Source organism: Diuraphis noxia, unplaced genomic scaffold (assembly GCF_037042655.1).
Source record: "Diuraphis noxia isolate RWA-SAM2 unplaced genomic scaffold, SU_Dnox_SAM2 contig0002, whole genome shotgun sequence".
NCBI lineage: Eukaryota > Metazoa > Arthropoda > Insecta > Hemiptera > Aphididae > Diuraphis > Diuraphis noxia.
Window position 1 is genome coordinate 59890372 of NW_028301712.1, and position 126462 is coordinate 60016833.

General features: G+C 28.4%; 9 protein-coding genes across 25 annotated transcripts in view; 5 read left to right on the forward strand and 4 right to left on the reverse strand.

Annotated features, from left to right (window-relative positions):
* The window catches only part of LOC107162488 (synaptic vesicle glycoprotein 2A-like), a 17482-nt gene extending 4441 nt beyond the window's left edge, over nt 1–13041 (forward strand). The window contains exons 2-12 of one of the 3 annotated variants that reach the window (XR_016190135.1): nt 3918–3971; nt 4093–4254; nt 4653–4815; nt 5183–5304; nt 5504–5745; nt 6585–6793; nt 8316–8581; nt 10396–10555; nt 11195–11322; nt 12107–12227; nt 12558–13041. Coding sequence is in view for 2 of the 3 variants with exons in the window: in XM_089218742.1 (XP_089074868.1) it covers nt 3918–3971; nt 4093–4254; nt 4653–4815; nt 5183–5304; nt 5504–5745; nt 6585–6793; nt 8316–8581; nt 10396–10555; nt 11195–11322; nt 12107–12162 (1562 nt within the window). In the remaining variant the exon portion in view is untranslated. Of the gene's footprint in view, nt 1–3917; nt 3972–4092; nt 4255–4652; nt 4816–5182; nt 5305–5503; nt 5746–6584; nt 6794–8315; nt 8582–10395; nt 10556–11168; nt 11323–12106; nt 12479–12557 lie in introns of those variants that run through there. The other 2 variants (XM_089218742.1, XM_089218743.1) reach the window with 2 other exon arrangements.
* A 7139-nt stretch (nt 13042–20180) lies between these two features.
* LOC107162514 (uncharacterized) lies at nt 20181–27699 on the reverse strand. Of its 7 annotated transcripts, XR_016190139.1 has the most exons (7): nt 27455–27699; nt 27330–27366; nt 27099–27258; nt 26789–26995; nt 26681–26725; nt 23886–26321; nt 22685–22821 (listed from the first exon to the last, which is right to left on the reverse strand). XR_016190139.1 is itself a non-coding variant. In XM_015509464.2 (6 exons), exons 1-6 carry the CDS (start codon nt 27455–27457, stop codon nt 21136–21138), a joined length of 1005 nt encoding a protein of 334 aa, XP_015364950.1. In that variant the 5' UTR covers nt 27458–27670; the 3' UTR covers nt 20181–21135. The 7 variants fall into 7 exon arrangements, 3 of the variants coding, with proteins under 3 accessions (XP_015364950.1, XP_015364952.1, XP_015364951.1); XM_015509464.2 differs by lacking the exons at nt 23886–26321; nt 26681–26725; nt 26789–26995; nt 27099–27258; nt 27330–27366 and adding exons at nt 20181–21308; nt 21388–21532; nt 21944–22102; nt 22171–22450 and having other exon boundaries at nt 22577–22821; nt 27455–27670; XM_015509466.2 differs by lacking the exons at nt 23886–26321; nt 26681–26725; nt 26789–26995; ... (1 more) ...; nt 27330–27366; nt 27455–27699 and adding exons at nt 20181–21308; nt 21388–21532; nt 21944–22102; nt 22171–22450; nt 23156–23806 and having other exon boundaries at nt 22577–22821.
* A 3603-nt stretch (nt 27700–31302) lies between these two features.
* On the reverse strand, nt 31303–32950 carry Vha13 (V-type proton ATPase subunit Vha13). The gene is made up of 3 exons (XM_089221743.1): nt 32704–32950; nt 31622–31722; nt 31303–31554 (listed from the first exon to the last, which is right to left on the reverse strand). Exons 1-3 carry the CDS (start codon nt 32783–32785, stop codon nt 31372–31374), a joined length of 366 nt encoding a protein of 121 aa, XP_089077869.1. The 5' UTR covers nt 32786–32950; the 3' UTR covers nt 31303–31371.
* A 2248-nt stretch (nt 32951–35198) lies between these two features.
* On the forward strand, nt 35199–37355 carry LOC149058740 (E3 SUMO-protein ligase ZBED1-like). The gene is made up of 2 exons (XM_089218451.1): nt 35199–35414; nt 35631–37355. The coding sequence occupies exons 1-2, from the start codon at nt 35199–35201 to the stop codon at nt 37353–37355; spliced, it is 1941 nt and encodes a 646-aa protein (XP_089074577.1).
* Nucleotides 37356–37899: 544 nt separating this feature from the next.
* On the forward strand, nt 37900–39584 carry LOC107162498 (COMM domain-containing protein 10-like). 3 transcript variants are annotated; one of them, XM_089221742.1, is made up of 5 exons: nt 37901–38265; nt 38339–38398; nt 38471–38688; nt 38770–38928; nt 38990–39584. In XM_089221742.1, exons 3-5 carry the CDS (start codon nt 38506–38508, stop codon nt 39209–39211), a joined length of 564 nt encoding a protein of 187 aa, XP_089077868.1. In that variant the 5' UTR covers nt 37901–38265; nt 38339–38398; nt 38471–38505; the 3' UTR covers nt 39212–39584. The 3 variants fall into 3 exon arrangements, with proteins under 3 accessions (XP_089077866.1, XP_089077868.1, XP_089077867.1); XM_089221741.1 differs by having other exon boundaries at nt 38487–38688; XM_089221740.1 differs by having other exon boundaries at nt 37900–38398; nt 38487–38688.
* A 1085-nt stretch (nt 39585–40669) lies between these two features.
* Hibch (3-hydroxyisobutyryl-CoA hydrolase) lies at nt 40670–44839 on the reverse strand. Of its 3 annotated transcripts, none has more exons than XM_015509438.2 (3): nt 44678–44839; nt 41013–42003; nt 40670–40946 (listed from the first exon to the last, which is right to left on the reverse strand). In XM_015509438.2, exons 2-3 carry the CDS (start codon nt 42001–42003, stop codon nt 40813–40815), a joined length of 1125 nt encoding a protein of 374 aa, XP_015364924.1. In that variant the 5' UTR covers nt 44678–44839; the 3' UTR covers nt 40670–40812. The 3 variants fall into 3 exon arrangements, with proteins under 3 accessions (XP_015364924.1, XP_015364922.1, XP_015364921.1); XM_015509436.2 differs by lacking the exon at nt 44678–44839 and adding an exon at nt 44475–44656; XM_015509435.2 differs by lacking the exon at nt 44678–44839 and adding an exon at nt 42066–42127.
* Nucleotides 44840–44994: 155 nt separating this feature from the next.
* Nucleotides 44995–48473, forward strand: fh (frataxin). 3 transcript variants are annotated; one of them, XM_015509433.2, is made up of 5 exons: nt 44995–45209; nt 47284–47343; nt 47623–47829; nt 47916–48030; nt 48124–48473. In XM_015509433.2, the coding sequence occupies exons 3-5, from the start codon at nt 47624–47626 to the stop codon at nt 48373–48375; spliced, it is 573 nt and encodes a 190-aa protein (XP_015364919.1). In that variant the 5' UTR covers nt 44995–45209; nt 47284–47343; nt 47623; the 3' UTR covers nt 48376–48473. The 3 variants fall into 3 exon arrangements, with proteins under 3 accessions (XP_015364919.1, XP_015364917.1, XP_015364918.1); XM_015509431.2 differs by lacking the exon at nt 44995–45209 and having other exon boundaries at nt 47285–47544; XM_015509432.2 differs by lacking the exon at nt 44995–45209 and having other exon boundaries at nt 47285–47452.
* An 8186-nt stretch (nt 48474–56659) lies between these two features.
* Cow (Proteoglycan Cow) lies at nt 56660–94136 on the forward strand. The gene is made up of 11 exons (XM_015509456.2): nt 56660–57147; nt 85950–86019; nt 87617–87902; nt 89989–90137; nt 90236–90459; nt 90528–90729; nt 90791–90953; nt 91019–91116; nt 91330–91467; nt 91554–91722; nt 92734–94136. Exons 1-10 carry the CDS (start codon nt 57037–57039, stop codon nt 91691–91693), a joined length of 1581 nt encoding a protein of 526 aa, XP_015364942.1. The 5' UTR covers nt 56660–57036; the 3' UTR covers nt 91694–91722; nt 92734–94136.
* Nucleotides 94137–105414: 11278 nt separating this feature from the next.
* Nucleotides 105415–110326, reverse strand: LOC107162501 (ADP-ribosylation factor related protein 1). 3 transcript variants are annotated; one of them, XM_015509442.2, is made up of 8 exons: nt 109959–110326; nt 108675–108745; nt 108462–108595; nt 108251–108363; nt 108005–108193; nt 107569–107779; nt 105910–106366; nt 105415–105850 (listed from the first exon to the last, which is right to left on the reverse strand). In XM_015509442.2, the coding sequence occupies exons 1-8, from the start codon at nt 110018–110020 to the stop codon at nt 105723–105725; spliced, it is 1365 nt and encodes a 454-aa protein (XP_015364928.2). In that variant the 5' UTR covers nt 110021–110326; the 3' UTR covers nt 105415–105722. The 3 variants fall into 3 exon arrangements, with proteins under 3 accessions (XP_015364928.2, XP_015364927.2, XP_015364929.2); XM_015509441.2 differs by having other exon boundaries at nt 108248–108363; nt 109959–110323; XM_015509443.2 differs by lacking the exon at nt 109959–110326 and adding an exon at nt 109709–109901 and having other exon boundaries at nt 108248–108363.
* Between the last annotated feature and the right edge of the window lie 16136 nt (nt 110327–126462).

Here is a 126462-nt window from a genome sequence, read left to right on the forward strand (position 1 = left end):
GTCAATTGCAGCACTAAATTTATATTATTATCGAATTACTCGATTATTAATAAACGCTATCAAGACTTATTCTAAAAAAATAAACATACCATTTTATTTTCCATAGAATTGAGACAGAACCGTTATTTTGAATTCTGAAAAGTGATCACATTTGTATATAACTTATAACAACAAATATAATATCAGGTGTATATTCTTTTATTTTGCTTATACTTTGGTTTTAAATTTCGAGTGGTTTATAGAGTTTTTTTATGATCATTCAACACGTGAATGTAATTATATAAATTATTAATATCGTACCAAAAACAACGAACCAACCTTAATAAATTAAGATATGATCAAGGCGTATCCATTGGAATATTATACGTGTCAAATCACCCATCAAATTGTTTTTATAGATTGCTTAAAAATATTATATTCTTTAAAAATAATATATAAATATTTCATCACAGTATACAGTAGCATTAGCTATTTTAATTTTATCTGGTATAACTTACTTTAGTACACTCCATATAATCAATATTATACCTATTATAAAATTTATAAATATTAATTATTAGATATACCTACATAATATAAATTTAACCACCGATTTCACCATCGCTTGTTAAGCTACTTCCACACGATGATAGACAACAGTAAAACACTAGATATTCTTATCACTACTGAAGAAACAATAAGCTCGTTACTAAAAAACAAATAAAATAAAGTTTTATTGTTTAATTATTTTAGTACCTAATTTACCTTGTACAATTTTAAAATATTAAGTGTATTCAATTTTATACGTTTTATTACAATCCATAGATAATTTATAAAACTTCATAAACGTAATATAAGAGTGCTAATAATTCTTTAAATTAGTAACGTTATTTAAACACTTTAAAAATGACTATTTTTTGTAGATTTTTCCTATATATATATATATATATATATATATATATATATATGTATATACAATTTACATTGTATCACTATAACGCGTTTGAATCCTATATGTATTAATTGGATTAAGTTTTTTTACAAATGCCATAAAATCATTCACGCCGTTTTAAAATAAATGTTACAATGCAGTACATTAACATTAGATCTTTCTCAATCATTATATATGTGATGTATAACCTATTGATTAACACGAACATACTTGTTTAACACTAATTGCACTACATTATGTAGTATATGAGTGGTATACTGGTGCTTTTAAAATGTATCTAATAAATATCAAAGCTTGTACTCAATATTTAAATTCATATATCCACATATTTACGATTAAAAAATTTTAAAAGTTGAAAAACCCAATATATGCGTATATTATTAATACATGCATTGATAAAACCAAAAATTAAATACATTAAATTATTTTGTTTACCAACCAGTTTAAAATCCAAAAAAATAGAAGATCACGAGTAAGATACCAGCTATTACAAAAAAAATTAAAAAAACAAAATTATTCAAATTTTAATTTAAATCTTATTGGAACTTAAAAAAGTTGATCTAAGTCAATTAATGTATTAAAGTGGCCAGGTGAAATAGCTTTTACAAAATAACAATGTTTATTTAAAATTATGAACATCGATTCAGTCGTACAATAATCAACAATCGTCTTGACTTCGTCCCGCAAATAAGTGTTGTTTCAAACTATTTGTTCTCCGTCTGAAATTGAATCTAGTGCTCAATATTTTATTATTGCTATTTTTGTAACCCTATATGAACGATATTTTTTCAACATTGTAAATTCATCAATACATGATGTTTAATATCTGAAGGGTATTCACATGTATTTCAGTAAGAACTTATTTGATATTGCACACAGTTTTGCAATCTTTCAGTAATAATAGAAAACTCTATATACCTACTCGTATGTAGAGTAAAAAAAAAATATACAAGTGAAGAATATTTATTTATTTAATTTTAAATGACTTACGTAATAGTACGGAGGTAGTACATATTATACATATTTTTATTAGGGAAACAAATATTGGTTAGGTTTATCAAATTTAACTTTCTTTTAAATATAGATTTATTGTTCATGTCAACAAACTTATATAGTAGATGTAAACGAGAAAATCACATTTTCACATAAAAATATTCGCATGGTTTTTTTTATTGTTTTGAAATAACTAAAAGAAACATATCATACACTTTACTAGATGTGTTCAATTATTTTTGTAACATAGTTAACACTGATAAATATTAACTGAAATAATAAGATATACCACTGAACAATAATCTGCAACAAATAGCAAACATTATTTCATAGCTATAATAGAACATATTTTATGTTTATTAAACTCGCGTATACAAGCCTATATTATAAGTACTAAAAAATTAGAAGAAATAGAAGAAATTACAAATTACAAAAAAATTATCACACAGTTGAATTGAAAAACTTATCTTATAATACCTATATTATTATAATCATACCCATATATAATAATTCAAAATCCTTTATTTTTTCAATGTTTCAAATAGGTACTTGAAACTCGTGGTTAATGCAATGTTTAGATTAAAACATTTTGTTTGAATATGATTATTGATAAATATTATTTAATTCGAATTATAGTAAGGCAATCGATTTAAATATAATATGTACCTATAATATTGTGTAAATATGTCAAATTATATGTTAATCATATTTAAATTTTTGCGAATAAGTTAGAAAGTATTGGAATAAGGGATTACTAGGTAATTCCTATAACAGTATAGTTGTTCAGAAAATTATTGACGTGTTTAAAAATATTTTATTTTTATATTTTAATTATACTGCAAGGGTGTATCACTCCATTTTCGCGCATAAAAACTTTAAGTTATAAAATTAACTAAGAACCTGTATGAAATTCGATTTTCATGTAATATTAAACTTCTTAGAAAAATATTGTGCTTTAGAATATGGAACAATAAATAAACGTTGTCATTTAAAAAACTAAAAAATGTATAAAATATAACAGCAATAAATAATTTTGATAATTAATCATGTTTTGTAATGTTGAATATTGAAACTAAAATCCCATTTACAAATATTTATATATATATACAATACACGATGTACTTCACTCTTTTGTACAATTGTCTTCACTTAAAATAACAAATATTTATTATATTTATATTAAACTAAATTGTAAAAATAACGTAACTGGGTACATTTCAGCATAGGATTGTGTACATCATTCATAATAAAAAATAAAAATCAATAACAATTGCTATCGTGATAACAGATATCATAAAATTTGTACTGTAATTGAATATTGCATTTTTAACAGAAAATAATGATTAGATAATTTATGAATATAGACACATTAAAAATAATAGTGATAAGCCTAATCGAATATTATTGTGAAAAACTTTAGATATTTTTTTTTTTTGAAATTAAAGATATTAATGACGAAAAATATAGAAGATAGGTCACCTATTATGATATAAAAAGCAGACGGAATTTTGATAGCAAGAGTCGAAAATTTATAAAATTTATTCTTATACTTATAATGGTGATAAATGTGTATTGGAGATGAAAAAATAAAATAAATTGTCATTAATTCTGTGTGTATACTTCAGATGTCGCTTTAATGAATAACAAAACTAACGTTTACTCCTATTATAGTCCTATAGGTTTTTAATTGAAAATTGTTAAAAAAAAAGTGTAAAATCTTTGTCGATATTGTCACTACAAGTTTAAACCTTTTTTAATTAGCGCACAAGCTATAATTGCTAGAATTTATCTAACAAGAATTTATCGAGTATATTGACAAACATCATTACGATATTTTGTCATTAACTAACTAATTGTGTTCAATTGCTTCGATAGTCTATGCATAGGATTGGATACGTATATTATAATTATCATCAAACTGCATATGTTATACCATTTATAACTCGTACGATTTATTATATTTGTTCACTGTTATATATATATATATATATAGGTTTGGATTTCTTGGACAATGGTTCAATTTTCGAGCACGCCATAACGTGCGCAGGTAATGCATTATTTTCCCCATCTTACGACACCTGTGGGTGTCTTATGTTTTAAATTATTATAAACGAAAAAACATTTTTTTATACCAACTCTCGTCGATGATCTACGCAATCGCCCGATAGAATTTGGCCGATTCCACTACTTTTTATTGACGCTATGTGGTCTCATTTACATGAACTGCGCCATATCCGTGAGCGTTGTGTCTTTCGTCCTGCCTTCAGCGCAATGCGATTTCCAACTCAGCTCGTCAGACAAGGGCCTGTTGAACGCCGTCCCGCTTTTGGGTAATTATACAAAACATAGAAGACACTAACGATTAACTAGTTAAAAAATTATTTTTGCTACCTTTTTAATGTAATTAGTTAATTAAGTTTCTAATCAACTTGATAAGTAACTTAACTACCTATATTTGTATCAGCTATCATAAAAATAATCAGTTTTCAATTAATTTTAATAATAATTATACTTAAAGTTAAATATATATGCACATATTTATAACATTAATTTTATCGATTATTTGTTATTAATTTATTATCTGAGTCTAATATTCACTGGGCAATAAAACTTATTTTTTATAAACTAATATAATTAATTTTACTAATAGAACCTCCTCTTATAAATAAAATTGCAACTTACTCTTGGGATTATCGAGTATTATAATTGATGTGTACCTAAAATATAGGAATGCTCCTGGGAGCATACTTTTGGGGCTGTCTGGCCGATATGCACGGTAGAAAGAAAGCTCTGATCGCAGCGCTACTCGTGGATGGCCTTTTCAGCCTGTTTTCAAGTTTCCTCACTTTCTTTTGGCCATTTTTGTTCTGTCGTTTCTTCAGTGGTTTTGGGTGAGTACGAAACAACATTAAAACAGTAGTACCTATATAAATTATTATATATATACCAAATGACTACTCTTAAAACTTAAACATTTAAATACTAATACGATAATTAAATACTTCAATAGTACATATTTAAAAAGTTATTTAAAATAGTATTTATATTAAAAAATTTAAATATTATACTTTATGATGCTAAAATCATGATATTATTAGTATTTTTCCGTTGACTTAAACAACTCTTCTCAGATATTTCCTTTTTCATAAAAAAATATTTTATTGATTGAGTAAACACTGAACAGTGTGTACTTACCTACTTTTAATTTAAATTACCTTCGTAATTATACAATTCGTAACTTACGACGTCTGTTTGTAGCGTTTCCGGATACTTGGGAATTTGTTTCTCGTATTTAGGCGAATTTCAACCAAAAATCTATAGAGAAAAAGTGCTGTCATGGCTGGAAATGTTTTGGACTGTCGGAATCATACTGCTACCTTGTACGTATAATATGACAATAATCATAGAATATTTACATGATATCCTAATAATTATAGTAACCTGCAGACGCTGCAAGGTCCTATAGTTTATTAGAAATTTACAGCATATTTTGCACAACATAATAGACAGTAGGTAACTTATAACTATAATATAATAATAATAAAATATTTAATCACTGTTTATCGTATTCATTGACAGTGGTTGCTTGGGGCATCATTCCGCTGCCGAACAACTACAACATCGGCGGCTTTCTACGGTATTCGTCGTGGAATATATTCCTCACGTTGTGCTCGTTGCCCAGTATTCTGTTGGCGCTGTGGCTGACTCGGTTCCCGGAAAGCCCAAAGTTCCTGTTGGAGTGCGGTGAATTCGACGAGGCGCTCGAGTGTCTCAAACGGATTTACACGACGAATACGGGTGAACCGGGAGACGCATATCCCGTACGTTACGACATCTCATCAATATTATAGACAACTTTACTATGGATTGAAGCCAAGTCAATTATGTATAGTTATGAATGTTGGTACCCTTTGTCTGACAAACAACGAGTCTTTGAGAAATGCATATGTGCGCCGGTAGACTGATCCTGTGTATTTTATTGGTTAGGCCGTTGCAACGGTGCATGAACAGCATGATTGCATCGCTGCACTTGCGGCTACACTACTGCATTGATTACTCATCCGTGTGGTTTATAAGAAATATTTCCTAGAGCTTGTTCAACATATCCATTATTATTTATGAACTATTCAATAAACTGTTTTTGTGATTAGGAGCGTTAGCCACATCTGCATACATTTCAAAAGGAGAATGTTTTTTCTTTCTATATAGTATAACGATACGTACATGTTACCAAGTAAAAACACAAGACCCACATCACTGATGCATGCAGTGTAACTTTACTTGACTTTATTGTAGTACCTGACATTACACTAGTATATACTTCGTTAAAATAGCATGACTCTCAAGGCAGGGGTCTATACTAAACGTTTTTTCCTGTAGCTTTTAAACGAATATGATCATTAGAATATCAAGTCAAACCAATCCCGTTCGTTTAAACTTCGTTGGTTTAAATAAATGTTTGGTTAAACAATTTTTTGTGAGACTTTCGAAGACAATTAACGGGACATTGGGTCCATAGTTCAGATTTCCGGCTTCATCATCAAATCACTAGTCAAATTGAACTGGCTCAGTCCGTTTTTGTATTTTTCCTAGGACTATATCACACTGGGACTCTCTTTGGCGTACTAAACCAATGTTGATTTTTACACTAATGTTTCAGGTGCGAAGTCTCATCGAGAACGAAGTCCGATGCAGCGTGATCAGCATACAGTCAAAGCGTTCGTTACGCAGCATGAAGACGGTAAAGACGCCAAAAGACCTTAAGAATCTGCTGAACGAAATATGGTACCAGACCAAAGAGATGTTCAAACCACCACACCTGAAGAATACGTTACTCACGTGCCTCATACAGTTCGGGTTGACGTCCAGGTAAGCGAACGAGCTGCACACATAACTCATTTCAATAGGTTCTCAAACGCCTTACAAAAGTTTAACACAATTATTGTAGTTATGTCCTATTTATGATATTTACCACCTATAGGTCAATTATAATTTATAAGCTAACAAGAACATTTTAGTTTATTCAATTTGCAATTTGGTTTATTCTTTTCGTGTTTAAGTGCTATTTTTTTTTTTTTTTATTATTATTATTATACAATAAGGTACTCCTAGCTTGCGCTATCTATACCTAGAGATGAAAGATAAAATACATTTTGGCGTATTAAGTGCGATAAATAAATAAGTTACAATTTTACGTTAGATGAAAACAGTAGTTAGAAAATTAAATTAGATAGTGTCTTGAGGAATTAGGTCGTGCGGGCGACCTCGTTTGAGACGGCGCTGTGGAGGTGGTCTGATGTTGATGTGATAGTGCATTGAGCCTGTTGACCTGTGGATGGATTCGAAGAAGCTCACAGCTGTGAGCTTGATGTGGTCTTGAATAGTTGAAATTTTGAGGTCTTTGTGTATGTTTGAATTTCTTACGAACCATGGAGCGTTTGTTATCGTTCTTAAAGTGCTAATTAATTATATTATTCAATCAATATAAATTCTTATCGAAAATTAAAAATATTTATAATTGATGAAAGATTTAACGATTTAAATAACAATTATAAAAATTAAATGATAAAATGTAGTCGAATCCTTATGTAATATGAAAACAGGTTGGAGTATAAATTGAATTACTATGTTTATTGTTTAATGATATAATAATACGTAGATGTACCTGATTAATATAGAGTAGCCAGATATAAAATACGAGAATACGGGTCTGTATCTTTGTACGACTTCGCAAATGTGAAAAAAGTTCTTTATGTGTAAAAATTCATTATTTTTGAGTTTTTCAAACTTGAATGACTTTTTTTGTTCTGATATCGAAAAAATAAAAACAAGGTTGCACTGTAAATATTTTCCTCTATAGTGTGAACATTTGATTGCTTAGCTTGAATTACAGCTTGAGTGGTTTTTCCCGCGCAAAACAGTTTTCATAATGTTTTACATATTATTTTGTAAGACAGAGACAACACATGCGGGTGTAGCGTCCTCTTAGCGATTTTCACAACACCGACGACGGCGACGTCAACAACAACAAAAGAACAAGAAATGAAAATAATACAACGATTAGTTACTATTTAGTACGAGTTTGCACGCACGAGCGGTGACACGTGTATTATAGGTCCTATCTGTCAATTGATTGTGGGTAAAACAAATTGCAATTAAGATAACGCAGCGATACCCCACACCACAATAACGCCACTATCTATATACCGTCAAATTATCAGAAAACCCGTAATAAAATATTGATCTAACATCGGGTAACTCTTCTTTTTTTTCTCTCTGGGACGGGGGTTGAACCCATGAACCCCCCCCCCCCTACCCCCTGTAAAAATGTCATGTGTCTTATGTTAAACGTCTAAACGTCTAAACGCACCTTGATGTCGTATCGTTTCAGTTACTACACGTTGATGATGTGGTTCCCGGAGCTGTTCAACAGGTTCGAGACATTCGAACGCCAGCAGCCCGGCGTGGATGTGTCCGTGTGTCAAGTGTCGTCCGTGTACATAGAACACGATGGAAATCTCAACACGGCCGACTTGTGTGGGTCGGCGGTCGGTGAATCCGTGTACTCGCACACCCTGTGGATCGGCGTAGCTTGCATACCCACGGCGCTGTGGATGCCACTCTGCGTTCACCGGCTTGGCGCCAAGTTCTTCTTAGGTAACGTCATTACAAGACTACCTCTACCTAACTCACATTACATGCATTTCAGGGCCTATTTTCGCGGATTTAACGTTTTGTAGTAAAATGTAGGCAACTACTTAATCATATTTTTAAAATGTTTACAAATATTGTAATTTGTTATGTTTGTAAGACGGAAACAACGCCATGCGAGTGTGGCGTCCTCTTGAATACCTACACTGTATGATTGATAGTTTCGTAATTTATATTATACAGCTATAGTTCAATCCATACTAAATTTCCTCTAACACACAAAAATAGGCCCTGATATAGTGATAAATACGGACCTACCTACTGTTAGTACTTATCCATAACGACAACTGCAGTTAATAGTTCCAACACATTTATGTGATTTTTGAAAAGTTTTTGGAAAAATAAAATAATTGATATCAAGATAAGCGGAATCAAACCACTTAGTAGACTAATATATATAAAAATAATTGAAAACATTTAAAAAATCTGAGGAAAAATTGTTACCTAAATTACTGTGAGTGTGATGTCGTAAGATTATAAAGAGTGTAGTACGTATTTACCCATCGATAACAAAAAAAACTTATAAGAATTTTAAAGAAATTTTATTTATACGTATGAGGATATCGTACAAAAGTGACCAAACTAATTTTTTAACTAGTGGCTTGGTGTGGCGCGGTCGTATTACGCTCAATCTGCGGAAACGCACTGAGCGTACGTACCGGCCTCAGTTGCTAGCTTCCGGATGGGTGACCACCCGGGATTTATACCCGAAAAATATTTCAGTACAACAACGTTATTTGAACTTGAGTTGTATTACCCACAGTTGACTGCAGTACGAATATTATAGATTAATTATTCGATTGAAATTACACATACATACGGCATATACACAAAATGCAATCAGACTACCAGTAATGTATTTTCAAGGATGTTTTTTGCAGTTTTTTAATTTCCTGTTTGCCACCAGATCGAAATTAGAGATTACTACGCAAATACAGTCTGGCCGATGAAATAATCAAATACCAACATAATATGGGCAATTTATTTATCCCATCATTAACTTATGCGCCAAATCGCTTTAATATTCGTCTTGCAAAATCGGTTACTGGTGTATGCCCGCGGGAAGAAATTTAATTTGTTAGGGTAAAATGTTAATTGCTTATTTGTGTGTTGCGTACCACTCTTCCAACAATTCAGATACTTAGTTGTATATTAGTTGTATAGGATAGTGATTTATTTGATTTAGACAATTTCCATTTATTGAATTAAAATACAAGTTCAAATGTCATAAGGTAGAGGTACCAATAAAGTCATGTGACGCAAGTTTCTGGTACATCTATTCACATGCTGAACTATATGAACTCTCTCGGTGAGGTGGTCCAAGGATTCTGGACCTCCTCGTTGACTAGTTAACTCAGAAACAAAAATATTTGCCAATGATATTACCTAACACCATACACTCGAACCGATTTAACTTGCAAATAATAGTATTGTATACGTGTGTGAAACAATTTAAAATATTTGATGTATATTATTTAATTTAATACGAATTTGATTTTTAAGTAAAGATTAATTTTGCATACGTTATGGTCAGTTTACCATGGTTTTACACAATAACTAATCGTGTGAATTTATCACCAACCAACAAACTTACGCAAGGGGTAAAATTAATTACATTTCGAACGGTTGGAGTTTAAATTTTATTAAAGGGTTAAACATATTATTGTGTTAGAATTTATTCAGTAATATTAATTCAATTGAGGCAATAATAAAAAAAAAAAACAATAACAATAATAATATCTTTAAATGTCCAATTACAGTGATGAGCTTATTCGTATCCGGGATTGCTGCCGCAGCTCTGTACTTCGTGAAAAACGCTATGCAAAATCTCATACTGTCATGCCTGTTCGAAGCGTTCAGCGGACTGGGAATCAGCGTGTTGCTTTGCATCATGGTCGATCTTTTTCCCACAAACATGAGGCAAGTCCAACTGCCGATTATATAACATATTTATATTACATCACAAAAGATATAATATAATATTATAATATTTTATATTACATCTTATCAGAAGATTATTAGTTATTAGTTATTACATTTGATATTGTCGCGCAAACGGCAATCGTCCCCTAATGAAGACATCTCCCCCCTCCAAAATTTTAATTTTTTTAGTCAATAATAACCACCAATAACACTTTCAGTACTAATTGCGTCACTGTCACTAAGGTCAATGTTTGTATAGAAAATGCCAGCACCCTCCATAAATTCCAGTGATTGGTTCCGTTCGAAAAAAATGAATTTCACGTTAACGTTAAGTTCTTAAAAAAAGAATTCGCTTTTAAAATTCGTTAAAATTAATTAAATTATAAACTTTGTTAACGTTCACGTTCAATTAAAAAAAAAATGAGTTATGTTCGCGTATCGTTCACTAAATATGAACATGAACGTGTTAATACGAATGACGTTCTTTCCGAACACTGATCAATTCTATCAAAACTCCACGTGTGCACATTAACCTACCTTATGGGCCTTGTAATGAATGATTAATTATTCATTAAAAAAAAAAAAAGACATAATGTATTATAATATCTAGTAAAATACGATTTGATGTGCGCGCAGAATAATGGCAGCCGCAGCCTCGGCGACATTCGGCCGCCTCGGATCACTGATGGCCAACATCACATTCGGACTGCTCATCGACTCACACTGCATCCTGCTAATCATCATATTCAGCTCGTTGTTGATAAGTAAGTATAAATAGTTAAATGCACAAATTATTCGTAACTCAGACGTATGTTATACTATTATGTAGATTCCTGTCCAGTTTCTTATAACGATGACGAACTAAAAATAGTTTATACATTTATCTACGTGATCACTTATATTTATCGATCTAAAAGTAGTGCTCCAAAAGTTAGAACACCTAAGCAAATGTTGAAAATTAAGCTTCTTTGTATCTCCACAAATTTTGATGGCTCCCAAATTATAAATTATAAAACATCAATGTTTATAATTTATATGTATGTAATTTATATTGATTATTTATTTATCATATCTATGACATATTATAATATAATTGCGGCTTCCTTCAACAACTCACACGATGTCCCTGGGAGCCATGACGCAGTTTGAATACCTCTGAGTAGGTACTGACTTATACAATCTGAAATGCTAATTTTTTTTTTATTCATACACATTCTGGAGGTAGAGCAGGTTAGGTTGCTTAGGTAATTTCAGTAAAGTATATTTTTTCTCAATAAATTGTTTGAAGAAATATCAAAAACATCAATTTTATTCCTATCTAATGACGTAAAAAAAAAAATGCAAAGCCTTATTGTTGAGGATACATTTTCACTCGAAACAAATAACTTCTGATGTCTTGGCATAGATATTGGTTTCAAAGGTGTCCAGATGTTTTTCTGAAAACCGATGAGAATTTAGCATTCTAGTTTCCATCACCTAAGATAAAATACCATCTGGCATCTGTACATGTGCCCGTTTTTATTTTTGAATTAAATTTTTTTTTTGCAGTAAGCGGTCTGCTTTCTCTGGCTCTCCCAAACGGCAACGACAAAGACTTAGACTAGTGGTCGATTAGATTACCCAACATTACTCCGACGAACATATATATTTGGAGATGTGCACAAACAATGTAAGTACGATGTGCATATTATATAATTATAGAAATACAGTCGAGTTCCGATAACTCGAATTTTTTTTCCTCAAAAACTTGATTTATATAAATTCGAATTTGGTATCTGGTATCTCGAAGTTAATTTTTTCCCTCTTCAACTTCGAGTTTCAAGGCTCGACTATATTGCTATTTCATCCAACCTATAGTCCGTAGCGGAGTAAAGGGGTTAGTCCCCTACCCTAATCTTTCGTGTAATTTTGTTGATAAATTATGTTGATGAATAAAACATTGGAGCTTTTTTCTTTACATACGTTGATATTGCTTCAAATTGTTGTTGAAATAACGCAGAATCATATCCATTGTGAGTGTACTAAATAACTGTTCTTCTGGATACAAAATATTTATTTTTGGAAAAAAATAATTTGTAAGTTTATAACATATTATAATGTGACAACTTTTTTTTTTTTTGTAAATAAATAAGTGTATCCATTAAATATTTAATTTTTAAATACCTACCATATACGAATTTTTCATTCATTTTTTTTAGTACCCATGTATTATATTATATTGTTATAAGATAATAATAAATGAAATAATATTTTAAGTATAAGTTATAATACGCGTAACGCTTTTGTAATTTTTATTAAAACATTATGTTTCATTTATAAAATTATGAAATGTTACCTTATTTTTATTCCGTTTTACCTATACATAATACATACTTTGCTCCATTGTAATTATTATTATCATAACGGTCTTTGATTGTAACTTATAACATTTATTATACTCTATATTATATATATATATATATAATTATATAATTAAGTAAAAATGTGTTTTTATATTTAATCATTCTTTCATTAATACCACTTTTGGTGGTTAGACGGTTTCATTGACTCAAATAAAAATGGAAGTATTCTAGCACGCAAAAATAGTTCCTCGATGAATCGTAGAAACACTTTATTTAAACCAGCCAGTGGCGCCGAACTACAAAAAAATCAGTATGACGATGATATGGGTATATCAAATTTGCCATTATTAAAACTACCCATTGACCAATTTGAGTACGCAGGATCATTTTAATCCAATCTCATATTTACACAATAAGTTTTTTGTTACCAATATCTAATTACCGAGTACCCATCCCGTGTATCAAACTAACGAGAACTAATAACTATAAAACTATAAAACTTTACGAGAACAAAATGTAAAATGACTTATTTAATATTCTGATATTACAATTTGGTAAATGATATTGACTACCGATGATAGTACAATTCCAAAAAGGATATTTCTGTTTATTGTTATTATTATAAACCTCATAATATGATCTAGCACAGTGGTCGGCAACCGGCGGCCCGCGAGTCTATTAAATACGGCCTGCTTTAAATTCTATAACAACGAAATTTAATTGAATATCATATCAAAAAAAAAAATCATATTGTATAAATATAATTGGACGTTTCTATCAGTCATATTTTATAATAGTAGATATACCTTGACACTTTGACAGTTACCAATAAGATAGAGTAGATACGACGAGTGCATTTAGGTTATAATCTTAATTTTCGATTGTGCTCAATAATTTCAAGATTTCAAACGACATTCGCAATATTTTCAACTACTCGCCAATCCGTTTAATATTGATGGTTAATCTAACCAGCACAAGTAATTTTAATGTGGAAATTGAAAAAATAATAAACAATATCCAACAACAAAAATCACATTAAGCCTATTAAGCAGTTGTAATTTCCATACTTTTATATTATAATAATATTATTAAAAACTGTAATTTTGATGTTCTATTAATCTAATATTTTAAAGTTTTAAACAGTTATTTTTTTTTCTTAGTAAATAATTTGGAATATAAAATTTTAATTTTTGTCTGGCCCGCGAACTCTTTTTAATTTATGAATGTGGCCCGGGAGTCTAAAAAGGTTGCCGATCTAGCACGATTCAATGTGATTTTACTCAGTTCCGATTTTCTTTTATTAACTTTAAACACATAATATTCTATATGGCTGTATCCTCGAATTTAACTTCAAGAAATGAAATTCGAATCGAATTTGTATAGTCATATTTTCGCAACAATATAAGATCTTATATTCTAGAGTTATTTACGCCATATATTAAATAAATTCTAAAACGTAATTTAAAATGTATTAATTATATATACTATAAACATACACTATCATATAACCCATAACTATTTTACAAAAAATTAATCTGCTCGATTAATTTAATTTTAAATTTTGAAAAGAATCAGCATTTGTATGAATATCTTCTTTTACATATTACACATAATATGACACACATGGCAACGGGCTAGTCTATAGGTGTAAAACTTAGTACACAGGTGCGTGTATAAAGATGTACACTACTACGTGTAGGGGTACTCATTATAATATTATTATGAAAAATTAATTTCGATTTAATCAAATATGATGTTCAAGATGATGGTTTTATTGGGTACTTGTATATTAATGTATTGAATTTACTAAATGTTTAACTATAGTATTATTCAATCAAGACGAACAAATTAAATGGTTTTACCAAAATGGGTACAAAAATACTTTAGATAAAACTTTATTTTAAATACGTTTAAGGTAATAAAAACGATTTAAGAAAAATGTTTCGTTATGTTTCAACAAAGAAATAACTTAATGTAAAAATGTGAACATGTGCACGTGAAAAAAATTTTAAAAATACTAAGAAAATTTCTAGTTCTTTGAATTTCCAATAACACATTTTATTACATTACGTCTGGAAACATAATAATTTATGTAAGCACGTTTAAAAATTGAAATTACTTTTTTTTAATAGTTTCAGATAAAATAAAATATCTTGAAACTATATAATATTATTTGGTTAAAAATAACTCAATTAATTTATCAAGATGTGAAACTGATTTTAATTTTTACACAACTATGTCTAATTTATAAGAGATTATTAAAGGAATAATATTATATAAACCAAATGAATATTTAATAACCGACTTTTCATAATTTTGGTAAGCTTATCAACAAATTCACCGTGAAGACAATATATAGCGATATAACGATAGAATTTAGTTTAGTTAAGTTTAGCTCACACGTTTATATTGTTCAGCTTGCAATAAAATAATATTTAGCAAGAGGTGCAATGCTCGGCGATGTAGTAATACGCAATCGTTACCCATAGTGGCTATAGATATAATATCGATATTCCACTTCACACTAATAATATAAAACATTTTTTGTGTCTGTCATCACGTTTTAGAATAGTAAAAATGCTTAGATTTTCTTCAACAGTATCTTTTCTGATAGGAAAGTGAACGTATATGGTACATTGGGGTCAAAAGTAAAAATTTCTAAGTAGTTTTCAAAAGCGCCGTGAAAAACAAATGAAAAATTAAGGAGAAAACGGGAATCTTTACGCAGGCTACCATTGAATTGGCTCCCAATTTTGGGTAAATATAAATTCGATCCCTGAATTGGCTCCTGAAAAATGTATATTTAAATTGGCTACTTAAATTGTTAAATATTATTTTTTAACCAGGGATTCTCATATTATAGGCGTCTACTTTTACGATGTAAAATCCAAATATATTCAACTTTTTATATATATTATATAGTACCTACTCAATCTGATACAAAAATTATTATAAGTATAAACCCCGAAAAATAGTCTAATATAATATTTTTTGTTTAACTTATTGATTTTTATTTATACATTTTATAATGACGCACTTTGCTAAAATACTGTCTGTTTTTAAATTTTTTAATATAATTTTGTGTAACGATATAAAATATATGAATTTCGAATTATACGTACTTTAAATTATTAACATATTGGCAATCAATAAATTTTTGAAAAAAAAACGGTAGGGAGCCAATTCAACAGTAAATTCTTGGGAGCCAATTCAAAGGTACTTAGTAAGGGTAAAATATTGACTACCTGTATTGGGGAGCCAATACAATTGCTCCGTTTACGCAAACTCGATTTTGGTCAAAATCGATTTCGGTTTTTGGTGTAATTCTAAAAAAAATGCCCGTAGATACATGAAATTTTCACTGGTTGTTTATATTAACACTTTCTATATTTGATACAATTTTCAAAATATTTTGAGCTGTTTACGGATATAGGTACTTATAGTTTCCAACTTTTTTAGGTTTTTTTTTTTGAATGTTAATAAAACTGTATTTGTTGGGTAAAAAGCTTGAAAATTTAATACGATGCTTCTCATATATTGTTTCAATAGTGGTTGAAAATTATTAAAAATCCTTAGTCACGGTTTTTTTTTTTTATAACCATTTAAAGTTCAAATCTTGATAAAATACTGAAAAAAACACAAAAATTAGCAAATTATTTTGAGTTAGAAATTCATAAAAAAATTTCTTTTTGAATCTAACATTTAAAAATTTAATATAAGATTCTTCATAAGTACGCCGAATTTTATCAAAAAAAAAATCTCTACCGGAAAGTCAAATTAAATTTTTATGAGCATTTGAAGTTCATATTTTGTATCTTGTATTGTAATAACATGATTAACATGATTTTGGTTTAATAAAACATTTAATCTCAAGTAATATGTTGCGTATTATAATTTTGGCAAATGTAGAATGTATATTTAATATTAATAAGCTTTTATAATTCCTGGAAACTTGGGGGGGGGGGGCGTAGACCCTCTCAAGTTGGTAATTATCATAAAAAGTCATATCCTCCCCATGACAAAAACCTAAATACGCCACTGTTCTGGTGCCCGCTGTACATGATGAATACCTCTAGAAATATCTTTAATTTTAACATAGGTCTCTGTCTGTACTTCTTTCAACGTTTCTATTACCTAAGTACATATTTAACAAAAATATATTAACTAAATTAATAATTTATAAAAATAACTATTTCATACCTTCCATATTGAAGGATGAGTACTGTAAAATTGTGCATTATAATGAGAATGAAATGCCTCAGGTCCATTTGTAGTTTTAGGTAAATCTGATGGTTTTTCTGCCCACATCTTTGGAGGAAATAAACAAAATTAACATTAGCGATGCGCAGATGACAACCGGCGATCTTGGAGATCCTGTAAATGACGATGGCACTATTAGAACGTCTTTATTGCCATCATTAACACCACCATCAGTCACGCCATCTTTAAATGAATGTATTCTTCTGCCCTTAACTTTTTTTATTTCTTTTGACAAAATTAGATATCATTTTTTCCGCCATATCAACACAATATTAGTCGAATAATCCTTTGAAATAATGTAAGCTGTTAAAGTCGTCTGTTTTCACAATGAGTCTTAAGACATAAAACTGCGTAGGTACCTACATGATATAGTTTTAGAACTAGTAGCACCATTTTGTTGTAGAATGTTTATGCAGTTTTAATATATACAATAGTCAATAATAATACAAATTTAATAAAAACAATAATACAAATTAATACGTAGGTGTACATCGTTATCTCGTTACCTAGTTATTTTAAAACTATGATATTTTTTACGGCTTTTTAAATAATAAATTCATACATTTCTTATGAATTTTTAAGTTCCGACTTAACCTGTGAACTTTCTAAAAATGTTATATTGTTGACTGTTGTGTTTCCCCAAAATGTATTTCGTTTAGTATCGGTAATGATTATTTTTGATCATTATTCGATTTCATCAACAGACAACAGTTGCTTTGTGACTTGCATGATTGTTGGACGAATGTTGAATCGTTACTGTTAACATTTATAACTTATAGTCTCTTAGTGCTTATTTATTATTTCAATATTTCATTCTTCAACATATGGATTCATATAATTTCAGTGGGCCATTGGTAAGTTCAGTGCTATAGTGATTATAGTGTTAGTGTTATAGTTATTTTGACTTCTAGTATAAGATTTGAAATAAAATTCAACATTTTTAAAGCTTATGCTAATTCTATTGCTTGTCGAATTAATTTAGGCCATACCTTATCATATAAATTACATCTACTAATGACTAGTCGGTTTTTGACCTGTAGAGGTTTAAGACCTGTTCTGTCATAAATGATTTTGTATTCAGTGTTTCCATTATTCCATTTATTAATTTACTAGTAGAGTTAAAGTGTAATCCGCTATCTCCATATTGGTCAAAGTATAAAGGATTATTCTATAAAACAGGTATGGTCATTGGCGTGGTGAACTAAAAATATTCCAGAGGCAACCCCCCATATAGATGACCCATCCCACATGTATTTGCATGTAAATAAGTACAATCCTTGATACCCACCCCCCAATATTTGAAAAATCCCAGAGGCAATTGCCTCTGAAATTACTCTTTGCCACGCCACTGGGTATGGTAGTGGTCCTAAAAGTTAAAAGTAAATTTGGAAATTTACTTATTCATTAGAATATTTGGGATGATTATAGATAAAAGTAGAATCCCATATTTTATTATTAAACCAATGTGTATGTGTACTATTAGTTTTGACATAACATATTTATGTAAATTTGAAATTGAAAATAATTCAAGTTTAAGTTTCAGTTCGGAACTTATTGGATGTTTATTACTGATTTGCCTGATTCCACTCCCACCATTACTAGAGTTTTAGCTAATGGTAAAATATATGTCACACTGAAATATGCTTTATAAAATTGTACCCTAAAAATGTAATTAGCACTACCATTAAAAAAATATATTTAAACTTCACGAATGAAGAAAAAATGTTCTGTATAATAGTATTTGTAATTTATATTTGTAGTGTATTGTTTATATTAAATTAGAAAACTGTATATTTTATTGTTTTAATAAGAAAAATATTTATTACATGAAAAACAGATTATATATTATTTTCAACACCAAAACCTTATCCTTGCATCATTAATCTATTAATGAATTAACTAGTCTACAATACTACAATTATTGTTGATTTATTCAAATTTTTTGTAGAATATTAAATTTTTTAACGACATTAATTTAGAGTACTAAAAGTACCTATAGTGTTTTTAGCAAAAATACAAATTAGGAATGTATTTTAGACTAGATTTAATAGCTGCTGAAATATAATAGGTACATAACTTTGGAGAGTCCAATAATCCTGGAGACTAGTAAATACATCACCGCCAAAGTAGGAAAATAAATATATTATCAGGTACATAAATTATAGGCATACAATTTATATAGGTAAAATCATTATTAGTTATTACTTAATAAAAAATGGGTAATATGCAAAGTTTGTGACATTGATTGTTTTTTCTCGCTCTACTCTTAACTCCTGATAATGAAATACAATCTAATGTCCATAATGAAAGTTTAAACCGTATATTTTTCATACAATCTACAACCCTATAGGAAGTCTAATGGTATAACTTGAGGAATGTAGGTAGGATATTTGTTGGGTAGTTAATGTGAATAACAGAAACGGGTGGCAGTATTGTGATGAACAGTTCCACCCGTTCTTGGTTTGAACAAGGAAAAAAAGAGGTAGTTAATGTGGATGGCGATCTCGGGTTCGAGCCCCGTTAAGTGAGATTAACCTGTTACATTTTTCTAAAGAATTACAATACTTTTTAAGATTGCTTTTTGATAACTTAACACTCCAATCAACTGTTATTGTTATCACATAAAAGTTATTTTAATTTTTTTTGTATTACATGTTATTTTGACAATCAGTGGAATTAGAATAATTTATAATTGGTGTACTGGAAAAACAGTTATAGATGTTGAATTAACTCCAAAATAATTAAAAATTACTACCTCTAAAAGAACTTATATTTATCATACATCTTATGTTTATTCAACACCAAGCTTCTAGTAAGTGAAAATTGTCAACTAAACTGAAGCCACTGTAAGGCATACACCTGGTATTCATAAATTGAACAATATGCCAAAATGAAACATTATCAAAGATCATAGATTTTTAAAATACTACTATGACAAAATGTAAACCAGTTACCAGATTACTAGAATCAGGAAGCAGGTGTGATTGATTTTTTTTATTCAATAAATACAATAATCAGTGTAATAAATAATAATCAACATATAAAATATATGTAGTGTATTTTATACTTCAGTTTAATTTCAGATACATTACATTATGACTGCATCATTGTATAACTTTATCCATATTTTGTTTACATAAAAATGTTGGTGCTCAGAGCTTAAAACACAATAAATAACAAAAAATTAATAAAATTGTTCAAAAAAAGCACATACTTTTAAAATCAATTTTCATCTGTCCACTCAGAACCTAAAATTAAATTTCTATCTTGTAAATAAAAAAAGAAATATATGCTTTAATAATTAATATCAGTCTTATGATTAGAAAAAAATTTTCAAACGCAATCAAAATGAAAGCCAACTATACCCAGCGATTTAAAAAAAAAATTTTTATACAGCATTATTTCAAAATATAATATATAGAAGAATATATATTAATTATTACTTAACTACTTAGCACTCGATAAAAATAAGACAGAAATCTAATTTTTTTTCAAATATATTGATTTAGTTGAATAATCATGTATAATAATGAACAAAAAAAAAAAAAAACTCAAGTCGGGAAGAAATATATAACATAAATCTGCAATGTCTAATAAAAAAATCAAATATATCTTAATATTATGGATTTTACTATTAACAATCAATCAAGTTATTTGTGTTCAATAAACAATCAAATTATATTATTAATTATTATAAATATAAATAAGTCAAATCAATATTAAAATTATTTAATTTTCTAGTTCTTATAATTTGTACTCTACTCCATTTAAACACTAATAATATTAATACAAATATAAGTCATTTGGCATGTAACCAAGAGGTAACATGAATTTAACAAAATATTAATTATATCAACTAATACCCAAGTTTCAATAAAAACAAAAACATTTATTTATGGGTACATAACTCCTATTAATTTCAAAAATAACCTTTTTTGTTCCAAATATTTAATTTAGTAGTGAAAAATGTATTATTCAACAACTTTCAAATACAAACAGAGATTCATCCATATCAGTAAATTCTACAATGTTTGGATTTAGTTTCATAATTTGATAATATTGATTAATTTCCACAAATCTGTATCGGAACAAACATTCGAGAAACCAATCCAAGAATAATGTTACGGCTTTATATTCGCATATCCAACCTAAAAAAAAAATATATGTATCAACTACCTAGATAGTTACCTTGGAATTACATTGTAAAAAAATTATCAATTATCTTACTCCTAATTTCCGTTTTATTGGGTAATTTAGATCGAACATCATTAGATGTAATGATTTTATCAGCCAATATAACTCGCATTTTGTAATCGTCTTTAAACTCCTCCAAATCGTTGGTTAACACAAAACCAGCTCTTTGAGCCCATAACTGCCAATTGCCAAAATAATATAAACATTTATTAATTACAACACTGGGATATTCATGATGATAATTTTTTCAACATTTTTATTTATTGATAAGGTTTTAAAAAACTTACCTAAGCTTTATGGTGTGATAATATTATATTATATAAGTACTAATACTCTGTTCCAAAAGATAAAACACAATTTCAGCACATGTCAAATCATGGTCAATATGAGGCAGACCCCCATTTTCCCCTTCCACTGGCCTTTATTTCGGTACCTGCAGTGGACTCGACAGGTGTGCACTAATTAGTATTTAATTATTAAGAGCGGGCAGTAAGTGGGGTTTGAATGGTGTGAGTACAACAGATGAAAACTAGTTCTCACTTTGTGTCTTCTTTTTTGGAACAGAGAATAGAATAATTAAAAATCTTACAATAATGTCCGTATATGATTCATTGAATTCAATAGAACTATGAAGATATAAAATGCAATTTCTAGTCCATTCCATTGGTGAATCAATAATTCCTCGTCCTACACGCCAAGATACCAATGGGGATGGTTCACCACTAAAATCCAGCGGTATGTAATCAAGCTTGAAGAGAAATATATATATTTTTAAATTGTTTAATATATTAAAACTGTTTAAAAATCATATTGTACCTCTGGTAGTAATTTCTTTGAAGCTAAACAGTTTTCAGCCCACTCCATAGTAATGATAAAGCAGTTTATTAATAATGCATTCATCAATTTTTTTGTACGAATACATCTACCAGTCGGAAGAGTTTTCACAATCAAATGTGTAACGCTATCATCCCACGATATATGCGCATTTAATTCAAACACATCTACCAACTCTTGTAGCACTTCAAGTTCATCATCTTCAACGTTTGTGTATGTGATAACAATATGTTTGTTTTTCATAGAATGATTTTCTGGATTGCTGAGAACAAATGCATATAAGTATTAATGCTTTACATTACCAGAGAATTATATTATGTTACATTTGTGAAAAAATATACTATAATAAGTAACTCTAGTATCTCTAGAAATAATATTTATGGCTTACGAGACATGGCATCTGTCTGGTGTCCCATTGACAACATCATTATCAGATTCGCTGTCACTGTTACTAGTATCTGTGGCTTTTTTTTCATAATTGTTGTCTTCGTTTTTACCGCTCATACTTTGATCTTTACGTTGGAAGTCGACAGCCGAAACAACAGTGGAATCCTTAACTTGTGAATCGCACAATTTTGTCTCAGAGTCAGAACCCGTGTCCCATTCAGCTATGATATCGGGAACGTTCACAGCCTGTATAAAATATGGATAATCCAATGATCAAAAAGTAAAATTAAAATAATCTAAAAATTCGATCAACATTATCATATTATATTACACGGATACGATATTAATGTGCGAGTTAATATATAGCTAAATTTAACATTTATAGTTATGGTCGACGTTCTGTAGCCATAGAGCAAAAACATCTAACTCCACTACATTAATATCGTTCTGTATGCAAAAACAACATTTAAACGTAAAGGTAAATAAAATATATCGACCGATTTATTCATAGATTTACCGAATCATTTATAAATATTTTTAAGTCTACAAAAAAATATACATAAATACGTTATACGCTTACACTAATATTATTTATTATGGGCGGCAAATCAAAACAAATGGTTAATTAAAATTAATCTCAAATCTCAAACCTAGGGTTTATACTTACTAGAAAAAATATAAGTAAATAACACGACTATCTAGGGTTATATAATATACAATCAGTGGCTCAACTGAACAAGATACCCATCATCATATTATTTTTGATTCGCACCGAGTCTTATTGCCCGGAGTTATACTGTACTAGTGTGCTATCAGGACGACGTGCCCTAGACATGATATCAATATTATCATTGGCACCACCATAATTATTAGTCACAATATTATTAAATTACACAAGTACTGAAGTACCACAGAACAGTACGGAGTTGTAGGTAAGGGAAGACAGGGCTGCCACGTGATTCGAAATCGAAACATGCTTCTATATACATATTTTTTGTAGTGGTAAATGTACTACACAGCAGGCTTGCTGCAAGTGTATAATATTTTGTACCACGCACAAATATAAAAATGTTTAAATAAATCTGTGCTTACTACCACCACCACTGACCAGTCTTCTGACCGACCGCCAAAAAAATAAACTTTGAAATGGCACCGAGACACCGACACATCGTACACTACCAAAAAGCCCGAAACATTAAAAGTTCGGTACATATCTATAATTAGGTAAAATGAATAGTACGACGCGATGCATAATCAAACTTCCAATCAGTATTAATATAAATATTATAAATTGTAACTAAACCATTTACCTGTCGAAATTAATAAATAGTGTAATCTGAATTGCGGAAAGTCGCTGGAAAAAAAATCTCCGCACTAGGAAAAATGAATTCCAACATATTTTATTTACAAGATTAATAAAAAAAAAAAAAATATTGAATGTTATTTTATAAAAATTGCCTTTTAACCTACATTATACATTAAAAAATGCATGTATGTAGTATATAGGAGATTATATAATATTACCTAGTCAGCCACAATTTTATAATAATAATTAAATACAAATTAAAATGTTATGTGATTATAATTTATATTATTTATCTATGGCAATTATAGGATGTGTGGTATCTACTATCTAACACCGGGACTGAACACTGAAACAAATAACAACTATTTAGTCATTTGGAATTACATCTTAATCGCGTTTATTTTGAGTAAACTGTTGAAAATGCCGAAAGTTTAACAATCCTGGCATACATTTTATATACATATAATACATAATGGCATAATGCATATTATATATATTTAAATTTAATAATATTGTATTTTAGAGTGTAAAGCCGTTTTTATAAAATAACATTTTTTTACATAATATACAATATTTGTTTTATTTTTCATATGATATAATTTATAAAATAATTTAATACTACTGGTATAAATGGTATAATGCTACTGGGGATTTTTTTTCCAACTGCCATGTAATATTTGTAGGCAGAATAAATATCAATATGACAACGTGATAAGTTTTTTTTTTACTTTAAAAATTTAAACACTGCCTGCAACTTTTGGTAGCATGCAATTATAAAATACTATTGTTCTATCTTATGACTTAATATCTTAATTTATATGTTATAGATACCTACCGGAATTTTTCTTTTAATATATTGTTTTTTTTAACGATGGTTAATTAGACTAATAATAAAGTATTCAGTTAATAAATGATCAAAAAGTTAAATTTAATTTTCAAAAAAACAACATTATGTAATATTTTGGGTAAGTAGTATGAACATATTACTTAAGAGAATGTCGGCGCAGTTTCTGTCTGGTCCCGGTGCAACATAAACAAAACACATTTACACAAAATCATTTTTTGTTTTGTTTTTAAGTTATCTTAGCGTAAAATTATCCATTACAAAAACAATAGAAAATAATTTTTTTGAGGTTAGGGTAATGTTAAATTAATGTTAATCTAAATATTGTCTTAAAAGTTAAAACAATTTAAACAGCATTAAAATTTAAAAAATTATTTTTTCTATTATTAGTCAAATAATAATAATAATAAAACCAATATGACAAACTCTTGAGAATGGTATGAAGCAGTAGATATATGTTATACAATGATCTGAAGGAAAACAAATATTGTTCTGACATCCTCTAAAATATTTTAAGAGCATAGGTATCAGATACATATTTCTGAGTTTTTTATATACATAAATGCATGATATTAAGTATTAGCATGAATTGATAAGGTAATTAAGTTTTTTTCATTCAGTTGTATATTTATTTAAAATGAAAATTTTGTAGACATTGTAATACTATAATAAAATATAAAAAATTATTTACCTTTTTAAAATCCTATTTAACTAATGATTATTAAATTAAGATAACAAAATCAGTAAAGTAACTTAATTGTAACATAAAATGAACAATATATCTTTTTTATTTTTTTGAAAATGTCCACATTAATGGGACTTACTCCTCCAACAATTCATGTTAAATTTAATTATTGTACAAAAAATATGACAAATTGTAAATATTCCTTTATTTTCAATAAAGATTACAATGCAAAAATTACTCATTTAGAGGTTTAAAACTTAATATATCTTACATTGTCAGCTTAACCTTATTTAAATCAATATCTAACAAAAAACAATAAAGAATAATAAATGCCTTGTCATTGGCTTAATTGATTTATAAAATAATCAAGTGATTAAATTGTACAATTAAATATCATATAACTAATAATTCTTAATGCAGAGTAAATATTTCCAAAGTACAATGAAAACAAATTCAAAATGTATTAAGTTAAACATTTGTTGGACTAAATAATGTCAAATTATGAGTAATGAAAGATTATGTTACTATGTTTCTATAATAAAAGATGAACAAAAAATAAAAATGATCAGTCAGCTACTATTTTACAAATTTGTTTGGACATTAAATAAATATACGAAAAATCTAAAACTGAAGCACATCATAATTAACATTATAGGTTTAATAGAAAATTCTATTTTACCAGTTTATCATTTTTGTCGGAATTAACACAAATAGATTCAGATCCATTAGACTGATGATAATTATTTTCTTCTTCTGGAACCTCAATGTCCTCAGTCTCATCAAATAGATCTACTGATGATTGAGATAAATTTAAATTAGATTCTCCATTAGATTCAGTATTTTGATTAGACAAGTGGTTTTGTATTGAAGATTTAATTGAGTTAATATGAATCATATCGGGTTTTATTTTTCTGTAATAATCAATAAATTTAACATTAGTCAAATTAAATCTTTAACAAATAACAAAAATTATCTTATATTGAACTAAATATTGTTTTAATAATGATAGAAAGGTTTAACGATTTAAATAATTTTTATATTTATTTTATTTGCACAATATTATCAATGAGATAATTATTTTCATAAACTATAAAACAATTAGAAATTTTAGTTTAAATCAACTTAATCAGTCCACAGATAAATTTATTTAAAAAAACAACTGTTCAAAAAAAGATAATAATTTGGAATATTAAAAAATATTGGAAGTAAAAAATGTCTCAAAGCAAAACTACTTTTTATCAATTTTAAATACACAGTTGTCTTTAATTACTTATTAAATTCTTCATCAGGATATAATGCATCCAATGTTCCACTCCTGTTAAATCAAATAATACTTATTTAAAAATGTTGAAATTAACAAATTTAAAACACCACTTACTCTAGTGCAATAACTTTCCACACTAATTCTTCAATTTGTGAAAATGCTATTTTCATTTCGGTAACTGTACTGACTTGTGTGTTTGGATCAAACATGATGTTGCATATCTGACAGCAAGTCGTATCCGTACCATTTATTTTTGCACAATTTATACAGAGTACATGATGACATACATTAATGATTAACCAATCTTTAGAATGTTGTTTACTAAAACAAATTAACAATTAGTTAATGATTCAAATTAAAAATACAATATATACATAAGCTACTATAGTCATACACAATATAATCTAAAAACAAAATAACATACCATTTTTCACATTCTTTTTCTGGGATTAATAACTTGTGCTTTAATGACAACATGTTAAACATGACGTCTTTTTGCTTGGACGCCATGTCGACAAGGTGCTTGGACATATTTCCAAGAAACAAATAAAAACCGAAAACAATATTGAATTCAAACCGTTAACCTATAGTAACAGCTATGTAAGTGCGAGTCGCCAAAACACTAAGCAGTGTATATGAATTAAATTATAATTACCTATACCTTAATTCAACTTAGTACGAGTACTTACTACCTACCAAATAATAATTCGTAAGTGAGCAACGATATAATAATATTATCATCAGTTATTAATGGCAGTTTATAGGGTAAAATATAATTACCATTTGAATACAACGAGCAGGAATAAACTCAATGCAAACGGCGCACCAGCCACCAAGACTCAAGAGTCAAGATTGTAAAGCACGTGAACTATTAAACACTGTTGTTTGTTTACTCAATATTCTGTTTTCTGTTTCAGAATCAAGTTTTGTCAGCGAATCTCTGGATTTCGAGTCGAACTAATAAGTAATAAGTAAAAAGCGCGGCTAAATAACGATAGTGGCCGTGCGGCGTGCATACATTCGAATTGTCGAAAATCATGATTTTACAATTGGTTAGTTCACTAGTTTTTTTTCCTCCATGAAATTCCGAGACAACTGCCCGATGTTCACGGCTGAGCAGTGAGCTCACGTTCTGCCGACTGCCAGGGACGGATTGGGATCAAAATTCAGCCCGGGAAATTATAAACACGGACCACACGGTACACGGAGGCCCATTTGTATTGATCAATATATTATAAACTTACTAAAATTCTTAGTAATTTATTATAAAACAATATTTTAAAATTCAAATTAGCTCTTTATTTTTTTATTACAAATTTTAAACACATTTTGTATATATAAAACATTTATTTAATGTGTACAAACAAAAAGGTAGCAAGGGCAAACGTTAAGGTTTTTTTTTCCTTGACAATATCTAACAAAAATAATTTCATATTTAAAAAAGCGGGAAGTCGTGGATGTCGCTCTGCTGTACAGTATAGGTTACAAGTGGGTTACTGTAATGGATGGAATTAAATTTGAATCCAATGATATTATATCATTGTATACGAAAAACGATTCTGAGCGAAGACGGTTTATCTGATATATTATATATCTTATATTATAGATTATTAAAAATTTTCAAATCTTAGATTTAAAAAGAAAAATTTTTATTAATTTCTAGTTTAAAATATTTTGCGAATTTTCGTGATTTTTAAATCAAAATTTATGTCAAAATTCAAACTTTGAATGCTTGTAAAAAAAAAATTGTGCCAATATATTTCTTTTATTTTTCACCTGCTATTGTAAAAATATGTTAGGAGCCTTATATACAGTTTTAAATTCTTAGATATAAAAGGAAAATTTTTACGTTTGAGCACCTCTAACCGTCTACTATTATATAAGAGCGTACTCCTACCTATTTGATCCTATATATAGGTATGCCAAAAATGCTCATCTCTGTTGAAAATTAAAATATCTAATAAGAGCTAACACTTTTAGCATAATAGATAATGTTCTTAACTAAAAGTTTAATAATAGGTCAATTCACTCTAATAACAAAACTAACTACTACTATTGAAACTAGTGAACGGACATTAAAGACACTTCTTAACAGAAACTCAATATATCAAAAACTAAATAATATTTTTGAAAATATTTATATTATTTATTATAAAACATTTTTCTAAAAAAAATATAACTTTTGCTGTTTTATAAGGACGCCCTTCAAACGGTTGAACTTCAAATGGTTGAACGTCAAAATATTGAACGATAAAATCATGAATTTAAAATTATATCAGTATTTTGAACATTCAAAACCTTTAACGTCAAAACATAGAACATTCAAAACCTTGAACGTCAAAATCTTGAACACAAAAATTGTTTCCGTCAAAACTTTGAACGTGAAAACAACAGTGGAATTTAATAGCACCTGACAATTAAAATTTAATATAATTATAGCATAATTTAAAATTATGGTTACAAATTATTTTATAATATTGTTAGATTAAGAATATATTTTATTAAATCACTATTTTAACGCTCATATAATGTGGGCAGTGATGCCTTGCTAGAAAATATCCCTCGACTTGCTATGCAACACCATCTCAAGTAGGACACAGGGTAAGTTATGTTGTATTTATTTTTGCACTATCGTTCTAAATTCGTTGAAATACCTATGTTTCTGAAAAAAATAATTTGTTATAAGAGCGTTAAAATAGAGCGTTGCGCGCATGAGTAAAACACTAAAACATAGAAAAACTTGGTGAACTTCGCAAGTCTATAACTTCAAAACTAAACATTTACGAAAATTTATTTTTGCACCATCGTTCTAAACTCGTCAAATTTCATAGGTTTCAAAAAAAAAAAAATCGAAAATTCGAGGGGGTGCTTAACTAGATTTATACCAAAATGTTGACGGAAACAATTTTTATGTTCAAGATTTTGACATTCAAAGTTTTAAATGTTCAAGATATTGACATACAGTGAAAACTCTCTATAACGAACGTGAAGGGACCATGTGATTTCTTTCGTTATTGAGAGTTTTCGTAATAGAGAGTAATTATTAGGTTTTAAATCAAACCAACCATTATCAGTTAACTTTATGTTATTTACGTAATATAGAGTTTTTCATTGTAACGTACTAACGTGTTTCTTTATAAAGAGTTTTCACTGTAATATTATATTCAAGATTTTATCATTCAATATATTGACGTTCAATGTTTTGAAGGCCTCCCTTTTATAAGAATATAAATTTTTTGTTTTTTATTTTAATAATTTTTTTTAGAAGGCACTTTGATGCATATAAATTAATTTTGAACAAGTTACTTGCAGTGGCGGTGCCAGAATTTTAATACTAGGTGGGCCAGGCTTGGGCCCAAATATTTTAGGGAGGGCCAAATTGTTGACTTGATATTTATATATAATTTAAACAATAGTGATGACAGGCAATTGCGCAGAGGGGGGAGGGGGAGGGTCAACTTCCAATTTTTCAATTTTTTTTACACTTTATCATGTTAACTTACTAAAACAATGATTTGTAAACATGTATTAATAGTATTTATTTCCTAACAAAATATATATTCATGTAAAAGTTTATAAAAATAGAATGCTTTCCCTTGTATTTTCTTTATTATAGGTAGTTGGTTAATAATCTAATCCTGTTCATGGAATTTTCAACAAAATTATTAATAACCTTGATTAATATTTAATAATAACTAGTAAGCATAACTTATTATTTTCGTATTCAGCCGCTGGAAAATACACGTTATTTATGAGGCTCGAAAGCATAGTGCATAGTTTTTAACCCATTCAAAATGTTGTTCATGCCATCTATTATGACTTTATATTTTCATATTTTGATTTATTCATGAGATATTATTTAGTATTCTAGTATGATTAAATTTAATTTTTGGGGTGGGCCACAGCTAGGGGGGCCCGAGACTTTTTATGGTGGGATCGGGGTCACCCTGGCGCCGCCACTGGTTACTTGTATCTAAAGTTTTGATGAGTGGTGAGTACTGAGAACTTTAAAATGTTGGTTCATTATTTAAAACTCGTATAACTTTAAATATTTATAACGTTCAAAATTTAATTTATTTAGATCTTAATACTCCTAATAACCGATTCATAAAAACTACTATGATGATAGATGGCACAAATATTCTAAAAAAAATTAGTTTTGTTCCAAGTATAGCAATTCTATAGTAATTGGTATTAATAATTTTTTAATTTGTAGTAAATAATTAATATAATTAATTTTAATATTTTACTATTTTTAAAGAATAATAATATAATAGGATTTCATAAAATTGCTTTGTATTATCATAATTCATAATGTGTTTTTAATTTAACATATTTTTTTAATAAGATATATTCACATCAACAGATATACAATAAATATGTATATTGTTAATGTTTTTTAATCAAAACTATATTTGCATCAGAAAAAATAACACATTTTTTTTAACATAAAACAATTGTTGTATTGATTATATATATATATTTTTTAGACTTCTGCAAACAAAACAAAATATTGTCTTAAAACTTTAATATTGAAATCCTAAATAAATAAATAATTATGATAATAATACACTATAAAATTGAACAACATATGGAATGTTTCAGTGAAACGAAAACTAAAACCAAAATTAAATTTGTACACCTTTATATTTTTTAAATAGAATTGAAAAAAAACAAAAGAAAAACATTATGACACATCATTCTTTGTTAGCTGTAGCTTTAAAATTTTTGTGTAGCTCTGGTTTGATATCATAAACCAGTTCAAGAATTTGATCAATAACTGCCTGTTTGTTAACAATTACAGCCTTATTCATCTCTTCAATCTTTATTTTAGTATCAGCATCTATTCTTGCAGCAACATCTTCGCGAGAACCCATGTGCTAAAATTGTAAATAAAAAAATATTGTTGCATCCATATCTTTTAGGGATATACAATTAAATATTTACTTTAATTTCAAATTCTTTGAACTGTTTTTCCCTTTCTTGTCTATATTTTTCAATTTCATCTTGAGCTTCTTCTTTAGCCTGCTTTAAACGTCTTGCTTTACCTAGAAATAAATATAAAATAATAGGTCAGTATAAAAATTGGTTGAGAAACTGCTACAGTAGAGTGAGTGTTGCTAGATCTTAAAGCAATCTTAAGACAATATTGAATTCAAAAAATAACTGAACAAAGCCTTAATAACCCAACAAAAATAAATAATAACTGAGAATTTTTTAATATATAGAATCAATAGAATAAATAAATGAATCAGGGTTGAAATATAAAATCTGGAGATAATAGGTAGGTACACTTATCCCAGGTCACATAAACAATGCAGGTGGAATAATTAATAAACTTCCCGGAGTAAGCCATTTTATAAGCAGATAGTACGTAGGGGGATGATTTTATATTTCGGAAACAGTATAAAGCTCAACCAGCAGAAACAGTATCTTTCTTTCATAGGGCAGAGTAAGCGGTTCACTTAAGTTTAAAGGACAATTAAGAACCAATGAATCAAGTTTATTAATGGAGTTAACTCGTAATTGATTCAAAAATACTTAGTGATTGTTATTGTGGAACACTACATCAGAATCTCAAATAAACACTGATTAATTATCATTATTAATTAAGCAATAATGAAAACCCTAGTAAAAACCACGCCTACTAAGCTAAATTAAGTAACTAGTAACATTGATTTTAAGGTAAATTTATACTTCATAAATTAACTATTTTGTTTAATAACTTGGAATGATATAGATTTTAAAAAAATAGTATTATATTCAAGATATTTGTATACAAAACACTAATATTTTTAAAAAGTACAAGGTGTGGCTTTTGATAGGTCCACTGAACGTTTAATCAAAATATATATTAGCATACTGAAAAACTAGATTGTGAAAACGTAAAATTACAGGAAAATTGTAACCAAACTTTGACGTAGAAGGTAATGAATGGTATTTTTTTTTTTAATTGCAGACTACTTAATGTTTAATATCTAATATCAAATGGTATCAGCCACACCTTAAATTTTCGACTAGGTACTTACGTTTTTTGGCTTCAGCTACTTTTTCTGCAGCCCTTTTTTCAGCAGCCAACAATTGTTGAATTCCTTGAGTTTGGCTTGCCATCACGATGACTGATTAAAAATAATTTTTATTTAAAACCAATTTTTGTATTATGTATTAACGGGAACGATCAGCACTCAACAAAGATGAGCTGATGATATGGGAACGTTAGCGCCTGTCGCCTAGAACTTACTTATCTGTAGTCAGTAGGACAGTACATTGTATAAATGTATAATACTTAATAGTTAATACTGTACATAATATGGGGAATGGGTATTGGCAAAATAAATGGGTGTAGCCAACGTGCCAAGGTTTCACAAAACAATCAGCTGACTATCGACTTAAAAAAATGTTTAGATAATCCAATCCATGAACGACTGTTATCATTTATCACTTATCGTTATCGGTGAACGATAACGACCACGGAACTTTTAACTTTTAAAGTTTGAACTAGTGATGGTTAACAGTGACAAAATTTGGTCACCGCGACAATGGTGACAGCTACTATAAAGTCACTGTGACTTTTAATGGTGACTGGTCACCAATTCACCATTTGTTTTGCGTAATATATATTTAAGTTACTCAGTGACCAATAACCATCATAGTTAGAGTAAAATCACGTCGCTGTTTAGTTTGTCACCGCGACAACAGCCAGTTTCACACTACACTACAGTGACTACACCGTGTCGTACTGTCGTGCGACTTCGTATTTTTTATGTATATACCAAAGTCCAAAATGCAATACCAATGATATGAATATGATAACATAATATATTATCATGGTTATCCTCATCACGTTTTGGGGCAGTACAAGTGCTTCGATTTTTGACTTCAATACCTCGTTCGATCAGAAAGTGAATCTAGTTGGTACTTTGGGGGGGGGGGGGGGAGGAGGAGGGTCAAAAGTAAAAAATTCTTAATACTTTTCTAAATAATCGAGAAAAACAAACTAAAATTTAAGGGAAAAATGGGAAATTTTACGAACAATCAGTTTTCGACAAAATCGATTTTGGTTTTTGATGTAACTTTAAAACAAATTACCATAGATACATGAAAATTTCACCGAATGTTTATATAAGTATATTCTATCCACCATGCAATTTTCGACTTAAGGTGAACTATTCATAGCCTCATAGGTATTTGCAATTTTCGATCATTATTAGTTTTTTTAAAATTAATATCGATAATAATTTATTTGTTAGGCAGAAAAGCTTGAAAATTTAATACAAGGCTCTTAACATATTGTTACAATAGCAGTTGAAAAATTAAATAAATTCATAGTCACAATTTTTTTTATAAGCATTCAAAGTTTGAATTTTGATAAAATACGTAAAAATCACAAAAATTCACAAATTATTTTAAGCTAGAAATTCATAATAAATTTTTTTTTTAAATCTAAGATTTGAAAATTTAATACAAGATTCCTTACAAGTTTGTCAATCTTTATCACAAATAAAAAGTCCAACGAAAATTCAAATTAAATTTTTACAACATTGGATTTTCACTGGATTTCACATTTAGCGATTTTCTTATTTTGGTGTAACTCTAAAACAAATGACCGCAGATACTTGAAATTTTCACTGAATGTTTATATAGGCATTTTCTATATTTGATAAAATTTTCAAAATATTTAGATTTATTTTGAGCTGTTTACTGACATTTTAATTTTTCAACTTTTTTAGTTTTTTTTTCTATAAATATCGATAAATATTTATTTGTCGGGTAGAAACACATTTTTAGGGCTCCTAACACATTTTTACAATAGCAGTTGAAAAATAAAAGGAATGCACTGTTATAATTTTTTTTTACAAGCATTTAAAGTTTGAATTTTGACAACATACGTAAAAATCACGAAATTTCGCAAATTATTTTAAGCACGAAATTCATGAAAAATTTTATTTTTAAATCTAAGATTTGAAAATTTTTAATAATCTTTAATATATCCTAGACAGACAAACCGTCTCCGATCAGAATCGTTTTTCGCATACAATAATATTATATCATTGAATTTAAATTTAATTCCATCCATTACAGTAACCCACTTGTAACCTACTGTACAGCAGAGCGACATCCACTTACCCAACTTTTTTTTATTGGAAAATGCATGTACCACTTGTGACTTAAAACTATGATATTATAATAATTTATTTTATTATTTGTTTTTGGTTGTGTACCAGTGTTTTTTTTTGCGATCCCCACAGGCTACATTTACGATACATTGTTGGTACTTTTCTATCAAAATAAAAATAAAATATCATTATTACTTATTAGTGCTGTGTTATAAATAAACAATTAAATTCGGAAAATCCTCATAACCTGCATAACTTAATATTCAATTACATATTTATAGGCATTAGCCACACATTTATACTAATTTAAATCAGTTATCATTTAAAGTGTTTTAGAACTTAATATAGTGTCTATTTACTGAGTGATCTTGTTCTATTGTTAATAAGTTAAAAAGAACTTTTTCGAAATGAGTAACTCAAGAAAACTCAGAAGTGATATGTGGAGATATTTTACATATGTTGATGAGCATTATGCAAAATGTGACATATGTAAAACTAAAATTTCTCATAAGACAACTATGTCAAATTTAAAAAAGCACATTGAAAGAAAACATCCTTTAATAAATTTACAACCTGAAGTAGATGATGAAATAAACCAACCAAGTACTTCAAATAGTGCACAAGTAATTACCATTAAATTGTCATCACGCAAAAAGTGACCAAGTGAAAATGTTTAAGGTTTTATTTTGAAATTAGTATGACTCCATAATTATTTAATTATTTCACTTTGTCACTTTTTGTGTGACGACGACTAAGTATAAATTAATTTCCTTTATTTTAATTATGTTGACTGCAGAAACTAGATTAACTTATTGTATTATTGTCTTATATTATGTTAGGCTACTACTCTAGGATTACAATCCATGCCAGCTATAAGTCTACGTCAAGTAAATCCTTCTACATTAATTGTGGAAGAAAATGTTGACAACCCTTCCTCTGAAACCGTAGAGTCTTCAAATCACATAATTAAAAAACGTAAAACAACAAATACTTTGCTAAATTATATACCAAGAAAAATGACCAATACATATCAAAGTCAGTTGGATGATAGTTTATTAAAATTAATATATTTAGATTGTCAGCCTTTTAGTTTAACTGAAAATGAAGGGTTTAAACAATTTGTTCATTTGTTAAACCCTGCTTATAAACTACCAAGTAGGCATAAGCTATCAAAAACCTCATTACCTTTTGCTTATGAAAAGTTATTTAATGAAACCAAAATAAAAGTTCAGGAAGAAGCCTTATCGGTTTGCTTGACCACTGACTGCTGGACTTCTATAAACAATACAAGTTTTTTAGCTGTTACTGCTCATTATGTCGATCCGAATTTCAATTTAAAATCAGTATTACTTCAATGTGCTCCTTTTACTGAAAAACACACAAGTTTGAACTTAAGCATAATCATCCAATCAATTATTGAAGAATGGCAAATAAAGGATAAAATTGTACTTGTAGTGTCTGATAATGCTGCTAATATAAAAGGTGCAATAAGTACACTAGAATTAAAACATTTTGGGTGCTTTGCCCACAGCTTAAATTTGATTGTGCAAGAAGCATTAAAAACACAATCAAATTTAATAAATACTGTGAAGACGATTGTCGGGCATTTTAAGCGAAGTTCAAATGCTAACCACCAACTGATGCTTTACCAGGATAACTCAGGGGCAACACCAAAAAAACTACTGCAAGATGTAGCCACACGTTGGAATTCCACATTTCATATGTTGAATCGGTTTGTTGAATTGGAAACCACTGTAAAGGCAACTCTAGCAATAATAGATGCAGATTTACATATACTTTCATCTGAAGAATGGAAGATATGTAAAGAGTTGTGCCTTGTACTCAAACCATTTGATGAAGTCACAAAATTAGTAAGTGGAGAGAACTATATGTGTGCTTCTATGGTTATTGTTTTGAGCAAAGGATTAGCTGATGTATGTGAAAAATTGAAAAATAAGCCTTTTGATTCTTCAGTGAAGGGAACTATTAAAGTTCTACAAGATGGCATCAATTATCGATTCTCTGATTTAGAAATGAGCAATACCTTAAGAATGGCAACGTTCTTGGATCCAAAATTCAAACATTACGCTTTAACCAAATCGCTAGGAGATCAAACAAAAACAAAAGTAATAAACGCAGTTGCACAACATATAAAAAATAACTCAAATAATACTGAAACATTACCTGCAGTTCCCTCTGCAGATCCAGTTGAAGAAAGAGATGAATGTTGTATTTGGAATAATTTTGATTCAATGACTTCAGCAATAACACCTCAGGGAACAAATACGTCAAAAGCGATCATTGAAGTAAATAGGTACATTGATGACAACATATTACCACGAACAAGTGATTCGTTTAGTTGGTGGAGGGATAACAGTTACAATTACCCTAATTTAAGTACAATTGTTAAAGAAAAATGTTGCGTGGTAGGATCATCTGTTCCATGTGAACGAGTGTTTTCAAAAGCAGGTTTTGTCATTAGTGAACGCCGTAATCGTCTTAAACCCAATAAAGTGAACCAAATTTTATTTTTGAATCACAATTATAAGTTGTTTGAAATGTGAAATATTAGTTATTATTACTAATTATTATTAGTATAAAATAAAAAGTAATTTTATTGATTTTAAATATAGTTTTAAAAAAATAATAAATGTATGTATTATTAATTAATTAATGCAGATTGTTTTTTAAAATGTTTTACAATAGCATAAATTTTTATAAAATAGGTACCTTATGTAATGATGTAATATTCACATGCAATCATTACATAATTTACATAACTGTTGAATAAGCTTAAAGTTAATAATATTTAAGACTTATGTAGTTATGTAAGTAAGTTAAGTTATTAAAATCATGAACTACCTATACAACTAAACAACTTTAAATTTTAAACTTAAATTTTATAATATTAATTAATATGATAAAATGATAACAATAATGTCTTTATCAGTGTTATGAAAATGTAAGCCACGGATTATTAGTCCGTTATTATTATTATTATTAGCCGTCAAGATTTAAGATATGGTTAGGTAAACATTAGATAAGAGAATTTCGGCCATTTAGCTTGTCGCTTGTTATAAAAAAAAAAAATAGAGTGCCCAGTTTCAATCTAACACCAGTGCCAACCTCTAGAAACAAACACCAGTCACTGTCTAGTCACCAAAGTCGCTAGTCACCATTAATTTTCGCAATCGTCGCAGTGACTAACAGCGACACTGTTGTCGCGGTGACAAAGTAACGGCGACGTGATTTTGCGCACATCACTAGTTTGAACTATCTGTCACAAAATTCTGTGACGCTGAAGGGCAGTGTCTGTGTGCGGTACATCGGAAATTCAAAATATTATCGAATCAGTAATCAACTTTTGCAATTTGGTGCATTTCGGTGCGGAATTAGTGAATAATTGAAAACAATAATTTAATTTATTAATAATTATTATTAAGTCGTGGCTCAGTTATACTGTTAACAGTATAGGTAATAGTGAGAAAGGTCGTTGGTACCATATTTATAATTTATTTCTATCCCCCTTTTTCCACTTATTTTTCAGTAATTATTGAAATATTAAATCATCAATCATGTCTTTTGAAAATCTGGCTAAAGATCCATTGTAAGTGCACACCATTTAGCTTATAATGATTTATCTATTGCTGGAGTATATTTAGTAATAATAAAAAATAAGTTTGTTTCACTTTTAGTTTCGTTTCGGGATTAGAGATGTTGAATAATGTTGATGACAAGAAGTTTGTTCGTTTGGTCAACAGGATGATACAAGATTTTGAACCCAATCGATTGTCTTCGTTTTCAGACCAAGAACTATTATCCATTAAAAAGTCATTGAAACTGAACAATGACCAATGTCAGTGTATACTGACTTGTTTAAGCAAATTATTGAAAGAAGTTAATATGATATTAGTATAATATTGTTTGAAAATCAAAATTAATTTTTTAACTCATATTTTTAATAATTTGTTTATTCAGGTTATCAGTGATGTGACAAAACCTTCAGTACTAAAAAATGTGTTGTCTTCACTACTTTTGTTAAATGAAAAAAAAGTTGAATTATTTTGTGAATGTTGGTCTACAAATGCTGAACAAGTTGTATTAAGGCTTCAGCAAAACTTTATTCATTCATACAAGGTAATTCAAATTGTATAATATTTCATCAATGCATTACAAATTAACAATTTATTTTATAAAGTTAAAGGATGTTAATTGGGCTTTAAATATTTCATCAAATATTGGAATTGAATTATCTGATCCAGAACCTAGATGTTTAATAGAGTTAAAAATTGAAGACAACCAATATCACAATGAATCTAAAATTAAAGAAGTCATTTTAGATTTAAATGAAGAAGAGTTGAAAAAACTCTATGATACATTAGACACAATTAAAGTAAAACTAGATTCACTTTCGGATTAATGAGTATTGATATTATCAAATATTTGTATTTAATTTCTATAATATATATCAACATTCAACAACATTGATTATAATTAATGTATGGTATAAGTGTATACTGTTTACCTACAGTGCCAGATTAACCGCCGATATTATTACTTAAATAATATCATTGATATTTTGGCTTTTTTATAGGTTCCCTACATTTTATTTTGCAAGTTTTTTTCAGTCCAAGATCTGGCACTGACTAAGTATTAAACTTTTATACAAATTTAGCCAACTATAGTTTGTATAAATTATTTATTCCTTTTTTTTTTGTTATTTAATTTTTACTTTATACTATTGATTTTATAAGTTCAAAAATAAAAAAAAATGTTTGTGTACAAATTCTAAACCTATGGCTTATACTAATATTTAGATATTTAGAACATAGTAATCCACACAATAAACTATACGTCCATATTAGCACACAAGGGTGTATTGGGTAGTCTTGGCCCTTAGAGAAATATTTTTCAATCAGCTCGTAATTTGCTATAGTAGCCCATATTGGACGATTTTTAGTATTAATAAATTATAACGACCTTATCACGTTTGTTGACTGTATACTATTATAATATAGCTGTCATTAAAATCATAATGTAGCCATGTAGGCATTGCGGCAAATTTCTCATACCAGTCTAAAATTTTAGCGGCCCTTCGAGATTTTCTCGAATGCTTGACTGGCCTATCGGGGCCTGGTTGAGCCATGATACAGTATACAAACTATTATGAAACAAAAATTGACTGTCAGTAATCTACAATAAGATAATATTTGTACAATAAGTACATCTAGATAAAAAAATTTATTCAACATCGTATAGAAATTGGTCTTTTGGTGCCTTTTAAATTGTATTAATATATTATAATTTATTAATTTATTTTATCACAAAACTTTTATAATGATATGTAAATGAAACTATGTCCTTTTTCTATGTAAAGTTTATTGAGGCTTTTAGGTTATATGTTGGTCTGAATTATGGTTATTTATTTATTAATAAGTATTTTATCAACAAGAGCATATAGTTTACTTGACATAAATTGTAGAAAAGTATTTAGTATTTAATGGTAGTTGAGGGACCCCTAGCGAGCTGCTTTTTTTATATATTGTACTTAAAAGTCTTATACTTATTAGGCTGGTCATTAATATACTCTACCATGGCAAGTATTGAAGTGACCCCATTAAAAAAGTTTTCAATTGGATTAATTATGATTGAGGGTACATCAAAGTTGTTTATTCATCTAATATATTTGAAGATCTAAAGGATCAAATTTCAGAAATTATATAAAACATTTAAATTAATAAAACATTTCAGAAATTGTATTTATATGGCTTAATGAAGCTTAATGTGTATACATTTCATTAATAATTGCATCATTGCATGTGTAATTTATATTATATTTGTCTCGATTAGTATACCAACAAAACTACTGTTTATAAAATTTGTGAATTTAAAAAAATATGTATTTTAGTCTGTTGTGTGTATAATATTGTACATACATATTTAAAACAAGTTAAAAGAATATAAAAAATAACAATTATGTCAACAAATTATAATAAAAAAATACTATAATTTAATATTTATTTATGATAATTGCAACTCTTGATCATTTGATAATGGCTCAAAATATTTGTCAATAATTTCATCTTTCACTTCTTCCAATGAAGCTGGACACCATTTTGGATTTTTATCTTTGTCAATCAACAGTGCTCGAACCCCTATACAAAAAAAATATAAAATAATTAAAACGACTGTAACAATAACAATAAATAAATGAAAATCACCTTCGTAAAAGTCGGTAGAATACTTGGCTTCTATGCACCGTACCGCCAATCGGTGTTCCATTTTAATACATTCGTCTAAACTGAGATTTTTTCCTTTTGAAATTTCTTTTCGAGTGATTTTCAGTCCCGTCGGGCTGACCTCGCTGAGCGATTTAAGAACCCCTTGCGCCCACTCCGAACCATCTGTTCTCAGCGCTTCGACAATATCTTCGACTCGCTCGTGGGAAAATATCGAATCAATTTTCTCCATTAACGGTGCCATGCTGAACTCCACGCCATCCATATCGTCCGTGTTCTCCGCGAGTACGATACCCGGGTCTCGGACGTCCTCGATCAGCTTGGCCCGGAGACCGTCGATCTTTGAACTGTGTACGTAATGCGTGGCGATGCCAGCCTTGACCACATCGCTGCCCTTCAGCCTGCACCCAGTCAAGCCCAACAAGACGCCCAGGTGCTTGTCCATCCTGGACAGAACGTGACTGCCACCCACGTCGCAGAACAGCCCGATGGCGGTCTCCGGCATGGCGAACAGTGTCTTCTCGGTAGCCACCCTGTACTTGCCGTGCACGGATATGCCAACGCCGCCGCCCATCGTAATGCCGTCGATCAGCGATACGTACGGGACCTTGTATTTTCCGATCATGCTGTCCATCGAGTATTCATTATGGAAGAAGTTTGTGCCGATTTCGAATGACTTGGCGCCTACGCCGTTCTCCGTGATGGATTTTACGTCGCCACCGGCACAAAACGCCTTGCCGCCGGCACCCTGCATGATCACCATCCTTACCAGTGATTCGTACTCTTTCAGTTTCGGTTTGATCTTGAGGACCATCGACGTGTTGAGGGAATTCAGCGCTTTCGGTCTGTTCAACGTAATGATGCCCACGTCGTTTTTGACCTCGAACAGCACGTCGTCCATACAGGCAGTCGAAAGATTTCGTCTATACGCCAACAAACGCGTCGAAAACCTGAGGCGAGTCGAACAAAGCATCTGCAACAATAACGACGATTCAATCGTAGTCATTATATTGGGTATAAACATGTTGTATTCGCCATTCAAATTTCTAGTATGTTATGTATTGATGATTTTATGAGTTCAAATAACATCATTTTTTCTGTAAAACCGTGCGGTTTAATTAGTAAATGGACATAGATTAGTGTTTAAAATTTAAATACCTAGTTAGGTTACCTACCTGTTGAATAATTTTGAGAAAAATAATTACGAATACTGATTAGATGCAAATAGAGACAATATATACAAAAAAAGTGGGTAGAATATTTTGTTACTATAAAATAATTAATAGTTAGGACGCCCCAACCCCATATTATATTATGTTATTTCTATCATGCAACTTGTAAGTACAAACTACACGCAAAATACAATCACAGAACAATAGTACAATACCTAGCAATATATAATATATATGTATAAATATGCTATTACTTAGGTCTTAGATATAAATTTAATATTAAAGTGAATCGATTAATCAACACAATATTATCAAATCATGTAAAATTTGGTTGATGTTTCAATCTTATATCGAGTTCAGGTATTTTATGAATATTGTTATACATATCTTGTGTCCACAAGACCTTAAATACCTATATTGTGTCTATCAAACTATCAAAGGTACCCTACTGTACACAGCCAACTATTATGCGCATAGTCGAGGTGCCAACTATTCTACTATACAATATAGATAAAGGCAATTAGTCAAATAATGGCGCTTAATTCTAAATATATTTAATTCTTTAACAGTTAAATGTGAAATAATGAATTTGGAACAAAACAACTTTACCGGCAGAGCTTTATTTTCGGAAGTTTATGTATTTTAATGAGTTAATAACGATGGACCAAAAATAAATTAATGGAATTCATATTTATTGGTGTTCAAGTTCAAGTTATAGCAATATAGCCGAATGTTCCGATTTTCGGTGTTTTAAACACAACGCTATAATTTACTACGATTATAATACGAATTGTAAACGCCTAGATTAAAAACAAGACGGGATTACTCGATCAAACAGCGAAAATATATCTCGATTTGCTAAGCAGCACTACTTTTTGTACCATTTTTGGATTTTAGGTCGTAATATTTTCAAATAAAATATTCTTTTGTTTGAATATTTATTTTGTCGGACAGACTTTTCAGTTAAATTATTTTATACAGAAATATATATATGATGATACAATATATTTACAAAACATATTATATTCGACAGACCAACAAATATTCTAAATTTCTAATAATAAACTATTTTACACAACCCAAGCGGGGGGGGGGGGGGAGTCCGAACCTAACCACTAGCTATTATAGTTATTCTATTTCTATTATAAAGGATAGAATTATGTAATTAATACATAAAAAGAAAACAATATCGTAGTTTTCAACATTTTAGAATAAGGCAACTAAGGGGTGCTAATGTTTTATTGTGCTAAGTTTAATATTAGATTCCTGCCTCTTTGAGCCATTGAGACAATGTCTGAAGATAGAAATATTTTTCAGATTGTCTTTACTTGTTATTTTAAATACCTACTAACCACGTATGACATATAATTGGTATTGTAAAATAGTATTGTAGTATACTTAAATTTTTATTTTCGGATGGTTCACATTATTTTATTCCATTACCTACTTATAATTTTGTAGATCGTAATTTAAAATTTTAATTAAACATAAAACGATAATGTCAAAATGTTTCTGGTGTACATTGTTCTGAAATGACACAATTCAATTCTACAGAATTATTATAAGTTATAACTTTCAACTTATATTGTAGGTACACTATCACAGGTGCAAATAGAATGGAGACTTTATTCCCCCAAATATTTCCTAATTTTTTTTAAACTAATTCAATTAAGCTAATTGTTATTATAGTACTTCAGCCTCCTTAAAATCTCAAACACTATTTTCACCTATGTACACAAATGTCAAGCATGATACAAATGATAGATAAACATTTGAAACAAATTTTAAATTATTAATCATTTGTTATCCAAGTCCAAAGTGGAACAATAAATTGACAAATTATGAAAATTAAAATTAAATTTTGTTTTAAGACATATTTTTTAAATATATGTAACAAATTTAACAATTATCTATTATAACTTATCAGTTATATAAAAATAAATATATTGGCCACTTTTAATATTTACATATAATTTTAAAGTATCCTTTATTCCTTTACTTATCAACAGATAAGTATATAAGTAGATACCAATTTTTTTAAGTTTCTATTCTCTGACACGGAATCACAAAATCTATAGGGAAAACAGTGGGCTAAGGTATTTTAGTAGAAAGTAAATCACAAACTTAATATAAATATACATTTTACAAAAATAATGTTTTTTCATATTTTTTACTTTAATTTTGAAAGAATTATGATTAAAGAACCTAATTAATTTGATATTTTGGCGACAAAAATGGCAGTATTAAAAGTAATTATAGTAGAGTTACTTACCTTATTATTTGAATATCTAAAATGAGTTGTGTAAAATTTGAATAAAACTAAGTATCAAGTGATAATTAATACGAAAATAAAACTAGATTAATAATTTATGGTTATGGAAATGTATGGCACACTATTACAATTATTATTAATATGAGAATTTAATGTTGAATACTAAATAGATACCTATTAGTACATTACCAATATTATCATACCTATGCTTATTGACTATCACTTAGTTGATATAATAATATTCTCTTAAATATGGCTCACAAGTATTATCAGCACAACACTTATTACTTATATAATAAATAATACATTTAGGACTACCTATGTCCTATATTAATAACATTTTTTACCAGATTAAAATCTCATAAAAAATTGTAATGTTAAAGTTTATTGTTTATCATATTATCTTTTATTTCTTATCGGCACTTACAACTATCAGGCACCGGTTTATCTTAAACCGTGCTATCAGGATACAACACAGATGTAAACACGATTTAAGATGGACCATAGACCTTTTACTCAGTATAAGCACAGAATAGATGAAATTATATAATCTGTTTTATATAATCTGTGGTCTTAGAAGATCTTCTAAGACCGTGGCTGTGATAGTGTGTATACTGATAAATGATAAGAGCGCTTTTACAATTTTCTTATCATACTCCGGGAGAACTAGAAGTCTAGAATGTTCCCATCGTCAGATGAATCATGAATACATGAATCGTTCCCGTCTCTAAACTAGTATTAGCAAATACTATAAATGACAATACGGGACAAATAATGATAATTGTAGACGACATAGCCCCCTAAAAGTACTCGGACGCGCTCTATGTGTCAAGTACTGAATTTTATATTAATATACTAATACGAAGACCGCCCAATTTTGAAAAGCTATATCTCGCTAAAAATTAACAAAAATGATAATTTGAACGATAAAATTTAAAAAAAAATAAACTAATTAATTTAGTACACTTTAAATATGGGTTGCTATTTGAAAATCAAAAATTGATAGTGGTTTCACTATTAAATAAATGGGTGAAAAAATAAAAATTTCATACAGTTTGAGAAAAGCATGAAACAAAATATACTGAAAAAAAAAATGATAAAAAGTCAATACTTCACAAAATGATGAGTGTTTAAGGATAAAAGAATCGCCCTATATAACTATATAAGGGCGCTACATTTTTCTTAGCCCCGGGCGTTAAATGCTCTAGATCTGGCACGCTGCAAATAGCCAAATATTTTTGGGGGACTATTACATTTTATTATATTTCGTCCTTTCCGTTTTTAGTGCATATAATTCCGGGCCTTAAATTAATATAAATTTAAAAAAGCCTGGTCAAGTGGGTACCTCATCTCTGCTGTACATAGATGCTGCGTGGATCAATATAATTATTCCCAATAGGAGTGTTAAATTTTAATCTAATAATAGCAGTGGCGTATCTAGGATTCATTTTACGGGGGTGTTTTAATACTTAATAGTGTCACGGGAAGTGAGGGAGGAACCCTAACACCCATAATACTTTAACACAAATCATAGGTATATTGATATAAATTATTATATAAGTATGTGTAAGTTGTATAAAACTTTTTTATTATAAAGCACATAAAATAAATAATACTAATACTAAGACAACTAATACAACATAGTACATACGGCCGATGGGGGGGGGGGGTGTTCTAACACCCATATCACCCCCCCCCCCCTAAATACGCCACTGAATGATAGGTACCTATCATAATTGTACACGAAAAGCGATCTTGAATGGAAATGATTTGCCAGCCTAGGATGTAATTTCAAGTGAGAATTTTAAGATTTCAAGAAATCTGAATACACCAAAATTTGAGTTCTTTTATACCTAATTATTGTAAGCAATGTACGCCAAACTTATGGAAAATCTTATATTAAATTTTCAACTTTTAGCTACTAAATGTCTCTAAATTATATATTATGTTCTATCGATATGGTTGTGATTGTGAATTTTTATGTTATTAATTATTATATGTCAAATTATTTATATATACATGTTTTTTAAATATTTACTATTAATTATTATTTTATATATTAAAAATTGTAATGCTATTTTAATTTTAATTTAGTATACTGATTTGTTTTTTTGTAATTGGAGTTAACTCCGTATGAAATAAATAAATAAATAAATATAATAGTGCTTATACAAAATTGTTTATGAATTATACCTACAAAATAATTTGCAAATATTTATGATTTTGACGAATTGTTGTCAATATTTGAACTTCAAATGCTAATAAAATAAAATTGTACATAATATGACGTATTCTTATAATTTTTGAATCAGTATAAGGCTAACTTATGAGGAACTTTGTATTAAATGTTCAAATATTTTGACTTGGCCGAAAAAATTTTATCGTCTATCTAACTATCAATTCTTTTATAAAAAAATGTAATAATACACCAACTTTTAAACAAGTGAAAAGTAAAAAATAAAAAAAAATAATGCATTTATAATAATGTAAGTATCTATTTTACTTGTATAGTTGTATTTGTATGAAATAGCCAATAGGTATGAATATTTTTTGTAAATAAATTTATTGTATACTATATAATAATTAACAAAATAATAACTGTTAAAATGTTAAATGTAAAAATATGATGTAATTCAGTAATTGTAATATGTATTTAGTATTTTACAGCTGATCAAATTTTTCTGTTACCTATAATATAGCTGAATATTACAAATTACAATCCTAGAGCGCGTTAGTTACTTTATCAGGGGGCATACTTATGTCGCGATTTTTGACACTAGTTGTCCCGTATTGTCATTTATAGTATTTGGTATTAGTGAACGCTCTACTGAAGCTGCAACACCATTCACCATCGCGATGAAATATTTAAGTCTGTACCACTCTGTACTCTGTTCTCTGTAGTCCATGATATCTATATTTCTACATTCTAAATCAGTTATTTTTTGTCAGTAGATTTAAGATTGTTTGAAATTGATTAGGTACCTATATAGTTAATATTTATATTATTATGCTCTACTAGTTTCGGATTCTAGTCTATGATTGGATTTTTATATCATATATATCTATTAAAGTAAAACACATATCTATTCCTACACGATATTTATGTGTTCTATAGTGTCTAATAACTTTTTATCCCTACATTTTTCAGAATGACGTCGTTGAAATTACTACAATCATTAGTGTTAAAAAATGATTTTTTTACCAAAACATTATCTAAACGAGAGTATTACCGTCTTTTCAATCGATCACAGTTTAAAATTGATTTACTTCAACATCATATAAAATTCTACTCTTATGGCAACCTCAACATACACCAGTCTTATATGTCTAGACGTTTTTCTGTGTCTAATAATCTGTACTTACCTATTATTTTAATATACAATAATACTTATGGAAAATTTAATTTGATATTACCTAATACACAATTTGTTTTTGCTTTAGAACTGAAATAGATTTTGAACAAGCGTGCAATGAAACATTAGAATCGTTATATGAATATTTTGAACAAATTGTTGAAGATAACCCACAACTTGAAAACCCTGATATTTTATTTAGTGTATGTATAATTTAAAATATAATATACATAATTACAAGTATTTATTCAATCAAACTAATATATACATATAATTTTCCTTATAAAATGTAATAGGATGGTGTGTTAACAATTCAATTAGGTGAACCATATGGCACATATGTTATTAATCGACAGACACCAAATAAACAAATTTGGTTGAGTTCACCAATAAGTGGTCCAAAACGATATGATTTTAATGGTACAAAATGGATTTACAAACATGATGGTGTCAGCTTACATGAATTACTGACTTCTGAGCTATCTAAACAATTTTCATTTGATGTAAACTTTTCTAAATGCATATTTAGTGGTAACTTAAGTAAATAGTTGTATTATATTAATTTGTTAATAATAAGTAAATATTACAAACCGTAGTTTGAGTTGTTAAAATTAAAAAATATATATCTATATTGTTCAAACAGTTACTAATCAAGGTTATGAAATTTTGAGTGCCTGATTTATCACCTTTTTCCATATTTTGTTGTTGATCATTAACCATTTGAAAAAACTTGTAAAATTATACCTCAGCAGTCAATCATTATTGCTGGACTAAGAATATGGTAGGCAAAACTGAAAATTAATAAACATAAATGCTTTATTTTATGTTATCTATATCTTATGTAGTAATTACAATACAATCATTAACAATGTCTATATCGAATTCTTATAGAACATTTTCATGTAGTCAGAAATAAATTTAGTATCATGAATTATTATTTTACCTAACTTAATGCTATTTTTTAGAATGTTTCAATGGGTTAACATTGGCTATTCATGAGAAAGTAATATTTGATCCTGAAAAATGTATTGATATTATATCTCAAAAATCAAGATAAGGGTACCTATATTACTTCTATAAATGAATAGTTCTAAGAAATAATTACATTTATTAAAATTAATCCAAGGTAATTATGTTGTATTTAAATATTATAATAATAAACTTATTATTAAGTCATACACAAAAATGACATAAGATCAAAAAAATAGATATAAAAAAAGTAAAGCCAAATTATAAATTCTTTGATTCAGCTCATAATATGTTAGGTGGTCATACCCCCTGTATTATACATGAAAGTACCTACTCTATTTCAACTGTATGTCTCATTGTCCCAACATAAGCTTCCAAATATATCTATGGTTGTACCTAGAAAAAATTATAAAGAAAAAGACAACATTTAAAATGTAATCACCATTTATCTGTTTTAAATATCAGTAAATGTATTATTATGCATTTGTAGAATAACATTGTTTTTGCCATATTATTATGTTAAACAATTTGTATGTATCAAATTTGATTATTTAAATTTAAAGTTATGTTTGCTTTTTTTTATATGGATCACAGCTAGCGCATAGAGGTGACAATGATCAATAATTAGATATAATATAGGTCAATATGTGTATATTATTTGTGTATAGGTATATGGTTTTATTTTTAATGCCAGTCTCTATGAAATATTTATAAAAATATTAAATTTTGTTAGTTTTTACCCAGTCTTTCATGATTTTCTGTTTGGAAATATTTATCTGAAAAATATTTGACTTTATATTATTGATGGACACTAATTAAATACTAAAAAATATTTATAATTTGTAAAATTCTGATATTATATCTAAAAAAAGATGGTTTTATTGTTTTTGTAATTTTAAAAGATATATTTCTGTATTCTTATATTTAATATCTGTTCACCTAAATGATAAGTATGTTTGCAATATTGATCAACACAACTAATTGTTATATTATGTGTCTAACCATACTTCTCATATGTCGTGAATTATAAAAAAGTTCACTGGTGCTGTAGCGCTATACTTCTTTAAAGAAAATGTCTTAAATATTGTAAACACAGAAGTAAAGTATTTTACTATTATTTATGAATTATAAAAATTAATGTATGTGTGTAGTGTGTATCTATTATTATTATTATTATTACCTTTATTATAAAATGATTAAATGCAATTCTTGCTAATGAATTCAGGCATTGTTGTTTATGAACCATGTTTCTATAACTTATATTAATATTTTGATTAATGTAACAAGTAGGCAGTAGCACAAGTTATTGAAAAACTAATTTTACTGTATTAACTTTTATTTCAATGAAGTTCTCAACTAATATATATATATATATATATATAGCATATTATAAGAAATTACATTATATTTATAATGTACAAAGTACAAGGCATGGTTTTTAGAAAATTCAATATCCAAAACATGTTCTACAATGAACTTGGTTATTTTAGCTTATGAATTATGATTGTACTAGGTTTCACCCATGGCAAATTATAGCAAAGTACATTACATAGTATATAACCATATTTTGTCATGGTTTCTCCCATTCTGTGGTACTAAGAGCCAGTTGTACCGTCTCTGATTAAAGTTAACCGGAGTTTAATTGGCCAAATTTGCATGGTTAATTAATATCTGTTATCAGCTGATTAAGCGTAATCGAAGTTTAACCGTAGACGGTACAACTTATTGGCCCTAAGGCAGTAATAACTAATAATAGATATCCAAAAATATTTAGATAGAATTGTTGCTAGATCGCGCTGCGTATTATACTTTTGATTAAAAAATAGTATAATAATAAAATTAAGGTTGACGATACTATACCTATACTGGCTATACTTTGTTATTATGACGTTATGGTCCAAGATAATTCCTATTTAATACCTAGTATTTATTGTATTGGATCTTATGTTTTTTTTTTTTATTCTAGTGAGTGTGGTGATTCCGAAAATTTCCTACCTATATACATAGGTATCATGTATGTAATGTATACTCAAATGAAGCGTTTACTATTGTTTGAGAATTACAGTAGAGTTACCAGGAGTGCTAAGGAGGGTTCAGCTCCCCTCCCCCTTGATTGGCTATGTAAAAATATAAAAAATACGAATGATTCAATGTTGAAAAATTAAAACGTAAAAATCATATTACCTTATGATATACCTACTATAATAGACAATAGTATAAATGTATAATAATATATTTTTATACTTTTATACTGATATTAAACTACCTCGGCTGTCTAATAAATGATAATATATAGGTATAAGGTATTTATATAGGTATAAACTATAAAGTGATAGGTAACTGATATAACTATTTTCAGCCATAGACAATAGACATTTAATATTGTAGCGTAATTATACTTATTTCTGTATGAATTAACTATATTAACGTGAATAAAATAGATTTATTTTATTGAATGCTATGGATACTTCTTACCTAGGTATATATTTTTGAGTAAGTAATTATTTGTTACTATTAAAATTGGTAAATGGACATTTACCCCCTGGCTATTTTCAGTGTAGTAGGACGTCTTCCTATTCTTTGATGCAGATATTTTCCCCTATATATAGGTACATATTTTTAAAAGTACTTATTTAATATGAAATCATTTTTTTTTTACTAAAGATAGAAATTCAAATATTTTCATTAATTATTCAATTATTTTATTAAAAAGTCTTTTAGCTATTGTATTTATTTAATTACATAACTTTTTATTAACTTTTAATATTCGAATAACAATTTTTATTTTTTCAAGTCTATGATCAAAAATATGGTCTTATAATGTATTAAATTATTCATGAAAATATTTGAAAATGTATTCTATATTTAGACAAAATTAGACACTAGGAATAAACAGCAATGATTTCATATTAAATAATATAATAGTTTTCAGTACTAATTAGTAGTAAACTTAAAAAAAAAAAATAGGAAGAACCAGTACGTATCAAAGAATGTGTCGTATGAAGATGCCTTACTACAAAACAGCGGGGAAGGGAAGTCAAATTATCCATCAGGATGTACGTATTTACGTATTTAGATATCAATTAATATTTTATACTGTGTCTTCTATGGACTATGACGGTGTGGCTTGGAAATTATCAAGTTGATTCGGTATAATATTATTGATTAACCTCGACTATCCGGATATCAACACCATAAAGAATAACACTATCACTATACACCAAGTCTCTTAGTCCTTAAATTCACTAATAGTTTTAAACAGGGGAATTCCAAGTTTCAAGATTAGTCTAATCAGTCTAATCTAAAAGTCTACTGTACACAATTCTGAAGCTGTATAAAAATATCTAAATAAAAATAATACACTCAATGAATGTATGGTAATGTTTATCTTAGATAGCATAGTAATATAATTGCTATATTCTAAATTATTATACTTTTACAATTTACATGTTATAATGTACTGCACTACATTGCGTACACATTAAATCAAAGAAAAAAAGAAAATTGATCAATTAAAATTTAAACGGACGTCGCACGCGCATGTGATGTCTCGTCTTATAGGTACACTTATGGTATTGCAAATTTTCGTTCACCAGTTTCAATTTTGTTTTATGCTGTTAGTTTTGATATTTGAGTGAATTAACCCATCATAAAATTTAAAGTATTATCTAGAGCCTTATAGTAGGCTTTTATTGATATATATATAATTTAAAAAGGTCATAATAATTTTTAACTATGTTATGACATTTGTGCATTGTACAATAATATATACACTATAAAAGAGTTAGAGTTTAATAACTATTTTTATTTATTAAATATTTGAAGTCTTGTAGTGATTTTCGTTATCTTTTTGCTGGTGTTGCCACGATGCCACGCCATTCGCCGATTATTTATTTATCATTAATTTCATCCGTGACCTATATTGTGGTATCGGCAAATCGCGACAAATGCACTGTATAACTCACTTTTTTGAAATTGATTACGTGGGACCGTTGTTTCAAACGTTTCAGTATTATAGTGCCATGGTGGCCGGAGAGGTTCGCGTATTAAAATATAACACTTATAAGTATATTTGATTCTGCTAATAGAATTATAATACTCAATACAATCCGTGTTTTCATATACTAGTACGTGCATTGCCTTGTGTTTTTATGCATACTGCATTGGAATCATTGGATAAGATTAAGATGGTATATTATATTAAACATGTGACTATTCTTTGACATCAGTTTGAGTTTATTCGTTTATTGTTGGTTGCATACCTAGACTTAAGTTATGGTTGCATAGGTAGGTATGTCAAATTTAGCTAAATTTGCTTACGCAATTACACGAGTAGCGACCAACGTCGACGATACAAATGATACAATAAATATTATTATTTATTATTTATTATTAGTATAACAATATAATTTGTTGACTTTATTGTTTGTTGTCATTTGTCGTTTCACATCTGTAAAAAATATTGACCCAAATTCAAAAAAAAAATATAGTTTTTATGATGACGTTATTCAAAATTACTTACACATAAAACTAAAAAAGAATAGATAGTGATGTTTTGAATTAAAATATTAAATGCTATTTGTGATATACTAATATGTCTCGCTTATAAATTAAAATAGTTAATGATAATGCCAATGCGGTCGTAATTTGATTAATACCCACGTCACGCCTGGCACGCCTTTACTCTTTAAGGTGGGTTTTTCAATTATTTTCTTATAACTTTTAAGAATTGCACAGAAATACACGACTAGCAATGGCACACTAAACCTTACTTCTAAAAATTTCAAAATTTTCACTCCATGTCTGTAAGATCTTTACCAAATATTAAATAATAACCAGCACTTAAATTTGATGGGTTAAACTATTTTAACTTTTTAACACACGGCGTCGCAGTCTCATTTCTCATACCTTTAATATCATAATGTAATGAATTAATAATTAATGTACCTATATAGTTCTTAAAACTAAGAGAAAAAATGCGCTATAATAAATATTTTAGAGATTAGGTACATTAATTATAGTATAAATATAATTCATCCGTAAACTGTACCTACTATTGATGAATATTAACAAATATTATGATTAGTGTTTGAAATATACCAATATTAGTGAAAACTTTTATAAAAACGTGAAAAATTAAAAATGTTCTTGATACAAATATTAATTATGATTATTTATCAATTATTTAGTCAAAGAGCTCTAGGTTTAATCATTGATATTCATGAAATGAGTATCTAACACGTGTTTGACATATTACTATTATTGATATAATATTAGGTCTTGTTTTTACTATTTATATAAAATAAAACATAACCGAGTTCTTCTTTCCTTTTAAATCTCAGACGGAATTGGAGTAATAAGGTTTTAGTGGCTTTCAGTGCTCACAGCACTTGTCAAGAAATCCAAGTAATTGTATTAATGGTTATATAGGCTAAGGGCCTATAGCCGATGACCGGCATTATTTAAATAAATATATACACCACCCACTCGTTAGACGAGGGCAACTTCACACTCCTACTGAGTACTGGAAGTAACGTATATATTCTCTATATATTACTCTTCTTTGTACATAGAATAATAAAAAATATCAACTATCAAACTTTTTTTGAGTTCCAAAATCCATAGTCCATATACACTCTTCGACTGTATGTTCGATTGTTCTTACTTCTGCAGCCTCACCATCTTTCGATAAAGCCTTTAAAGGTGATCGACTGCTATTAGGTAAGTAATCTTTACCAATTATATAAGATTCAAGAATACTATAGAGTGAAATGAGTGAATATATATATTGTTATATAATATAATATATATAATAACAATGCGTTATAACTCCAGTGGTGTATATAGAAATTAATTTCGAGAGGTTACAAAAAATTTATATTTCAACACTCCCTCTTAAATTCTAATTAGTTACGACCGTACTAACCATACATTAGGAGGGGGGTTAAACCCCCTCCCTAAATACGCTACTGACTTAATTTGTGAGCCATGTATTGTTATTTGGTAACAGGATAGGATGACTAAATAAATGAAATAACTTTGTTCTGATCAATATTTAAAATTTGTCTTATATATAAATATAATTCATAGACGCTATATTATATAAAGTACCTTCGATATCAATATTTTTTTAAGTCAAGTAGTTTATGTATTTTATACGTTTTTTTAAAAAATCAATATTTTTTCGGAGTGAGTTAATTTGATTCGTATCTATAAATAACTTTTTTCATAATAACATAAGAAAATATTTAATTATTTATCATCTATAAATTTTTCATTTGTCAGGTCTCTGTGTCTGTTACACTATATATTTTTTCTTATATAATACTATTTTTATATATTATTATTTTTTAAAATATGTACTATCAATACTGAAAAAACTCGAAAGTTCAGTAAGTTCACCAAAACCGGGATGAGGTTTTCTTTCGACATGGCATTATTCAATGCCAATGGGAAGTAAAGGATAAATATCTTAAGCAGTTATGTTATTTTGAATTGACCCTAAACGATGAATTTGAGTAATTTAATTATCAAATCAAATAACTGAATCATATTCAAGGCGTGATCCTACCTGCAGTGTAAAATGGAAATTAACTATTTTAAAAGTATCAGAGCAAAATTATTCAAGGTAGCGTCCAAGTATGTTAGGTGTTATTGGAGTTAGGTATTATTAGTAATAATAATAATAAATATTAATAATACATTAATTGCAAATAAACAACAATATAGTTTTCATAAATAATACACAATAAGTTGGTCACTAAGTAGAATCTTGTGTAAGATAAGAGGATATTATAAGAGGAGAAATGTTCTTAAATTAGACTATATATTAATATATTAATATTAAAATATTCTATGTGATTACATATTATTACATATTTAAAAATAATAATAATAATAGGATTTTGTTGTAATTTTAAAAATATTAAGAGTAATAATAGTATAATATAGTAACTAATAATTTCAAATTTATATTATTTTTTACATACAATATTACAATGCATTACAAAATTTTTTTAGACATAATTCAAGTTTTTTGTGGTATAAATATTGCTTGAATTTAGCTTAAATATTTTTAAAATTTCATTGGATACATAAAATATTAATTCTAATTAGAGTCTGTTTTTTTCAAATTTTTACAATTACCTACTTGGCTATCTTATACTATATTCTCTGAATTACAATAAGTATAATCGTTATTTTACGCGCGAATACCCAAGTTCTTTGAAATTTAAACTTTAAATGCTCTTAACAAATATTTGTGGAATTACATTTAACCAGTTTTACTGTAAAACTTTTACAATTCTGGTATAGAAACTTTTACCTATTACATATTCAAAGTTGTATGAGTTTTGAACTTTAAAATAATAATTTTTGAACTATTATCGTTTCTTATACATCAAAAACAATAACCAAAAATATAATTACTAACTGTATGACACATACCTACAAGTTACAACTTACTGGCTACACCCTAATGCCAATAAAATGGTTAGATGGTAACCGGTAGATACTAGACACCTAATATTTACCGTAGCCTTAGCCTGCCGTCTGTATCGCTCTGTAATCGGAGAGACGGAGACTACTTCCAGGTTCCAGGCGCGTACTGCCTTATCACCGCTCACGACATATTTTTATAGAATCAATAAACATGCGGCGAACAACCACGCCAAGACTACGATCCTACGGTAATTTCGTTACGGTCGAGGAGTATGCACTGCGGTCCCCGGTTTGCTCGTCGAGGGACGTTGACTGGCTGGTAGGCGGGCGGTGGCCGGGGGACCGTGTACCGACGATCGTAGCGTTCGTCCGCGCACGATAATATTATTTCGTATTTTCCTCGACCTCGCGCGTTCGTCGCCGCCGCCGCTGCAGTCGATCGCCCCGCTCCACACGCATCGCAGTGTGCCACACTAGTTGCCCTGTCGCTGAGTGTAAAAGTTCGGACAATCACGTTTAAAAAAAAAAATATTTCTTAACAATTTGGATTTCGTTTTTATGATTCTTTGTCCGTCGTTTTCGCCGCCGGACGCGTGTATATGTGAGGGGGGAAAGAGTAAATAAATCAAAAAATAATAAGCGCTCTGTTTTACTGGCGATACCTATCCGATTTCTTACTCGGTCTTTGGTTTTTTATTTTATTTTGTTTTTCTGTCCGTGATTCGCGGTAAATAACACGCGCCCGTCCACGAAACCGGCGATCGAATAATCATTGCTGTCGTTGACCGCCGACGACGACGATGAACAAGTGGTGGCTGACAACCGGCACAGCCGTGTTGCTGCTGCTCGTTGCCTGCGCAGCTGATGCAAAAAAAAAGTGGAAAGCAGACGAAGATTTTGAATTTGAAGAGGTACGTACCTTGATTATTGTTGATTATTACATATTTTCGTAGTTGCTGTCGTTCACATACCGCTACTGAACAGTGAACATTTTCGTAGAGCAGACCGTTAACCGCGAGGTGTTGTACTTATATAGTTATATTACTATTTATAATATTTATCATCGGGATACACCGTGACCGTGGTATATATTATTTATAGGCATGCCTTTTGGTGTACATCAAAAGTATCGTGCATTGTATAATGCACCTCCTTTATGATAATGGGAGTTTTTATGACTCGTATTTTTACGCATTTTCGGCGAACTCGGGCCATTGTGCACGTGTAGACTATACGGCGACTCCACCGAGTGGAAGGTATAATATAATAGTGTTATGTTGCACGCGGCAGATCACACGGTGGTCGAGCGGTGGTGGCAGCGGCGGCGGGTCCAGGTGTTGTCCCGTGTGAGCTGCATCTTTTCTTTGTTAGGCGGTGCGCTATTATCATTGTAATACGCCTATACCCGTGTGTGTGCATGTATTACTTTGCTATATATATATATTGTAATATTGTTTATCATAATGCGGTACAGACACATCCGTATTTATAACGATAATCCCTGGTCACTATTTGGAAAGCCACACCGCCTGGCGGGGATTAAGTAAGGAGGTGTTTGGTTTTGGATTTTTTATTCTTAGAAGAAAATAACAAAGTTTCCTCGATGTCTGTGTTAGGTACTGAGGACGATACCGTGCTACTATATGCTCGACCTTGGCCCGAATACAAAATCCTTTTTAACCATTGCCCTTTATTGTTTTCATCGATATATGGCGATAAATCAATAATCTACTTTTAATACATAATTCTCTTATCCTCCGTATAGGTACAGACAGAATGCAATAGATACCTACTGTCATTACGAAAACTTTTCTCCCTATTTCTGTTGACTCAGTGTGTGACTTGTACTTTTGTCTGATTAACATCATGAACAATCGATATTTAAAACTGTATTTGTATGTTATGCAAACCTTCATTTTTTTTACAAAAAAATGACCGCCTTCTAATTATTAAGTACGCTATTTATGAGAAAATATATATTTTAAAATACACGCATAACCTATAGTCTTTACACTCACTAAACTTACAATATAACATTATGTGTAGGTATCAACAAAAACCGGTTTTGTTGTATTTGCTACAAGTCGTAAACTGTTTACGTTATTATGAGTTAACATGACGTGATTTACTAATTAGAAAATTGCAGATAAATTTATCACGTATATCTAATTATATGCTAAATTCAGTAGTAGTTATATACTTATATGGTGTATTATATTTGTTTATTAAAATACCTCGTTCAAAAACAAATTTTGCGGGTGTAATGTATTGATTGCGATGTAATGTCGTAAATTGTAATGGTATTGTTTTCAATAGTGGGATGGATTTGGAAAAAATAAATATTTATGTCCTATTAAACTGACCGAAACTGACTTTCAACGACTCAACACACCCATATCCTCCTAACGGAATTATCATGCATTATTCAATGACGGTGGTCGGTGGGTACAAATCATCGTAAATAGGTTGTTTTATTTTGTGCATTTTTTTAAACAATATCACGGTAATATTTTACCGATAAACCAATATGTCATCCATCATCAATTATAGGTTTATTCTTTAATGTAAATTTTGGAAGACATAATGTTTTATAATTATTCTAATAGTGTCACGTAATAATGTAATATGTATAATATTACGGACATTTAAATAAGTTTCATGAAAGTTATTAGTTGGTATTTAGATACAATTTAAATATAATTTATAGTATCATACTTCAATAATTTCTAATTACATACTTATTACTAAATAGGAGTATTATCTATCACTACTATCTCGATATTAGTATATTTTTATTATTATTATGTATGATTGGGCCAAATATGAGCATTCAGCATAATAATCGTATATCAACGGTTTCAGTATTCGTATAATTATGTTTATGTTTTATTTCAGAATTTAATAACCACAACATATCACTAAAATGTCAAAAATAATAATAATTATTAAAATAAGTGTTACATTTATAGTTTAACCTTGAATCGGGGTGAAAAGCAGTGCTTGAACATAAGCTATCCGTACCGAAGTATAATTAATATAGTGGGAGTGAGAAAGAGTGAAGACACTAGGGACTGGTTTTTCGTTAGTAACAGGTTTTCTAGAGACCTCACAAACATGCATTGTATGCGCGTCGTTTAATAGGTACCGTGTTTGTGTGTGTCAGTGTGCACGCATAGAACGGAACAGGTCATCGCCGCCCTGGGCTATGCTTTATTAGTTCAAATAAAGCTATAAAAGGACGACAAAGACACCGGTCGTAGTCCTTTTGGCAGCCATAGTAGGTCCTCCGTGCCAACGCATAATATTTGTGGCATACCCTTTTTTTGTCATTATGGTTTAATGTGTTGAGTGAAAGACAAGATAGAGACAGAAAAGGGTTGATATTATTCATTAACAGACATTGGAAAAAAACATTTTCGCTACGTAAATACTAAATATCCACAGGTAAATCCATTTCCCACATAATGAATTGAAAACTAAAATTATTTATGTCGAACGTCTTTAAATTTTTTATTTTTATTTTAACTAAGTTGGAGACATTTTTGTACTTTGACAATATTGATTAGGTATAAAAATGTATACAAGCTCGTTTGAAATGTGAATTCGTTGATTAAAAATGAAGAGTAAATAAAATATATCGATAGAATTTCTCAAGCGTTACATACCAGTCAATAGGTAAAAATTAGCAGAGATATAATATAAGGTACAGCATGATAGCTATATATAAGTGCTTTAACTACGTTACTACGTATTAAAATAAACAAAACATTTCAAAGAGGATTATCATAATTAAAAATAAATAATTACAACGCACATAACCAAGAACATAGATACTGCTACTATTTATTAGTCAATAAATTACTTGTTTTACTGTTTTTTACTCGTAAATTCTAACAGCATAATATGCTCTATTCTGTCTGACTATGTCCGGGACTTACCTTATATTATTTTTTAGTATGAAGTATTATATAAAAAAATTAACCGTTGAATATTATAATATTTTTTCATCAGTATTCATGATTAAATGGGCGTAAAAAAACAAGTCGAATAGGTATACTTAAAATAATTCGAGAAAAAATGTATGTAATAAACACCCCTTAAGGTAAAATTCAACTATTATTTTCTTACTAATTAATCTTATTTTATTTTATTTTAACATACTAAAATGGTTTGATTTCATATTAATTATCCTAAAGTTAAATACAATTAAATATTATTTCGTTTTAAATCTGTTTAAAAAACAAAGTTTTACCTAAGAAAGAATCTCATTGAACTCTTACCTCGACTCTTACTTTGGCCATACATATTTGTAATCGGTAGGTAGTGTTTTAGACTTAAACCACATATTCCTCGACATATTCCGTATGAATTATATAAAATATAACCAAAGATTTCTGAAAATATTCTAAGCTTTTCAGCCTAATATTTTAATCTTGGTAATGTACTAATGAATATCTATGAAAAGAAAAATAACATTCGTACTTTGTTTTGCGTTTAATTTATTTGTAGTATCTATTTGTTGAGTTTGTTACACTTATTTATAATTTATATTTAATTAATAGCTACAATTTAAAAAAATGTCTCTTTTTATTTTTTAATATTTGTTTTAAATTGTAAGAGAGTTTAGAGTTATATTTACTAAATAATCTGTTATGTATAACCTATCTAATGCATTTTTTGCATAATAGTAATTTTAAGTACACAATTATTTGCATTATAATATTGTGTTATTTATACATTGAGATAGGTACAATTTACCTCTATCAAAACAAATTATTTACCTATAATTTAGAAATTGTGTAATTTTTTGGTTAATTATTTTGACATTATTTTTGGAAATTTTTGGAAATACCAGTCTTGTTACCACTCACCTATTCACCTTGAGAATACTAAATGCAAGTGTCTTTCCTTCTCTATATATTTATATATTATGTATCCTATAATTTATACTGTACAAGTGGCAAATGAAATACGATACTCTACAGAGGTACCCGTGTACCTCTTTTAATTTACCTATTTTATTGGTACAATACAAATCGTATAAAGTATAAAAACTAATTTGTCATATTTAGTAGCTGTTAATGTTAATTATAAAACTCTGTGAAGAATACCGGAACTATTAAAGCTTTTTTATTGATCATTTGTTTTGAAAAATTTTCTGCCACGAATAATGTTTAACCGAATAATCGATCACCGTATGATATTGACATGCGGGCATTTATTAACTTCGGGTTTTTTGTCGGCTTTAAAAAAAAATAATGGTAGGTAGCAGAAACAATAGTCATTATTGTCCTAATTCAAAAGAAAACAGTTAGGTTTATCGGAGAGGAGACGAAAAGGAAATTGGGTAAACCGGAGATTTGTCAGCGTCAACTGAAATGATAAAGGCCTTCCAGCTATTTCCTTGTTATTATTGTCCTACGTCTCAGAAAATGGAATGTTCTGATTGAGCGTAAATAAAAGTATCTTTTTCAGCTTTTTGTGGAAACGTTGAGACACCCTCGTGTTTTACACCAAATAACGATGCTACTTCCCACAATTAGATTTAATGTTTCTTTTGCAGTTAAAAGTTAAATCGACTAAACATAAGTTTAAAAAGTCGTTCTGTCGTACAGTAGGTTTTGAGTGTGCTACAGTGACTGTATTAGACATGTTAAATTTGAATCTATCACCATAGTAAACAAAATATACGATTCTAACGGAATCGGTGTTTGTCTCTATTTTTAAAGATGTTTAAGTTACTTACTATTATGTTACCTTACCTACTTTGTCTAAAAAACATTACACATGTTGTATAAAATATGACATCATATAGGTGGGTTTATTATTGTTATTAACTTATAAGCCAACCGACATATCTTACGTGAATACGATGTGAGAATAAGATCCTCATGGTATGAATTAATCAAAATGTCTTAAAAATCTTCTAGTGTACGTTTAGGTAATAATAAAATATGTATCGGCGATAAGTATCTCTTACCTGATAAAAATTAATCAAAATTACTATTTTTTGTGAAAATATAAATAGGAATTTCGATAAAAATGAACTTAATTTTATTTAAAAAAAATCATGTTTATGTATTTTTGATAAAATTCTATACCTGTTTAAATTTTAAACAGTGACGATTGCACTTATATATAAATAATATATTCTGAATTATCATCAGATTGTTGATTTAAATAATTAAAATTAATCTTATACCACCAATAAATATTATATACCTATTTCGATTAGGTTATATAATATTTTATAATATATAGTGTATATCTATGGCATTTTGGCATAATATATCAGGTACAACAAATAAGATCAGTTCTTGACCTGAAAAAGAAATAGTAGACTGAAGGTACTTCGATATCACAAAATATACCTTATATTATACCACTGTAGGTTTTTTCTCCGCACCCTCTTTATTATAAGTGTCTCTAAAAAACATATTATTATCAAAAAACAAGCAGTTCATAAATTATTAAACTTACATCAAAATTGTCATCAATAGACGTGTGCATAGGTGTTATTCGTTGCAGATAATTGAGGTAATACGTACTGGTATTTGTTTTAAATGAATCAATAACAAAGCATCCCACAAAGCATGATCTTAAATAGTTTAATTATGTTAGTTGTTAATGTTATAATGTATAAAATATGCGATATACATTTACTATGAATATTTTTACCTTAAATATAAAAAATTAGTCTCAAGTTCTAATAATAACAAGAAACGTGTAAAGGGGGCTAAGCTGGTGCCGTAGAAGATTCCTAACCTTTCAACAGAATGAACAAAATAGCTGACAATTTAATAATTTACCTTACAATTTTTATTAATCTTCATTCGATAAATTCATAAATTATATTATTTTTAATTTTTTTTAAGGATAAATCGGCTTTTATTGCTTGTAATTTATGCAGTATTTAAATCTATCTATTATCTAGTATCTATAATACCGGATTTTCTTATTTTTTCCCTTTTACTCAAATAATAAACTTATGATTATCAGTTATCACGTTCTTACATTATTAGTAGGTAGGTATATGTATTAAATATCAATGATTACAATTAATTGTTATGAAGAACCCTAAGTAAAGTATCGTTCTATGGACCCTAGTTGAAAAAAATAAGGATAAAATAAAGGTACGTTTAAATATTTAAAAAAATTGTTGAGGTTCCAATCAAGCTTTGAATAAATTTGTATCTATATCTAATAAGCTTAAAGTATTTTAAATATTTTTTCAAAAAAAAAAAAACAATTATTTATCTATGTACTTCAATACTTCATTAATGTGATAACATTGACCGTGATTGAAACGAAGGTTGGTGTGGGGTGTTGTTTATGACTGAATGGTTTTCATGGTCTTTTTCTGACACGGTATATATTTTATTACTATTACTATTGTCAGCATGCCAAACACGAACATTTTTCTCCATATGGATTATATGACGTGACATAAATCCTTATTTTTACTTGTTGTTTTGACTAGCAAAACAAATAATAAAACACTTATTATGTATTGTAAAAATTAAATTATGTTAAGCTTCAGGCATTATGGTTTGTTGATAAATTTCCTAGATCATAAATTTATTCAGATCGTGCTATATGACTATTGGACTGTTTTTGATTTTTTTTTCCATAAATTATTTCAATACATTGACATATGTATCTTTTATACCTATACATATATTAACAAAGAAATTAATTTGAGTAAGCTTATTACTGATGAAACGAATGGAACGCAAGTTTGGACAGTTTTTTATTGGGATGGAAGTAATGGTCTTATATTCTGACTATGTATAAAAGTAAGAGGTTAAACGTTAGGTATAGTATAAAATATCTAAATAGTCTTAGTGGAAAAATTAGAAAATCGAACCAATTCGATATAAAGAAAAGATGAGGAGGATATAGTTTCTTGGCTAACTTTCAAAAACAGTGGAATTGGACTCATTTATATCCTTCGTTTTACTTTTACCAGATTAATGGTATATTATACTGTAGTAAATCTACGTTTTATTTCTAAACCTCTCATTTTTTCTTCTAAACTGAATAAGCAAATGCTAATTAAAAGATAAAATATTTAAAAAAAATTGATTTTATTCTTCGATATTTTGAAATTAAGTAATATTTCCGGTAATATTCGTAATCACTTACTAATAAACTTGAAACTCAAAGAAAATGTTAAAGTTAAATAAGTTTTAAGTTAATTGTAACTTCTATATAATATTGATTTGCGTATTTTAAAATAAAATAACAAAAAATACACTATGTCTGGCTGATTAGTAATTAAATAAATGTATTATCTATTTTTAAAATTATACGATTAACAGAGTTTAGAAAAGGAATACAGCCATACAGGTGCCAAACCAAGTTATTTTTATCCTCCTAGTTATCTTGGAAAAGTAATTTGTTTGTATTTATCTTTTAGTTGTACGAGTACTGTAGAATGATCTTACGCTACGTTACGGAGATTATTTCGATAAATTTAAGTTATATTACTACTGGTAAACATTTTTTCTCTAAATAATTTATTGTAAATATAAAAATATATATAATATATATTGTGTATATATGGTAACGTATTTAATATATAAATAATAAAACATGTACTATTGAAAGACCTCGTCCCTAGTCTTGTCTCTCTGAAATATTATTAAATCTAATAAATCATTAATATATTAGACACGAGATTAGACATTATAGTAATAGATAATAATACATAATATCAATTCTTTTCTTGTGTATAATATTAATAACCATTAAGTATAAAAAGACGTTTCGGGTACTTTCTTTTATAAAGTTTTTGTAGTAGGTATTTTATATTTCGATATTCAAATGTTTGTGACTATTGCAGGGGTGGATTTAGGGTTGTAAAACAGGGGGGCTAAATCCCTATGAAAATTACAAACAAAATTCTTTCTTTTAGTTATAACCTATATTTGTTTTATATAGGTTATTATATTATAAACATATTTTTGGATTTTTAATACAATATTAATAAAATATATATATATATATATATATATATATATATATATTCAATAGTAATATTTTGTCATAAGATTTAAAATATAGTCATACAAATAACATTACATAATATTACAATTTTAATTTTCTTGGATTTTAGCAAACTCATCAAGAATTTTTTCTTGGTTTAAGTTGTTCAGTAAATCTTTTTCAATGTTTAGTATTGCCAAATTATCAAAACAATTTTGTTCCATTCTTGATCTCAGCCTGGTTTTTATCTCTTCATAGCAGAAAAGGAACGCTCACAAGTAGGTGTAGTAACCGGTAATATTAATGCTACTTTTAACATTTTTCTTAAATTTGGTAGTACTGATTCATTAGCAATGTTTATTAGTTCATCAAAATCCTATTCTTCTTTTGATATGCAATTTTTTGCCAAGACACTGTCTTGTAGTAAAACAAAATTCGCGTGTAATCATTTAGCCTTATTCTTTTTAGATTTAGTACTTAATTATTTCATAATAGTTTTAGTTCTAAGATTGTCTTTTGTAAAAATATGTAATATTAGTGGATTTCTATATTTCTCATAGAAGAAGTATAGTTGATGTAGCGTCGATTGTCATTACTAATAGTCTATAGGTAGATAGGCAATAGATATATTTATATATAATCTTAGGATCTACAAAATCTTCTTCAATATATTTTTAAATTTGTTTCATAAAAGATTATATAAATATTCTACGGTTAATATAGTATTTTTGAATGCGAAAATTAATGATTATTTGATATTTCCTAATTTTTAATAAAATTTTTACTTGCATCTTGCGTTTAAGTAAATTTTTAACCCATTTTTAACACAATTCTATCCGATTGTCTCCTATAAATAATATATGAAGCATGCGTTTATTTGGTAGAACCATCTGTGTACCTACACTATCAATATTGCACTCATTTTTTCTTGTGCGTTGTTATTGAATATTGATTTTATTTTTTAGAAAAGGAGTAAGGATATAATATTTTTTGAAAAAAAACTGCAAAAAGATAAAATGTTTCCATTGTAATCATGTAGTCGATAATAAAATAACATATTTGAAAAAAGTATCATGACAAATAGTTTTATTTTAAAAAATTGAAAGCCTTACTTCTGAAAGTAAAAGAAGAAGAAATATTCTATGCTACATGAATTGTATTTCGCATGGTAGACACTGTTTTATTTTTCCCTAGAGTATTTTGCTCGACCACTTTTTGAATGTATTCTAGAACCATCCGCTATTGTGTTTTTTCTATCCTTATTATGTATAGTATATTGAGTCGTTATCATCTCTCATGAAATTTGAGAAAGGAAAATATAACAATCGGATGATTTGAATGGAAATGAATGAACATCTTTTTTATGTACTCTCGAATAGTATTTTGTTGTTGACGTATGACAACCTTTGTGTTTTCACTTTGGTGACTATTAGTGAGCTGAAAATACCAAGGTAAAAACTCGTCTTGACAATTATTTGATTGTTTTTGCCATTATTCCCGACAATGAAATACGTGTTAAAACTTGGGTATTACTATAAAACTTAAAACATTTAGTACCTACAGTTATAACAGTATGATGACGGAATGATATGTTTTATTTTGCTATGGATCAGTTGGTTGTTTCTTATAGTAGGCGCTGTAGGTGTCTAATAAGTAATAACATATTATAATACTTTATTATATACGATAAGACGTACTGAAGCTGCAGGTGGTTTGATATATACTTAATATAATACACACTATCCATTCATTATAATTATATAAATGTATTCTATTGGTCGAAGTAGGTATTATATTGTAGAAGATTATGAATTATATTGTGGATCCCGTCGTGAACTATAGTTAAATTAAGAAAAATTGGTAAAGTTCACGATCATGATTTTTTTCAAATTTTGTTTTGAATTAATATCTGCGTGTTATGTTTATTTGCCTGTATGTATACACTGTACATAATATGCCATAAATTCAACTCAATTATTAAGCAGTTATGAATTTTTCAAAAATTATGTAACAATAAAAATTAATTAATGATTGATTGTAGTTGTAACTACTAACTAGTAATATTCTGAGTAATATTATATGACTTAGAATTAATACCTATACTTATTGCATTTTGTAGGTTTATAATTAATTGTCTTTGATGTATAACGATACGTTAATGATGATTCCAAAATTCAATCAATAATTCTTAAGATAATTATTTTTAAATGTATATATTTTAATATAGGCACATGTTGCTTTATAGACGTTCTATAAAATTAAAATAAGACAATTCTTTGAATTTAATCATTATTACAATCTACCCTACAAAATTTCTGTGTTAATATTAATGCTCATCGTATTAATGATTTACGGCAAAGGCCAGTAACTCAGAAGTATATTCAATTAAAAAAGAGATAAAATAAGCTCTTCACTCAAATTAAATAAAAATGTCTTTTTTTATTTTTTATAAATTTTTATTACATAATAAGTGTTATTAAAAATTATACAAAGTTTAGTTATGACATAAATTGTAAGTAAAATGGTTTAAATATATAATAAATAATAATTTTTGTATTTAAACGAATTGAATAATACTAGAGTGGGTAAGTTTCATCTCTTCGAACATTATGGATATTTAATAGAGCAACAGCTACATAATACTTTTGGTACCTACCTATGTATGATTTCTAATTATTAAGCGTATACGGTATATAATATGTATAATGTATATAATACCGCTCATTTAATGAAAAAATTTCAAAATTAAAATAAAGTCCAAAGAATTATTTTATTATAAAATCACTTGTTAATTTTTTTTGAAATATTCGATACAAAGATTAAAAAATATTACAATACAAAAAAAAAACATATTTTTCAGAAGAGTATCGTGATTAAGATTAATTCGAGATTGATTTATATTCGGTTTTATAAATTATAAAACTGAATTGTAGTTTCGTTTGACAAACTGATAAAAATTATCAAATTAATAGGTATTCGTTCAATTAAGTCAAAATCAGCTTTAGAGAATTCTGTGTCATTTCCTGTGATCACCATCTCTACTGGAAAGCAAATAATCGATACAACACTAATATAACACCATCATAATCCGCTTTATTTACGAATGGGATACGTGAGTTATCTATGTACATAACATGTATTATATGATGGTATTAGTAATTTGCTCATACGAAAAATACTCAGATAAATAGCCGAGTATAATTTTGTAGGATATGTTTTGCAATGTTCTGGAGTGTTTTTTGTTGCTAACAATCGTTAATTAACTTGTATTCATCTAATTCAAGTGAAATATAAATATTGATATTTTAAAATAAGCTACATTACCTAACTTATATACGCTATAATAATAATTATACACATTAAATGTGCATAGGTAAATGGATAAGTTATTTGTGTTAAATGTTTAGAATGTAACTTATTTTTTTCTCAATATAATTTTCTTTTTTGCCTCAGTTCTAGTTAATCTTTGGCCGTCGTCCAAGTCGTTGTATTTGCCTTGCTGGTTGACTATAGATATATATTATATACTATTAAAACTATTTTACGTTATTTAGTACATTCTACAGTATACTTTTTTATTTTTTAATGAAGTCGCAAATTTGAAATAAGTATTTCATATTTTTATATTATTTAATATTTACTTATTGATGTTCAAGACGAATTAATTTAATTTATAACTGATTTCTTAATCGTTGAAATATTTTAACTAAGAACATAAATTCTAATTAGAGATTTGCTGAAATTTTGGAATGCATTGCTTTTAAATTATTATTAAATACTCATTGTACATAAATAATCCCATACCTTTGACATAAAAATATATGTTTGAATTCATTGAAGGAATCTATTAAATAAGTACAATTGATGATAATACAAATATATATCGTGTATCAAAACTCTCTTCTTATCATCAAATATTGTTATTTATTTTGATATTCAGAACGATTAAATTATAAAGCTCTTCAAACAGTTGACGCTACTCGAATTTACTAGAGGTAAACAAATTTAATTTGTAAATAAACAATTTGTAAATATACAATGACCATTTAATCATGAATTCAAGTATTTAATAATGATCAATTGTTGTTGTTTTAAAATATCTTTCATGCCCCTTTACTAAAATATATAATTTTAACAAAATGATCAACAACATTATATACCTACGATAATTTACGATATATATTTACACATATATACATATTAAACATCTTTCTCTCATACATTCTCTTCCTGAAAAATAACATAAGCCTATATTTCTTAGGGTATTTTATTATATTAATATTGCAATAAGTTTTTTTTTCTGTAGAACCCAGTGCCTAAAGTCATTGTTTATAAATACTATTAAATATAATCATTAGTACTGCGATATGTTATACAAAGTAGTTATCATAATTTACTAATATTTTTTTTATGTTATACTATTACTAACTGTGTTATAAGTCAATACCAACGTATCGTAAAACGATGAATATCGCGCGGTTCGTGGTATAAATAGTTAATAAAACTAATCTTTATATTTGTGTAAAAAATGTATTCTGTAAATAAGTAAACATGTAAGCTTAATGGGGAAAAGCCCCCAAGAATTAAATTGTTTAAATTAGGTTGGTACAACAAAATAATTGAAATCGTTATTTTTTATTGGGATACCCAATAAAAATTTAAAAAAATAACTAAATTATTGGAAACGAACGGAATAACCTGTGCGATCGGCAATAGTAATTAAAATGTTCCTACTGTTTGTTTTCGTTAGCATATTCATTATTCAATACAATTTAGTTTATTTTAATTTTATATAAAATATGCTTGTATAAATAGCACTTAAAACTCAAAATTAGCAAAATAGCACTAAAAATCATAAATATGCAAAAATTATCAAAATAAAATTTCGTATATGACAGAAGTTCGAAACAATTTTGTATCTTACTCTGAATGTCCTAAGACCAACCAATAAAAATATGCATTTGCTAGAACTTCCGAGCCCTGGTTATTAGACTACGAATAAATTTTATATTAAATAGTCTTCAACGTTCTGCAAGGGTAAGTAGGTCAAGTACCTAGGTTAGTGATATTTGTATAATTGTGAGCTAAATGGGGAATGCCTAAAACAAAACAAGCAAATCTCGAAAATATCTGTTAAACTCGTTCCAGTTGATCAGAATTAGAAACAGTCTAAGGATCCTAGATTACAGATCCGTATTCTAAAATAGGACGAACTAAAGTACAATTTAATGATTTCAGCGATTTAGATAGCTTGAAGTCTTTGGATAGACATAGACGCATTATGATCCCTAAAACTTTAAATGCTCTATTATTGGAAATCAATACAATATGAAGACTTGGGCCAAGGGTTACAGATTGTTTAAAACAAAGACCAATTAGATTATCAACACGTACAATTTTTATACCTGAGATATAGTAGTCATAAAGTGTAAGAGTACGATAACGAGTGATCATCATGACGTGACATTTTCAGACCTACTTTAAAGATTCGTATACAATCAGCAGCTGAGTTTATTTCCTTAAAGAGCTTCATGTCATGTGCGAAACATAACAGTTTAAACTTGAAATTTTGACAAAATTTATTTAATTGAAATGTTGACAAAATGTATTTAATTGAAAATTTACAAATTATTATTTAATTTTTTTAAATATATAAAATGGTTAATTTTAATAGCTAATGATTGGAAATTCAAAATAAGGTTCCACGTAAGTAGTTAATTGTGTAATAAAAAAAATATACAAACACAGTTTTTCTTATGGTTATTTTAAGTTCAAATTTATACGAAATCACATGTTAAATAACCATGAATTACAATTTCAAGAATATACTTGGGTACTTGAAATTTCTAGAGTAAACTTTATATTCTGTTTTTAATAGTTAATCTCGTTAATATGTCTTACATTAATACTTTATAATAAATTGTATAATTGTATATACTTCGAATGACTGAGTGAGTACATGATGAATCTGATTTGATTAATTTGGAATTTATTTTATAGGTACCTACATGTTTTGTTGAAAAAACAACAATAATATAATTAATATAGTATAACATATTATCCTAGACTGACAAACCGTCTCTGTTCAGAATCATTTTTCTTATTATATCATTGAATTTAAATTTAATACTACTCATTACGGCGACCCACTTGTAAACTACTATACAGCAGAGCGACAACCACTTACCCGATTTTTTTATAATTGTATTAATAACATTACTATTTTGGAGTTAAAATCATTAAATTAGTCATCTAATGGTGCTTACATATGATACTAGTAACAATGTTCGTCTTTAAATTATAATTTATTTTGTGTGAGCTTATAGATTAAGTTTGTTTTAATCTTATAAACCAGATTTCATACATTTTATACACAAGTTTACGTTGATATTCCTTTGACTTTCACAAATCAAGACTCTTTTTAATCACTATAGGATCTTATCTCTAGCTATCCACGGCTTCTATATACATGTAACAATCGTATGTGTATTCCTATTGTATCTATTATTATTAGTGATGTTAAAATACGGTTTTTTTTTTATTATTTCGTATTTATACTTGTATTAAACTTTGTACAATACTGTTATTTTTAAATATGGTATAATATTTTTTTGTATTATAACGAATTATACGCATTTATACGGTATAAAATCCTGTATTAAAAGATGTGAAAATTTCAAATGACATAAAATGTATACTTGATTACTCAACCATTGTTCATTTCCCACTTGAAAATTGAATATTATTAATACAAAAAAATAAAAAATAAATATATATATATATTTAATTTATATATATATATAAATTAAATTCAAAAGGTAATTACAAAGTCAACAAGTAAAGTAATAATTAACAATTTTAATAAACATTAATGACTCTTTTTCTAAATTATAAATAAAATAAATGTTTAATTTAAAAAAAAAATAATATTAAATACTAAATAGTAATAGTAACAATTTCGACTTTAACAAACATAAATTAATAAAATTAATACTTTTTTTTGTTAAAAACTCATGTAAAAGTTGATATCAATGTGGCAATGTATACAAAGTAAACAGTTTAGGTTACCTATTACTTATAAGTTATTAGGTATATTATTGACCCACACGACGACTGAAAAGAAAATGGTGTTAAGAAAATGGATTTACTAAATGAATAAATTAAAATTATACAAAAAAAAAAATTAAAAATTATTAATAAACAAATAGGTAATGTTTTCTCTGGATGGCTTCTTCCCTCACGTTTTCATGTCATAAAAATAAAATAAAATATTGTATCACATATTCTTATTGTGCCCAAGGGTACAGATTATATATTTCTTGTTGAAAAAAAAGGTATTATTGAATTAGTATTATTTACACTAGTATTATCATAACAATTAAACAATTTAATTATTAGCTCTATAGTTTCATTGATTGCTTATGGTTGTATTTAAATTTTTAAGCAATTTATAGCCTATGAATATGAAAAATATTAAAGTTTTAAAAATTCTCAGAACAGTTCAAAACAAAAAGTATTGTAAAAAACAAATGAGAGAACTAGAACTTAATGTTCTTATTTAAGTTTAGAAATAGGTCAATTCACCTGTTAAAGATTAGTGGTTAATGGTTATAATGGTTATACAACACAAAAATGGAATTGATTAAATCAAATCTTATGTTGTACGTTTGTAAGACGGATACAACACTTACGAGTGTGACGTCCTCCTAAAGTGTTATAATATATATATAGTATATACTAATACCATTGAGTATAATACTGGACGATACTGTCAAGCGTATTGGATCATCAACTGACATGTACCTACCTACCTATAATAGGATTCGTAAGTGGACGGCGTCCGTCCGCCGGATTATCTTTGAGAATATATAAAGATAATGAAATGCACATATAAATATATTATTAATATATTAGTAATGATAATAGATAATAATAATAACAACAACAAAACCCTCGTCCGTCGCTTAAAGACATAATAAAACTTCAAACCCCCCCCCCTCATATCCATTCGAACCAGCTCGTGACGGATAGGTGGAGAAGCGGCGCCACTGTTGTAACGGTTAGTCGATGGCGATTTTCGAACGACGCGGCGGCAAGGCGAGCTGTAGTCTTCGGCGACGACTGCGATATGTGACGCGTATAATAACATACCTACGAAGAAGCATTTAATGCGGGGGCAGTGGCGACGGCGGAAAGGAAAATATTATATAGAGGAAAGAAAGAATAAAAAAACTATGTTCCAAACGAAGAGAGGAGGACGGTCTTTGGATTTATTACACACATTTAAACGTCGGCGGTCGTACTGTCGTCGTTGTCGGTCTATTGGAGACGACGCGCCGCTATACGACGGTCGGACGGCAGGCAGTGGCGGCAGTGGCTTCGGGTCGAGCGCTTGCGCGTGTGTGCCTGATGTGTGTGCATTATAAACGTCGGGCGCCGCTGTTGTGTGTGCCGCCGACGTAGCGTGTTTATACGGCGTGCGGCGCCTGTCCGCTGTCTCACTGTTCCCCGGTCGTAACGTCGTCGTCTCGGTTAGGTCTGTGTATGTACATAAGCGTCTATCCTTCCTCTCGCCTCACCCTGCATCGTCTACTGCTGCCGCCACCGTCGCGATCGTTTACTCTCTATCGTCGTCGTCAACCCTCGCTACGAGTCCCGATTCTCCCCTCGCCACGACTCACCCCCCCCCCCCAACACATTCAGTCCCGCCACTACCTTATTATATTTTAACCTTCGCGATCCCGTCCACGCGATACGGCGCGACGACACCCGCCGAACGTCCGGGTAATAATAATACATTATAATATTATTATTATTATTGTTGTTGTTGGACGTATTGTTAGTGTTGTGCTTAATAGGGTTTGACACCGTATACGTCTCGCCCATCCGTCTCGGCGGTGTTTTCGCGGAAGTGGTAGGTACGCGTGATGTGCACTTAAGCGGCTGAAGCGGTGTCCTCACTCGTCGTGCACGATTTTTTCAGATAATCCCGCTGCACGATCATCTCGAAGCACAGTTTTTTTCTAAAAAATGTTGCCGTGTGTTTCATCCAACGCTTTTCCCTGGTGTTCCTTGGGTGAGATACGATATAAATCTTGGCGCGGGATTATAATATTTAAAGATAATGGGGTAAGAAGGGTTATAAAATGACCGTGTGCCATTGAACAGAAAAATCTATACGTTCTCGTATACCTATACGCATTTAATAATTAATTGTTATGATGATCATAAAATAAAACCATTATTCTAGGTAAAGTAGGTAAGTAGTCTGAATTGGTAGTTAGGTTTCGTAGAATATGTTTGATATTATTATTGCAGGTTAGGTTAGGTACTAATTAGTAATTACTAATGTCTAATACAGAACAATAGATATTTTAGATTCATTTTTTAAATGTTTTGTTAATTATTGTTCTTATTAGAAAAAACTAGATTTAACAAGTAGGTATACAACATTAGTACCTAATACAAATCGTATTTACTAATTTCTAATAGTAAAAAATTACAATGGCTCTAAGATTTAGCTATTTTACCATTTTTACCACATTATTGGTAAATTTACCGATATTTTTTTTACGTAAATTCTCCATCTCTAATAATAATTAATAATTGTATGGACTCTTACATCAGCCACATATTTTACCTATAATTAAATTAAATTAAGTTGTCAGTTAATGTTTTATTTAATTCAGCAACTGCGTGAATTTGTTATATTTATTTATTTGTTATTATTCCTGTTTACATGATAATATGTGTATCTAAAATTAACAATATTAAAATTGCTTGTGGCTTATATAATATTGAATAAAGTATTTAAACATAATTAGGTAGTGGCTTGGCGTGGCGCGTTGGCTGCTACCAATCGCGGAATGCGACTAGGAGTATAATAGTAACGGCCACAGCTACTAGCTTCCGGATGGGTGACCACCCGGGTTCATAGTAGTTAAAAACCTTGCCACACATACACGTGTTTGCTACCTATCCCGTAACAACCGTTAAAACAACCTACCGTACCAATAACCTTACCCCTACAACAGCTAATGGCCTTAGTCGTCGGGCTTAAGATCAATAAAAAAAAATAAAAATAATAGGTAATTGGATTATGTATTTTATCAAAAAAACAAAAATAATGCAGGTAAATACTAAAAACATTTTTAATTTATTAAAGTATATGACGATTTTTTACTATGATAAGGCTTAAAAATGTAGATAACCAACTTCCGAAACTCTGATGGTAAAAATTAATTTCATATAACTGTAATGAATGGTATATACATAAAATAAATTCATCCAAATTATCAAATGTATATTTTAGAACCTATATTAGGTCCATTTCGAACCACAATATTTTTCTACTAGTTCTTTAAAATATTTAGAACTTAACTTAAAGTTGAGTGTAAAATACTAAAATGAGGTTTCAAATAAAATATATGTATGAGTCAATTTCTTTAAAACTTTCAGACAAGTCACAAATACCTATTATAAGTTAAGTTATAATTATAAATTATATCAACAATTGTGTGTATAAAACTAAAACTTTTGTTTGTAAAATGTTTATACTTTTGGAATTACAAAAAGTAATTTGAACTTTGAAGACTATTAAAAAAGTTTGCACATTTATAAATTATTTCAAATATAGTTAAGGGCACTAACTATGAATCAATGCCGATAACATATTTATAGTTTATATTTAATAAATAATAATTATGGCATTAATGTTTTAAATTTTGGATTTCCTTGAATAGGTACTATTCAGAGGAAATAATTGTGAACATTTACTATTAAATAATTGTTTAAATTAAAAGGAAAATATTAGATTTTATTTTTCGACTCAGTATATGTCAAAACATATCTTCGTGATATTAAAACTATGTTAACATAATATAGCATAGGTAAACCAATTTTATTTAAATGTTGATATTATACGGGGTTATTATTATTTTAAGAATATATGTGGACATTAAATAATATATCTTAATGTGTAAAAATGTCATAATAATAAATGTAGTTATGAATTAAACTTTAAATATACCTACTTAGAATTTTTACTGTTATTTATTTTTTTAAATCAAAAAACTATTAAACAAAGATAATTGTTAAAAATGATTTAATGAATACGTCTACGGTCTACAAACTTTGAGTTTTTAAAGAATCAATAAAATAACTAAGAATTCAATAAATTACACCTTTTATAAAAATGTAGTTCATTTTTTATTGATATTTAATGGTTTTTTTAAACTTACAAATCCTAGCCATACTAATGACTTACGAAGTGGTTGAAGAAACTGTATGGATAATCACCTTATTTTATAAAATCTTAGTCTTCATCTATCCAGTAAAAATTATGTATTTTATTATGCACAAGTTTGTAATCCCGAGTACATAATACGCTTGAGTACTTGCACACTTTTCAATATTTTTATTAATTATCCGAATTTTTCGAAACATGTAAAAAAAATGTATAAGTGATAATGTACAAAGAGAGAAAAAATACTGTCTGCGTCAGTTTCTCGTCTGGCTATATGTGTGTTGAACGTGATGTGCGTTTCAATACATTACAATGCGTATACCTACAACAACATTATAAGGTCGTCGTCATACATGATATAATAAATATACTTTATTCTTCTGGAGGAGGTTCAACACGTTTTTATCAGTGACACAGAGATTTCTTTATGTAATAAGTTAATACAAAAAAAATGTGTTTAAAAACCCCATGGGAAAAATCAAACATTAATTATTCCACATTTATGATATCGTGTGTGCCAGCTGCCAGTTCCAGAGTCTATACCTGTCATCCTTTTTGTTTGTACCACATCATGAATATTATATACCTATTGTTGCTGCGTTCCTTCGCCATCGCCGCTGTCATATATACGTCTCTTCGCACACAGCGTATAAACAGCAGTTCTTTACCACAGGTATGTCTGTAATATTATATGTATATATATTAAAAGCCATGAGGTAGGTTAGGTTAATAATAATACAATAGGTACTATATATATATAATTATTATCTACACAGGCATATATGACAAGACGATTGCACAAATATTCGATTACTTTGCCAATAAACTCCTGGTATACCTACAGACTGATATAATATGTATATTCCTTTCTAAAGATTTCCTTTTTTTATATTGACTTTCCGGAACGCCCGAATATTTTTTGAATAAGCATTTTACATTATTTTTATCTAATTTATCTTACTCGTATTAAACCTTATAAAACAGAATACTTACTTAAATGCAATTTTCCATCTTTGTGTTTTTACGTTGTCTATCTCCCTCTCTCCATCGCTCTATATAATATCATAACATGATATTATTTAAAGTGACTTATTAACTATAGTATGTTATACGTATTGAAGCAAAGCTCTGAATTTTCAATTTATTAATATCGTTAACATATTTTGAAACAAAATCGGTTGACAATAGTCTATTGTTATGCACATACGACACACATGTCTTGAACATTCATCATTGGGCCATTAAAACTAATACATTATTTGTATATTAATATTTGTACATTTTCGAACATTAAAAGTCAATATTTCATTAATCCTTCATGTGACGGTGAAGCGTATGTTGTATAATTTATAGCCACTTTTCAGTTGTGAATACAGATTTGCCTGAGTGATACCTTGTACAGGGTGTTACAAAAGTACAGGCTTATTCTTAGTATATTCTTAGAAAATCAATGCATTTAGATATATTTTTTTCACAGATAGAAAGATTTTATGCAATTCATTTTTTTTTTTAAATTTCGGAATAGCAATTTCCATAATCATATTAAAATTGAACAAGTTGAAGCAAACAAAGTTGTTGACTTCGTTCGAAAAATATCTAATTAGCAATATTTAAAATTGAATGATTTATAATCAACCTCCATAGGACGTGATTTTTTAAATAATAATTTGTAAGTATCTAATTATTAGTGGAGCAAATGTATTAATCACAACATTATAACAAGAGGATACCTCAATATTACCGGTTTCCGAAATTTGAGAAATTAAACTTATATGATAATATAATGTACGATGGTTCTTGACAATCTGTACCTACACTTAATTCCTATACATAGCTTTGCTGCAGATTGTCTATACAATTTTAACTATTCTGAGAGTAATACTTCACCGTGTCCGTGTGATCGTGTAGGTACTAGCTGAGTTAATCTCATTTTTAAAAAGCAAAACAAAATAGGTACAAGTTGAAGAAAATTCGCAAGGTTGATTAAGTTAAGTATGTGATTCGTGTTTTACTAACATTTAGCTATGGCCCCCACACGAACATGTTCAGTGGAACCCATTATCTTCTTGAAAAATAAATAAAATAACTGTTAAATATATATTATTCTTACGAAGTCAACTACTTAGTTTGCATTAATTTATTGATTAAATGGTTTTTCAGTGATGGTTATATGCTAATAATGCAGTTGAAGCTACATCTATAGTGAGCCAACTTTTTGTGGGTTCCTCTGTCCCTATGCAATCGATTCCACACTTTTTGACTTAAACTACGTATAAATAATTAACTAGATATTCGTTTACAAATTGATTATTTAGCATTTAAATTCGAAGTATTCCTAAAATATTTTAATTCTAAATATTAAATTTTAATTATATGCTGTAATTCAGGAAAGTAAAAACTAAAAAAATAGTAACGAAAAAGATTGTAAAAATATAATTATTATTATAATGACACAAATTTCTCTTAAAATGAAAATTGATATAAAATTACGTAAAAAAAATGATTACCAATGTAATACGAGTATGTAGATTGATATTATTCCTGTTCCCTAGTATATAATAAAATAAACTGCGTTAAGTACCAATATTATACTACTTCAACTTTTTTTATACAATTTTCTACTGTAACAAAGTTTTCAGTCTTTTTTCCCTGAAATTAAGTAAGTATATGTGTTTATTATGAATGTAGGTTAAAAGTTTATAACTATTTTTAATTACTTAAAACGAATTAAGGAATGAAATTGTTATCCTAGTTTATTAAAATTATATACTAAGGTACCTAATACAGGTTGTAAATAAAAAAAAGACTATTTAAATAAATTACCTATTGTATATTTTAGGTATATATACGAATAAGACTGATTAGTAAATCCATCAATATTACATTTAAATTTTATGAACAAAAAAAATAACTATCGGTTGTAAAATATGCAAAACTAAATTAAAATTAAGGTCAATTATAAACATGTTTTGTACACATTTATTTTTATAAAAAGAATATGAACAATTGATATAAAAATATGATAATTCTTTGATCGGTTCGCGGTAAGGAAAGATTGCCAATCATTTTTGCAACCTAGGAAGGCCTATTGATTTTATTATTCCTTTAGATTTTTAGTTTTAATGTCGCATTTTTTTTATTATAATATTATTCTACGCATTAATATATTGTTTTTGAGTTATAATAAATTAGTAAACTTCATTTTAGTTTTGTATTGATTTGTTATTGATATACGTATTTAACAATTTAGTTTTATTTCAGTAAAGTAATTTAATATAACTATAGGTATTCTTATTTTAATTTGGGAGCAAATTATTATTAAATCAATGATACACGGATACTAATTTTATATGCTATCCTTTTTTAAGTAATAATTTATTGTTGCCATTTGTATGTATTTACCTTTTGCGCTTATATAGTAGTTTCAAAGTTTCAATGCCTTGTTAACAAACAAAATTAAATGCTATATTACAGAAATAATACAATGCAACTACTTACCTACAATTTAGATACATAATTAATTATTATTATTTATTAGAGGTCTCATAAAGATTTAAGTTTAACAAATCTAGGATTTAATTTTAAGTGCTATATAAAAATTGCGATACTTTGGTAATGCCAGAATTAAAAATCCCATTAAAATAAATCATAAAAAATTGAAGTTGTACCGTACAGGTTAAAAATACAAAGATCGGGTGTTGAGAACTCTTTCTACTCTTCCCCTGAGCCAAAATTGAAAATTCATGGTTATACTATTACCTATTTGTACAACATTTTTAAACCTTCTTAAAATTAAAAATTTGAACTTAGTGAAGGTCAAAAGAAAAAATTATCCTCATTTTTGTTAGAATCGAAAACAAACGAATCTTACCAAAAATTTATTTCGGACGTTATTTAATTCATGCTGCGGCCTAAAGATATAAGCTGTATCCTACACTAATAATAGTGATAACAAACGTACATATTACACTAGTACTTTGATACTATTAGTCTAATTTTGTCTAGTAATTATTATGTTTTTGTAACTTGTAATATAAAATCTCAAAATCATAAATAATACAAAGTTTACATATTTAAAAATATTATTAAACAAGTTATTACTACTTACTAGTGTACATTGGCATTCAGCGTGCAAAATTTAAATATTATTTAAGTCCTTAAGAAATATTAACTCATATTAATAACAATAAAAAAATATATATTTTTGTTTATTTTAAACCCGATTACTGGTTTCTAATGTCTATCAAAATATACTTAAATTACATTAATTGTATTATATTTAAATGGTAGTAATTAAAAATACTACTATATTCAAAAAAAGTTTATTTAATTAGTTAAATTTAATAGGATTGGTAAATAAAGATAATATTTTATTCTTATTTTTTTTTCATTATATTTCATGATATAGTAGACAATTAATATACAGACTAACTTAGTTATAATACTTTTTGCAGTTTATAAATTTTATTGTACGATGGTCGTGCCTATTGTTAGAACTATTCGAGAGGAAAAATGCGATTAATTATATCACAGTCATTATATCAAATGCGTTTGATCAAATATAATTTAATTACATTATATCCGTCTCGATTGAGTTATAATAGTTTTCAAGCGCATCAATGATATTATTCGCTTCTTGATTTTAATTTCTAAGGGTATTATAGTTGTTGAAAATGATTATATATCATAGGTTCTTCATCTATATAAAAATATATATAATACATTATTGTACTTAACGAAAAAAAAAATTATAAGTGTTTAATACTAAGCTATATCAAGTACCATAGTTAAAATATTAATCCCATGTAATTTATTGTTATTCAATATTAAAACTTACATCGTATATTGTATATCATCAATGAAATTGAATACATTTTCTTGTACAGCATAAATATTTTACTGAATAACTTAATTATTTAAAAATATGCAAATGCATATTACATTATTTAAAGTTTCCGAATTTGTTGTATTGTAATAATTGTATTGATTTTCTTAGCATTATCTCATTTTAATCTTAGAATATCTCATACTGTTTCAGAATAGTTTATAGTGACCCGTGAACTGTGATGAAGTACTATTCTTTATTTTATTTATATCGATTTCTTTATTTTGTACTGAATTTTTCAAAGCATTTTGTACAATACGGAATTTCGTGTACGGGTTATTTAAAAATTATTATAGGGATCATAAACAATATTTTCCTGGTCGAAGTTGTTTGAGTCCTTGAAGATTTAAAAGTAATAAGTTGAATACATTATTGTGCAAAACTTAATATTTATGATTATTAAATAATTGCCGTAATAAATTATGCATACGGAAATAGCTGGTATCCGTAATAAGTAATAAGATAATAATATTATTTGACTTGTATGTGCATACAAAGAACATATTTTTCAAGACTTCAATCTGAAAGTCCTGTGTTATAATTTATATTATACTGTCTACTATATGGCTTTTGAGTAATATTTGTAGTACATATTATTATAATATTGTATGACAGTTATGTACATAAGTTCAGTTAGTTCGAATTTTGTTGGTCGTGCATTAAATTCACAAACGTATTGTATAAAAATATGTGTGTGTGTGTAGGTGTGGGTGTATCTTCGGAGAGACGGCGATTTCTCGCGGCTTATCTAATTATGTAAATTCGATTCACTTCGAGTATACAATAACGCTCGACGGGGTGTAAACGTTTGCGTCCCGATATGAAGTGTGTAACACTTGTGTGTTGTGTATAATATACTATATATACTCAATACTTATATATACACACATACTCGCGCGCGCGCGCACATAGCATTATACAGGGTCGTGCAGGAGACTAGTATATAGTATATGCAAGCATAACATATATATATATATACATAGGTATTTCGGGGTATATTGACGTTACCAAACACAACACTCCCCCTGACCACCGATTCCTCACACACAGTTGCGTCGGTATACATTATAATTTATAATAACATTGTGTTGTGAGGGTGGAAAAAAATCATATTTTTCTCGCGTGGTCGTCCCAACTGTACATGGTGAACGATAGTTCATCAATAATGGATGTCGAACGATAATGGTAAATGGGGTAATCGCCAGGTGTGGGCGCATAAAATCCGTTTGGGTGCAGCGCGGGGTCGTCGGGGTTGAGGGTTGAATGCTGTTTTTGGAGGCCAATATTGGACGGACACGTAACGTGGCGGCGTTGGCGCAATATGAAACAGCGGCGGCGACGTCGTCGTCGTAGTCGTCGTCGTATAGTAGTAGTAGTGGTGATGGTGGTGGTGGTGGTGGCGGAGGTGGTAGTATTATAGTGGTAGTATACTGGTAGTATAAAAATCAATACACCGCTGACATGGATTGCCGGCTCCGCGTCCGTTTGCTCGGGGGAGGTGCGGGACATCGCCACGAGCCCCTCCACCCCACCACATCATCTTCAACCCTATCGTCCTCTCGGCAACTTGTACTCTTTATATGTGGCTTTACCCATTTACGCACAACACACACGCACATTCGTATACACACTAAACACAGTATTTTCATCATCAACATTCTTAGCTTTTACTTTTGTACGATTTACCCCCTCGCGGTTATAGTATAACAACGATATGCTCTTTCTGCCGGTGTAATATAATTGTAATTTCAGTAACTTATATCTCCTGTGCGTTTATGTGTATATGAGTAATATTAAACACATATAATGTTGTAATTAAAAATATAATGTATAATATATTATAATATAATAATATAATATAATATAATAGGTAACCGCCGTCGAGTGTCGCGTTATTATTATCATAATATGGCACGCGAAAAAAATCTCTCGACTACGCGATGACGGTGGATGATTTAATCACTTATGAAATATTATAATATTATTTTTACTACACGATGCGACAAAATAAAATACGTAAAATGTGTGGAAAAAATAAAACTATTAAAAACTATCGTTTGGCTTCTCACAGATGCATGCATTGGCGCAGTGTGTAGGTATACGTTATTATTAAAATGTATGCGAAAAATTAAACGTAACGTTACTGATACACGTTTTTCTCGATTTGTTTATTTATCATATATAATATAGGGGCGTGTGTCTGTGTGCGTGCTTGTGAATTATATAAATGTGTAAATACTGTAAATGCAGATTTTCCCGGTTAACCTTCAAATGATGATCACTCTTGATCGACGCTATAATTTGTGATTAACCACAAATCATCGATGATATTGAAAATAGGATTTTCGATTATATATTGTGATTTAGAATTTATGGCGTCAGATACTCGGCGGTACTCAGCTGAGATAGTATGCGCGAGCCCTGCGTATCGCACAGTTGTAGAGTATAATATGTGTGTACATATATATATAGAGAGAGATATACCTATATGGTTGGGCTTTATTTTAAAAGCGTCTGCTGTAATGTAACGTTATTATAAACGGTAACCGCGATCCTTGTATATGTATAGGTGCGTTTGCGCAATGTGTAAGTGTAATACGTGTGGATAAGCGACATTCAAATTAAATTATATTCGTGTAATCGTGTGCACACACGAGTGGGTAGGTTTATTAGCAGTAAGTCCTAACTATAATAGGTATATAATATATATATATAGCATTAGCAATATTATTTATATGTACATCATATAGTTTTGGATTACTCATATATATATATATATATATATATATTATGCTCTTAGGTTTAAACCTTCAACTATATAGCAATGCGTGAATTTTCGAAACGTTCGTGGATGTTTATCCTTGATGAGGTTTTGTTTGAGCTTTAATTTGCATTTTTAATCTTCACATCGTATAATCGATCTATACATTTATAATATTTAGTGACGATGAGTGTATAAAATGGTTTCGTCAAACATAACAATTTTAAAGCACAATAACCATAGACTATAGGCAATTATATATCAAATATAAAAGGGTCATTAATCCGTATCAATGTATCATCAATGTAAATTGCATTAGAATTGTAAATGAAATTTGAATATTGCTGTTGTCTTGTGAAACGTAATAATATACATTGTTATTGTTAATACGGTTTTAATTTGTATAGCTACGTTTAGCAGTTTACTTAGGTACTCTATTCATATTATGATAGTGTGGAAAAATTACAGAAATTATAGTATTGATATAGTTACATGCGTGTAAGTAATCACTTTATAAGTATACAAACAGGGTATACCTAATAATTATTACTGTTTAAAACACGATTCTAATTTAATTCATATTTTAAATTTTAATAACTAACCAGTAACGTGATTTAATTTAATTGTTAATATAATAAACATTGTCGTTTTAACTTACAAGAAAAGTGGACTAATTGCCAAACATTTTAATTCATAAACAAAAATTACTAAATATTATAAGACAGTGATGTATTTTAAATAATATCTCGGGTAGGGGAAGGTCGAAACCGGGACCCCCTCGTAAATACATCACTGATATAAGATATACAATTCAAAATATAAATCTTGATAAAATACTATAAAAAATGATTTCTACGTTTACGGCCTATACTCATTTAAATGTTTAGATCATTTAATCATTATTAGCATTTAGCATTAATTACTTACTTATATTATATTACCTACTGAGATATTGAAATACTAGAAAACTAATTAAATCCACAAGGTTTTAAAAAGAAATGCAATAATTAGGTATTTTATTCAAAATACAAAATTTGTTTATTACTCCAGTATAATTTCAAAATCAAACAATTTATATACCTACTCAGACTAAATGCAAATTTCTAGTATGGAGTAGGTGCCTAAAATTGAATATTTTCTTATAGTTTTTTTTAAACAGATTTAGTTATTACTACCAATACATCTTTATTTTTTAAATTAATTATGTGATAATAATATTAATTTCTATGTATCATCAGTCATCAGTTCATCACTAATCGTTCATTGTTTTGTGATTATATTAAGATCGCTTTTAAGTTATAAATTTTAATTAACATTTGATAAAATAAACATTTTAATCTATTTAAAATTAATTTTTTTATAAACATTAATGTTAAGTCAGGAATTAATTATGATACTTGATAATTAATAAAATTAATTTTTAGCTTTTATAATTAATAATTATGGTTTTGAATATTTTAACATAATGTAAAGCAGTAAAACTGTGAAATTTAAACAACATGGATTAAGTATTAACGGGTACTATACGTAACGTACATATCCTATCCTTATACTTCACATTGACTGACATGCAGACATTTCTTATAGAAACAAATTGCTTATTTTACAACCATCCAAATAAAAAATGAGCGATGATGAAAAAAAGTGTTTATTTAAACCGATATAGAAAACTTGTAAAATGAAAAAATAGACTGGTTATTTATTCAATAATTGAAAATGTAAACATTGAATAAAATATGGAAACTTTTATTATGATTCTCAACGCAGCTTAATTAATAGTTTTATATTTTAAAAATTGATCAGCAAATAAATAATTATAAATAATTGTTTACAGGAAAATCCAAAGCCTGCCAATGATATCGGCAAGTTTGGAGAAAAAAAGAGATGGATTCATGATCCAAATAGTAAGTGTCAATCTTAATTTATTAGTTTATTATCCTTTGGATGTTTAATTTACTATGTGCTCTTAAAATATTTAGTCTTGTTTATAACATTATTTTATATAATACAATATATAGGTTGATCAAGCATTTTCGAATTTGCATTTAAATAGTATTATGACAGGAGAAGTATTACATTTGTTCAAAAAATATAATCTCCAGAGTATAATAAAAGATATTTACGACTGTAAACGAAATGGGGTATGTATGTATACATTCTCCATGTTAGAATTAAAACTGTTAGACCATTTCATAAGATTGAAATAGTTATAGCCTTGTAGTTCTTCATAACTTGGAAGTCTTCTCGGGTATTGAATTTGTGTATGTATGTCTTGTAGGGTGTGGCGCGTTATCGGTACACAGTATGTATACTTCATACTTTTTTTGAAACATTATTATTTATATAAAAATGGGTGCGGTTCTAATATGTCTTCCATTTTGACAGGTTAAGAAGCTAAGCGTAGGTAGCTACTGAAAATGCTTATACTTCAGTTATGGGGTATCGACCAAGTTCGTGATATAGTATTATCAGAAAACACGAGATACACAACGGTTTTAGATCACGGAAATATCAAAATATACCTACTCGAAAATATACATTGGTTTCTTTAATTTAATTTGAAAATGTAAATTCTCTTGCTATTTTATAAAATTGATTTTCATTGAAATGTATCCAAGTTCTTTGAATTTTTTCGTATAACTTTTGTGGAATACAATACTTTTATTTACAATTAAAAAAACGCGTGATTGCCCATTCAATTTTTCACTTTAGTAATTATTAGTATTATTTAACAATAATACATAAAATAGTTACTATTCTAAATACTTAATGAATTTTTAATCATTATTATTATTTATATTACTTATAACTTATAAATACTATATTTAATATTTGATGATGGTTCCCTATAGTTGATTATTATAATTCAAATATTAAGTTTTTACGGTTGACTCATAACTTAACGTAATTTTATTACAAACCTGGTCTCTTATTTTAGCTATAATTACTTATTTTATTTGCATTTATTGTATGGTATGCTTTAATTTTGATTTCTCATCATTGTATTATCTACTTATATTAATAATACATCAGTAACGAAATGAGTTACCACTATATTTCTATTAATTATAATATATATATGTATGTATACGTATATACTTATTCAATTGACATGCTACTCTATTTTATGGTTCTTATTGAATTTATTTACTGCTATATACTGCTAGATGAGATTATATTGGATTGGCTCGAACCCAGAAAAGTTTCAATTTAGAAACTGTCGTTGAGATCAAGTAATATAATGTTACGGTCGTAAGGAAAGTGCTTTTTGATATGTACAAGATGCATACAAATTTACGATTTTTTTATTTTCTTTGATAATAACGGTAGAAAATATTGCAAACATCTGATTTTAAAATTATAGATTCGCAAAATAATTTTTACAGTTTTTTTCCCCGAACCTGTAAAAACTTTGATTGTTAAGTTTGTATAAGAAGTATATTATATCGGTTTTTAAGCTATTTATATATTTTACTAATCGAACTCGATATTTTAATTTAGGTGATCTTTGCACACCTCTGCGTTGCAAAAAAAAAGAACTCTGTCTACTTGAAGATGCATATACAGCAGTTTGTGTGAGCAAAAAGGAGATTCACAAGAATGGCGATGTGATTATAAGTCGAGAGAAATTTATGGCTGAAGAAGCAGCAAGAAAGAAAGCTCTCGAAGAGGCTTTAGCTGAAGATGAGGATGATGAAGACGATGGTGATGATATTGAAGAAGACGAGGAAGACGATGATGATATATTCTATGATAGTGGCATCAGCAGTTCATTATCAACAAATAAGTAAATTAGTTAAAGTTACATTAATTATATTATAGATATTAAAAAATACGTTATTTATATAATTAAATTATAACTACACATTCCTCTTTCGTGTGAACTTTTTTAGCGTTTAGCCATTATATGTTACAGTCCAAATTTTTCTATGTAAAATGCGTCTGGATTTTGAGCTGGGCCAAACGGGTATAGTCATAGACTAATATATATATAACTGCTACACATTAATTATAGTCAGTGAAAATGAAATGTTATAGGAAGTTATTAATTATGTTCGGAAGAAAAACGTGAAATTACAGAAAATAGAAAAATATTTACCATGTTTTTTGTAAAAAAATCTGTAATAATATACGTTATCTTATTGAAAGTCAAGATAATTTTATTTCGTCGTAATCTACAATCCGTGATTGTACGGCACTGCATCTTTGATCTCTTAGAACTTATTGTGATTTAATGGACTTAGATTATAAATTATATATCATACCATAGGTACTACGACCTGTGGGCATATTTTAAGAATATTAATAATTTATAATATTTCATGTTTATAAAAATAAATATTTATATAATATAGGTAGAAATGCACGATATTTTCAATAACATATTATAAAATATTTTCGTGATAACGGTACAATATATATTTAAAAAAAATATAAAGTAAAAAATAAAAAACTGATTACTATTAAACTTTAAACTTTTTTAAATGTTTTCTATTAACTTTGCCTAACTCAATTAAAAATGATCATCGACTTGACCAGGCTTGGACAATAAACTAATGTAGGTATATCAACAATATCTTATTAATGTTTTTATCCTGTATTATATTGTAATGCAAATTATAAAATTAAATGTGTTTTTTTTTTTTTTGAAGTGATATTAATTTCATGTAATTTCATATTTGTTTGTATGACAATAGATAAAATTTAAAATATTTTGTGTCCTGATGGTTTTTATAATGTAAGCTGTATAAGACATTAAGATTCCTCAAAAAATAAGTTTAATTAAAATTTCTTTTTAAGTGCAAGCAAAGTATGTCTTAATTTAATCGTTACTACGCATATTTTTTGCATGCAAATATAGTAAAATGTATTACGCGCATAGTTTAACGAATAACCATATTTAGTAACTTGTATATATCTACTAAACTAATATTATACTGCGTCTACCATACAAAATGTATTGTAATCATCTCTTGTGGGTTGATCATATTACATTGGACACATCCCACATTGAATAATTTCGCAGCTTTCTCGTATAAAAGTTATGATGACAGAAATTTTGAGTTTATATCTCAATACATTTTTAATTTACATAATGATTATTGAAATCCTACATTTCTACATAATTGAGAAGTTATATATTTATTAAAATTTTTTTTTTTGAATTTTGTTATTATAGTAGGCTGCAGAAACATACCTACCTACAAATGACCGTTATTGACTATTTAGCATGAATTGATGATTATCATTAACTATTGAGGGTATAGACGCATATTCTATTATATGAGCTGAAAAATTCATTATAAGTGTTATAACTAATTCGTGTCGTAATAATAAGTAAAATATACCTACCTATATTATTTTGTTGAATACTTTTGGAAAATAAAATGTTCTTATTTCCGTTAAGAAAGTTTTATCCCCGCCGTATACACGTCGCTTTAAAGACCCTTGTTGGTTTTTATAGTTTACTGTTTTTATTTTAGTATATGTATAATGTAGGTATATTCATTAAATGTTGGACACTTCCCGAGAAATCACTTAAAATATGCCACTGCGTAGAACAATTTTTTTTATTGTTTAGAATAAGAAACCTTTGTAGATGTTTCTGAAACATGCATCAACATAATTGACTTAATTAGTTAATATTTTTAAATGTTAATTAAAATGGTAATAACAATACCTATTATTAACTACCCATTTAGTATTATTAATAAATCGATATATTTTTATTAATTACTGTCTTATTAAATTTTTCGAAATGTGCTAAAATGTTTAATAATCAAATCGATGATAATTTTGAATCAAAAAACCTTAAATTGTAAAAAACACTATTATTATTAATTTATAATTATTTATTAAATTTTAATTTTCAGTAGGTGTAACCCGTGCCCTGTAATGAAGCCTACATTCTTATGCGGTTCTGATAATCGTACATATAGTTCATTGTGTCGTCTAGATTATCATAACTGTCTTCATACCACAAACATAAAAGTAAACTGCAAAGGATTTTGTCCTTGCAAAGGTATGCATTAATCAATATGAACTTATAAATTCATTGTGCTTTTATTGTTTATTATAATTATTATTATTTTTACTATTTGAAACTTTTTCTTTTAACAGAACAAGAAGATGTTGAACGTAAAAAACAAAAACAAGCTGAACGCATGACAAACTTTATGAACAAATATAAAGCTACACTGGAAAGTGAGAAATTGAAACAAAGTACTGTTGCTCCAGTATCCAAATATGAAGAAAAGTACATTTTTGCACCAGAAGATTTCAAGTATGAAAACAAACATTATAAATACATCAAATATATTAAAAACAACAATCAATTAACTAAGGTTTGTAAATTAATAATTTTTACCCAAAAATGTTTTTTTAATATTATATTTATTGGTTTTACTTTCAGAACTCTATTTTTGAACCAGTCAAAGATAAACGCCGTGAAAAAATGGATAATGAAGTCATTGCAACCAACCAAGTATCTCATCCTTCTTGGAACAAAGACTGCCCACCTTCTGCATTGCAATCTATGGGTGACCGACTATTGGATTGGTTTTCAGTGATCATGGCTGATGCTAAACGCAGACGTACAAAAAATAAGGGAAAAGGTAATTAAATTAATTTTAATTGTATTAAATACTTTGTATTTAACTTTAAAATATTTTGTAGCTGTAAAATTCATCAATGGGTGTAAATGGGAAGTTCGTTGGATGTACCAACATCTGGATTTGGATTCAGATGGAAAATTATCATTGCAAGAACTTTATGACTTAGAACACGATAAAAATGAAATGTGCATTAAACCTTTCTTAGATACTTGTGATACTGATGGGTATGAATTTCTTTAAAAATTAATATGCTGAAAACTTAATTTAATTCTATATATTTATTTTTTAGTGATATATTTGTAAGCCCTTATGAATGGTGTCGATGTTTTGACAAAACCGATCGTCCATGCACAGCTATCAAAAGAAGAATATCACCAAATGCTCTAGGTATTAACATTTTTAAATGTCATTAGGTATTATTATCACTGAAATGTTTACATTACCACTAAAATCAATTTTATTGGTTATATATATTTAGTTATATAAATATATTATTAATTAATGTTATTTTTACAGTATATTTATCTTTGAAAAGCAATAAATAATAGAGATCAAACAAAATTGTAATATTTATATTTATATATTTCTACCTATTTTTAGGTGTTTATGTTCCAGCTTGTGATTCTGAAGGATACTATGAGCACACTCAATGTCATTCTTCAGTAGGTATGTGCTGGTGTGTTGACAAACATGGCGTAGAAGTGCCTAACTCGCGTGTTCGAGGAAAACCAAATTGCTGTAAGTGTTTAATTATATCTGAAATGACCTACCCAAACAATTTGACACAGTAAATATTCTGAACATGAATTAAATTGACTTTACAGCAGCCTTATGGTATGGAAAAGAAGATAACCAAAAAGATAAATTTGTGGACAATGGTGTATTAGACAGTGATACGGATATGGATGATGAAGATGGAGATTCAGAAGTAGAAGGCAGCGCTGATCAGTCTTTAGAATTTTAAAAGAAAAGCAATTCTATCATCAATCACTGGTAAATTTATATATATAACATTATTTATTTTACATACATATGTTCTCCATGTTCCAACATAATTTAAGTTTCCTGAAAATGAAAGCTAAAAGAAGAATCTTATGGAATGAAAAAAGGTAATTTTAAAAATAATTTTTTCACCAACCTGGGCTTGTTTAAAAATTAAACTGGGGCTAATTCTCACTTTTACCCCTATCTTCTAATGATGCCACAGTTATAAAGTGTAATGTAAAGTAATTCTTATTCAAAATCCAACTGAAATTGTTCTTATAAAGATACACTGGTGCTGCTGGAACTTGACTAATGTATTATTTTAAATTAGTTATTAACTAACATTGAAATAATGGAACCTAATAGAACTCATTAGGTTATAAATATTGAAAATATTCATTAATAGATAGTTTTGTAGAAAAAGTGTACTAATTTTATCTCAAATTAACCAAATATCTTGATTCAAATACAGAGAATTTTATTGTAATATTTTTTTATTTAACAGACTACATTATTCTAAAACAAGATGATACCAAAATATTTGCAGCTGTTGATATTTTTAAGTCTAATGCTACATTTTAATGCAACATTTAGCTTCAAAAAATTATTTCTCACAAAATTTGTTTAATAACATTCAAATTTCATATAAAAAAAAAACTAAGTTACTTACTTGGTTTTTGTAATTTATTAATTTGCTAAAATATTATAAAGTGTCATAAATACTTGAGCTTATTTTTCATAGAAGTTTTTAGTTTAACATGTAAATGCTTTAAATATAAATTATAAACTAATGTTTACTCTTATTAACTTTTTAACCACGAGAAAGGCCAACAAATCCTTTTATGTAACATTCCACAACTATGTATTCCACTGCGTACATTTTAATTAGACCTGTACACTTTTAATTAATATATATTCTATTATTATTCATTAAAATGTTAATAAAAATGTTATCACAGTTATATACCTACTGACAAAATGAAAAAAAAACTTATAATTTATCATATGTTTATGTTTCAGTACAACTTCTGAACAAGTTATATAAATAATATTTTCCAACAACTAAAGAGTGAACAAAATTTGTCTAAGTTCATAATTATCATAACCCTCAACTACAATGCAGTTTTTAGATTCAGTGCTTTTTTTTTTTTTTTAACAAAATTTATTAGTATTGTAGATTAGATATTATGCTGAGTATGTGTTCCAAAATTAACAAAAACATTTTTTTCTCAATAGGATTAACAATGTTAATACTCCAGAGTATTTTGCATATTTGATGTATTAATTATTATTATTAACTAACTATTCTAGTAAATGTACGGTTGTGTGTACTCCCATTTTATTTAATTAATGTATTAAAAGTAAAAATGATTAGATAGATAACAGATTATTAAATTGTATTCCTCCTCCCCTTCTACCTTGTGCCATTTGTTTTTCACCAAACCCTATCCTGTAACATGTTATGTACTTACTTTCAGTAGGTCATTATATTAATTTTATATACGTTTTTTTTTATACATTATATTTATGGTTTATGTTTTAATTGTATGATTTATAAATAATATAGTGTATTGCACTTAAATTTACCTTTTTTAATATGTTTTGTAAACAGCATAATATAAAAATAACTCCTGTAATTAATTTTAAGGTCATAATTAATTGTATATTAGAACTTTTCTTTTCATACACTACCACTACATTATATAATTTAATAGCTATGGACGAGCAAATGATTACATGGATAATATGATATTCTTCATTGTTTATCTTATTGAATAACTTGTTACTTAAGTTCTATCAATTAGTTTAAACAATCTCTCAAATTATATTCGTCCAATTATACATAGTTTACTTACCTATGAAAAATATCAATGTAGTTGTTAACTTTTAATTTTGGTAACATTATTTTTGTCCATTTATAATTAATAAGGTTATTTATTATAAAAACTACAAAATATTGTACGACTATTCACATTCGCAGATTTGCCGTCCATGATTTTTATTTGTATTTATATATATTTTTTTTTGTTACCAATAACGTATGATCCAGATTTTATTATTATGTTCTTAGTATTCTGATTAACGCAAAATTTATCAATTAAGATTTTCACAAAACATTTAAAAATTAATTATTTGTACCAAATTTATTAATCATTATAATGTTGAATTTTTTTTTTGTTTCTCAAAAGTGTATGTAGGCCCATTTCTGCCATTATAGATGACTTGTTGTTGTATAGATGTTTAGAGTTGTGTTTATTATTGACATTGTCATTTTCTCGCGTCAGTGGGTTTTAATTTAATTATTATCATTATGATTATTATATTATTATTATAATTATTAAAATTATTATTATTATCATGTTTATTAGGCAATATTATTTATTGTAACTTAAAATTATAATATATGAATCGGTATAAGTTAATTTTACTTTTATTGAGTTCATACCTACCTAATTTAATTTTTTTATTTAAAAACTCCTTAGAAACTGTTGTTCCGATAGTAATTCGAACAATACGCATAATTTATTATTTATGAATCTTGTTACATCCCTAATCGTGTCAATATATGCATCAACTTAGAAATGAAGACGTGATATCTAAATATATAATTATAATTCATATTTATTTAACATGAGTAATGTATTTTAATATAAAAATATAATAATAAACTTAAAATTTATTGGTGAGCAATGTTAGAAAACCTGATTGAAAATTGATAGTTAAGACTACTGTACACGAAGGAATTCTCCGGGTCTCTTAACATAATTTAGTATTCTGGTTGATTCATATTCCTACTTTCAGATGTCGAGACTTTTCTAGAAAAGGTGTGTGACAACACTTTTATAGTTTGATTATTTTAAATTTTAATGCTGTGTTCACTATGCTCTTCACACCAGTGGCGCCGATCACCTAATTTATCAATGACACATGTCATAGTAGATTTTATAACTGGGGGGCCCACCAAGAGGTACTGGGTCCTGGTTGTGGTTAGGTTGTGAAAAAATTAGGATGGGGGGGGCAGGCCCCAGAGGGGCCTCTGAATGTACGATGTCATAGTATTTTTTAAACACTTCGGCGCCACTGCTTCACACTGACTTCAACATGCTTATGGTATTAACTGCCTAATTAATGATATTTTCATAATTATACATATTTTATTGGGTACTTAACAATTTGTTGGTATTTTTCTTATCCTAGGGATTAATTTATCAAATCATTAATTAAAATTTGTATATATTAAAAATTAAAATGTTGGAAACATATAAAACATTTTTTGTTTAAAAAAGTATCATGTGTATATTTTCAAATATTTTTATTTATTTTAAAATTATCTAATAATTTACATTAAAATTGTATTACAATGTATTGCTATTCATATGATGGTGGTCCTATCCACTCCATACCACCAAAGTTAGATTAAAAAAACAGAAAAGATTTTCGTATAATTCCATTGACTATTAGAATGGTTTTTGATAATTTTATAGATCAAAATGCATTACAGTTATATTATACACCATTACTCATTAGTCATTAGTGATTGATGGATCATAATATTACAGTAGAAAATAAGCAAAATTAATGTTGTGGAGAACAAACTTTTAAAATTCAATTTAATCTCAAAAACGAATATAGTACTTATGTACTATTAGTACACTTTCATTTAATGATGAACAGAGTTTTCCTTAAAACGGCTAAAACCTATGTATTCATAAATTACCTACTTCACATTCTTTGCATCTTGTCAGTTTCAATAGTTACCCTGGATGAGAACCTATCGATTCTGCCTATGTAGCATCTATTCCGTCAGAATCGACTCTGGAATCGTTGAAATCTCCCCTAGAGAAATTTTTTTCGACATTGGAAACGATCAAAAACATATTTAGAAATTTCATGGGTTTGGTTATTCAAGTATATACAATACGTTTTATTTTATATATACCTGAAACTTAATATTTTTTTTTTATTTTCATATATAGGGTGTCTCGTGAGCATACACCCATTATCCGTAGAGGAAGACTCACTGGCCAGACAAAAACCAGTTTTTCGCCTTTTATCTATGAACTAAAAAAAATATTAAAAATCAAGAGATTATTGAAAATAAAATGTTGAAAGGTCTACAATTTCTGAAAAATAAACTATAAAATAGGTATTTTTATTTTTTTTTTCAATAATTAAAAAATAAAATAATAATCGACACCCTTGACTATGCGAGTCTAATAAAATAAAAAAAACACATTTATGATATAGTTATTTACTCAATTCTCAGCGGGACACTCTTTATATTTTTATATATATTTTTTATGGTTAGGGCTTCGACAACTGAGGTCATTAGCCTGGGGAACTGTAGGGGAAGGTACTGTAGGTTTTAACACGTGGGATTTTGGCAGAATTTTGAATGGGCGCCCGTGGGTTTCTGCTATGCCCGGTTGGGGGCCGGCGTCCTCTCTCTCCAGCCACCGCGAAATGCCCTAAGAGCGATGCCGCCCGTGACCGAGATTCGAATCCGGCGACTGCGTGCGTCGCAACCGACGCCTTAGTCCGCTCGGCCACTCCACCCCGTTTATATATTATGTATTTTTAGAAGCAACTGAATAGGACTTCTATGTAGTTGATTTGTAAACTTATACTTTTCGTTGAACACGTGACTATATGTATTATATCGGTAAACGCGTTTTGTCGATCGTTGTCATATATTATAGTATGTGGTTTATTTGCGACTGGCTTGTTTTTACACGGGATTATGATTATATATTATGACAGTGGCGTACCTAATTACGGTGATTGATTTAGGTGTAATATCTCCCTCCATGACCTTTTTTTAAAAAAAGACTGTTTAATTACATTTATTTAGTGTTTTAACTATAAATATTGCTATAATTATTTTTTAATAAAAGGCAAATTAAAAAAAAAAGAAAAAAAAACTATAAATACTATAATATACTTTGTATGGATACTTATTATAGTCTATGATTTATTGAAATAATAATTTTAAAAATAAACCCCCCATGAAAGGAGTGGCGTGTCTAGCACAAAATAATTGGTTAGGCCCGGTTTTATCTGTACCTAATGCATTTGTTTATAACTATCTATTAGGGAAGATTTTTCCTATCAAATGAATCATCGCATAGGTAGTGAATTTTGGGTTTCCAGTTTTGACTTATCCTTTTTGTACCATGGTTTATTTTTTTGTTTAGAGAATATTAAAAAAAAAAAAACAATTTTTAACAATATTGATTAAATACTTAGAGCAATATATATATATATATATATATAATAGAAAATATAACTTCAGTGTTAATTCTTTATAGACTTTTAAGAGAGAACAATTTAAAAATTAACAAAATTATAAAATAATATTAATTTATAAAGTAAGGATATTTACAAGACTCATCTACCTATTTAATATTAATGATAATAATAATATCATTTTCACTTGTGATAAAAAAAAAAAAAAAAAAAAAACAGTCATCAAAGCCTAGTCGGCCTACCATGTAAACACGTCATTAGGTATAAGACTAAGCCCTGAAATGAGATAAGTCATATCATACGAAAGCGCCAAGTGCCGAATTCTTAGGTACTTATGTGCCATGGTTAATAGATAAACATATTTATTTATATGAATTCTCCTCCTAACAAAAAATTAAAGATATCTCACGAAAAAATAATTGTTCAATGGAAGAAATACCAGGATGGTGAAATAGATCGAATATAATATGTGAAAAAAGTGGTATTAAAAAAATCAACCGATTTATCATATTTATATTTATTTGTATAGTATTTTAGTTTATTATTGACATTTTTATACATTATATTTATATTTATTTAATATTTTAATATTTAATTTTTGCACGTTTGGCGCTTATGTCATATGTTGGATATAACAGGTGAATAATATTAGATTGGCATATATTCTACACATTTCGGCGCAAATAGTATGTAATTTATGTACATTTGGCGTTTATGGCAAGCATTAAAGAAATATCAAACTATCAAAGACAACATTTCATCCACAATAATCAATATTTTTAGTAGTGGTGTAAAGACAACCCAACTCCTGCATAACTTTGCTCCAAATTGTAAAATTTTTTAATAACGTAAAATAAAGTAATTTGATTATGCCCAATGCCCATATGTTTCTTACTGTCTTAGGTAGGCACCCTAGAGTATCGATCTTCAATCTTTTTGGACTCGCAACCCACTTTTTTAAGCCTACATTTTTTGCGACCCACGTAAGCTTTGTAAAAAAAGCTAAAATTGCTTAATGCTTTGCAGTACTATTATTAAAACTGAATAAATAAAAACTACATTTTAGTACGGAAAATATTTAACTATTATTAATTGAAAATGTATAGAATTCATATGAAAATATAAAATAAAATAAAAATATGATAAAAAAAATGCAATGTGAACAAAGGACAAATCCTTGAGTGTTTTCACATAATAAATTCCACCTTGGATCAATTTGACTAAGTGCAATCAGTAAATCATCTTCAATTCTTCAAGTCTACTTCTTTTAGACGTTTTAAAATTTGCCATACCTAGTGAAATGGGGCGACTCTATAATGATAACAATGAATTTAATTCTCTTAATAACACAGTTTATTCTTATCTCAATATCTTACAACATAGAATCATACCAATGTTCTATGAAAAATTATACTTGATATGCATTATGATTATGATATTATTTTTTTATTATTTTTTTTACCTTATATGTATAATTTTATAAAATTAACTTTTATTTTAAAAATAAGATTTATTGCGACCCAGTTTTAAAGCTTACGCTACCCAAAAATGGGTCGCGACCTATCGGTTAAATACCACTGCCCTTATAGAGTATCCAGTAAAAGTTTAAAAGTTCTAATTCAAATACTTTTTTTTATATACAGAAATAAATAAATTATATTCAAAATTTGGTGCAAAGTGACCCCATGTTACGGTATAACATATATTTGTAATGTGAATATTCTTTAATTGTTTGTTCCCATGTCACATGTGTACATACATTTATTGCGCTGAAAGGAAGTGCTTATGAATGATGAACACAATTTTGGGGGGGGGGGGATGGATAAAATGTATACAATAAACATTTCATCCCCCCCCCCCCACAATGATCTTTAATGACACAATTTCATTTCATTTCTTTATGACCTTACCTTATTATACTTTATGATTATTCGATAACAATGCTAATCTAACTGGCCGTTAGACCACCCAAATAGGTGCTATATTCGTAAATTTCTCAGTAGACAGCTCATTATAATATAACGCTATTCAATCTATTATTAATAAAATAAAGTGTTTTCAATTATTACTCATGAATTTACGAGTACCTACATGGCTACATAGTACATACATATTTATATCCCTCCCACCCCCTCCCTTAGATCTACCAATGAATATCAGTAGGTACCGTTGTTGTTTATTGAGTATATATTATAATATATAATTATGTGATAACTGATAAATGATAATATTATGGAAAAATTGTATCGTGTGAAAATGAACCGCAAAAATTAATTTACCATCGTATTTTAATACCAAAATATTCTTGTTGTTTTATTTTATTGGCGTTATTATAATACAAATCAAATTATAATTATTTAAAAATCAGTCATTTTGAGGTTTTATATAAATTTTGATAATTTTAAAACATTTTTCAGACTATATAAGAGATGAAATTAAATTATTTAATATATTAAGAAGATATAATGGCTGGAGGGAGGGAGAAAACTATCCTTTGACAGCACTTGGGCTGGTTTTTCAAACTTAAATAACTTTTAGATTCTGAGAAGAGCGCGTAGAATATATATTAGTTTCTTTTACAGGGATGTGCTATTTTTTTGTGTGTCTGGTGTTGGAACATTTAGGAACAGTAGAAATGTTTCAATCAATTTTGAGGTTAGCTTTTTGTAGCAAATTTGATCTAGTTGCTAATAAAGTACGTGATAATAATAACTTTTTCTCTATAAAAATTAATTTTTGAATGAATTATTAATGAAAATTTACAATCTATGCTACAGTGTGTAAAATAAGTCGACGAGTAGAAATTTTTTTCATATTAATAATATAAGAATAATAGAACAACACTACAAATAATAAAAAAATTCTGTGTTTTGTATCTTGTACCTACATATACCTACTTTTGATTTTTAACAATATGTTTTTATAAGCTGACAAGCCACATGAAAAATTATGATGGAAGTGGATTCATATAAGTAAGAACATTTACAATATAATTGTACATGGTCACGTCGAATTTTATTTTGAAAATATTTAGGGGGATGAGGATTAAGCCCCCAATTCTCTTCCTGTATGCATGAATAACCAGAGGGGGGATAGTAAGTATTAAGTTCCTACACGAGAGTATACATCAGGTAAAAAATTATATGCATTAATCGGCTTAATCTTAATTTCTAAAAATGATAAGTGTAGATTCTTATTCACGAATATAAAAATGAAGTGTATGAATTTCTATACCTATACGAACAAAAATGAATAATGTTAATTCATATACCTACACCAATCATTCACAATACCTATTCACTAAATTTGTATCAACAACTTTTTTTATGATTAATTCAGTTTAACCAAAGAACAAACTTAACTAGGTATAATTGAATGTATAAAATATTATAATGACTGACATATATAACTTTTTTTATTGTATATAAAGAACTTACATACATTACTTTTTCTACAACTTAGAAACTAACTTATGTATTTTTTACTTGTTAAGTCTTGAGTATGAATGTAACCCGGCCAGAGCAGTTGTTTTTTGCGTGAAACGATTTACAAAAACATATAATTTATGTGGATGTGTGACGTGTAGTGTATGGCCAGGGTGTCCTCTAATTTATAATATATACGAGTTATTTTTTTTTTATATATAGTATATATATATATATACATTTTCATTAGCTTAAACCAAAAGTTATTATACCTCGAAAATTAAATGAATTACAAGATGAGGATGTGACATTAATTATATGAATTAATGAATTAATCTTATAACTACAATTATTCTAGTAGGTAAGTAATTATAAAAAAATATACTATATAGTGTATAGGTAAAATGAGTACACACTCATTAAATAGAATAAAAAATTGAAATGTCGAAACAGTACCTTGTACCTTCCTGATGGAATCGCATAAGTAAGAAATACATTGTGCGTAAAACGTGGTATACGTATATACGTAATTAACTAGTTTGCGATAAATTTATTACGACCAAGTGACATTTCTTTTGTCGATTTATCTGTTCATTCAGAGTTTATCTAGTAAATAACATGTACAACAATAATTCGAAAAAATGAAAAGATGAATAAAATATGCACATATCACATATATACGTATATAAATCAAAACGAGATCGAATGATCGAAGTATTTTCTATACACTACAGTGTGACAGACGCAGACGCGTACAGCGTACCTATACACATAATAAGTACTTGAATAGTTGAATACAACATACAACATCTTAATAGCCGAAGGGTTTGTACGCGATCAATAAAGTAAGACTGTTATTGATGTAAGTATATACCCTATATTAATAATAATAATATTTATAATAATAATAATAATAATATTTATAATAACAATAATAATTAAATAATCTTTTGCCGCAGTTATCTTTATGTAGAATGTAAATACATGGTTAGCCCATGCAACCATCATATACCTTCAATGGTCGATAATAATTATTTATTGTTTTTGTATTAAAGTACGCAAACGATAATAATTAGTTATAGGTTAGATACTTGACCAACGTTTGAATGGCTTTTATATGTACTTAATTTATACTATAACATTTTGAAGTGATATTCAAAAACACGTATCTTTGTAAAACAGTCAATAGCTGTTATAAATACTATTTGTGTAAGATGTCGCATTGATGTTATACAACTCATTAGAGGTAAAATAGAAAATGACGTACATCGTAGGTGTATTGGATATTCTGTTCATAATTTCGTATTTATTGAAATTTTATTCATACATTAAATATGCATCGTACCGAAAATTTTATTTCTCGTTTAAAAAAATTATTCCATAGTAAAGGATTCTATGAAATGGGATGAAAATGTCTCGATTATCTAGATTCGTGGTCCAAATAAACGGTGAACGTTTTTACACAACTTTATATTTGTTTTCGTAATTGAAGAATTATCCCGATGAGCCTTATCCATATTAGCCAGTGTCTCTATTAAGCGGAATCGGCTGTATAGCATTTCAAAAAAGTAGCTGGTATGAAATGCAAATGTTAAAACATAATTTTAATGTCGATAGATAAACAAAAATGGACATGTTGTCATTGTGATCTTATTTTTATGAATTTATACATTATACTAGCAGCATTTTTGCTATGCGTGAAAAATTATTTTACATTTCAAAAAAATTCAACATTTTTTGTTAGTGTTATACTTTATAATAATATGATTTTTTTAAATATAATTTTCTCAGTTAAACGGTTAAGGGGGCTACAGCCAATTAAAAAAAAATAACTTTTAGACCAATAAGCTAGACAAAACCGGAAGAATTTGGTTTGACAGATTTTAATTTTGAAAATTTTAGATAATAAATTTTAATATTATTTAAAAATTTCTTAATGCTGTCTTAAAGATTCGAGTTTTGAATCCTGACCACCTATTTTAATTAGATATTTATTACTGCATCTATAGCTTAGAGAGGAAAATACCTATATGTATGTATTTCCATGCAATTTAGTTATACACACAACATTTCATAATACATATTACCCGCTTTCTCATAAACTACATAATATACTTATTAATAGATCCAAATTATTAAAGTCGTCACGTATAGACGTATAGTGAATATCACAGGATACATATCGTATAATATATTGCTATAGGTCCCATGTAAATATTTAGGGTCTTATCCTCTACACTGTCTGCCGCAGTACAGAAACGTTTAATATGGGTGTTAAAAATCGATGGCTAGTGGATAGCAGGCCACACCGTATACTGTATGCATTACACATTTACACATAATGATTCATATTATATATGATGTTCTATATATAATAGTTAAATAGTATAATACACGAGCCAGCCAACCACGCCATTTTCCGAGTGTGCTTTTCAAGTAGTCCAGCTGTTATACTTCATAATTTATATGATGTTGATGTATACAATGCTAAAACAATATTGGTATAAAAAAAAATGTAATTTTGTTTTTTAACTGACCACGGTTCTTTGCATCTTTCTTGCGGTTGGAATATGAATATACTCAAACCTTAGTGTACATTTTTTATACTTACTCTAAGTCAGATGGACTCTCATGTGATATTTAAAAAAAATATTTCATCACGGTATTTGGATTCGGTATTTTCTATAAATGTGTAGGCGTATAGGAGGTACTTATTCGTATAAAGTAATAAAAATATATAATAATAGAAACATTACGGAATTGGAAATCATGCAAATAGTCTATCAAAGCTTTATTTGGATTTTACATACCTATATTCAAAATTCACACTACATTATGTGCAATTCAAATACATTTTAAACAGTTGTTGTCCTAAGTATGAAAAATCTTATACATATTAGTGATTGATGTACAACTTACCCTGAGCTTAACCCACGATCCTCATGAATACGTTTCATCAGACCGGAAATTACAATTTTTTCAAATATACGTTACAAGACGCGTTGCGTCGAAATGTTATCACATTGGGTAACACTTTACCACTCACACACCGTCAAAATGGTCAGCGATGCGCAAACATTTTGGCGAGAACAGACGTCGTCTTGAGGAAAATATTCATCGGACATTGTTTTCCATAACGATTAACCTAAGAGAAGGACCAACGGTAAACGGACAATATCACGGTTACCCACTCACAAAATAAGCCGGATTCGCATAGGTGCAAATAGGGGGTGGCTTAGGGGGTATTAGCACCCCCAATTTTAAAATTAGCACCCTCAAATAATGTTCTTAGTTATATGTATCAAAAACTTCTTACAAAAAAAAAAAAAGTGACTAAACTAAACTGACAACTAAGTGACAAAATGCATAGCTTAAGCACCCTTAGTTTTTTTTTATTGAAACTGCGCCTTTGCGCGTGTTCGCATGTATATTAAAGCTGCAGTATGTATAGGTATGTTTAGCACGTATAAACGTATAATACATCGTCTATTGTCATTACTAGTAAATAGTTATAGCCAATCTGTAGACAAAAGATACGACAAAAATTTAAAAATAAAAAATTGTTATTTTAATAATTTATTATACAATGTTCAATAGAAAAAAAAAGCGGGTAAGTGGATGTCGCTCTGCTGTGCATTAGGGAGTGGGATGGACCTCTGACTAGGGCAGGTTAAATTTGAATGCAATGATAGGTATCATTGTATGCGAAAAACGATTCTGAACGGAGATGATTTGTCAGTCTATGATATATTATATTTAAATATTGTCATATATTCTATTTTGAAACAAATATTTTATTTTTCAATTAGGACGCATTTTGTATAAGGCATGGTTAATCATTTTTTCCAAAAACATTGCATGTAGTTATCATAATTCATAATACCTTAGTCATAAATGTACATATACCTGGTTTGACCGTTTGAGGATAAATCGTTATCGTTACGCGATGTCATAAAAATTTAAAACTCAAACGCTCAAAACATTTTTCCTATTATGATGCTTCAAATTTTCTCTATAGCTTTTTGAAGAAAAACTTATGGAAAACTTAGTGTTGAATTTTTTAACCTTAGATATAAATAAAAACAATTTTATGAATTTTGAACTACAAAATAATTTGCAAATATTCATGGTTTTGGCGAATTTTTGTCAATATTTTAAATTCAAATGCTAATAAAAAAAAATTGTGTCTATGTATTCTTATAACTTTTTAATCACTATAAGAATAACTTATGATGAACTTTGTATTAAATTTTCAAGTTCTTTGATTGGACCAAAAAAATTTTATCGACACTTCAAAAAAAAATCTCATAAAAATCGAAAATTTCAGTGGTCTATAAATAACTCAAAAAATGTCAAAAATTTTTGAAAATTAAATTGTATATAAATAACACTAACATAAAAATTTGATGAAAATTTCAAGTATTTATAGTGATTATTTTTTGAATTGCAACCATATAAAAAAATCGATTTGGTCGAAAACTGGTTTTGCGTAAAAATTCACGTTTTTCTGTCACTTTTTTTTTGTTTTTCTCGATTTTTTTTAAAACTGTTGGAAAATGTTTACTTTTGACCTGTATAATGCACCAAGGATATTCACTTTTGCATTAGAAATCACCCCCAAAGTTTGAAATTGAAGCATTATTTCGACTAGTTTTGCTGTACACAGAAACAAAAAAAAAAAAACACACACACATTGTAAAATCAAAAATCAATAAATTCATCACTCCGTTCAGAATCTAAACAATTAAATGCTAATTAATTTATTTGTATATCACATTGCCTAGGAAATACCTTCCTAACCTACCTATGTTGTGTATGCATACATGCTATTAATAATTAGTAAAATACTTAAGTATTGGTATTTGCTATTTAACAACATGATGTAAGACAATACAATAACACGTAAAGAAACTGTACACATAATATTTTATAAGTAAAGTTTACACTGCCGGTTAACTACAAACTTGTTATTTTTTTTTTATGAATCAATCAATTTTATGGTTGTATAGTATTTAAGTTCAAATAAACATAGCTTAATATAACATATATATTTAATATTAATTTTATATTTTAAATTAAAAATATTTATACCTGATTAAATAATTAAATATAAAATCTGATAAATAAAAATTGACTTGACATTTATACCTGAAAATTTACAATATTAATATAATTGTATGATTTATATGAACTGACGTAGTTATTGACATAGATAGTAAACAATCAGTAAAACCTTTTTGTAAGATAACAATGGCTCATTTTTATTTAATAAAACAATAAAATCGTTAAAAATGTATAATAAGTTATATGTTTATAATCATCAGCCATATTCAATATTCATATGTGGCTTATAATTTCTGGACTAACAGTCGATACATCGGGTTGTTGAACCACCACGTCTTCTTCATCATTTTGATGCAACTTTTCCGATCTATAATTATCATCATGTTTGTTAGACAAATCACCTGTGAAAAATGGAAATTAATTTATACACAAAGGATTTGAGGTTGTTTTGGAAGTTTACTGTTCTTCGATGATTTTGCGCTAGACGACCGATTAGGTTTTGAGGGACGAGTGGGACCACTACCACTAGTACCAGCTGAATTTGACTTATTGCTAAAAATAGATCGTCTCATTTTTGCTGTGCCAGATTCGTTTTGAATAAACATTTCAGTCGAGTTCGTGGTGGTAATGGAGGTAGTGGTATTAGAGGTGGTTGTTACGGTTTCGGCCAAATTCCTATCATACTCTCTGGACTTGGCCCTGAAAAGCGGTGATCGTGATTTGGCCGATGGTATTGGTTCTGTTTGTATTTTTGTCAATAATGTCGGGGCGACTTTATTTCGGAATGCAGTTGGCTCAGGCTGTGGTTGAAAATCAGGTGGTTCGTACTCCTCATCTGACTCGCTTCTGAGTGGTATAATATATGATGTACTTCCCATTTCAGTCGTCGGGTTTGATGTTTTTGAATCAAAACTATCCTGCAGACATACCGATTAATAAATTATAAGTCCTGTAAAGCTGGTCATAAATTAATCTAGTGACATTTTATATTTTCATGGCTGTGGAACGTCGAATACAATGATTATACATTATTCATCCCTACTTCTTCCTCTGATATATACTTATTAATTATGAACATTGACTTGATCACTTAATAATAAATTGCTAAGTATAAAGTTCGTTGCTGATAAATTCTTAACTTGTTATACTGCCATATAGCTACTGATTTTATAGCTTTTAATTATTTATGTTACTTATAGGATCTGTCTGTTATAATTTAGAAGTTTCTCATTATAATTATTATAATTGCGTTTGATATTTAGGCTATTTTTCAAGTATTTAACCTTTATAGGTAAACTTTCTACTGTGCTCACATTTATAGTAACTATTAATTATTAAAAGAATTTATGCATGACCGTATCTATAAATATTATTATTTATTATATTATATTATATATATATATAATATTTAGTGCATATAGTGTGAGTTGTTATGTTTGAATAAATAAATTCTTAATACATTAATTAGCAAAAAAAAATTGAAAATATTCTTAATACCGGAGAAAAAAATTATTTATTTATTAAGTTTCTACCTAAGTAGATTAAAGAACAGGCATTGAATTCGGGTTAATTGAAAAGTATTATATTAAAAGCATAAAGGTTACTATACATAAATTATGATCAAACAGTATTGTTATAACTTATAATGGATAAACAAAATATTTAATTCATTTGAATATTTAAGTAGTTATAAAAATATAATTTTTACGTATTTTGGATTTATTTGCTCGAGTTAAATAATTTAGTTTATTAAAAAATTTTCTAATAAAAATTACATTGAACAATTAACAAATCATCCACAACACTTAGTAATATATATTAAAATAAAAAATAGTTAATTAATCGAAAAATATTTAGTCCATATCATAGTATCATAAATTAAACATATCAAATCATAACTTAAACCTAGATAACTTTCTTTTAATTTTTAATCATCATATATTGTTCCTAACGATACTAAGTATATAAATTATTTAAGATGTCAAAATGAGTTGATTAATACTGAAATTATTAAATTACACGTTATGATAATCTGTCTTAAAAATTAAAATATATATATATATATATCTGTTGGAATACGCTGCTATATCTGATTGAACGTATGTAAATAAAATCTTACTATGACTTTGTTAATTCGCCTGAACGGATTGCGTTTGGTAGATCTCCGATGAGGTGCGTTAAACGAAAGTAAATATGATTCGTTTGAATTCTGTTGATTTTTTTTCCACTCTTCAATTTTTTTATCCACTTGAGCTTTATACTGTGCCATATCTTCTATGACACGACGGTTGAGCGTATCATATAGTTTTACAATTTGTAATATCAGCCAACTAAGTCAAATAAACAACTTTATACCTCCGGTAATATAATTTAACATACACATATACTTAGTCAATTATTAGAAATTTACATTAAAATCGTTTCTTTCAAATACCATAATATACGTTATATTCTACAACTTAAATCTTTCCTCGATCGAGATTAATTTAAAGTTGTATATTATGAGATATTAAAAAGTAAATCATTAATTAAATTTGATGTATTAAAAAATTTACCTAAATCCGCTATCAATGCTCGGATCAATAAAAGCAGAACTACAGTAATTAATAGGTGCAGTATGAAGAGCTGTACATGTTTCTACAAGTGTTGGACACTTATTCGCATTCACAACAGCCTCTACATTTAATCGATCTACTATGTCCAACTCATCTAACGCCCCTGGTTTGTCTTGCTTATTAGCAAATCTAGTAAAATACAATTATTAGTCAAATCATAAAAATCAATCTTTTTAATCTTACAACAGTACTGGTTTTCCGGCAATATTTTCATGTCCTAGTAAATTATGAAAAACTTCTTTGCATTCATCTAACCGACTAAGATCTGCCGAATCCACCACAAATATTACACCGTGTACCTAAATATCACCATTCAAATTATCAATATATAGGCATAAGTGTATAACTTATGTAATGATATCTGATAAGTGATGAGTAATTGATGATTATACATTACATCAGCAAAATACTGCTTCCATATATCTCTGATTTGTTTGTGACCACCTAAATCGTAAATAGTTATAGCGTTGTCGTGATAATTACATTTGGAAGACGAAAACCCAACAGTCGAAAGAATATTTTTTTGCTTTTCTAAAAGACAATAATTTAATTTGCAATTAAAAAATATTTATATGTATTTTAGAACATATGATTATCAGTTTAAGATTACCTTTCATAATACTTTTAACGGTACAAGTTTTTCCAGCGTTGTCCAGACCAACCAGGAGCACAGTAATTTTTCTAATACACATAGAAAAATAAATCACTTATAATTATTTTTCTTTTCTTTTAATTTAAACTTTGTTTATATAATCAATTATTTTTAAAATAATATACAATACTTATCAAAATATATTTAAAATAAAAACTGCAGTCATACACGATAAAAATTAAGACAATTATGTACATACATAATATGCAACTATATACAAGAGTTTACAAATATTCAATACTTTGAAATTGGGGTTAAGTATTATACAAATGGTTCAATCCCATGTTGCGATACCACAACGAAAAAAAATTTTGAAATGATTAACGTGGTTGATGTGGTGATTTGGTTGAAATTATAAATTATAAATTATTTAATATAAGATATACTTTGAATATTTGAATGGAGAGTAGTAAACTAGTAAATAATAGAGGTATTGCTGTATTGGTATAATACATTTATTAAAATATACAATTTTTGATTTTTAAATTAAAAACTTCGTCGTATTCAATAATATAGTGTATTAAACCACTGATTACTAATGATTAGTGGTAACTCAAACATAAACTTCATGTATACTCGCTTATTGAACGGCATACCAAAATCATATTAGGCCATAATATTGTCTAAGTGTGTAATATACACATAAATTTTCATTTCTTTAACTTGTATTATATAGTCTAAGTGGGATGATGGTTGTACACTATGTTTTAATGTTTTAAAAAAAAGAAATGTAATGACGTCACTTTTGGAATTTAAAGGTAATTTCTAACCAATACTTTTAAAAACCATACGATAATAGTATAAATTATACTTATAAAAACACTTTTTTAAATAGTCAGGAAAAACTAAAAAAAATTCGGATCTTATCGTTTTTCAGAAATTAATAACTGTAATACCTACTTATATAATAATCCTATAAATTAACGTAAAAATAATTTAATTTCAGTATCATTAACAATCATAAACAATTTTGGCATTATTCTATCGAATACCTGTATCTAATATATGCTTGTGATAATCAATACCAAACGGTATGTAAATAGCTTAGTTTTAAAACCCTGACCTGGACTATATACAATTATAATTTACATTAATATCGAACACACAAAAATAACATTGAAATTTCAATTTTGGAATAAAAACCATAATTTATTTGTCATTCATTCAGGGCATCAACACAAACACTAACCGAATCCTAATCAATTTTTCATTAAACGCCTTATCATTATGCAATATCGTTACCTGCGTTGTCGTTGGTCTGCGTTCGCACAGTCTATACATTTAAACCGCAATACGTTGCCCATAACCACAGCTGTCAAAACATGTTTATTTTTTTACCCAGATACTTTGGAAAAATTTTTTTTTCAAAACAACATACGTAAGACTTATAGCGAATTTTCGTGTTGGCGTGAAATAATAATATTAAGCGCGGTTCACGGTCTAGTCGACGACAACAAACGGTAACCGCGGCAACCGGGGCCGCCGTGGAGGTTAGGACCGCGATTCGTCCGCTATCGGTCACATAATAATATTATACGATAATAAAAAATAATATTCAGCGTACGATAATAATATTAATATTACGGCGAACGAAAAATATCGTGCACGCTCGACAGCCGCGGACGGGCGGCTGTACCACCGGTTGCCCGCACTGGTACCGCCGCCGCAGCTGGTGTCCTCGTTTCCTAGTCGGCCGCGTAGAGCAATCGCCCGTGGCGGCCGCGGCTCATCATGCCCTTTATCGCAGCCATATTCACCTCCAACGAGATCACCGTGTACCAGGGGAACAGCCGACCGGTCGGTTGTGGCGCACGTTCGTTCGACGGTACCGTGTGCGTCGCCGACACAGTAGTGCGACGATGTGTGGGGCCGTCTCGTGGACTGATCGTGGTGCACACTTCGAGATACCGTGTTACTCGCCGTTACAAATCTACAAATAATATTATCTATTACTGAAGTTAGGAATTTTTTCGTGATGACTATTTTTTTTTTTTTTTATCAGAGCCATTAAGAGGTATAACTTATAGTGCCTATGGTTATAGTTTTAGAAAACGTTAAACGTACCCCTCGTCCCGTCATAATATTATGTGTGGCTTACTCGTATAACCAATTAGCATTGCACTAACAATTCCACCAGTTTGTCAATAAGTAATGCGATATTTTAAGATTATTGGTTGCAACCTATCTAATAAATTATAAAATTGATTATACATGATATTATACTCATATATATTATATTATTACAAGTATAACATGTTACAACCATACGACATTCTGACATTCAGGCCACAGAACACTATCAGTTATCACTAAAGACCAGATCAATGTGTAGAAAGATCATTAGATATTTAAGCCAAAAATTAAATTTTAATTAAAAATAATTTAAGAAGTTTTAATATTAAAATAAAAGCAACAAAATCTATTGTATGTTGAAAAAATTCACTCGATTAATCTGGGGGTGCTAATATGAGACTTAGGAGTTGGGTTAGCAGTGTTAGCACTCCTTTGGCACACCTCCTCGCGTGCCTATAAATCCATATACCTATTATGTATATTTGATCGTATCTACGCTGTTCTTGATGAACTAATAATAAAAACGCGTGCATTGCGTGCATATATATTATTATAAATAAGGCCCGGAACTTGATGCATTTGAATCTTTTTTTCTAATGTTCGTTAATACAGAAATTTGATTCGTGAAGAATAGAATTAAATGGTACAATTTTTATTTTACATTTTTAAGGAATTTTTTGCTTTACGGTAATTTTGTAGTATTTTTAGTGCATTTTATTCATTTTTACACATTTTTAAAACATATATTTGTATTTTTACTGTTGAAAGTTACACATGCAGATTCCATTAGCTTGTCGATAATCAACGTCCATTATGTATTTTTTAGCTGTCGCGAAAAAAAGAAAAATTTTACTAAAAGAAGTATTTTTTTAAATACAGTTTTATTAAGTTAAATAAATATAATTTTAATAATAAATAATAATGCTATAATTATATTTTTATTTTAATAATTTTTGTATCAAAACAATATTTATCAATTTTTACAGTAAAATATACATTTTTTTTACATTTTTATGTCATTTAATGCATTTTTTTTATATAATTGTAAATCATCAAGTTCCAGTCCCTAATTATAAATGTTTGGTAAGAAATCTATCCAAACTGCGAAAAAAACAAAAACGTATAAGTGAGGGTCAAAAACTGAAAATGATATCGTTTCGTTTCTTATTCGCGATGATATTGATCAACATTTTTTGTTCAGTGTGCGCAACCGGCGTCGGGGTCGCGCGCGTGCGCGCGTGTGTGTGAAAGAGTTGTTTTACTGGTGTAAAATTATTGAATTATGGCGTTTAATTTATTATGATCGTGTATGGTGTTGGAGTGACTCAAACTTTTTCCATAACCTGTTTTAATGGTTATTATACTTTTTAGAGTGGAATAAAAATGTCGATCCCAACATTATATTCTATTGTATCATAAATTTACTGCAGGAAGTTTATAGTCAATATTTCGAATACGCCTAAGCAGTGACGTATTAGAGGAGGCCAAAGGGGCTTGGGTCCGGGTGGTACATTTTTAGGGTTGCTAAATTTTGGATAGAATTTTGATAAAATACGGTAGGTACCTAGATCATCTGAGAGATAAAAAATAGTAATGAAACTCAGATATTAATGCACAATTATGTTTCTTTTTCAAATATACCTTTCGCTAAAGGAATTTAGGTTGGAAGTGGGCGTTTTTTTTTCTTACCTGGGGAGCAAAATTCCTAAATAAGTCTCAGCGCCTAAGATATATAAAAATGTTAGAATGTACAATAAGGATAAAAATGGAAATATTCATAATGAATAATGGTCAATAAATACAATTAATATGTTTTGGTGAGAGATAAACCGTCCATTTGTATGAAAAGTTAAATAGTATGAAAAATAGATACTCCCATTCCCATAAATGTATTGACTATACATGGATGGTGGTTTCTACGGTTTTAGTTCAACATCACTCTTAAATCTTAATGTATATTGTATAAGGTATAACATGTTATAAAATATACTATGTATATAATATAGTATTGGAGTATTAATTAATTATTAATTATTATAATGAATAAAATATTGAATCATGTTTTTTTTAACTACCCAGTACTTTTTAATAAAAATTAAATATATTACTTTTAACTATTGGCCTTTGCTGCCGAAAGCCGATTTATTTTTAAGAACAATAAAAAAAAATGTATTATTATTAGTGATTACTTTATTAGGTATTTTATTGTGAACTTTTATGAAATATGAATAAATTCAATAAAAATATATACTCAGTATAAAATTTAATTTTAATGTTTATGAATAGTTAATAGTATTTGTGAACTATTTGTCAAAAGTTTAGAAAAAGTCTGTTAAGTTCTTAGATCTTATACTCAATAAGTCTATGATTTGACGAAGTAGGTATAGTTAATTTTAATTTTTAAAGCAACGTTTTATAATATGTTCCTGCAATAGTTATGTTTGACTTCGGTTTGTTTTCTTGGATCAATAAATAGTTTTTATTGTTTTTACAGTTTTTATTTTTTATCTGTATCCTGTAGGGAAATCCACGTATCCCAATCCCCAGTGCCGAACACTAATATTATAATACTATGCGCATTTGGCCGGCATCCAAACAACTAAAGAGTCGTGTTTCGAAAAAATAAATACGACTATCTGTGTTTTATTACATAATAGTAGGTATCAAATAATAATTATTAGTACGTTGTCATACTAAATTTTAACTATCTACTGCAGTTCCCTTCTGACGCCGCATGTCGTTTCTCAACGTAACAACTGTGTAATTTGTTTTGTGTGCCGGTTAACAAATTGTTTCACGATGGTGATAACGACAGCATTAATAACAGTCGCAATGGCGTGCACATTAATAATATTATTAATTGTAGTAACACACCAATAATAATGTTCGTGTCAGCAGCAAACGTGTGCTACCGAATATGAGCGCCGCGCTGCCGCCGCCGCCGCCGCCGCCGCCGCCACGGGCGTTTCCGTCGAGGTGTTCGTGTCGCGTGACGTTGTGGGTCGTCTCGGCGGGTCACACTTGGCTGAAGAAATGCGAGCGATTGTACCAGGGTATCAGTCGGCGGCGGCGACTACTGCCAGGCGTGGCACACGATCGACGCACCAGCTGAGAGTGTGAACGGCGGCGGCGGCGGCCGGCTGTTATGATAATAATAATAACAATAATACAATACAATCACACGTCGATATACACCCGTCAGAATGCAGTGGCGGTGAACTCGTCGAATTTTTTCACCCGGTCACCATTTTTACTACGGTTTTCGGGAAATTGGAATCGTCGTTTTCGTGCGTTTTCCGCAATTTTTTTAAACCCGCTAACAGGAGCCCATGCGGCAGGTCTGCTTCGGCCGATGGTGATGGCCAGGTCAGCGTCGGCGCGCCCGGGAAAGCCAGCCAGCCAGCCACCCGGCGACACGGACCCACCGCTCGTATCGCCACCGTCTCTACCGACGACGCCACGTTTGTGGTTTCCCGGGCCACGCGTGGTCGTGAAATTTCCCTTTGATACCGCAAACACACGAGCGCTCACAGACACGCGAAAATGGTCGCTTTATGTGACAAAACGTCCGGCGTCATTTCCGTAGCGTGTTGATAAGACGATTATAATATAATATACAATAAAATTGAGTTCACCCATCACCTGTCGGTGATGTCACCGCCGTCCGAGGGTAGGGTGGTGATATATTTGAATCATTGCAAAAAAAAAAATTGGTGTTTGGCTTGTGGGTGGGTAGGTTGGATGAGTTAAATTCAATATCTATATCTTAATATCGCAGATTATTGACATTTGATTGAATGGAGTGTTAAAATTGACAGCATGCTTGTAGTCCGAAGATAATATTATTATTGTAGTTTGTAGGCTATAATATAACCCTGCTATAATGCGGGCATTTAGGTATTTATGCAGCCAACCTCTACAGGCGACTACAGCTCTTCACAGCAGCAAAATAAAATAAATACTCAAAATACTTTTTGGGTGAGTGGTTCAACTCTGTGGCTCTATAATTGAGTCCAAACAAAAAAGTTTGGTGCCGCCATTGCCGCTATCGTCGCCATCTAGTCTTATCTAATTGATCGTATTTTTTGTATCTTAATGTATGTTGCGAAAAACGCGATTATAGTCTACTATACATCATATTATTACTATTATAAATTGTTGAAGGAAAAAACAAACTGATGCGATTTAAAAATCTACATATTTTGTTTTTGTCTGCACCACTGCACCGTACATCTACAAAACGCAGAGTATAAAATATATAAAGCAAAAATATATTTTGTAAAATGCTAAATGACTAATGAGTATGCTAATAATATATCTCAGATTACAAAAAATATTTTGTTTGTATAAAACAAAAAAGTCGACGAATTTTGTTGAATGTACTTATGAAACTTTAAAGTCTACATTACTTATGTTTCTATGGAGGTATTTCTAACAGTCCAGTATGTACGCATATCTATATGTATCACGTAAAGAGCACTTTGGCTCTTTACACGTTACACCCGAGTTTCTGATCATTATAATGTATAAATAATATAGTTAAAATGGAATGGGATTAGATCCATCGCAGTGACATAGTATATTAACAATAATTTGGAATTTTTTTTTATATTTATTTTATTGGGTTTTTATTAGGTTATTATAATATATAAATAAAACTTTCATAGAAATCGGAAAAGGTACTATCTAATTAACTTTATAATCGTAATATTTGTATTTATTCATTTATTCATTGTAAATTTGTAACTATGATAATTCTTAACATCAATTGGATATTTGGATGCACTGAACAGAACCTTATTATCCCGCATCGAAGCCCTATAATATCATCCTATGAAAAAGTTACAAAATACTAGGTATTACTATTTGCTTATATAGTATCTACATAATATTATGTATATTGTAATTGTAATTTGTAATCGTATAATGTATTAATGTATGTATTTATACATTAGCGGTGGCGTACACTAATTTTCTTTGAGGGCAGAGGAGGGTCAACTTTTTTACCACATTATACATATAACCACCAGATATAAAATACACAAAATAGTTTCGATCAATTTTGAAGATTTATAATGATTGCTATAAGTTCACCATAATTAAATAACACATCAATCACTTTGTTATTCACCAATTAGTTTTACCCCATGCACTCTTTTGTGTGTGCCACAGTATAATACACATATGAATTATAATAATATCTATAAAAAAGTGAGTCGTCGCAAGATGTGTCTGGTATAGATGTGAAATACAAAAATTATTTTGTATAGAGAAAATGCATGGAAATTGAAGGATGGTTAATTAAAAGAAATAAAATTGGAATAATTAAAAACAAAATGCTCAGATTTTTTTTAGAAAAATTATTTTTTATTTTAAAGGCGTATTACTGTATTAGATGTTTTTCGCATGTGGTATTTGGTTAGCATTACGTTATAAAGTCAACAGCTGGTTTCACCCACTGCATTAGATATTTCAAATCAAAATTAAATGCAAATTTATCGTTTTTTTGTCTTTGACAATAAGTTATGTAAATAAGTTTTAATTTCTGCAAGTTTATTTTGGTTTTTGCGAAAATTAAAGTTGAATATATTATAAGCTATTCGCGTAAAATAAAAATAAACCTATGTAACTTATGAACGGTTAACTATAGTTTGTTCATGGTAGCCTACCAGATGGCAAAAACCAGCCAAACTTTGTACATGTTTCAGTAGTGTTGCAAATTTGAACAATAAAACTTAAATCAAAATATGTTTTTAATACTTTATATATTATAGTTAGAACAACTTAACATAAAATATATTTAATATCCCAACAAACATAATATTGTCATAGAATGTATTCCATTAAAAAAAAATGTATTACACGGTGGAATTTTTAGTCTTGTAAAAATCGTAGTTTTTTTTTATTAAATTAAAGTGTTTCTGACATACAAGGTCATCTAACTTATTGATATAATAAAGAATTTTTAATATCATTAAGCTGTTAAGCGTAAATTAAAAAAAAAAAAAAAAAAAAATCGTAGTAATATACAACTTTTGTATTATAGGTACATACCTACTTACATTCAATTTTCTTAATTAAATATTTACAATATAGACAAATTACATTATTTAGCAGTGAATATATTATTATGAATAATGATTATATATTTAGCTGAACTGTATACATAATAATATTATATACAAAAAATATTACTTTTCTGAATTCGGGGTTTTTTTTTTTATAGTTTACCTATTGAGCTATATGGATACGTTTATAATTTATTTACAATTATATTTTTATCAAAATTACGATCAATTCTATAAAATATTATAATATATACTTTTTAAAAATTAAAAATTAAAAGGTGAAAACATGAGAAGTTTTTTTTAATTGGTATATTATAATTATTAGTATCCTATTATTTCATTATTTTAGTTTACAGTAGCTCTAGTTGGTAAACTATAAATACTGAAACTAATGCATTTTAATAAATATTTTCAAATTGTTTATATTAATATATATCTTTTGTCAGTATCGTAAATTGGGCTAAATTGTCAGGGTTGCAATCAGTTTCCCGGTTAGACAGACTTTTGGGGGGCTAAGCCCCTCATACACCCCTAAAAAGCTTTATATTGTTCTAAATATAATATTATAAGTAAAAAGTACACAATTTCAACAAAATTATTTTAACCTTAAACATATATAGTATCTGTTGGTGACTGGTATGTATTATAAATATATACAATATAAATAGGGTATAATTAATTACCGTCAATAGAATATGTATAATTTTTTTTAAACAATATATGAATACATAAAATACTACAGTTCTTTTAATCTAGACTCTAATAAATAATTGTATCAAATTTGTTCAATAATAATATTATATTACCTGATAAATTAATTTACAGATCAAACATAAATTGTTTTATTTGTAAAAATTGTAGTTTTTATATAATGTAAATCAGTAATATAACCTAACCGCTACTTTAAACTTAATGCATACAAATCAAAAGTTATATATGAATTTAAAGTAAAAATAGATGCTTACTTTCGACTTCGATATTTTTACAAGAAATTTGTCTATTTTAGCAAGCTGTTGAAATACTTTTAATTTTGCATCGTTCGCGGAATAAGAAATAAATACAAGTGTCAAAAAATAAATGAATATGTAAAACAAATAATAATAATTTTAATCTATAAACATAAAATAATGAAACACGTTTTCACTATTAATATTCAGCTACCATTGAAATTCGACTCTGCCGATCACAATAAATACATATTGGTAGGTATATTAATAGAAAATAGTCAAAAACAAAACTATAAGAAAATGTGGAAGGTATATAATATAATAATAATTATTCCAATGATTCAAAACAAAATGCAAAATTTGTTCTCAAAATATAAATTAGTCAATTAATTAAATGATAATTGATATTTTAATTTTTTGAAAATTGAAATTGTGATTTTCGGGGTCGCAAAAAGACACTCTTGCAACTCTATAATATTTTCAGAGGTCGCGAATGCAACCCCGTGCGACCGCCAGTTTACGCCACTGTCTTTTGTTTCTATAACTTATTTATTCTTTGAATTAAAGTGAAACAATATAAAATAATATTGGAAATGTAAATATTTCCGATAATTTGTAAAGATATAAATAGTACATATACTTATTGCACAAATGATTATGTATGCAGGTAAGGTTTCATATATTGATATTTGTAGTATGTGTAATGTATATATAATGTAAGTTATAATATATGTATACAGTATAAATATATACACGATACGTACTATTATAATTATATTATGTTTATATTATATACACAAATATCAAACACAGTATACTCATACTATACACACACTTGTGTACTCGCGGGTATATATTATCATGTATGTATATAGTAAATATATATAGGTACATCAATTTTAGAGCAAAAATTTAAATAATATATTATGTAGATTTCTGTATGAGAATAATTTAATTTACCCAACAATATACAACTTATTGTATACTATACTCGAAATTGATGTATTAAAAAAATATTGTACTTCTCCTTTGAAATAGAATTACCTAAATGCATTCCAATTTAGTATACATATATAGTACATGTTGAGTAAATTGGCAATTTAAAATCGAACCTTATTGAATATATTTTACGTGTTCAAAAACGTTCATATTTATACCTATTAGTATTTTAATTAAAGATACGTCGTTTAGTTGTTCGTAAATCGTAATTGACTCTATCACTCTAAACTGTGCAAAGAGTTATTTTATGGTTGAAGTTTTATTTTTATAGGTAATTGGGTAGTCGTAATGAATTACTAACTCAAAATAAATTGAAAAATTTTCGTGATTTTTACGTTTTTTGTCAAAATTCGAACTTCAAATGCTTATTAAAAATAATTATGAGTATGTTTTTTTAATATTTTTTAATTGTCATTGAAACAATATATGAGGAGCCTTGTATTAAAAATGTTGAAGGTTTTCTACCAAACGAATAAAATTTAAATGTTATTTATAAAAAAAACTACTTAAAAAAAATCGAAAATTTCAAATGTCTATAAATAACTTAAAAAAATTTAAAATATTTTGAAAATTGTATCAAGTATAGAAAATGCCAGTATCAATATTCAGTGAAAATTTCATGTGTATACGGTAAGTTTTTTTAGAGTTCCACCAATATCAAAACTCGATTTTCTCAAAAATTAATTTTGCGTAAAATTTCCCGTTTTTCCTTAATTTATTTTTTTTTGTTTTTCCCAGGGTTTTTAAAAACTACTGGAAATATCATTTGACCTCTCCAATTCACCAACAACATTCACTTTCCAATCGGAAAAGCTACTGAAGTTAAAAATCAAAGCACTATTTTGACAACTTATCGTTCACACAGACAGAAATAAAAATAAAAATTTAATTAAAAAACACATCATTGTAAAATCAATACATTCATCGCTCCGCTCAGAATCTAAAAAATATTGGACGATTTGGACGATCTTAAAAAGTTCAAAAATAATAAAAATATATAATAATATTCTAATATCTAATTCTTAATAATTTATTGATCATATATTGCCTATTTGTTTATCATTATTTCCTATTTAGGTATTATTACAATTTACAACTTACACATTATTAGGCCGAAAGGGGTATTTAAAACGCATTATACAACTGATATTTTCCATATTTCTTTGTGAATTTAAAATAATAGTAAATTATAATTTATAGGTTATAAAGTTGTTAAATGTGTATGTTAAGTGTTGATAAAATATATATAATTATTATTCGTAAAAATATTCAAAGTTTGTGGTTAATACTTTGGTATTTTGTACATGTTTGTTTTTAATATTCAATAACATTACCATTGTTTACCCGTATATATCATATACGGTATATGTGTACTTATTATGTGGTTTATGTAGGTAATATGACGTGTACTTGGCATAAAAATAAATACTATGATATATAGGTTTCCGTTTAATAATAGGTAAGTATTGATTAAAGTCGTGGGATGGGGTAATATTTCACCGTTAATTTATTGTTTTTCTTCCGACGCAGTATGGTCATGAATTCACAATTCATTATAGAACCGCAAGAGTCCACTTAAAACAATGCGGAATGCGTAGTGCACGGAATGTTCGTATGTGAGAGACCAGGGTCTGATGGTCTGACAACGTCGTCGGGCGGCGGTTGCAATGGACTGCAACAAACGCGCGTTGCCGCCGCCGACGACGATGACGACGGTGCCGACGGTGCCGACGGTGCCTACGCCTGCTATACTCCTGATCGCCGGCGGATCTTCCGAGGCGGTCCTGGGTCCGCGCACCGACCACGCCACGCCCGGTCCATCCGCCCTGGTCCTCCGACACGCCTGTGTAGGCGTTACGGGAGGACGAGTCCCTCTGCACCGACGGAAGGTCGCGGCCGCACCCGGGCACGGGTGAGACAACTTGAGCAAGACGTGCAGAACGGTGTCCGACGGACGGACGGGACGGATGGATGGAAAGACGGTGGGACGACCAGACTAGCTGCCACCGCCCAGGATAACCTGATCAAGCCGTCACCGAATGCGGAAATTCAAATGGCCCGCCGAAGGTCACTGCGAACGTTTACAGAGCGCGGCGCGGATACGCGACACGGTCCCGTCGGCGCGCACGAACCGCTTTCGTTTTAGGTCGCTATCGATTTTGCGTCCGCCGCGCGCATTTACGAATCACGAAGGCAGCAGACAGAATAAGGTGGCTATGTGGGCAAGGCAGGTTGATTTGGTGTAGTACGATTACTCTGCGGCAAGGCCTTTGGGGTTTGAATTATAGTGCTTGTGCGGTATAATGTATAATATTTATGTATACGTACTTTTATTATTGTAATATGTCATTACGACAAAACGAACACATCGAAGACAGCGCCGAAATAATATTCAAAACCAACGATTCACTAACACACACACATTTGTATAAAATATACGTTAACATAGTACATGTATTTTGTATAATTTATTTGTCATTCTTGTGTGTCTGCTGCAGGAGTGTGCGTGCACGGTTTTACGAAACGTTTCGCGTAAATCGGTGTCGTTAAATGCGACGTTTTGATTAAAAGCCAAAATATATGATAATATAATATAAGTGATATAACACATTATATTTGTATAATATATAAATTATAACTAGTATATGCTCTTCCTATTATTCTTTGGTTTGATTTATTCATAGATGTTATATATTTAAAATGTTACTCCAAGATGTCGGCTTAGGTAGCCAAGATTGAACGGAATCGAATAATCACTAATTATTATTATTGTTTGATTTAATATTAATTGATTATATATTGCAAAATATATTTGATTATTAATTTATTACTTTAATAATTTGATTAGATCTATAAGCGAAAGTAAAAAAGTTTAAGAATTTTAGCTTGCAAATATCAATTTATTATAATACATGAGTTATACAATCATCAATACTTAAGTCCGGGATAGTCTCTTAAGTTCTCTGATGTATAGGAGTACCTACCCCGCATTGAGTAGGTCTCTGTTATAATAGTTAAGGTGTTAAAAAATAAATATAACTATACTTATTTAAGTTTAATTTTATGAAAGTGACAATTTAAGTTGTCAAATAATGGAATGTTTCAAATTTCTATGAGTAATATTTTTTGAATTACAAAAAAATATGAAAAATCGTTAGGGAGAAATTGTCAGTTTACGTAGCATATCTAATGTTTCCAAAATTGAAACTAAGATAGATATATTATTATTTTTTTGTACCTTTTTTTTCAAAAATTATTGAGAAATTTAATAAGAAATTTTTCGAACGAAACCAGTCACCGGGCACCTATGGGCTATGAACCAATGAACCATCTGCGTCAGATTTCTAATCAATAGACGGATGAGTGGTTAAATTGTTTTCTTCTGTACTTACTGAATAATATTAAAGTTTTCATATTAATTTACTATTATATATATTTCGTACGTGTTATTTTTAATTTTTAAAGATTTGACAACAATCATCAACTAAACTACTGGTAGTCTGGTCATCCATTTATCCCATTGTTTTATCATACTATATTATAGTGAATACAAACAATGTACTGCAGATTATATTAATTTACTATATATAGGGATACAGCATAAAATAAATAACAGGTGGACTAAATATGGTAAATATTTCAGTACTTCACGCGTCATGGGACGATGTTATAATTACTTGCGGGATTTAATTAAAACTTGTACCTATATATAATTTTATTTACATAGAAAGCGATATTTAATTTTTATTTATTCGTTTTTCTGTCTATGCATAATAATTACATACCACCTATAGGGCTCATTTAATACATATATATATATATATATATATATATGTAAAATAGGTATATTGAAGTAAAAATAAATAAAACGTGTGACATCAATAGTGAATCGCAATCATAGGGGTTGTTCGTAATATAAACATGTGAATATAATATTATATTTAAAAAAAAAATTGTACTTTCAATTACATTTTTTATCATACAACTTACAAAGTTACAACTACACTATATTGTTTGTTGTAGTAATGAAATTTTTATTGAAATACATGTTTTAAAAAACGCAATCAAAAGTTGGTTGAAAATTCTAAGTCATTTATAATAATAATGCCTTAATCTGATTACTAAGGTATGCAATTTTCAAATATTTTTCAATTAATTTTTTTTTAATACACAGGTCGGTGTAAATTATTTGATAAAACATATTCGACACCGTTATATTGAGATACACTTGATGATAAGATACAATTAATATTCAGAACTATTGATCGAGTGTTACTCGATACAAATAATTAGGGTTTAAATTTATTTAGGGTTAATTGTATTAATTATTATATTCAATACTACTCTGTGTTTTATAATCTATGCTTAAACTAAATAATAGTTTTCAAAAAAACACTCATTGAAATATCTAAGTAGACATTGACTCATTATATTATAACATTATTGTTCGTCTTGTATGATCTATTTGTCTGGAATCTAACAATGAAAAGTTTTTGTATAGATACATTGTAAATACCCGGGAAACTTTTTTTCGTACATTATTTAATTTTACTGCGCTCGTTTTTCATTAGTCATTGCCTCATTGGACATGTAAGCGTCAGCGCCTATACGAATCTTTACATGGTGGGTTCCAATTTACATTGTTTAAGTTATTTAGTGATACGGGAGCTTTTCATTAAAGACGCACTTGATGAAGAAATTGAACAATGTAAATGTTTAAGTGTCGTACAATACGCGTCCATGATGATTATGTGAGCTAGTCCTTAGTCCTTTAATCCTGCAATTACACTGGACAATTTAAACAAAGCATTTTAAACTTGTGAGGCACCACTACGTCAGATTTCAGCATTTGACTAAAATCGAGATTTTATAGGATATTCAATATTTTATGTGGATTGAAGATGAAATTTTGATGCTGCAACGTTTATAGTTTATATAATAATCGAGAAAAAATAAATATTTAAATATAACCTATATATACCTACAATTATTTCTTCTTGACATTCAGAATTTAATTTGTCTGATAATGATTTAATTTGTGTTCTGAATTGTCGATAACATTGAAAATGTAAATACAGTATCAGTAGTATAGTTGTAGCTCAATTAAAAGGGGGGGATTTCAATATTATATTACCGATATTTAGATTTTAGATTGTAACTGTGATTAAAACATCACCAATAAAAAATTCTAAGGAGGTAGAGGAGGTACTATATAACGGTAATATAGACAATATTTGTGTGATGAGCGTGCGGGGGTAAACTCTTCCGATTTTTAAAACTATATTTAAATCTTCCGGATCAACAATAAACATTATGATTGGTCACCCAAAGGAATTATATTTTGTATTATTTATTATAGTTTATAACATGAAATTTATGTATTTGATTTTTTTAAATTTTTATATTCATATAATATGATATGATATTATATGATGATACAAATTTAATGTACAAACGAAGTTATTACGGACTCTATAGTCTTTATAATACATGCATAATAAACAAATGATTCAAAGTTTTAGATTTATTTTTAACAACGGATTTGGTCAATATAAATTGTTATAGAATAGATGCATAATGCATAATGCATATTCTAACAAATAAGAATTATTAAATTAACAGATCAGAAAAATATCCTACCAATTTAGTATTGGAATGTATTCAGTGTGATTATTTAATTTTCTCGAAAACTCTGAACGTTTTAGGAAATATTTTTATATATATTTTTTTTTATCATTATCATGTCTCAAGTTTTTACTTTTCTAAATGACAGTACATATTTTTAATTTCATATTCCGTCTGAGGAATGAGCACATCTAATAGTATGCAACCTTATGTATGAAAATCTAATTTAAAAGCAGTTTATTAACTACTATTTCATTAATATTTAGGTACATAATTAATTCCACATCACTCAACTTATCTAAGCTTTAAATACTTATAAGTTATTACTTATTAACAACTTTCCTCATTGCGTGCACCATATCATCACCGTATTATCTACATGGATTTTTTTTATGATTACTGACTTACCGAAATTCTTTGAGACATTCCGACTTTGTAGTTGTTCCGACTTATTAAACATATTTATCGATTGGATAAACGTTATTCTCACTAACATTTTTTGCTGCTCATTCAAGCTGATTCTAGAAAAAACTAGAAACTAGAAAATTTCTTTAAACTCAAATACCTTTAAAATATTAAAATACAAATTTAAAAAACTAAACAAAATCTTACGATTGCAGCGAGCTTAACCTTTTTCCGAACATCTCCGTTCAATATATCTCTTTAATCACAAATTCCTTCTCATATATATCATTATTCTATAGTTTACTTATTTTTATTGAGATTTGTATTTGTATACAAACTTCATACTTAATAAACTTTGAATGCCAATTAATACATTTATTTTTATTTTCATTATACCTTTTATATTATATACAAGGAAACAAAGCAATTAAGTTATTTGCATTAATTATTTAAGTCTAAATCGTATTTTATTTATAGATAAAATGTTCTAACAAAACATAATATTAAAATAGTTTTTGTCGATTTTATATTTTAACCCTTTTTCCAAACTTTTCATTACCTAGCGTATTATTATCCTTAAATTTTCATTCTTAGAAGTTTATGATAAAAAAGTATAATAATATTAAGAATTGTTTGAACAAATGTTTATAGAGGTCCTAGTTAACATTCCTTGCATTGTCCATAAGGCACACCCGGCACGCCTTATTGCGTGTATACACCAATACAAATATTATAACATAATATTATAATATAAATAATAAATAAAAGCAATATACCGTGAAATTTGGCATTTACATTGGATGTGCTATTGTGCATCGCGTGGTCTATCACAGCAGGTGCATGTGACACGTCACAATATCTATACATGTATAGCGTTTTAGAAACTAGGAATTACGAAATGTTTATGTATTTTTATATATTAAGAAACAATGCATTACCTGTCATTATTGGTTATGCTGTATGTTTAGTACAGATAATATTATATGTTAATTCTGCGATGAAAAGTCTGGATATATTAGCATGGGTTTTATAGTTAGTTATCATTAAAACTTAAAAATAGCATCGTAAAAATATTCTAGGAACAAAACACGTAAGATGACATTTTAATTTTTAACTGCCAAAAGTATCAACTTGGTCTGATTATTATCAGTAATTGAGAAACCACTTTCTAAATTCCAAAAGGTGATGACAGACACACACAAAAAAAGCAGGTAAGTTGTGGATGTCGCTCTGCTGTACAGTAGGTTAAAACAAGGGTTACTATATAATGGATGGAATTAAATTTGAATCCAATGATATTATATCATTGTATACGAAATTGATTCTGAGCGGAGACGGTTTATCTGTTTAGGATATATTATAGATTATTAAAAATTTTCAAATCTTAGATTTAAAAAAAAATTATTTTATGAATTTCTAGCTTAAAATAATTTGCGAATTTTCGTGTTTTATTTGTATGTTGTCAAAATTCAAACTTTGAATGATGGAAAAAAAAATTGTGACTATGTATTTCTTTTATTTTTCAACTGTTACTGTAAAAATATGTTAGGAGCCCTGTATTAAATTTTAAAATCTTAGATGTAAAAAGAAAAACTTTTATGAATTTCTATCTAAGGTAATTTGAACATT

Coding starts and splice junctions, on each gene's coding strand:
- LOC107162514 (XM_015509464.2), bottom strand. Junction 22,451..22,576: donor CCAGACAGATGCCATGTCTC/GTAAGCCATAAA, acceptor ATTTGTTCTCAG/CAATCCAGAAAATCATTCTA. Junction 22,103..22,170: donor CAAAGAAATTACTACCAGAG/GTACAATATGAT, acceptor TTTCTCTTCAAG/CTTGATTACATACCGCTGGA.
- Vha13 (XM_089221743.1), bottom strand. CDS start 32,785: ATGGCAAGCCAAACTCAAGGAATTCAACAATTGTTGGCTGCTGAAAAA. Junction 31,723..32,703: donor AGTAGCTGAAGCCAAAAAAC/GTAAGTACCTAG, acceptor ATTTATTTCTAG/GTAAAGCAAGACGTTTAAAG. Junction 31,555..31,621: donor TCAAAGAATTTGAAATTAAA/GTAAATATTTAA, acceptor TTACAATTTTAG/CACATGGGTTCTCGCGAAGA.
- LOC149058740 (XM_089218451.1), top strand. CDS start 35,199: ATGAGTAACTCAAGAAAACTCAGAAGTGATATGTGGAGATATTTTACA. Junction 35,415..35,630: donor GTACTTCAAATAGTGCACAA/GTAATTACCATT, acceptor ATATTATGTTAG/GCTACTACTCTAGGATTACA.
- LOC107162498 (XM_089221740.1), top strand. CDS start 38,367: ATGTCTTTTGAAAATCTGGCTAAAGATCCATT. Junction 38,399..38,486: donor AATCTGGCTAAAGATCCATT/GTAAGTGCACAC, acceptor TTTCACTTTTAG/TTTCGTTTCGGGATTAGAGA. Junction 38,689..38,769: donor TAAGCAAATTATTGAAAGAA/GTTAATATGATA, acceptor TTGTTTATTCAG/GTTATCAGTGATGTGACAAA.
- Hibch (XM_015509435.2), bottom strand. Junction 40,947..41,012: donor TTCTACCGACTTTTACGAAG/GTGATTTTCATT, acceptor TTTTTTGTATAG/GGGTTCGAGCACTGTTGATT.
- fh (XM_015509431.2), top strand. CDS start 47,510: ATGATTGGATTTTTATATCATATATATCTATTAAA. Junction 47,545..47,622: donor TATCATATATATCTATTAAA/GTAAAACACATA, acceptor TACATTTTTCAG/AATGACGTCGTTGAAATTAC. Junction 47,830..47,915: donor TTTTCTGTGTCTAATAATCT/GTACTTACCTAT, acceptor TTTTTGCTTTAG/AACTGAAATAGATTTTGAAC.
- Cow (XM_015509456.2), top strand. CDS start 57,037: ATGAACAAGTGGTGGCTGACAACCGGCACAGCCGTGTTGCTGCTGCTC. Junction 90,138..90,235: donor AGGATTTTGTCCTTGCAAAG/GTATGCATTAAT, acceptor TTCTTTTAACAG/AACAAGAAGATGTTGAACGT. Junction 90,954..91,018: donor GATACTTGTGATACTGATGG/GTATGAATTTCT, acceptor TTTATTTTTTAG/TGATATATTTGTAAGCCCTT.
- LOC107162501 (XM_015509441.2), bottom strand. CDS start 110,020: ATGGGCAACGTATTGCGGTTTAAATGTATAGACTGTGCGAACGCAGAC. Junction 107,780..108,004: donor AGCATTGATAGCGGATTTAG/GTAAATTTTTTA, acceptor TATTTGACTTAG/TTGGCTGATATTACAAATTG. Junction 105,851..105,909: donor CGCAAAATCATCGAAGAACA/GTAAACTTCCAA, acceptor CATTTTTCACAG/GTGATTTGTCTAACAAACAT.